General features: G+C 42.3%; 2 protein-coding genes across 4 annotated transcripts; both read right to left on the bottom strand.

Moving 5' to 3' along the window:
• Positions 1-27,095: 27,095 nt before the first annotated feature.
• Positions 27,096-72,785, bottom strand: GR (glutathione reductase). Of its 3 annotated transcripts, none has more exons than XM_086505894.1 (11): positions 72,330-72,785; positions 33,566-33,791; positions 32,581-32,859; positions 32,333-32,509; positions 30,426-30,479; positions 30,191-30,339; positions 30,038-30,101; positions 29,757-29,927; positions 29,455-29,598; positions 27,407-27,465; positions 27,096-27,249 (listed from the first exon to the last, which is right to left on the bottom strand). In XM_086505894.1, exons 1-10 carry the CDS (start codon positions 72,701-72,703, stop codon positions 27,445-27,447), a joined length of 1,659 nt encoding a protein of 552 aa, XP_086362020.1. In that variant the 5' UTR covers positions 72,704-72,785; the 3' UTR covers positions 27,096-27,249; positions 27,407-27,444. The 3 variants fall into 3 exon arrangements, 2 of the variants coding, with proteins under 2 accessions (XP_086362020.1, XP_086362018.1); XM_086505892.1 differs by lacking the exons at positions 27,096-27,249; positions 27,407-27,465 and adding exons at positions 28,579-29,160; positions 29,257-29,306 and having other exon boundaries at positions 72,330-72,784; XR_015187149.1 differs by lacking the exons at positions 27,096-27,249; positions 27,407-27,465; positions 29,455-29,598; ... (4 more) ...; positions 32,333-32,509; positions 32,581-32,859 and adding exons at positions 39,670-40,349; positions 40,441-40,720; positions 40,812-41,163; positions 42,891-43,657 and having other exon boundaries at positions 33,657-33,791; positions 72,330-72,485.
• On the bottom strand, positions 33,798-39,663 carry LOC147419868 (uncharacterized). Its single transcript, XM_086505895.1, has 2 exons — positions 38,997-39,663; positions 33,798-38,298 (listed from the first exon to the last, which is right to left on the bottom strand). Exons 1-2 carry the CDS (start codon positions 39,415-39,417, stop codon positions 37,868-37,870), a joined length of 852 nt encoding a protein of 283 aa, XP_086362021.1. The 5' UTR covers positions 39,418-39,663; the 3' UTR covers positions 33,798-37,867.
• Positions 72,786-144,179: the final 71,394 nt, after the last annotated feature.

Consider the following 144,179-nt stretch of genomic DNA (forward strand, 5'->3'; position numbering starts at 1 on the left):
TACAACCTGAAGCTGTCCTTCCGCATGAAGACAAGGTACTACGACATGGTAAGATTATCCGACGGTATCTTATTAAGTTCAAAAATTATTCTTTTGAAGATGCTAGATGGATGCAAGGAATACAGCTTAAGGATAGTATGAACCTTGTCAATGCTTACAATGCTACATAAGAGTAAGCAAATGTACAAATTTCTTTTAAATGACTCATGTTTTTGTCTTATAAGACTAGTCCTGTTTTTAATTGTGCACAAATTTAACTAGTATGCATGCTTAGAATCATGTTTGTGATGACGACGTCTCTCAAACACCAAGTAGAATTTGTCCCTCTACTTTGGGAGAATGAAATGGACTAAAGAGCAGAAATGATTGCGGCAGCTATGTCTCCCAAGCACCAAATGGATTAGTCATCCATCTTGGAAAGATTTCGTAGGGTAAAAAGGGATCCTCTACCCGCTAAGTAAAATTGACTAATGACTAAGGCTTTACCTCTTCTACCTCATAGTCGAGGACGACTATGATTTCAAGAGAGAGGTAATGTCATAAAATATAATATCTAATATCTAACCAACCCAAATGATTTTCTAATATTAAATTGATCACTTAATGTGGGAGAATAAATGGGAACAAGTGTTAAGATATAGACATGTGCTTATAGATCTATCTCAACACGGGGCCAATGGTAAAGGGGCCCAAATGAGAGATGGTCTATCAAAGAGCAAGGCTAACAAATGGAGCATAATACCTTAGGGTTAGCTTCATTGAAGACCTCCAATAATGTGTGTAAAAGGCCTTTGACCTTAGGTAAGCTAGGGTTGAGCTTGAGGCACGGGAACCCGACCCAGCTCGAGGTTCTTGTCCTGCTTGTCATGCTTGATGACTAAGGTTCTTGAGGTGATTGATGATTGAGGTGCTTAATTATTGAGATGCTTGAGGTGCTTGAGATGCTAGGGTTGCACTTGAGCTGAGAACCCAGCCCAAGCTTAAAGTGCTTATGAGCCAAGCTTGTGGTGGGAACTGGGCCTATGCATGAGGGGCTTGAGGTGTCAAAAAGTCAAAGATTCAATCCCTACAAGGAGGGGGCGAGCCCTACATGAGGGGGGATGAGAGAGAACACCTACACACTCACACAAGGCATGCATGGTACAAAGAAAGCAAAAGGGACACTTGTCAAGTTCCTCCTCATGTTGCCCTCATGGTGTGCCTGAAGCCTATTGGTTGGCCACCCAAGGGGTCCAATAATAATTTAGGATATTTAATTAAATGATTTAGCATTGATCTAGCCCTCTCTCTCAAAGGGGAAAGGGGGACACTTGTCTCAAGGCTACCCTTGTTGCTTGTGATTGGCTAGGCCTGGAGGGGTCCAATGAGCTTCAAGCATGAGCTACAAGGGAGGGTTGACCCAAGCAAGCTAGGGGGTTTCTTAGGGGGTATACTCACCGATACACACTCATAAACACTCTCATTGTGTGCTATGCAAAGTGCAAGAGCTCCCTCTCCTTCTGCAAGCAAGTAGAGGTTGAGAGCCTACACCAACACTCTTGGATATGGAGTGCAAATCCAACCAAGAGCCATGCTTCAATGCCTAAGCTTGCCATCTCCTTCTTCTTCATTACTATGCTATTATGTATGCTAGCAACAAGAGTTATGATAAGAGAGGAACTAATTCTTTCTCCTACAAAATGTTTCTTCTTTCTCTTCCCTACCCTCATTCCCAGCTAGCTCTCTCCACCTTCGAAGGTGTTTGAGGTCTTGGGACTGAGGCTTGGGATAGTTAAAGCTTTCTTCAAGTTTATGTTATGTTTGTGATGCATGAAGCTTTCCATCTTCATTGTATCACCTAGGTCACAAGGAACACAAAGATTGTATTGTAGCAAGTCTCTCTCTTAATGGGAGAAATCATAATACAAATGCCTATTGGAGGGGGGACCGGCTCCACATAAATCCAGTCCTCAATTGTTGTCATGTTTACTAAATTCTCTCTCTTGCAAAAGTATTGTTCATGCCAAGTTAGCTAATTGCTATGATTATGTTGCTATCTTCAATTATGTTCACCCGCTATGCTCACAAAGTCATTTCTCAAAAGTACTCTCATTAATTTCCGCTACTCTCAAATTAAATAGGCCAATTCCATTACAGATCCTGATTACCATTTGGATAGCCATTCATTGCTAGATTACGTGTTGCACCTAGTGCATTGGTTTATTGCCCCCTAGCACCAGATTTGACCTAGATTGCTAGACTTTGGCAGTCATGGATCTTGAGGTTCGATCACCTCCAGGATTTCCATCCTCGCCACCATCTAGGAGACTGAACTCAGCAGAGGCTAGGACAGATATGGAGCGTAGGATGCAGAGCTATACTAGTGCACGACCAGAGCTACGAGCCACACAGACAGGTACACCTCAGATTTTGATTGTTCCTACTATTCGTACACATGCTAGAGAGGTTGTAGATATGGTACCACCTTACACATTGCCAGCCATGAGCACACTAGATACTGAGCTTTTTAGCTCACATGCACCAAATTTACCGATCATTGCTAGATCACCTAGAGCCACCATGTAGGCACGAGCCAAGCCTAGGGTTGACACGCCGAGTATTCTGTACCGAGATGAGATTGTGCTACATTTTGTAGGCAATAGAGGAGCCATGCCTTGGTTTCTTGACCATGACGGACATTCCTATTCCAGAGGTACCTTCTCAGATGACATAGACCCTTCTATACGGCAGATAGCCAGATTCAGAGGAGACATTTTGGTACAATTGAGTTCTTTACCGCTGAACTCAAGGGCGCATACATGTCCCTGCCGACCAGCCTATATGGTGTTATTGACAGAGCACATCCCGATGATTGTTTAGATACCCATTAGACATCCTAGGATAGTGCAGTTACGGAGATTAGATCACACATTGACTTATGTTGATGATTGTGGGCGTAGATACAGATATGAGCAGACGAGATGGTATACTGAGCCAGCCATTAGAGTTATGGCATATATTATTCGAGATCTTTGTGATAGGATTTATAGGGACCCACTGGGTGAGATTTGCTATTTGATGATTGGATTGCCCTATTCTCCATGGCATGGCCAGGATACTAAACATATACCCACCGAGAGTTCAAATACACCTCCTAGTTAGATACTCCGTACCAAGTCACCTCCCAGAGCTTCATCAGACAGATTTTGCCACACAGAGCAGAGTGCACTAGCTGCATGCATTTATACTAGAGGCACTTTTTTCCTACAGGTTTTTTCCCTCTAGGTATCCAAGTCTGAGACCCTAGTTTAGGATTTCTTTCATTTTGTAATAAAACTTTCACTACTATGCTGACACACCTTTCTAGGTGGTAGTGTCTTGCCTTATAATTTTGCAACATAGATGGACTTCAGCTTCCAGATTGCATATTTCCATTGAGCTTCAGAGTTATATGCAATTTCCACAGCTACTAAGGAGCTCATCATATTTCTCCAGGTGTATCACTTCCTATGCTATATGTTTTTGTACACCTATATTTGCTTATTGTGGCTTTTCATGGTTTGATTGAGTTCATTTTATTATGTCTTGTTATCTGCCAGTAGAGATATTCTGTTACCAATCAAATTATCTGCCTACAACTGCATATGATTTTTAATTGCTTATGAGAATGCAATTACTGTGCCAATGTTGTTTGATTTTGCAGTTGACTGAAGGAGGCTAAGGAAATTCATCTCAGATGCTCTTCCACCTCGACGAACGAGCTTCAACTCAATAGCTTCCGAGGATGGAATCTACATCAAGAAGGGGGGCATGTTAACCCTCACGCACATTCCTATCACCTACAATGGATGTCGTATTATTTATTTGGTACAGTCAGGTACCGGGCTTGTCGATCCAATAGGAAAAGGGTAAGAGTTATCGCCGATGAGAGACGCACTCTAAAACTAGAACGTATAACGTTTGGGTAAGATTGGCTAAGTGTGGGCGCCCAAGTGTGAATAGAGCGAGCTCATATAAAAGTCAACTAAACCTAAAATTCACTCATTCTCTCATTTGTGCAATTGAAGAGTGCTCTTGCTCCATCTCCATCTTCTTCTTCTTCATCTCCTTGTGTGTGTGTATGTGTGTGAGAGAGAGAGAGTGTGTGTGATCGAGCATTGCGGCGGCACGACGGCCGGTGAGGCAATTGAGCGCGACGCAGCGGCCTCTCCCTCTTCTTCGCGGTGATGAATCCTCCATGAAGCAAGCGTAGAGCGGTGAGTGACACACCAACGCCATCTTTGAGCTTATTAGTTTAGTCTTGTTGTGTGCTTGGAGCCATTTGTGGCTCGCACACGGTGTATCGGCAAGTTCCTTGCATTGACACGTGCGACATACGCGCATAGAGAGCTCGCACATGAGTAGAGGGAAGTGCCATGCCTTGAGGATATAATAACTCCACAAAGGGGAGTAAGCCCAAATCTTTGCGGAAAGCGTCAAGCTTCTTACAAGACAATGCCTTTGTGAAAAGATCTGCAAGGTTTTCATATGTTGGCACATAAGCCAAACTGATCTCTCTTGTTGAGAGCCTCTCCCTGACATAGTGGTAATGCACCTCAATGTGATTTCTGTGAGCATGAAAAACTGGGTTCCTCGCAACTGCCAATGCGCTTTGACTGCCAGTGTAGATAGTGTTGATAGTGTCCTGTCCAACACCCAAATCAGTCATAAGGCGTCTGAGCCATACACAATCAACCGTAGCTGTGAAGATTGCCCTGTACTCAGCCTCACAACTCAAAGTGGCCATAGTAGGTTGCTTCTTGCTCAACCATGATATACATGAACTACCAAGCATGAAACAGAAACCACTTGAGGACACTCGCGTGTGAAAACAATCAGCCCAATCTGATTCCGAAAAATCATGTAAGTCTAGCGGCAATGATCCCCCCTTGGGATAAAACAAGCTAAGATGTAAAGTGTCACTAAGGTAGCTGACACTCATTTGGTCAAACAAGGCTGACACTCATTTGGTCAAACAAGGCTTGGCGGCCATATACCAAGCTGATTGCATGGCAGCCATCCAATTTTCTAAATTTTGTGCTTCATCAAAAGACAGAGGTTCCTCAACATCATGTAAGCTAGACCCAGCCAAAGCATAACAATCTGATGCATGGTGCGAGCCTGAGCGAGTACGATTAGACAAAGGTGCATCCAATCTACTGTCATGCAATGTATGCACCATCCATTTTGGCATACCTCTAGCCTGCTCATTTTCAGCCCTTTCCTCATCAAGTACATCATGTGCATCTGCATCAGTAATACGCTGATCTGCAACATTTTCAGAAACCCCCATAGGCTATACATTTGCCTCATTGGAATTTACATTCAAACTTCCACCAATAAAAAGAGGCAATAGTGTCCTTTGAGCTTACATTACTGTCCCTAGTACATGACAGCAAGGACTGAACAGCATCTTCCACAAACACTACATCCCGTGAAACCAGCATACACTTTGTTTGTGGATGATACAACCTGTAACCTTTGCTTTCAGCACTATAACCAACAAAAATACATTTAACAGTCTTATCATCCAATTTTTGCGTTGTGTTTGTGGCACCAAAGCATATGCCAAACAACCAAAAACACGCATGTGTTCAATAGAAGGCTTTCTATCATGCCATGCTTCATATGGAGTAATAGAGTGCAAAAGCTTTCATAGGACACCTATTACGTACATAAGTGGCACACATGATGGCCGCAAGCCAAAAAGAATGCGACAAAGATTGACTTTTGACCATACATCGTGCCATTTTCGTAAGTGACCTGTTTTTCCTCTCAGCAACACCATTTTGCTGAGGTGTATAAGGCACTATACATTGGTGTTTTATCCCCACGACTAGCCAGAAATGCATTAAGTTCATGAGACATATACTCCCCCCCTTGAGCGGAACGGAGGGTGCCCATAGTACATTTCGAGACATTTTCAACCAATAGCCAAAAATTGTTTGAAGCACATAAAAACTTCGGACTTCGCTTTAAGTGGAAATACCCATGCATGAGTAATCATCCAATGAAAGTCATGAAGTAAAGGTAATTGCCCAAGGACGAATTATGCACAATCTACAACCTGCATGTGGCCCTAACAAAACCATCCTTTGGAAACTTCGAACACTGCATCTTACCCAAAATATAGCCTTCACAAACATGTTTGAGAGGTGCTTCAAGAGGTGGCGAAGAAGCAACCATATCAGATTTCTGCAACGCAGCAAACTGGCAAAATTCAGATGACCAAAACATGCATGCCAAAGTTTTACATCTGAAATAGCCCTTGAATTTGCAACTGCATTTGCAAAATTTTGACCACACTTGTCATACAAAGTGAGCTTATACAGCCCACGGCACAAAAGCCCAGATGCAACAATTTCATCACCGAAACTGAGATCATGAACTGTAAATCTGTCATCCACAAATTTGAGTACAAGTCCAAGTATAGCAAGTGCAGATACAGACAAAAGATTTTTCTTGATCACAGGTACAGAAAGTGCATCAACAAGTGTGAAAGAATTGCCATTTGTAGCAGTAAGCACAATCTTTCCAACTCCCTGAACCGGATAAGAGGCATTGTTGGCACAAGTGACTGGTTTCCCATGAGCGATAGACTCAAGATAGGTGAAAAATTCACGATGTGAGGTAATGTACTTTGTAGCACCACTATCAAAATACCACACATGTGAATCTGCAGTAACTGACATGCATGCATCATGGACAGCAGGATTGTAAGTGCACTCTGCACTAAAAGCCCATTCTGCATCAACATCAGTATCACAGTCTCCTTTCATAGAAGACTCAACTATGCCTGCATTTGTAGTGGAACCAACATTCGCAGTGGAACCACCCTCTTTCTTCTTAGCCTATTTTGCCTTCAACTTAGGACACTACTTGATCAAATGATCATTAGCTTTACAATAATGGCAACGCATCTTCTTTTTGCCCTTATCACTAGAATTGCCAGACAAAGTGCTGCCAGCAGAAGCATTGGGAATAGAAGTTTTGCCACTCGCAGCAGAACCATAAGAAGTGGTTGCATTGTTGTTACCACCCTTTCTTTCAGAAGCAATAAAAGCATGTTCAATTGCACTGTCTAGTCCTGTTTTTTCTAGAAAGTGACTCTTGCAACAGCAATGTGCATAATGCATCAAACTTGACAACTTCACAATTTCCTTGGTTTATAAGTCTCCAAGTACTAGCAAAAGTCTAGTAAGAATCTGGTAAGGCATCAAGGACAATCTACACAAGGGAACTGTCTGAAATGACTTCACCTGCAGAAATAAGTTGCTCATTCAAAATAAGGCACACAAAATAAGCACACACATCAAATTGAATCACTGTGAAAAGACTTTGGGGGGTCAAAGAAAAGGTAATCAGTCAGGCGATGATTTCATGAGAAATTCCTTTTATCGTAGCTTAACTACAAGGTCTTCTAGGTATAGCCTCTAATTAACCCTCAAACATGAAATACTTGGCTCTCGTGATTAAACAACTTTATTGACCAGAGAAAATTAAGAAGCTTACCCATGGTATTAATAGTCGATCTTTAGTGCCTTTCGACCGTTAAATTAACGACCCCAGACTTGTTTAATTTTTTACCTTTACAACTATTTATGCATTTGATTATATTGCAATCTAATGTTTATTACTGACAAAAGGTTTAAAATTCTGTTACCAATCAAATTATCTGCCTACAACTGCATATGATTTTTAATTGCTTATGAGAATGCAATTACTGTGCCAATGTTGTTTGCTTTTGCAATTGACTGAAGGAGGCTAAGGAAATTCATCTCAGATGCTCTTCCACCTCGACGAACGAGCTTCAACTCAATAGCTTCCGAGGATGGAATCTACATCAAGAAGGGGGGCATGTTAACCCTCACGCACATTCCTATCACCTACAATGGATGTCGTATTATTTATTTGGTACAGTCAGATACCGGGCTTGTCGATCCAATAGGAAAAGGATAAGAGTGATCGCCGATGAGAGGCGCACTCTAAAACTGGAACGTATAACGTTTGGGTAAGATTGGCTAAGTGTGGGCGCCCAAGTGTGAATAGAGCGAGCTCATATAAAAGTCAACTAAACCTAAAATTCACTCATTCTCTCATTTGTGCAATTGAAGAGTGCTCTTGCTCCATCTCCATCTTCTTCTTCTTCATCTCCTTGTGTGTGTGTATGTGTGTGAGAGAGAGAGAGTGTGTGTGATCGAGCATTGCGGCGGCACGACGGCCGGTGAGGCAGTTGAGCGCGACGCAGCGGCGTCTCCCTCTTCTTCGCGGTGATGAATCCTCCATGAAGCAAGCATAGAGCGGTGAGTGACACACCAACGCCATCTTTGAGCTTATTAGTTTAGTCTTGTTGTGTGCTTGGAGCCATTTGTGGCTCGCACACGGTGTATCGGCAAGTTCCTTGCATTGACACGTGCGACATACGCGCATAGAGAGCTCGCACATGAGTAGAGGGAAGTGCCATGCTTTGAGGAATAATAACTCCACAAAGGGGAGTAAGCCCAAATCTTTGCGGAAAGCGTCAAGCTTCTTACAAGACAATGCCTTTGTGAAAAGATCTGCAAGGTTGTCATATGTTGGCACATAAGCCAAACTGATCTCTCTTGTTGAGAGCCTCTCCCTGACATAGTGGTAATGCACCTCAATGTGATTTCTGTGAGCATGAAAAACTGGGTTCCTCGCAACTACCAATGCGCTTTGACTGCCAGTGTAGATAGTGTTGATAGTGTCCTGTCCAACACCCAAATCAGTCATAAGGCGTCTGAGCCATACACAATCAACCGTAGCTGTGAAGATTGCCCTGTACTCAGCCTCACAACTCAAAGTGGCCATAGTAGGTTGCTTCTTGCTCAACCATGATATACATGAACTACCAAGCATGAAACAGAAACCACTTGAGGACACTCGCGTGTGAAAACAATCAGCCCAATCTGATTCCGAAAAATCATGTAAGTCTAGCGGCAATGATCCCCCCTTGGGATAAAACAAGCTAAGATGTAAAGTGTCACTAAGGTAGCTGACACTCATTTGGTCAAACAAGGCTAACACTCATTTGGTTAAACAAGGCTTGGCAGCCATATACCAAGCTGATTGCATGGCAGCCATCCAATTTTCTAAATTTTGTGCTTCATCAAAAGACAGAGGTTCCTCAACATCATGTAAGCTAGACCCAGCCAAAGCATAACAATCTGATGCATGGTGCGAGCCTGAGCGAGTACGATTAGACAAAGGTGCATCCAATCTACTGTCATGCAATGTATGCACCATCCATTTTGGCATACCTCTAGCCTGCTCATTTTCAGCCCTTTCCTCATCAAGTACATCATGTGCATCTGCATCAGTAATACGCTGATCTGCAACATTTTCAGAAACCCCCATAGGCTATACATTTGCCTCATTGGAATTTACATTCAAACTTCCACCAATAAAAAGAGGCAATAGTGTCCTTTGAGCTTACATTACTGTCCCTAGTACATGACAGCAAGGACTGAACAGCATCTTCCACAAACACTACATCCCGTGAAACCAGCATACACTTTGTTTGTGGATGATACAACCTGTAACCTTTGCTTTCAGCACTATAACCAACAAAAATACATTTAACAGTCTTATCATCCAATTTTTGCGTTGTGTTTGTGGCACCAAAGCATATGCCAAACAACCAAAAACACGCATGTGTTCAATAGAAGGCTTTCTATCATGCCATGCTTCATATGGAGTAATAGAGTGCAAAAGCTTTCATAGGACACCTATTACGTACATAAGTGGCACACATGATGGCCGCAAGCCAAAAAGAATGCGACAAAGATTGACTTTTGACCATACATCGTGCCATTTTCGTAAGTGACCTGTTTTTCCTCTCAGCAACACCATTTTGCTGAGGTGTATAAGGCACTGTACATTGGTGTTTTATCCCCACGACTAGCCAGAAATGCATTAAGTTCATGAGACATATACTCCCCCCCTTGAGCGGAACGGAGGGTGCCCATAGTACATTTCGAGACATTTTCAACCAATAGCCAAAAATTGTTTGAAGCACATAAAAACTTCGGACTTCGCTTTAAGTGGAAATACCCATGCATGAGTAATCATCCAATGAAAGTCATGAAGTAAAGGTAATTGCCCAAGGACGGATTATGCACAATCTACAACCTGCATGTGGCCCTAACAAAACCATCCTTTGGAAACTTCGAACACTGCATCTTACCCAAAATATAGCCTTCACAAACATGTTTGAGAGGTGCTTCAAGAGGTGGCGAAGAAGCAACCATATCAGATTTCTGCAACGCAGCAAACTGGCAAAATTCAGATGACCAAAACATGCATGCCAAAGTTTTACATCTGAAATAGCCCTTGAATTTGCAACTGCATTTGCAAAATTTTGACCACACTTGTCATACAAAGTGAGCTTATACAGCCCACGGCACAAAAGCCCAGATGCAACAATTTCATCACCGAAACTGAGATCATGAACTGTAAATCTGTCATCCACAAATTTGAGTACAAGTCCAAGTATAGCAAGTGCAGATACAGACAAAAGATTTTTCTTGATCACAGGTACAGAAAGTGCATCAACAAGTGTGAAAGAATTGCCATTTGTAGCAGTAAGCACAATCTTTCCAACTCCCTGAACCAGATAAGAGGCATTGTTGGCACAAGTGACTGGTTTCCCATGAGCGATAGACTCAAGATAGGTGAAAAATTCACGATGTGAGGTAATGTACTTTGTAGCACCACTATCAAAATACCACACATGTGAATCTGCAGTAACTGACATGCATGCATCATGGACAGCAGGATTGTAAGTGCACTCTGCACTAAAAGCCCATTCTGCATCAACATCAGTATCACAGTCTCCTTTCATAGAAGACTCAACTATGCCTGCATTTGTAGTGGAACCAACATTCGCAGTGGAACCACCCTCTTTCTTCTTAGCCTATTTTGCCTTCAACTTAGGACACTACTTGATCAAATGATCATTAGCTTTACAATAATGGCAACGCATCTTCTTTTTGCCCTTATCACTAGAATTGCCAGACAAAGTGCTGCCAGCAGAAGCATTGGGAATAGAAGTTTTGCCACTCGCAGCAGAACCATAAGAAGTGGTTGCATTGTTGTTACCACCCTTTCTTTCAGAAGCAATAAAAGCATGTTCAATTGCACTGTCTAGTCCTGTTTTTTCTAGAAAGTGACTCTTGCAACAGCAATGTGCATAATGCATCAAACTTGACAACTTCACGATTTCCTTGGTTTATAAGTCTCCAAGTACTAGCAAAAGTCTAGTAAGAATCTGGTAAGGCATCAAGGACAATCTACACAAGGGAACTGTCTGAAATGACTTCACCTGCAGAAATAAGTTGCTCATTCATATCCTTGACACCAACAAGGAAAGTGTCAATATCATCTTCCTCATGCATAATCTTTGACTCCAGCTCTTTACGTAGCAAAGCAATTTTAGCCTCATTGCGACGCATAAAGACCAACCAAAATATCCCAAGCCTGTTTTGTAGATTTTTTTGAACGAATGTGAGAAACAATGGTGCGTTTCATAGACAACACAATCAATGCATGAGCTTGCGCATCCTTTACATCCCAACGAGATTGTTCTGCCGCAGGCAAAACAACTCTAATAGCAGCAAGACTTGCCACATCCTCAACATCGCCTACATCCTCAGAACCAGGAGGTACATCAATGCCCTGCACAATATTCTAGACGCCCTTTGACACAAGAGCATGTTGCATCATGTAAGCCCACATAGGGTAATCGTTCCCATCCAATCTGTCCTGAGAAGCAAACATCTTAAACACATCTATGTTGTTGTCAGCCATGGTAAATGGTGTACCTGATGTGAAAACTACCCGAAAAGAGGAGAAACAAAGTGGGAACAACATGTGATGTATAGCACAAACCCTAGAAGACTGTAAGGTACCTGTTATGCAAAAAACGGCATTGACAAAAATTCTACACAAAATGATAAAACTGACTATGCAAACCTGCCTATAGTGGAAACGGAGGCCAAAATGAGCCCGTATCAAAAATTTGAGCAGAAAAATGTCTACGAGCTATCCCAAAAGATTTATCAACCTACAAACACTTGCCAAATCTCATTGAAATGGAATAAAGTGAGCAGGCGTGTGCTGGGGTAGCTACGAGACTAAGCCCGAGAGTACGCAACCTGCTCTGATACCAATTGTTGGAATTAGGGTTGCAGAAAAACGCACACAGCTTGGAGAAGATGAAGGAAGATCAAGGCACACAATTGAGAGTGTATTACTTAGTGTGCAATGGAAAGATAGATAGCCCTAGAGTGATGGGCGTATATACAATGCACGGGGGGGAAAACCTCCTAAAGAGGGAAAAATGCCCTGGCGGTCGTAGTGTGTTCACACACATCACTACCACATGTATATGGTAACACATCCACCAATTTGATGCGGCCTTTGGAGACAATTCCTCCAAGCTACACCATGTAGCTATGCACTTCCAGAAATCGGCTCCGCAATGGTGGGCTAGCCTTCATGGCAACGGCAAAGCCCCAAAGACATGGAGAACTCTACAAGTTTCCATTATGAAGCAATTCCTTGCAAGTGATGCAAAGAACAAAGTGATTATCAAATGGCGGAGTTTAAAGCTTCTCTCCCATGAGTCTATCCACAATTACATGGACACATTTTGGGATTTATATATCAAGCCTATTGTCTTTCAAAAGATAGACTTCACCGAGCAAAAGCAACAATTTTGTGCGGGATTACTTGAAGAGATGGACAAGTACATCAACTCTCAATGGCTTGGTTCTATCACCGAAGTAATCCATGTAGCCACTAGGAGAGATCATTATCTCTTTCCATATTGTGCTTGATAGAGTTGCAGGCAAGGAGGAGGCTTATAGGGTTTTACATGGGTACTCTAGTTATAATCAAATCATGATTGTGCTAGAGGACCAAGCTAAATCAGTTTTTATAATAGAATTTAGAGTGTTCACATTTCATGTTATGGCCTTTGGCTTAACAAATGCCCCTACTATCTACCAACGATTACTAAACACTATTTAAGGGAATTTCATGAAGCTTTCTCAAACAACCTTTGTGTTTACTCCTCTTGGAGAGAGCATCTGTCATGTTTATGAAAGGTGTTTGAAAAGTGCAGATTATATTGCATCTCATTAAACCCTTTCAAATGCCAATTTTGGGTTAAACATGGAGTCATTTTAGGGCATATAGTGTCCAAGAATGGGACTTATATAGATAAGGAAAAGATTATAGCCATTCCATAATTTCTACCACCTACAATGATCGCAGCATGGCAAAGGACCATTTCTTGCAAGCATTTTAGTCCTCCGCATGCCCCCTAGATCTGGTTAAATAATCAAGATAGTCAGTTCAGTCCTCGGGTGCAAATTATAGCCCTCTTTCAAAATTAAGGTGGAAATTTTCTCCCATCGACGACCGTCTATCTTGAATTTCTAAGTGGGTCAAAGCTAAGATGAGACACACTTTCACAATAGGAGAACTATCGGTATATAACTTCATACATCAGATTGCTTATATATCATGTTTAAATTGCGCTTGTTTAAATAGAATCCCAGCCCGCACGTTAGTACGAACAATTGCACCTTCAAAAATTAGAAGATATCCCCTTGGTATATTCGGACTAAAGGTTACTCTATCCTAACATCTAGTATGCACGGAGGACCTGATCCCACAATAATTATATGTCATTTTCCATCAGAAGAATCAAAAGGGGAAATAAAAGGGGGAGGTGGGCTCTCCCGCCTTATGGGTTGGAAGCGCATTTCCAAACTGGAGTGGAAGTGCAAAGACTTGTCACTACCACGCATAATGGGGAAGAGAAGCAAAGGTTGATGTCTACGGATTTTATTGTACCTAATACCTTTCGAGCTTGGTATCATTATGTTGTAGGGAACCCTGAGTTTAGACCACCTTAGCATAAACCCTCGCCTGTTGGGAGTATCGAGTGGATACAATCCAAGTTGGGAACGAATATTGTTTTCATTAATCAAATATTGTACATAAATGCTTATGAACTTACCTTAAGATCGACAAAGGAAACATGGATGACCAGAAACATACTTCCTTTAGTAATGTCTAGGGGGTGACAACTCTGTCAGAATCTAAGTGAATCAAAAAAATAATCTTCTAAAATATGAGGAATATCATGGCGTGCTATATATCAGTAGATAGAGCTTGAAGAGGACATTATAACTGCCAACTTTGGAGTTTGTTTGCAAAAATTTATCCATGCGCCCGTTTTGGTAGAGAGAGGTAAAGTCAAACTCCTTAAAGGGCCCCTTTGTGAGTCCAAATTTCACCTAATGATGGAAGATATTCAGTAGCTTTCCTCTTGCTTGAATCGGTCATGCTAGATGTCCCACCCGGATGGCCCTCTAGTGCAGGCAATGCCAAAACTGCTAAGAAGGGCTTTAATGCTACTTGTCACTTTTGGATTTGGCCTTCCCAATGAACTTGGATATCCTCCTTTAGAATCAAGACCATCACAACCAGGTCATCCTCTGTAAGTGGAAATAGGGCAAAGCTGCAATTTTTGGTATGCCATTTTTAAGAAATAATCCACCCAATGTTAGGACAAAGGAGGCTCCTTGAAGACACTTTGTGAAAACTCCACATGCTACTCATTAGCTAGAGTGGTTTTATGTGTTGCTTCATGAACCTGATGCCGGGCTTGCTCTTCCCTTTGCTCTATGGATATCGCTTACGTTTCAGCTTTGTAAGCGGCCTTCCAATTCTACAATTCTATCTATTAAGGACTAGTTCTCGCCTATCAAATCTACTATTGCTAACATGGAATAACTTGCATTTGTTATCTTTGCTTACACCAGTGTAGATTAACTTGATACATAAACTAGAGGAGATTTGTGACATGTTGCTCCTCCAGTTGGTATCCTATGTGAAACTAGAGATACACCAACCACTGTGAGGAATAGGGGGTAATTGGCACAACTCTATAAACAAGGTTGCTACTCTAGTTCTATTTACATCTCCTTGAACCGTTGCCCCCTCCCTGATGCTAAATGGGTTAACACCACAATAGCAAAAGTTTGCACAGGTGCGGTCATAACTAGCACTCTCGCAACAAGAGTTGATGATGAAATAAAGATGGGTACTTATATCTGATTGACATCCATAGTCTATCCCCGATATAGATCATGGATTGGCTTCTCAATAATGCTTGGAGCCTCCTCTCTAGCATCTCCTGTTTCCATTTCTTAGCCAAGGCTACTGGACCCCATCATTTGCACAAGAAAATACCACCATCTTCATGACTGACATCACAAAATTAGAAGTGTCCATGGTAGCAATAGAGCCTGACACTATGTTGACTTCTTCGAGCTGACTGGACTCTTTTGGCCCCAAACTAAGGAGCATTGATGTCACGGGCATATCCACAAGAGGTAAGGGCACATATAGAGTGGTAGGAGTAAATACTCAAAAGGTGGGATCTTCAAAACCTAGCTTCAAACAAAAGAAGGTAGTTCCTCAATTACGTGGCGTTCCTCTATGGGAGTAAATTCAAAAGGTACTATGAACCCCTAAGCCAAGAGGAATATCCATCAAAAGAAGGCAACCGAGGCATAAGCAGAGTTTTAAAAGATACAATCCGAATCAAGGCTTGAGAATGACAACAACGTATTAAGCACTAATAAGCGGCTAATCTTGGAGTCACACATGCATTCCTTGTTGAAATAGACAACGATTTTATAGACTCTAACCTGCCTCTACAATACCCAATTGAGTTAAATAGCTCCTATAAGAAGGTACCATATACTGCATTGTTAGACACAAGATGTCAACATAATTTTATATCCTATGAAGTGTGGTATCAGTTAGGGAAACCACCTTTATCCAAGAGTACGATCCAAGTCAAGGGTACCAATAAGAAGAAAACCGTTATTGAAATTGTGCACGCTCTTGTCATCCATGACAATGGGACCATTGTTCAAAGCTTTTTGGTCATGCCTGCTAGAGCCAATGAGGAAAAACTCAATGTTTCAATTTTCAGGGATATTGAAGGATTAAAGTTTGTAATTAGAGATTCAAGATGATGAATTTTTTATTAACATTGATTTGATTTAAGTTTAGGGTTTCAAATTTCAAAGGTGAGATCTATTTCCATTGTAATTTTTGGTCGTTTTTCTCTCTCAAAGCTCGCGTAGCCAGAGGTACGGTGTCTATTCGCAGCTATAGTAACATATCTTTCTTGAGCAAGAATCTATGTCTGACATCTTGGTGGAACTAATGCAAAATAGTTGAAACTATAGCAAAAGAGGAGATGTTGATCCACAACCAGCAAAGATTCTATCGATGAGATGGATGGATTTATCGCTTTTCTTCAGAAGCAGCATGGAAAAAATGATTTGGTTGAGATGATATAGATTAGGATGGAGCAAAAAGCCAAACAACAAATAAAAAAGTGATGGCTAATATAATTGCAACACTAGAGGTGGTTAGAATGAGAGAAACATTTTTTATGGGTATGGTCCTAAAGGTTACATTGTTTGTTGTGGAAAAGAGACACAGCTTTGAGGGGTTTTAAAAAACTAAGTGATTGTGGTGTTCAAAATACTAGTGATTCTAGAGCTCAATGAACAAATTCACGCGTTTGTGATAGAATTTTCTAACAATTGGGATGACTTTGTGAAAGCGGTCATAACAAAAGGGTCAAATTATCTGTATCTGGAAGTAAACATCATGTGGCTAGAGAAGAAGCCATACACGAGAAAATTTTCAAGAACTTTTGCAAATGCCAGATGTAAGGTGTTGAGGATAGGGAGGATGGTGGCGGTGAGAAGCCATGGTTGCTTGAGAGAGTGCAAAGGAGGGAACAAGAGAGAGCGAGAAAAGCAAATATTGACGCAAGTAAAAAGAGCGCTATGTATTCTATTGATTTGTAAAACCTTACATAAATAAAGACATGGGTTAAGTTTAGCCATTCCTTTCCCATACACACTCTAGTAGAAATGGAGGTATGTCTGCATGCTACAAAGTCCATTTCCCACGGGTAATGGGCTTGAACCCAACAATCCCCCCCTCAAGCCCAAACTAGACTGGCCATTTGCATGACATAAGAGTTTTAGATTTACTCTTCAACCGTGAGTTTTAGGTTATCTCACAACAAAGGATTTTGGTATATCCATAACTTGGTGCTATGATAATGAACCCCCCCTCAAAGACAGATAGGGTGTAGGTCAAAAATAGCTATCATCAAACTGAGTTTTTGGTTTACTCTCAAACCTTGGTTTTTAGGTTTACTCAATAACCTCATGAGAAATGGTTTACAAAATGGGATTTCAATCAAGGGACTTCAATCAAAGAGATGTTGGGAGGTCTTACCACTTATGTGTGGCAGTGTCTATAACCCGTACAAAATTTATTTTGACATGGTGATTACTGACAAACTGATAAGCTAAAACAAGGCTTTGACTGAAAATATGAGTGTTGATAGCAAACAAAAAACACATATGACATTGAACAAGGAAAAACAACTTTTTTTCTTTTTTGATTGACTAGCTTGTTGTAGCAAAACTTTTGATTTATGCGGTCTTCATCTTCCTCGGGAATTGGTATCTTGACACCAACAAGATAATCACGTTGATAATTTTTTACCATTTTAGTGGTAGCATCTAACTTGTCAATTTTGCAAGCTAGATTGCATAGCTTGTGCTCTTTTCATTTGCAACACATACGGAGAGTTCTCACCTCTCAAGACCTCACTCATATTCTTAACACTATTTAGCCTGTAGTATTCAAGAGAGTAATTTTCCTATGGGAGTTGGGGATAAAGGCTTGTTTACCTTCACTTGTATCTCATCCCCCTCTATAGTTGGCATTTTGAGATGCTTACTGGATATTGTAGTACTCCTATTTGTAGAGGCTTTTATCGCACTACAAAGTTGTCAGCATTTTGAGAAGCTTCACGTCAACTAGGCAGCAGACATCGTAATGAAACGCTCATAAAATTGCAAACCACTTCATTTCTCTGCAATGCGTTTTAAAACACCTGGTCACCATTGACCTCTACCCGCCGCCTCCTGGGCTTTGCAACGTTTTGGAACGCTAGTGAGTCTTGTTGTGCCACCGCCAAGAGGTGCCTTGGAGCGCTTGCGTGCTGAGATACTCCTCATAATGGGGCCATGCCTTGCCTTGGCTATCTGCAGCACCACCTTGCGAGGCGTTTTAGAATGACCTATTTACAACGCCTTGGCCCTTGACAACACCGCCTAGGAAATATGGCATTTCAATGAGCTATGTCAAACATGGCATGGGCTTTGATGCCACTTGAAAGGAGTAATGCCTGTGATACCACTATAAGGTGTTGAGAAGGTGTTGAGGCTAAGGAGGATGGTGGCGGTGAGAAGCCATGGTTGCTTGATAGCGTACAGAGGAGGGAACAAGAGAGAGCAAGAAAAACCAGACTTCGACACAAGTAAAAATAACTATATGTATTCTACTGATTTGTAAAACCCTACATATATAAATACATGCACACTCCACCAAAACTGGAGCTATGTATGCATGCTAAAAAAGCCATTTCCCATGGGTAAAGGGCTTGAACCCAACAAGATGAGAACATAGTGAAACTTGTGTTTGCAAGATTGATAAATATAGATTCTTATGCAAGGATAAAAGTATGAAGCGTGACATAGAAGTGCTTGGGAATTCTATATAGGTAGAAGTGGCATCAAAGGGTGGAATATCAAAGCAAGAAACCTATCTAGAGGTGGTTTAGGATGTGGGTGATATTTCTAGTCTATGTGAGGATGCAAATAAGGATGTTTGCTACTATGAAACACCTATTATATGGTATTCTTAAGATTTGGGTTGTCTACAGACATGCGAACAATATCCAAGGTATGAGTGGGAGTTAGGGCCTGTGTCACATGGATTGCAAGCAAGTTTATGACAATATGTCTACTATAGATTGGAAGGGTATATGATGTGATGATTTGAAGTAGAAAGAGAACTCAAACTCTATGCCAAAACCAGAGTTGTGGGATGCGAAAGATGATTCTATACTTGGTCTAATTATTGAAGATAATACCGATGGAAATGTTAATTCAGAGGGAGGTGCAAGATGATTGGCAATCTTTTATTGCACCTACAGATTATTGTGAAGTAGAGGTGCATAGATATTTGAAACAAGGTGAGATTATTGAGGAGAGGTTTGCAAGAAGTATGGTGCATATGCATGAGGCCTATTTCAAAGATGAGAAGGTATATATAAAGGATTCTTTTGAGAATGAAGATGCAAATCTTATGGGTCTTCTAGATAAAGATTTAGAAATATTTCAAGCTACCAATGAGTGGAAGGGTTATGGTGATGAATGGACATGGAAATAGATGTCATTTTCCAAAATTATGAAGAGTATTATATATCAAAGATACAAAGCTATTTGCAAATGGTGAGAGGGTTGAGGAGCAATCTAAGGGCTATATATTGAAGGATGTAGCATGTGCATGTGGGAAGGAGAAGGAGAAACAATTGGAGGAAATAGCACATTAGAAGGAGTGTGTGTGTGTGTGTGTGTGTGTGTGTGTGTGTGTGTGTGTGTGTGTGTGTGTGTGTGTGTGTGTGTGTGTGTGTGTGTGTGTGTGTGTGTGTGTGTGTTGTGTTGCATTTATCGTATATATGAGAAGGGTAAAATAGTATTAGTGAGTGAGTAGGTGGAGGGTTTCAATCATGGATGGGCATCCATAGGCTTTTACCCCAATGCCAATATGACCATAAGTGGCTATGACTAAATCTAGTATGTACAATCGTGAAGCATGATAGCTTCACCCTTGTACAATAGTGTTTATCCTACACCCATTGGCTCGATGCAATGAGAAAATTACTTTGTAGCCAGGCTCATTGTAAGAGAATCTGTTGGATAGTCATTGACCTTTCAAAAGATCCAATCACTTATCCATCAATGCATCTTGAATAAGATGATACCACATCTCAATGTGTTTTGACTTGGAGTGAAACACGGGATTTCTTGCCAAAGCAATGACTATCACAATGCAAATTGGAACTTGCTGAATGTCTAAATCTCCCACTAAAGAAGCCAAACATATAGCTTCCTTGCTATCATGTAACATTGGAACGTACTCAACCTTTGTAGTGGAAGATAACACACAATTATGGAGAGATGATCTCCAAAAAATGGCTCCTCCTACAAATATGAAAATGTAGTCAAATGTAGATCTGCTACTATGTTTGCAACCTGTATAATCTGCATCCACGTAACCAACAATAGATGCATTGTATTGACAAAGAATAAAAGCTTGCTTGTTATACCCTTCAAGTACTTGAGGACATGATACTATCCAGTGCTGCTTGCCAAGGATTAGCCATATACAAACTAAATTCTCCTACTACAAATGCATTATCTGGCCTCATAGCTATCATAGCATATATGACTTCCTATAGTTGAAAAATATGACACGCTTATCATTTTCTCTCTCTTAATGTTTGGGAGAATCTTCTTTGCTTAGTTTCAAATACAACTATAGCGGGATACTCTATTCTTTCCCCCTTTCCATATTGAAACGTTGCAAGACCTTGTGGATATAATATTCATGAGAAACTCAATAATTCCCTTTTTCTTGTCTCTCTTGATATGCATACCAAGAAAATGATTTGCTTCGCCAAAATGTTTCATAGAAAAGTTTTTGTTGAACATTTGCTTCAATTTGAAATTATTCTCATTGGACTTTCTTACAAAGAGCATGTCATCTACATATAAAACAAGAATGACCAAAAAACCATGATTGAGTTTTCATGTTTATGTGTAATGATCCTCTTGACTTCTAAATCCCTAAGACCGCATAAAAGCATAAAACTTTTGATACCACTGTCTTGAACCCTGCTTAGGCTATAAAGTGATTTCTCGAGTTTACATACAAGCTCCTCCCTACTAGGCTATTCAAAACCTTTAGCTTGCTTCATGAAATATCCTCTTCTACATCCCCGTGAAGAAAAGCTACCTTCACATCCATTTGGACAAGCTACATGTCCTAAATGGCTACTAGGCCAAGCACTATATGCAGTGTAGTCATCTTGACCATGGGTGAGAAGATTTTGTCAAAATTAACTCCCTTCTATTGCTTGAATCCCTTAGTAACCATCTAGCCTTGTACGTAGGCTTGTGAACATTAGATATAACTTCCTGTTATATAAACTCATTTGCAAGGTAAGAGCGGCTTTCCTTCTCAAAATTTAACCAAGTCCCATGTCTCATTGTTGAAAATCAAGTTATACTTTGATTATATGGTCTGTCATCCATTTGTATGGCTTCTTTGTGGCAAGATGGCTTATCACAGTGTGTTAGCTGACATAGTCCAATCTTGGCTGAAATTTCTCAGGTGGATATAGTAGATCATATCAAAGTATGATTGTTTCTCTTAGCCCTTTCAATTGGAGCAGTGCTAGTGGAAGGTACACACTAGTCTTGTGAGTTTTCATAGATTCTTAGAAAATGTCCTCAAGTGTGACTTTTCTATACTCAACCTCTTTGATAGTTTTCTAAACTCAATCTCTTTGATAGTTTTCTTGTCATCTTCTACTCAATCTCTTTGATACTTTTCTTGTCATCTTCTACTCATTGAAAATACCATGTGAAATGTAAATTACTTTTCAAGGTTTCAAGTGAGAGAGAGGATATTACACGTCTCCATCTACACCATAATCAAAAAAGATTGCACTTTGTGTGATTGATTCTAGCTTTTTCCAAAGCTCTTTGGGCACATGTGGATGTACCTTGCATTTAAAGCACTCAAATGATCATGTGGTATCTTTTTTAACCACAATCCCTCACGAATTTGGTAATTTCAATGGCATACTAGGTGACTTGTTAATGACATATACCAACGTCAATACTCTCTGTCCAAAAACCTCGAGTCAAATTTGCTATAGAAAGCATGGATATGACTTGGATATGACTCTCTCTTTAATCTTGATTCATCCTTTTTGCAACTCCATTCAGATAAGGTGTGCAAGGAGAAGTAAGCTCCCTCTTAATACCTCTCGCTACAAAAATTATCAAACTCTTTGGAGACGTACTCTCCATTGTTATCAATCCTCAAGCTTTTGATCTTACTAGATTGATTTTGTACCAATGCTACGAATTTCTAAAGAAGTAGAGAAAACTTGATTCTTATGAAAGGGTGAAACCACACCTATCCAGTGGAATCATCTATGAAAGTCACAAAATCTATAGTTCCCCCTAGAGACTTGGTAGGCATAGGACCACAAATGTCGCTACGGACAAACTCTAGCGGTTGTAAATGCTTCTTATTCAATGGCGATGAGGTGTTCCTAGTTTCTCTTTGGAGTTCATGAACACGCAATGAAATCTTAACTTGAAACTCCGATACATAAGATTACTGACGAGAAGATAAATTGAAAGATAACACTTAACCAATCAATGTTTATTATTACTTGGTGAGCCAAAGGATCTTTCTCTAGTATCTGAACGCAGAAGCCATCACGTGGCATTGAATTTAAATTTAAGAAAAAAAATCACTGCCGTGAGAACCTTTAAATAAAAAGACTCCACGTGAAAAGCTACCAAGTGACTTAAAAACAAAAGCACTCTACTTGCTCAATTGCTCTCAGAAGCAATTCGATCTTCTCCACAAACAGTTCACAGGTTCCCCGGAAGCAAGTCGGAGCTTTGTTTGCAGGTTTGTCTCTGTCCACTGTGTGTGTGTGTGTGTGTGTGTGAGTGAGAGAGAGAGGGAGAGAGAGAGAGAGAGAGAGAGAGAGAGAGAGTAGGCTATGACGGACGGGGCTTGTAGGCGTTGATCCTACTGCCTTCTCATCTTGTGCTGGAAGTGGCAACGCCCAGCTAGTTGTGCGTCTGGCACCTTATAGTTAACCAAAGCCCATCTTATACCTGTTCACATGAAAGCGAAGGGCCATGAAGAAAAGCCTACCTCTTCGACATGACTACAGCATTCTTCAGTAACATAGAGTCTGTAGGCCAAGCTCCTCCCTATTCATTACAGCAGTACAAGGTAGAGTATTCATTGTTTGCTGCCCCATCGGCATATTGGAATCGGCCTTCTTTTGCAGTGAAGCCTCAACACCTAATTATAAGCCTACCTGCGCCTTCCTCGCGTAGTGATCATAGCAGCTTTGTGTGCAACAAGACCCAGTGGGCAGCTGAACAGTATGTCCAGCTTCAACTAAGTACCTTACTTAGCTCGTTTTTGCAGGTGCAACTAGTTATGCCCACCATTATGCCGCTCCAACTCGTTTGTTTTCCTACGTGAGAAAAGTCCTAAAACTTATTGTGCAGCTCTGTTGATAGCCTATCTGAAAATTTGATGAGGCAAGGCGCATTTCCAAACGATCTGCAGACAAACACAAACATCTCTCATGACCAATTAAACGCAGAATATGGTGTCCGTGGAAGTTGGTTAATGTGTAGCTCCAAAGATATACATCAGCATTGCAACGGAAGTCAAGTAGTCAATCATGCAGGTGCCTATGCTACCGACCAGGATCAAAAGAATAGTCAAAGAGCATAAGTAGAACCTAATTCTTTTTTCCACACAAGAGACAGGCATACCAATATGTCAGCACCTATTATTCTCCAACAGCAGTTCGCTGCTGGCCATTCAACAACTGGGTGGGATAACATAAACTTTACAGACAATATGGCCAATATTGTGGCATGTAAAGAGCTTCTCTTGCTAAACCGCATGCAAGCGACAGCCAACGCGGGTGCAGTTGAGATTAGCGTCAACAGTATACTATAGTGTTTCTCTTCAGTAGTTGCATACGAAGCAGGGATGATGGTGATGTGTATTTGAACGCCCAACAGTTACTGCTTCAGAGCTCCCTTCTTGCCAATAACCACGATTTGGTGGCGGATCTCATGAGCAAAGATCCATGTATGCAGCAGCTATCGGATCAAGTTCAGATGGCTGCAGATGGCAGACATCAGTTTGCTATTGTAGCCAACACAAACCCTCATTTTCCCTTGGAGGAAAGCTACTCTAGGGTGGGCAGTGAAAATCTATTCACATCTTCTCTAAGGTCTTTTTTGTATCTTCTCTAAGGTCTTTTTTGTAGCAAGCAGTCAAGGTAAAAACTCCATATAACAACTAATATAGTATGCTGAACAAGCCGAGTACAATTATTGTCAACGACGACTTAACATTCCATAGTGCAGGGCAGGCCATGCTGCTATTAATATATTATCTAAGTGCGGAACCAAGTTTGTAAATTGTGATCTATTGTCGAATTCATTTTGCAAGCTCAAGATTTAGAAATTATTTTATTTAGTTATACACTCAATATATCATATATGTTGGGTGCCAAGCGCCCGCTTGTGCAAATACGTTTCTCATGATGTCGCATCTTATCTCGATTTTCTTCTACAGATGACTCAGCTTGCTTTGCATCTCTTACTGGCTTAGCATATAAGACCATTACGTTGGTAAAAATTCAAGGAGGGTTGTTTGGACAGAGGGGTTGGTTGGGGTAATTGGAGGCCTTTGTAGATCTTCAAATCATTTGACTCTAGCAAATCCTCCTCAATCCATGTGCTGGTTGGCTTCAGAGTTCCTTCTGGGATGACAAACGGCTCCACTTCTTCTAAATAGTCTTTTATTGTCATCCTTTTCTTTTTGGCCGGTGATTTTGCGGCTACCATGGATCCTGTTGCACTCAATAGTCCGAAGTAAGCGTTTTTTCCATATTAGCTGAGAAACTAATTTTTAACTATCCAAATGACTTGAAAATTGAAAATAAAACCTAAAAGGAACTTGGGAAACCCTGCATGTACTCACAGTATCATTATGGCCAAAATTTATCATTTAAACATCCTACGCGTAAGGCCGCCAGGGCTTGAGAAAGACAATTACTCGCATGGGGTGGTGGCAATGTTATCGATTGGATTGAACCTATGGACTACTAGTACCTCTATCGTAACCACTAACTTCTGCATCTTCTGGAGGGATCTACAAAAAAGGAAAGGATTTCTCATAGACTTCATGTTGCCACCTCAATTGCATCATTAATAAGACTACTAGTACCTCTGTCGTAACCACTAACTTTTGCATCTTCTGGAGGGATCTGCATCTTCTAGTTGGTCATAGCTTGCCACAATGCCTAGTAGACAGCTGATTGCAAGGTAGTATGGGCTTCATAAATGCTAAATATGACAACGTCTCGGCCACTTTTTGGCTCTGTTTTGAAGGTGAATGATTTCGGATGGAATGCCACCTGTACTAATGCCCATGAGTGTCACATAATAGTAGTTCATCAGATGCATGTTTGGATTATTGATGAGTCGATTGAATGTACTGCCTTCCGCTATGGGGATGGCGACCACAAGATGCCCATTATCATGTGCAATTAGGAAGCACGATACATAACGCGGGTTAGTCAGCAAGGAGGCAAGAAGACATAATTGCTGACCGAAGCAGCTTACAACACACACACACACACACACACACACACACACACACACACACACACACACACATACACACACACACACACACACACGGAGAGAGAGAGAGAGAGAGAAGGTAATATTGATCAGAGGACATAGAACATAAATTTACATCTACGTGTTTTGTGTATGGCAAGGAGTACATATATTCACAACATTCCACGTTCCAATTGTCCAAGTGCGACTCCAACTCGACAACACTGCAAGGTCCGTTATCTGCATCCAATTTTCCATGCGCATGCATTTGCTTGGCGCAACACATAAACGCTACGGGACAGGGCACAGCTTCCATTTCTTATAAATTTTTGGAGAGACCACAGTGCCAACTCTCCACCATACATTTTTATGGCACCTCTGTATGATATGCACTGTATATTTTGCACTTCCGCTCTCTGACATTTCATTGCAAGATGATAGGTTTAACTATTCACATTGCTTTTTTAGCTTGACTCAAATATCGGCCTGTAGATTGGACATTAAAAAAGCATCAGTACAACATTGCAAGTCAGTAAAGCACCTCATTTATTGTTGTGGTTCATTCATGCTTTATTCATTTGCTTGTTTTAGAATTTTTCGTATTATTTTCTTTGCTTTGGTTTATTTGGATCTCGGGTGTAGTGAATGCATGTGGTTTATCGCAATATAATGAATTCACCTTGTGCATCTTTACTTTAGCTCTAAATAATTGATATCATACTATGTGTCTAAATAATTAATGCCATACTATATATGTCTTCGTTTCTCCCGTACTAGATATCAGTATGAAGTTCTTAAGACCTAGAAGATTACTATCCAAGCGTCAATAAGCTAGGGAGTAAACTGCAGTCAATTTGAAACTAACTTATCGTCCATATGATAGGTCATGGTTTGAAATTATTGCATTGTATAGATATTGGAGCATGCAATGTGACATCTTTGCTCACAATCTAGAAATATGACCCTCCTGTATACAATGTACCTCACAAATATAGCTATAAACGAGGTCGACCGACACTCCTACTTCCCTCATGTCTATATTATTGTTGGGCACTTTGCCATCGGAGCGACAACAACAAGGTCACTTAGCAACATTGCATCTACAATCCATTACGAGTTCAAGATACCAACCACGAATCAATAGTATCCCCTCTCTATTCATGAGACCGATGAGCAATATTTGGACATAAAAGAGGAAGATATTATTATAATAGACTAGCTATTTATGTTAACTCAAATGACTTTTGACCTTATCATAAGACAAAAATGTCAACGTAACACGCGGTACACTCGTAAATCCCTTCAACAACAAATTTGTTCTCTTGTTTGGTGATGTTGCCCAACTATCCCCAGTTTGTAGTCACGCACGAGAGATTTGTAACACATGCCATATCACAAGCTCATTCCACTTGCTATATGTAACTTTGTACAAAATGTCATGCAGGTTGTAAGACATGCAACGGACCCTGAATTGCTTTAGTTCTTGACCACTATTCGTGAAAGAAAACAAGCCGTAGATGAGATCAATTATACCTTGGGTGCATGTATTATAGATGAAGCGCATGTGCACGACTACATCAACAACTCTACTATGATAATTTGTACTCACAGATCAGACGTCCAACACTATCACCTTGCCTTGAATAAATTGTACAATCAAACTTACAAAAGTTGGAATGAAGACGAACATGAATAACATAAATGTCCTTCAATAGTAGCTCCTAGACCCCAAGTTCAATGAACTAGATTCGATCGCAATTGGCGTACGCTGCATGATCATTGAAAGCATCAAATCGATAATCAATCCAACAAACGGTGCAACAAGCATTGTCGATGCCATAACACAGAATACATGAAGGTACATGTATCATTGTTCTCATTCATTGGACCAAGAATAACTACAAAAGAAGGTAAAACACAAATACCTGCAAAAGAAGAAAGACAACACGCTCGACATCGATCTTCAAAAATGTGAGCCAACATTCTGCACTACCAACCATTCAATGAAAAATTTCTTTTTAAAATACTTTCCGTTTGCAAGAATTTACATGTAGCACATATACTAGAAAAACCATTCATCAATAGACATAGTAGTACAACCCCCATGTAGACATAGTAGTACAACCCCCATGTAACCTCACTTACATATAATCTCAACTGTAACCATCCCTATAATCTATAATCAATGCACTTAAATGTCTCCTCCCATAAACATTATAGCATTTTTCAAATGTATATACCTTTCACGCAACGACACCCTTGCCAAATTAGTCATTCTTGTATTCTATTCAATGCTAGATGCTAAATGTGAATTTGCATATGTCCTAATATATTCTATAGATGCTATATGCAACAAGTCCCACCAAGTTTTACATGAGATTGCGTTGATGAAGGCCAACACTTTATTCAAGCTTTACATGAAGTGCACATAGTGAAAACTACTAGGTTACTCCTACTGGGTCGTTTTTTAAATAAAAACAAGGGCTCGGAATATCCTGCTGAGTGGGTCATACTGCATGCTGATGCAAATTTTTTTTCTGCTTAAAGGCCGCCCTGATATAATTGTACCTTCTACTGAAGGTTGGAGGCTAAATAAGAAATTTTTTCAATTTTTTACAAATGGGCACCCACTACCTACTAGAGTAGGTCTGAGAAAAGCAGTGCCATCAAAAAAATTGGAATGTTAATCTTCTTATCAAAAAAATATCCTTAATTCTTGCCTACAAATCCACATCGTCCAGGACATCGTCTCCTCAAACACCCATGGAAGGTCTGTACCAGTAAATGCTTGTTCTCAATAGTTTAGCTTGTTATGTATTCAGCATGCTTGGACTTGCATATGCATGAAGCCCTCTTGACTTCATCTTGCCAATATATCACCCTTTCCTTTGTAATCGAAATGATGGGAAACTGTGCCACAGGATCCCACAGAGCACAAGACATCCGCTTGGCAACTCGAACTAACAGAAATATTTAAGCGGATCAATACTTTTGCATGGGCAAGAAAGGCTTATCTTTCACTGCAATTGTGCGCAACACTTAATACAACATGTTCAACTAACAGGAAAACTATCCACTTGAAATTGTCAAAAAGAGGTCGGGAAATAAACTAGAAATTATGATTATATCAAGCCTATAAACATAGAACTTCCAATGCACATTGTGTATATTCCACTTATCTTCACACTCGACAAACACTCTAGTTTTATGTCCATGTCCCAATCAGGTGCAAAATCTCCCTTCACCATTTCCATAGGAAATCATAGAGAGCCTGTGTGCTTCCTTGAACCACCACATCATACCTCATGGGTTGCCCGCCTTAAAGTGTTCGGGACCAAGCTAGGCCTCCAATTGCAAATAAATAACTACATTGCAAACCACCTCTTGCATGGCATAACCAAAAGCCGCGCAAGAATTACAGTTTGATCCATAGAAAAAGGCTCCTATTTTCTCCTTTTACAGCCCATACAGACGCACCCATGTAGCGCCTGAAATAAAAAAATTAAGGACTAGCTTGGTCTAAACAACGTGTATCAAAACTATCACAATTTACAATAACTTGGTGCTTCCCATCTGGCATTGCATGTTCTCAAGAAAACTTTGCTCGGTTCTCTATACACTCTCTGCAGGATAGCGATGATGGCATGTCGCAATTCAGCCTTCACTTCAACCATAACATCTGGGCATCTCAAATACAAAGTAATCAAAATTGGCCGATATTCACTCGCAAAAAAGGAGATCATAACCACAACGTCGTGGTTGGACTGGTTTTTACCCTTGTGTGTAGCAATCCAGTATTTCCTAAGTAGTCTTCACTGTCTCAACCTATGCATATATTGACATTAAGAATCAGACAAGAACTATCGGACAAGAATCAGCTAGGTTGACATTAAGAACCTATGCATATGTTGACATTAAGAATTGGACAAGAACTAGCTAGGTTGGTTTAAAAGCCTGGTGGAAAAGAAAGAACCTCTAGGGCTTTCACGTCTTTTTGGCGGACTTTTCGAGTTGGTGTTCGCATGGTCACCAGTTCCTCTGCTGCTGTAGGATGAATGCCCACTGTTGTATCAAACAGAGCTTTTGTGAGCCCAGCCTTCACAGCTAGAGCAACACCCTGGTTTAACAACTAAAATGCTCAGAAAAAAGTGAAGAATGGGGCAACATACAGGCTTTCTAACACATTTGAGCTTTTAAGCAGGCAGATAGAGATTTCACTGAATCTGAAGCTAAAGAGCCTAGTCACTTTGCAAAGAAAGAACATCGATAAACAACCTGTGCAATCTCTGGCGTGTCGTCTCCACACAAATGCGCACCAACGACCTTATCTGTGGATGTGTCAACTATTAATTTCATGAATGTCCTATCAGGAAGACCTGACAAAGTTGCCTTCATTGGTCGAAAGTTAGCTGTGAACACATCAAGGTCTCCATACTCCTCGATTGCCTGTAGATGTTAACAGAAATAAATGTTATCTTTCATCGAACAAACGCAAGAGTTGAGAAGGTTGAATAGCTAACATACAATTGTAAGTACACTAGTGCTCAAAAGCAAACCTGCTCCTCAGTAAGGCCCACAGATCCAACAGGAGGTTGTGTAAAGACCGCCGTGGCAACATTTCTTTTCCAGGACCGGGGAAAAATGTCAGACAATTGAATACAGAGTATCAAAATTTGAGCTACATGTTAAAAGAAACTGTACATCCTTACATATGATCAGGCTTAATATCTTGTCCTCCAAATACAGTTCTAGCAAATGCTCCACCTTCCATTAGCGCAACTGGAGTCAGGTTTATTCTATTTGTGACGTCGCCGACTGCCCATATTGAATCCACACTTGTTTTTGAGTATTCATCAACCTATCATAAATGGAGGTAAATTAAAGTTAAATCAATGGGGTTGACCAAAGTGCATTAATCACATGAAAAGTTTTTTGAATACAGACCACTATGGCACCCTTCTGGTCCAAAACTACACCAGCCTCCTCCAATCCCAGGTTCTGTACACCAAATTCATCAGTAAAAGAGCCAAATGACAAAATAATCATGGGACATCAAGGTAGTCACACCACAGTCAGCTAAAATGACAAATGCTAAAGTAACAGAAAGATTGATAAGGGAAAAACAACGATGCATTCTCAATTCCTTAGAGATAGCAACAAGCTACAATGGTTTGTCTAGAATACTGACGAGATGAGATGGCAACATTATAATTTGTTTCCAAAACTCTTAAGATTGGTGAGAACAAATGGAGAACCATTACTTAAATACATCTCGCTTGCAACAACTGACACAAGTTACTAACTAAGTGTACACATCCACATTTGCTACCACCATAAGTAGAGTACCACTCTCTACGAGGTGTAACACGCAAGGATGCGCTGGAATCTAAGGTCCAATCATGGATAAATTAGTCATCTTTTCTCATTGAGAAGCATGTAGGTAACAAAGAGATACATAGGATATAACCGGCATCACTATTTATGACTACATTGAGCTCTTCAACTTTTGCCGGCCCTTATCCTGTTTTTTGCATTATCACGCTTTTCCTTCTTCTTGTCTTCTTTCCACTGCCAGTAGTGTTTGTTTATGTGCCTTTTGATCTTGCAATAGTAGCACTTAAGTTCTCTCTTGTCTCTAGACATATTGCATTCTCCAGAAGACGCTTTTTTCATAAGACTTTCCCCTAAAATGTTTTTCTATATTTGTCAATAGATCCAAAGCCAAGTCATCAAATATACCTAGATGAATCCAGGATAAGCCCAGATTCACCCTTAAAGGAAAGTGCAAGGTATAGACCCAAGGTAGTCACCCACAAGACAATATAACCATCAGCTCCATCATGCATAGTATTGACTAAATACCACGACGTCCCCACTCACGTCGTCAATGCCCAAATTTGCCCAATAGTGGGTGTAGAACTAGGTACTAACATATGCTCCCAAACACAACACACACCACACGTGCACACACATGAGCATACATCAACACGAAGTTCAACGTACTGAGTTTCTGTCATGACTCCGGAGATCAAGGGCAGACTCAGCCATAATGTAGCCTAGCACTAAAAGAAGCATTAAATCAGAAAAATTAGCACAGAAATGAGGTAGTTGATAGGGCATACGCATCACAAAGATCGAAAGAATTAGCACAATATCAACTGGTCGTAACTGGGACAAAAACTTCACAATGTGAAGTCTGCATGTCCACCATACGGCTACCCTTAAAGGAAAGTGCAAGGTGGTAGTCACCACAAGACAATATAACCATCAGCTCCTTATGGCAGCTCAGAGGTTGTATCGCAACCTCCATACAGTCCACTATTCTTTCATGCCAACTGTAATAGATGTGGTGTCAAACAGCAGTGCAGCAGCTTGTTGATATCATTGCACAGTCCTGCCATGGCTGTTAAATTGATGTGAACACGCAATCCGCTCCACACCCCAATATTTTGAGATAACTTGTGACTCAGCATTACAAAACATATCAGCATATGAATCAATGTTCTTCGTTGAGCCTTTAGTCCATTGAAGGCCATTTATTCTACTTATATCTAGCTTTGTAGATAACATAAAACTTCAAAACTTGCTCGCAAAGATGTGACATTCTAGGTTTGTGCGTTAAACAGTCTAAAATTCAGAAGTAATGGCCAAAGCACACAAACTTGGGCAAAACACTAGAAAGTTAAGCAATCATTAACTGAACCATGTCACTCATAGCCTAACTACACTGCAAGGGCAGAGTCAAGAATTCTAATGATACTGCAAAATTACAATTTCTGCATTCACAGCACACTAACATAACAAAATCAATATAAAAATGAAAAAAACTCGTCATTCAATTAATTTTGTACCTTTGTGTTTGGTCTGCGTCCAGTTCCAAACATTATATGTGAGAAAGAATGTTCAGTGCTTTTGTTTGTCTTTAAAGATAAGGAGCCATCATTGGCCTTCTCAAGGGCAAGCGGGCTCTCCTCAAAATGGAAATTGATCCCTCTTAAAGCCATTTGGTCTGCCAAAAAGTCTCGTATCTGCAAAACAGGTGTGAGGAAAAAGTTTGCAAGAAGTCTATATAACTTAAAACAGATGATGACTCTTGTACCTCTTCATCATAGCCTCTCAGGACCTTTTTCCCACGGATAAAAACGTGAACTTCACTCCCAAGACCATTGAAAATGCTAGCAAACTCTAGGGCAATATAACCACCTCCAACAATACCAATCTTTTCTGGTCGAAAGGGCAAATCCAAGGCTTCGTCTGAAGTGATGGCAAACTCTTTCCCTGGAATATCTGGAATGATCGCGCGGCCCCCCACTGCCAACAGTATATGTTTTGCCGTGTAATGTTTCCCATTTACTTCCACTGTGTGCTTATCAACAATCTAGAAATAGGTTCACATTTTTTTATCAATGAATATCACCTTTCAATGGCAAGAAAAAAATAAAATAATAAATTCTCATAAATAGTTATGGGAAACATAAGGGACATCGCCCAAGCAAAAAAAAAAGTAAATACTCATAAATATTTTTGGGAGACTAAGGGAAAAAAAAGGGGGGGGGGGGGAGTTATCACTAGTACAAAAGCCAGAATCTGTGTTAAAAAGCATGTAGTTGAGAAAAATGGGAAAAGATGAACTCTCCATGTAAATTGTTTTTTTCTTTTTTTTTTAAATAGTATCTTACTAATATCTAAATAACTGATGTTTTAGAGCACTGAAATTTCAATACTTGAATCACTCAAGGTTCACCTTCACATGATGCTGGCCCTCACTAAGTTTTCTTTGTTGCCTGTTAATCTGGTATGTGCCTGTACATATAGCTAAGTTCTTTTCGTTTATCCTAGCTCCAAATCTAGTTTCACTGAAAAAAAGCTTGTTCAACTATTAGCTTTGTCTCATTGTGTGTTCATAATAAGCATCGTGGTTTTTTATGGCATGCTCATGTTGGTACAGAAACCTAAAACAGCAATGATAATGGGGCCTAGTCTACAAGAGAAACAATATATATATCCACCAACAAAAAACTATTAGTAATTACATATTCTCCAAAGGAAGAAACCAAAATATTAGGCAAGTGTTAAGAGACAACCTTGCCTCGACCCTCAATTAATGTCACACCAGCATTTGTGAGGATGTTTTTGTAAACTCCCAACAACCTTCTCAACTCGGCGTTCTTTTGAGCAATAAGTGTAGGCCAATCATGCTTTGGTTCAGTATCAAAAGACCAGCCAAATCCTTGACTTTCTTCAAAATCATGTGAATATTTTGAACCATACACCAGCAATTTTTTTGGTACACAACCTCGAAGCACACAACTGCACAACACCACAAACAAGTTACAAGAGGAAGAGAATGAAAAGCCTAAGGATTTTTAATCACATACCTCAAAGAAAGAATTTACAACACATGACAAACAGCGAAAGAAGGTAGCCTTTTTGAAAAGAATCAAAGAATTAATTCAAAACAAACTTAGATGTAAGGAGGCCTTTCTGTCTATTATAAAGGTCTATACTCTCCCTGATGCTTCTCCTTGTCTCTATTTCTATTGCCCCTTTTTCATTATCTCCCTCTCCATCACCTTACCTCCCTTCTCTCCATTCCTTGGCTTGCGGCTTTAGTAAACACATACTATACTAGCTTTACATAACATGCCCTACGCTTGCAAATATTTTCCATTCTCGATCAGGGGTTAGATGTGAGGATTCTAGGTGCTAATCCTTAATTAAGTACTTAAACTCATGATTAAGACTTAAGAAACTTGAACTGAACTCAGAAACAAGACTTAAAAGAGTCTGTGTTTGATTGATTAAAAGTGTGATACAAGGGCTCCTTATATAGGAGACGAAGAGACATAAATGAAAAGACACGTCTCTTGGTGAAGAGACATGACTTTAGACGTAAAGACACATCCTTTCGGCGAAGAGCTGCAACCATTGGGCGAAGAGTCGCACCCGTAGAGCGAAGGGGTGTGACTAGTCGTCGAAGGAGTGTGGCTTTTGGCGAAGAGACACGTCCTTTGGGCGAAGGGATGTGACCATCCAAGCGCAGGGGTCCTCCTTGGCATGGCACTTCGCATATCTGCAACTAGGAGTAGATGTATTGTTGTTAACATAGTCAGGGTACAGACATGTACCCACTTTGGCACTAGGGATCCTGTTTGATACTGTGAATTTAGGCTGGTACTATGCAATGTACAGAATTTGGTACTAGGGATACTGTTTGATACTATTAATTTAGGCTGGTACTATGCAATGTACAGGATTTGGTACTAGGGATCCTTTTTGGTACTATGAATTCAAGCTAGTACTATGCAATGTACAAGATTTGGTACTAGGGATCCTTTTTGGTACTATGAATTCAAGCTAGTACTATGCAATGTATAGTATTTGGTACTAATGATCCTTTTGGGTACTATGAATTTAGGCTGGTACCATGCAATGTAGAGAATTTGGTATTGGGGATCATGTTTGGTACTATGAATTCATGCTGGTACCATGCAATGTATAGAATTTGGTATTAGGGATCCTGTTTGGTACTAGGTTTGGTACTATGAATTCAGGCTGGTACCATGCAACGTACAGAATTTGGTACTAGAGATCTGCTTGGTACTATGAACTCAGGCTAGTACCATGCAATGTCCGAAAATTGGTGCTAGGGATCCTGTTTGGTACTCTGAATTCAGGCTGGTACCATGCAATGTACAGAATTTGATAGTAGGGACCCTGTTTTGTACTATGGATTCGGTTGGTACTATGCAATGTACATAATTTGGTACTATGGACGCTGCTTGGTCCTATGAATACAGGCTGGTTCTATGCAATGTACAGAAATGTACCCACTTTGGTAGTTTGGTACTATCAATCCAGTTCGGTGCTTTTCTGCACTTAATTTGGTACTGTAGCCTGAAATCTGGCAATACAGTGCCAAATTTGGTATTTTAGAATGAGTTGGTGGTTTACATTGTTAATTTTGGTACTGTAAACTACTTTGGTGCTTTGCTGTTTTATAGTAATATTCTGAGCTCTAATGTGGATCAAATTTTGTATGTAGGTGGAGCTCTACAGAAGATTCAAAAGCACGTATCCTGCGGTGGAGTTGTCACTTAGGTCCTTTAACACACTCAAGCCATTCTTTGTCCAAAAATTAAAGAAGCGCTATACTTGCTGCTGTATTTACCATATCCAGATGGTATACTTCAGGGATGCTTTCAATCAAATGCGCCAGAACAAGTTTGGACATCACGCAAAGGAACATCCATGTACATGCTCCATTTGTGGCACACAGTGTGAAGTAGGTGAGTTCTGCAAACCAGGCAGTTTTTCAGCACATAAGTATCTTGCTGGATTTCATATTGTGCCCTCGCCCTAAGGATCATGAATATCATGCACAGAGATGCTTGCTGAGAGAGTGCCCTAGATGTGGTGTAAGGAAGTTGTCATTCTGCCCAGACGAGATTGCAGCAGATAGCAGGGAGGTGATTGTTAAGAAATTTAAGGATGTGGGTATTGGACAGGTTAATGTTGAAGGAAACGAGAAGCAGAGAAAGGAGTTAGTCGTGGAAAGGATAAAAAGTGCAACTTTCATTCATCTTTTTTTCAGATCATCTGAAAAGCTTTGTCAAGCGGCAAGCCCAGCAATTTAAAGACTGCTTGCTAAAGTTTCCAAGCGACGTTGTGGTTTCTGTTGTTGATTTTGCAGAGAATTACAGCTTTAAAGTGCAGAATGAAATTCAGTCCATGCGTCAACACAGGTCACAATACTGGTGCACATCTCTTATATCAGAAATGCAGTAGGAGCCATTGAGAAGACTCTGCATTTTTACATATCAGACGATAAGCTCCATGACACGCTCTTTGTTCAGCATTGTTTTCTCTTGCATGACACTTGGATGAAACAACAAGGACAATGTTTCCGTTATCATTGGGTTTAGTCAGATGGTACCCCTTCACAGTTCAAGGCACGACGACCATACTATTTTGTAGCAAGGTATTATCAGTTGACAGGATTGCATATGATGCACAACTTCTCCACTTCAGGTCATGGAAAAAAAGGAGAGCATGATGATGCAGGTGCTGTTATCAAGAGAACCTTGACGCATGAGGAGCTAAAGCCCGATGGCTGGCCCATGAAGTGTGCGGCTGGTCAATTTTCTAAACGCGAGGTTTAACACAGCGAGGGAAGGTGGGGGTGCCAGCACCAGAAGGGTCTTCTGGTTGGTTTCATCGAATGATGTGTTGCGTTCTCCACTATGGGACTGCAAACCAATTGCAGGGTCTCACTCATTCCATTGTGTTGACGGCTACTCAACACACAATCCATGTGATGTGCGTTTTCGGACGCTGTCTTGCTTTTGTGATCCTTCATGGGCAATGGAGGAGATGCAATAATAAACATCGCACTGAAGAATGGCAATATCTCTCAATTGAGCCATTGACAGAGTCTGTACAAGTAGGTAGTGATGAGGACGAGGATGATGAGAACTACAATGATCTGCTTTCCTCCCAAGTGAGTGTGGATTTAACCATGCCTATGTATGAAGGAGACCCTAAGGTGCTGAGCCAAATACTGTCCATTGGGGATAACTTTGCAATGAAAGCAACCGAGGAGAAAGAGGACTTCTACCTTCTAAAGTGCACCAAAACCATGTACCAGGCACCAAGAGTACTGAAGGACCTTTGGCATAACAAGATCGTAAAGGGTGGAATTCTAATTGAGGGTTTGTACTATGCCCTGGTTGAGGGCAAAGTTGATACTTATACCCTATTGAATGAGAAACCACCGGTCATGATCTACTCCCATCTTGTTAGAGCCATACGGTTCCCCATGGAGGTCATACCGGGCCTGCATAACCATTTTAAACTATCCTCAGAGATATATGAAAATATCTACAACAGTATGCCATATGACGAAGGGAGTGACCACGAGGGGAGCCATACAGAGTAAACCCCAACTACAAGTCTAGCCACTGGCAGCAACAGTTGTAATTCTCTTGAATAGAATCTTACTTGTGATAAGTAGTGTGTACTTGCTAATTTGTTTTCAGCTGACTCTTGTAGTACTAAATTTGATAGCCAGACTGCCTAACCCTTGTTTGATAGCAGGATACTTTAATATGGTTGAAAATATCTTAGGCAGGTGCAAGAATCCGGGTTTAGTTATCAATGGGACAGAAATTAAAGTGGGAAGAAGTAATCAATGCTCGTGGGTTATTTGACATTTCTGCTGATTCAGGCTTTACATGCAAATAGCAACAAAAAAATTACCAAAGAAGTGGCAAGAAAAAGATCATGTGCAGAAAAATTAAGTGCATGTGTAAAACTTTTGCAGACGAAGGTTCATGCCCAGCAATAATTTCTTATCACACGAAAATGCCAGTCTTTTACAGAATCTTTTACACATCAGGGGGGTCAAACCGGTACGAGTACCCTTCCAAAGATACAAAGTAGTCAGCAACATACAGGGAGATGTCGTCCTCTACATCAAACAGGGGTGTGCGCCGGCTATAAGCGGTGGGGAACTTCTCATCTAGCCATCTTGTGATCCATGGCAGAATGACATCCATGAGATACTTCGGCTTGTTCTGATCGTAATATTTTGGCTCATATGTCCGAATGCAGCAACACGACTCATAATCGTTCTTCAATGATTTGTATCTTGTGTCGTCCACAAGGAGCGTGCTGGCTTCTTTAAATTGAGGATGCTTGCGCCAAACTGTTCGCAGGAGCTTCAGGAAAATGGGCTTGTCGCCGAACTGCCCCAAACGGCCTGCCACATCCTTCATAGAGGAAGCCCATTTTTCACAATGGGACTGGTCAAAATTATCTGTGTCAAGTAAACTACGTTGTTAGAGCAGGTATACAAAGTCTGAAAAACAACAAGTTCTGTACATAACAGTACCAAAGCACCAAAGCACCAAAGTACCAAAAATACCAAAGAACTTAATCACCAAAGTCTGAAAAACAGCAAGTTCTGTACATAACAGTACCAAAGTACCAAAGGACTTAAATCACCAAAAAAAGAAAAACAACAAGTTTTGTACATATCAATACCAAAGTACCAAAGTACCAAAGGACTTAAATCACCACAGTTTGAAAAACAGCAAGTTCTGTACATAACAATACCAAAGTACCAAAGGACTTAAATCACCAAAAAAAGAAAAACAGCAAGTTCTGTACATAACAGTACCAAAGTAAGCTGTGCAAATAGTACCAGGTTGTATGGATAGTATCAAGTTGTGCAAACAGTACCAAATGTACCAAAGGACCAAAATGAATAAAAATAACCAAAAAGAACCAAAAGAAACAAATAGTACCCAATTGTGCAAACAGCACCAAATTGTGCTAACATTACCAAAATTGTGTGGACAATATCAATTTGTACAAACAGTACCAAATCCTATACACGATAGTACCAAATAGTACAAAAAGAACCAATAGTACTAGAATATGTACAAATCACTAGCAAAGGTAGATACAGTACCAAAATCAACCAAACCAGTTTGGAAGTTAAGGGATTCATACCTAAAAAGAGACTTTGCATCTTCACCAACTTAGGGAAGCAAACATGCAGTATGGTCATCAGATTGTGTCTTTGGCTGCAGGACCAAAGCATCACGTCGCATCGCCTCCTCAGGCTAAGGATGAAATCCTCCGCATTTGGTCTGACCACGCAGTATTTGTGCCAGGAGACCTGCACGCATCGGGACTTACATCCCTCTGGAAATGGGATTTTCCACAAATCTTCGGGTTCTTCATGACAATCCCTCAACAGAACTCCATTCACATCCAGAATGACAAGGCGCTTAGTGCTCGCCTTTACGTCCAGCGGCATTGATGTATCCGGTCGCTTTTCATTCAACCACCACCTGTCCCTCACTGAAGTACCACGAAACAAAATGAGTAAAGGAACACCCAACCTTTTGGCAATAGAAAGTGTAGACATTTAGCACCATTAAAGGTTACCAATTGTTGACAGCATGACATAACAAGAATCGGACACATTAACATCTGACTAACATGACACCAAACATTGACAAACGCAAAATGGGATCGTATTTCATGATAAGCCAGAAGCAAGTAAATGTTGTTAAATAGCTAATTCTTGGAGGTTCGCGGCTTGAGACCACGACCTTTGGGACGCCTTTACATTTCATAAGAAAGAGTTCGGAGAGTGTGGCACAGTCAATGTTATAACCTGTTTCTAAGGTTGTCGCCTGTCCCGCACCTTCATCCTCCTCCATGGCTTTCGTCTCCTTTGCAAAATATGTGCCTCCTCCGTGCCATACTCCTTCGCAGCCTCCTTCGCACCCTCGGCAGGTTCCGCCTCTTTCGCACTGTCAGCAAGTTCCACCTCACTCTTTGCCTGCTGCCTCGTCTTTCTGCCTGCCTTCTCCTCTACATACTTTGGAGTTGCATCCAAACACTCGGCTGCCGAGGGAACTTCCACTTCCACCTCCTCATCAGCCTGAATTTCTGCATTGTTTTTCTTGCCTAGCTCTATCTCTATGTCATCAACTTCCTCAATCGATTCGCTTTCCTGTTTATCCTTCTCCTACACTTCAGTTTTCAGTTTAGCTTCTGCCATACCAGAGCCCACACCAGCCTCAAGACCCTTTCCCTTCCACTGTGCTGGCATTAGGGCCTTGCAGGCTTCGGCTTTAGTGTTATCTTCCTCTAAACTGGAGTCTAGAGCAGGCTCACCCTTTTTGCCTTCCATCGTGTTGGCACCAATGTCATGCAGTACTTCATGCACTGACTTATAAGGATCTTCCTGGAACATGTGATTGGCATCTGATTTGCCGTATCCATGAAGATCCTTCCGATCTACAGGGGTGTTGGTGTTGTCATGGGTGTCCGCACCGAAAGATCCTCTCCCTACATATACACAAAGATGAAAGAGAAGATTAGATCATAAATTCAACTGATATTATAAGCATGTAGTGTCCAACACAAACACCCCACTTACTCTTCAATAATGACCTCCCTGAAATCCAGGCCTTTGCCTCCGAAGGGATTGCAACTGATATTATAAGCATGTAGTGTCCAACATGTGGAGTCTAGAGCAGGCTCACCCTTTTTGCCTTCCATCGTGTTGGCACCAATGTCATGCAGTACTTCATGCACTGACTTATAAGGATCTTCCTGGAACATGTGATTGGCATCTGATTTGCCGTATCCATGAAGATCCTTCCGATCTACAGGGGTGTTGGTGTTGTCATGGGTGTCCGCACCGAAAGATCCTCTCCCTACATATACACAAAGATGAAAGAGAAGATTAGATCATAAATTCAACTGATATTATAAGCATGTAGTGTCCAACACAAACACCCCACTTACTCTTCAATAATGACCTCCCTGAAATCCAGGCCTTTGCCTCCGAAGGGATTGCAATGTTGCAAAGTGCCTTCACGCACGTATCTTCCATTCTCAATACACCTACAAAACACTGTGGATCGTATTGATGCCTGTAGGGAAGCATGAAGGTACCAACCACGTAAGAAGCCTCCAAAGCCTCCCCACAGGCAACACAAGAACCAAACACATGTATTGTGTTTTCAGGGTCCACAACATGAGGCCTTGGAGTCAATGTGTGAGTCATCCCTCTCTTCACATCAACAGAGAGCTTGCTTACAAATTCGTACTGGTCTTGGGTTTCCAGGGACTCGTTGTAGAGCCTGGCATACTCTCTCTGCAAAACAGAATGCTCTCGTAATTTACTTACCAAAACAACCAAGATGCATGGAAGAACACATGCAATAGCAAAAAATTATTCAAAGAGTACCAAAATAGAACAAAACAGTACCCAACAAGCACCAAAACAGTACCAAAATGGACTGCTAGCAAGCAATAACACATGCAGTACAAAAATATTATTGCAACAGTTACAAAATAGAACCAAGACAGTACCAAATCAAACAATTAGCAAAGAAAACATTATTAGAAGAAAATACCAATGTAGTATCAAGGTACTAGAAATACCAGAAGTACCAAAAGTACCAAAAGTTTCAGCAGTACCAGAGCAGTTTCAAGCACCAAAAGTACTCAAGTCATACTCAACATTACAGTATAAGACAGTAACTAGAAAGTACCAAAATAAGTAATCAGACTACCCAAAGAGCATAGAGTACCAAGGATTGTGCCACATAGCACCCAAGGCAAATCTGTAAACTATATGAGTACCAAAATTCTCAAGGCAGTGCCAAAATGGTCAAAGAGAGAACCAAATAAAATAAATAAGCACAAAAGGTTACAAGGAAAGTACCGAAAGTACCAAAATAGGTTGAAGTACCAAATGTTTCAACAGTACCAAATCAGTATCAAGCACCAAAAGTACCCAAGTCATACTCACCATTACAGTATAAAACTGTAACTAGAAAGTACCAAAATAAGTAATCAGACTACCCAATGAACAGATAAGCACCCAGAGTACCAAAGATTGTGCCACATAGCACCCAAGGCAAATCTATAGACTAGATGAGTACCAAAAATTCTAAAGGCAGTACCAAAATGGTCAAAGAGAGAACCAAATAAAATAAAGAAGCACAAAAGGTTACAAGGGAAGTAGCAAAATAGGTTGAAGTACCAAATGTTTCAAGAGTACCAAAGCAGTATCAAACACCAAAAGTACCCAAGTCAAACTCAACATTACAATATAAGACTGTAACTAGAAAGTTCCAAAATAAGTAATAAGAGTACCCAATGAACAGAAAAGCACCCAGAGTACCAAAGATTGTGCTACATAGCACCCAAGACAAAATCTGTAAACTATATGAGTACCAAAAATTCTCAAGCCAATACCAGAATGATCGAAGAGAGAACCAATTAAAATAACTAAGCATCAAAAGGTTACAAGGGAAGTACGAACATAGCAGTTAGTGTTCGATTAAATACCCAAATCAGTTTAAAAAGTACCAAAACAGTCCAAAAATAAGCAAATCACTTTCAAAAAAAAACTGGAAAGTACCAAGACATTTAAAGAAGATACCAAAGCACTAAGCAGCATGTACCATAGCAGTCCCAAAATAGAATTGAAAAAGACCAAATGATCAGAAAAGCACCAAAAGTACCATGGATTGTGCCATTATAGAATCCAAAACAAAACAAATAGTACCGTGTAAGACTCAAAAATTAGAACAAGGAAGTACCAATATAGTAGCAAGTAGTTCAAATGAGTACCAAATGAAATGAAGCAGCATCATCAAGTACTAAGGTAAGTTCCAACACTGCCCTTAGTGTTAAATAAAAGTACCAAAACAATTAGAGAGAGTACCAAACCAGTCCAAGATAGTACTAAAACCCATAAAAATGTCAGCAAATAAACCAGTCAAGAAGTGAAACATGCCAAATCACCAAACCTTGTGCAGAATAAAAACTTTCAACAGTCGTACACAATACAATAAGCCAGAAATGCAATACCTCCTGCTGTTCAACCTCAGCTTGGAGCTTCTTGATATTTTCGGAAACCCCGTGCCATCGTAGCAAGCTTTTCGCCACGCCCTCTTTACCCTCATATACCAGTAGCTGGTCCTTGTTTGCTTGAATAGAGGCCTTCAGGTCTGTTAGTTTTGATGACCCTAGATGTGACACCTGCTTTTGGAGTCTTTGGAGCAATGCCTCTAAGTCAGGTAGGTAGTCAGCCACTGCCCCTCTGACACCTTGCTCTGGTTCTGTGCAAATATTGCTGCCACTTTGAGTCATGCGGACCTTCTTAACTGACTGCGGGACAGTTCCATGGGAGGAAGCATTTTGCTTCCTCCATGTCTCAACTTTATGGTCAAGAAGGCCAATCCTAAATGATATCATCTGCAACACTCCTTCCCCAAACCGGGCCCATGCTATTCTATGCCCTGTTGGGTCTTTTCTCGCTGCATCACATTTCTTGAACGCATAACCCTTAGCAAATTTGGTGATCAGTTCACCGCATGAAGGGGGTCCCTGATAAACTTTGGAGAATAGAAATTTGCAGTCATCCACCAGATGTGGCTGCAAATGATTTAAATAAATTTTGTTGTTCTTTTGGAACTTGTACTTGAAAACAGATAACCACTGCTCGGATGGCAAGTCCTCATCAGTCAGGTCCTTAGGGAGTTTGCCTTCTAGACTAAGGCCATACTCCTCATGCACGTCCTCTGCTGTATAATAGAACCTGGTTTGTTGAGGGTACTCCTCCATTTTATTCTTACCTGAAATGTCAAACAAATCAGAAATTATTGTGAAACAAATCCAAAGTACCACATTTGTTACTGTACATGTAATAACTAATAACTAATGTGTTTACAATATGATTTATCCATACTCTATTTCCACAAAACTTCAGCAATAGTCTGCAATAACTTCAGTTTTAATCCTTAGCATATGATATACAAAGCTCTAACATAAAGCAAGGAAACTATAGAATCATGTACATTGTCTCAGCTAAACCTTTCTATCCACAAACATTGAAGCTCCACAACCACTTTTCTAGAATATCCTAGAAAAATACACTTAATACTATAGAGCAAGCTGGATAATTAGCATGGTCCAAGTCAATTTTCTAATTTTTCTCTCATATGCATATGGATTACAAATGCGATGCTCCAAGGTATCAAATTTTACACTGAACATTTAAATTCAAAGTTTTACACCATCTAATTAACACAAGCCTGATTCCAATGAATAGCTTACCACGTCTTGACTTGTTGGCAGATTTTGATTCATCCTCATCGACACGGTGTGAGGTCCGTTCGGAGTCGATTTCAGAAGCCTTGAACTGTTTTGCACTAACCCTTGTGTTGGGACTGCTTTTGTTCTCCAGCTCTGTTTGTTGAGAGGCGGGGGTGGAAGAACCTTTGTTGTTGCTTCTCCCATGGGTGGGCATTCCCTCCTTGGCCTTCTCTTTCTGTTTGCATGTTGAAGGTGACGCTCTGCTCGCAGCAGCTCCCTTGGCCTTTGGGGTCCTCATGGTGGGAGAACTCACACGATAGCAGCTCTGCTACAATGCTGAGAGAGAGAGAGAGAGAGCAGCTCTGCTACGAGTCTGAGGGGGGAGAGAGAGAGCCCAAGCGCTGGCAAAAAGCGCTCAATTCAAACAAACGCCACTAAATTTACTAATTACACCACTACTCTCACACGGGCTGGCCCATTGTGAAACTGCACGACTTGTATTTTTGAGATACAATTATAGCTAAAATATACAAATTCCAAAACTTTTGGGCTTCAAAACTTTCCCTCCAAAGAACCAAACAGGTGGAAAAAAAATTGGCCCTTTTTTTGTACCACCATCCTTTGCTTTCAGCGTAGTTTTAATCTTTGGAGAGGATTTTGGCTTGAGACTGTAATCATCTTCCAATAATGAATCCCAAAATTCTTCAGAATCATCTTCTGGAACTGTAACTTCATAACTTGTAATTGGCATATCATCATCCACTAAAGAATCAAAGAAAGCATAATCGTCTTCAGACTCGGAATCTGCAACTATATCTTTATCTTTGTCTTCATCAATTGATTCAAGAGAAGTTAATGAATTCAAAAATTCATCAATAATAATATCTGCATCTGCATCGGAAATCCTATTCTCTTCATAATCCATTGTATCATGTCGCTTGACTAGTACACGTGAGGCTTGAATCACTCTTTCCGCATGAGAAAGCCCGTGTAAAGTCAATTCACGTCCATCTTTGAACAAATTGATAGTATGTCCTCGAAAGCTAATTGCTGGATCATATTGAAATAACCAATGCTGACCAAGAATCATGCCGTAATAAGATAAAGGCATGATTTCAAAATCCAGTTGATCTGCATAAGTTTGAATCTCAAACTACAATTGTCGAACTGTCTGATCACAAGTCAAAATTGATCCATCTGCTAATTCCACATCATATAAGTGAGATGTCTTCTGAGTTGATAAGCCAAGCTGTTAAACTATCTAAGTGCTGACGAAATTATTCGAGCATCCGCTGTCCACCAAAATATTGATGGAGCGACCATTGAGTAGTCCAAGAAGGCTCAAAACTTGCTTCGAGAGAGGCTCCAAAACTGAAGAATTGCACTGAGCATGCTTTATAAGAATACTCGTATCCTCTGAGACACGAATCGTATTGACCACAGATTTTCCTTTATCCTTAGCAAAATCTGGTTGTTCAAAATTCGATGATGTTTCCGCGTTGGAATTTCTTTTCGAATTAGACGGATTTGGTCTCTTTGGACATACCATCTATGGTCACCACTGCAAATTGTACATAATCCTTCCTTCTTTGAAGTCGAAGATCCATTTGACGAAGAGCCTTGTTGAGTATTGGAATGCCGATCTTGAGAAAAATCACGTTCTTTACCTCGATCAAGTGGAGGAACATCTGCTTTCAAATTGTCAATCTTGAGAATAGAACCTTGAAGTTGAATAAGGTTGCGTTGCTTGTTGTCTGAATTGAGACTGATGTTGCCAACTTTGGCTATAGTTGTCTCTCCGATTGCGCTGTGAAAAGCGAGCGCTATTTGAAGATCTGTTACCAGTGAGAAAATTCCGTGTAGGGCGTCAATTATCGCCAAGACGCTCCACATAGGCAATTGCAACATCCAAGGTGGTAGGGTTGTATTTGTGCACATCATCCTTCAGATTGGGTTCGAGTCCGTCGATAAAGCTGTGAAGTTTATCAGAGGGACTAAGGGTCTCTATCTCCAGAGTTAGCCGTTGGAACTCTGTGATGTACGCGGCCAAGGAACCTGTCTGGCTCAGGCGGCGAAGAGAGGACCAGGCATGAAAATCCGCATTGGCAGGTTCGAACGCCTTGCGAATAGCACGCTGGAATTTATTCAAGTTTACCATCAGCAACCCGTCATTGCCACCAAAGAAATGTTGTCTTTGAGCAGAGAACTAGCAAGTGCAACTTTTTTACTCTCGACTAAGTCCGTGTTCGATAAGTAAATCTCCATTTTGAACAGCCATTAATCCATCACACGCTTGTCGCGGCGACCAGTGTACGGTTCCGGCAGTTTAACATCAAGCTTCTTCTTCTGTGCAGCATTAAAAAATTTATAAAGTAATTGAAGTTCGCGATTGTCTACCTCTTCAGTTGAATCTGGTTCGTTGGGTTCATCCACTGAAGCTTCGGAAGAAGGTGTCGGATCAGCATGTGTAGTCCGAGAAGCAACAAGTCGAATTCGAGAAGTGTTTTCCGTGTGCATCTCATCCAAGCGAGTGTGAAGTGATGCGAGGCTTATAGAAAGTGTGGCCATCTGCTCCTTGATAAGAGTAAGGGCATCGTCAGATTGACTACCTCCATCCTGAGAATTTGGCATGGTATTCGAAACGAGTTCCGACTCTAGAGTATCCGGGATAATGATCTATTCACGTTCCTACATAACCTCTTCAGGAATCTCGTTCATGTACGAGAGGTAGGAAACTGTCTGTGGCGTCCGTCAACCATAGAACGGGTGGGGGAGTACGTGTGCGAGTGCCAGCGCTAAGGGGAGGAGCGTGGGCGTAAGAAGAAACCTCCAAGAATCTCAATACCAAGAACAAGTTGCCTGATGGCTGAAGACTCTTATTTGTTTTAATGTAAGTTTCTTTTAATGTATTTGTTTTAATGTGGTTTCACATGGGGCTTAATTTAGGGGCTGGTCCGTCATTGTAAATTATTAAAATTGAGGTTTATGTATAATTGAAATGCCTTGCGCTGCTGGTCTTTCTTACGTAAAAAAATAAGCCAGCGAAGAAGTGCAGCGTTTCAGCCAGCGCTTCAGCCCAGCGTTTCCAGCAATTCAGCGCATGTGCAAAGAGGCAGATCACGGGGGGAAGGGGTGCGGCGTGAGTGAAGGGGTGCCCATGCCCTTTCATGAAGAGGGGCGCCCGTTGAGGTGCAGCAGCCAACGAAATTTCAGCATACTCAGCCCAGCGTTTGCAGCATAAGCATACTCAGCCTTGGCAGGAATTGGAAAAGGATGCACAAACGGGCATTTCCAAGGGGTGCGAGCATTGGGAAGAGGTGGCAGCCTGCCGGCGTGGTACCCTTTCGCATGAAGGGGTGCAACCACGGGTTCGAAGGGGTACTACCCGAGGAAAGGGCGCTCGAAGAGGCTCCAGCAGAAGTTGTCCCGAAAGTCACCGGGTACGCCACACACTCACACACACTGCTGTCCCGTTCTGTTTATCCTGCTTTTATATGTGTAGAGTTGGCGAAGAAGTTGAATTCCATCTTTCTTCTGCTTCCATGCAACTCCGGGAAAAGGGGGGGGAAGAGGGTAGCAACGAGGGTGAGAGGCTCACAATCTTCGGGTCCCGGGAAAAAATTTGCTCTAAATACCACTGTGAAGATTCCAGATGCTAATCTTTAATTAAGTACTTAAACTCATGATTAAGACTTAAGAAACTTGAACTGAACTCAGAAACAAGACTTAGAAGAGTCTGTGTTTGATTGATTGAAAGTGTGATACAAGGGCTCCTTATATAGGAGACGAAGAGACATAAATGAAAAGACACGTCTCTTGGTGAAGAGACATGACTTTAGACGTAAAGACACATCCTTTCGGCGAAGAGCTGCAACCATTGGGCGAAGAGTCGCACCCGTAGAGCGAAGGGGTGTGACTAGTCGTCGAAGGAGTGTGGCTTTTGGCGAAGAGACACGTCCTTTGGGTGAAGGGGTGTGACCATCCAAGCGCAGGGATCCTCCTTGGCATGGCACTTCGCGTATCCATAGCAACCACGGTACGGGACGGGACGTTTAATACGCGGTGTACAATACCGGAACTAGACGTATTTTTGAGAATCAAAAATAAAATACGTCAACTTTTTTAGATATGATACTTTAATGAGGACAAATGAAGCGGGTCATGCACCTCCTCAATGACTCTTCAATGTTTAATCATAGCGTACATAAACAAGCACCATGAATCTCTAAACCACACTTGATCAACTAGCAAAAGACATTAGAATAGAATATGTTTTGAGCAAAAAAAATGCTAGAATAGAAAACGTTATGAGACGTACTATACGTTTCAATACGGGACGTCCCGTATTCTAAATAAAGTACGCGTATTATAGCTGTTATGCGCATACTAGGAGTAGATGTATTGTTGTTAACATAGTCACAATCGTGACATTAGATAGCTGCAGCAGCAGGATGAGTTTTCGACTCAGGGTCTTTTCAAAATCAAAGAAATTGTTTCAGCAGTTTACAATGACATTCTCTCTACAGGAAAGCCCGCGCAGAGACAAAAGTCTTATCGAAATGAGCTATGGAGGTATGTGAGACGGGGTATTACAGGAGACATGCAAATGGACTTGCAGAGTCCGTTCCGTTCTCAGAGGTTTACAATGAATCAAAAGTTTCAGCTGTTTACAATGACATTCTCTCTACAGAAAAGCCCGCACAGGCACACAAGTCTTATCAGAATGAGCTATGGAGGTATGTGAGACACGGTATTACAGCAAACATGCAGATGGACTTGCAGAGTCCTGTTGGATGCATTGCAAGCCTTGTCACTCAATGATAGAGTTTCCCTGGAGAGGATGGCCTTACTCTAGCTTTTTTCATGTACTATTGGGAGCTTTTGGGTCCTGATTTGCAGCGAGTTTTTCAGCATGTGATGGATTCGGGTGTGATGCCTCAGAGTTAGCAAAAGCACTGATTGTAATAGGCTTGGACACTCCAAGCAAGAAATCTAAAGCAACACATATGAGAAACTGGACAACAAACTTGGAGAGAGAGAGAGAGAGAGAGAGAGAGAGAGAGAGAGAGAGAGTCGACACGGAATGGCATGATGAGCACGCGGCAGTGTGTGCAAGTGATAGAGCACGCGAAGAAGTGCAGGGCTTGAGCTTTGGAGTGGGGCGAAGACTTGCAGAGCAGGGAACGCTAGGGAACGAAGAGAGAGAGAGAGAGAGAGAGAGAGAGAGAGAGAGAGAGAGAGAGCGCACTATTTTTCAAGGGGAAGAATGAGTGAGTTAATTTGGGCTCCTCACTTCCCTTTATTATAAATATAGGATCAATTTAAAGTTAGTAGCCAAGTTCACATTTAAGTTCAATGTGAACTTGGCCAAAGGTTAATAACCTTTAAAACTATACACAAAGGGGGCCATTTGGGCCTTTAACCCAACAACCTCCCACTTAAAGGCATAAATAGCGCCCTTAAGCTACGTGACTCCCACCAACTGTATGCATAGCTGATGTTGTGCTTTGGATAAGCACTTAGTGAGAGCATCTACTGGATTTTGTGATGTATGGACTTTAACCAATGTAATAAGGCCATCCTCAAGTACTTCTCGAATGAAGTGATACCGCACATCAATATGCTTTGTGCGTGCATGAAACATGGCATTCTTTGCCAGACATATGGCACTCTGGCTATCACAACCAAGTATAGGTGCCTTGGGAGGCAAACCAAACTCACTGCATAGACGTGCTAACCAAATAGCTTCTTTAGAAGCCTCAGTGGCTGAAATATATTCAGCCTCTGTAGTAGACAACGCAACGATCTTTTGCAATCTAGAACACCATGAAACAGCACCTCCCGCAAGAGTAAACACATAGCCACTTGTGGATTTCCGTGTGTCCACATCACCAGCCATGTCAGAGTCACAAATCCCTTCAACTCAAATGGTACTTTACCATAGCAGAGGCATTTGTTTTTAGTCCCTTTCAAGTACCTCATAATGGACTTTACTGCATCCCAATGCAACCTGCCTGGATTAGCCATAAAACGGCTCACAACTCCCACTGCATGGGCTATGCCAGGCCTAGTAGCAACCATAGCATACATAAGTGAACCACAAGCTGAAGCGTAAGGCACACTTTGCATGTCATTGGCTTCTTCCTTTGACTTGGGACAATCGTCCTTGGAAATTTTCACATATGGCTGTAATGGCACGCCAAGAGGCTTTGCTTCAGCCATGTTAAATCTGTCCAGCACCTTTTCAATGTACTTTTCTTGCGACAAATACAATATGCGTTGGTCCCTTTGCCTTCTAACACGCACTCCAAGTATATGTTCAGTTGTCCCAAGGTCTTTCATTGAAAATGTAGATTTCAGTTGCCCTTTAAGAGCATCAACAGTGCTTCTTTTCTTTGCAGTTATCAACATATCATCCACATAGAGCACAAGAATGATAGGGCTGCCATCCTCATCATGTTTGGTATACAAACAATGGTCTGCATGGCTTCTTTTGTAACCATGTTTAAGCATGAAGCGATCAAACTTCTTATACCATTGTCTACAGGATTGTTTCAACCCATATAAGCTTCTATTGAGCATACATACCAAATGTTCCTTGCCAGGAATAACAAAACCCTCGGGTTGCTTTATGTAAAGCTCTTCCTCCACATCATCATCCAAGAAAGCGGTATGTACATCCATTTGGTCCATTTCCAAATCAAGAGCAGCCACTATGGCAAACAATACACGCAAAGTGGTCATCTTCACAACAGGAGAGAACATGTAACAGACTTGGACACTCCAAGTCAAGAATCGCGACAACACAAAATAACCACTTCAAAACAATTCAAAGATCACAATAGATTTGCACTAGCCCGGCGGAGTTCCGTGCCTAGAGATATTGGCCCCAAAGACTGGCACCCCTTTCGGTATTTCTTTTTGTATTAATCAATCATCAAAGTACAAGAGAGCGGTTAGGGTTTCACTCTCAGACTCTGCGTCCAGATGCTCTCAGAAGTGAGACCCTCACCACTTATTTAAAGATTACAAGGGATGCCCAAAAGCATAGCCCCAAAAGCTTTTAAAATCAAAAGCAGTAGTCCTCTCTCTCTCTCTTAAGAGCGTCTTTTCTTTTTTTATATAAAAAAAAAGCAAAATTCGCGTCGCTCATCATTTCAAAAAAATAAAAAATAAAAAATAATAATAATAGCCTCCGCGATTTCCGGAAATTAGGGTTTTTTGCAAAAATTAGGGTTTGCAGGAATTTTAGGGTTTCTGTTGTCTGCCACGTCATCACTTTGTGACATACCCCCCTCTTGAAAGCATTGTAATCGACCGCAATTACGCCTACAAAACCGACAAAAGCCATAAACCGTCTTAGCAGACACTGACTATTAGTACCTACGTACTAGGAACACACATCTAGCACATGTACAAAATCGACAGTCACATCACACGACATCATAGGACATCACCAAACATCACAGGACATCACATGACATTCAACATTCATTCAGATCTTAGACCATGATTTATCGGCAATGTAGCTAGCAATCACATCTAGGTCAAATCGGGACCTCATCGATGTCCGATTGACTAACCCCTATTGCAACCATGTCTATTCGAGATCAATCAGACCAAAATGCTGCAGTCATTTCGGCTATCAGTTCCTGCACTCACAAGAAGTCAAGAACAAATCAGTATCATTATCAGGAATTCCATTTCATAAAGTCATCCAGCAGAATACTGTCAGCTCTCAGTATCTCTGAAGCTCAAAGAGACATCAGTGACTTTAGTATCAAAATCGAGGCATTTATTGACAAAGGAGCGGAGTAACTCCCCTCTTGTGCATCCCACTGCACCAGATCTTCGGCCAAGCTGAGTTTCTGGGTTTCGTTTGGAGTAGACTATGCTAAACCAAAACATCGAGGTAAAGTTTCACAATCCGAGGAGTATCTGCTAGGTCCTCCTCCTCCATCCACTTCGCATCAAATGCAGGAAAGTTCTTGAATTTAACCAAGAGCCGCCTTCGGACTTTACCTTTCTTCGTATCATTATGTGCCAAAATTTGTTCAAGAACAAGGATCTCCTCGTTTTCTTCCACTTCGGGTTGCTCATCAGGCTCCCCATCATCAGGCACATCACCCTTAACAGGGTTCAAGAGACTCACATGCAATGCATTATGCATCCTCCAAGTATCTGGCAGGTTCAATCGGAAGGAGACATCATTTATCTTTTCAGTAATCTAGAAAGGTCCGTAGTATCACATACTAAGCTTTGGAAAAAGCCTCTCCTTTCCCTTTTTCTTTCTTAGGCGTGCCTTCTCAAAAGTAAGAGCACCCAATCATCCTCCTTCAGTTTCAAGTCGCGACGATGGCGATCCGCTGCCTTTTTCTGTCGTTCTTGAGACTCCTGCAAAGTCTCGCGAACCTTGGCAAAAGCCGTATCCAAATCTCGCGAATATTCATCCGCTTCCAATATCTAATCTTTCGTGCTCAGGAAGGATGGAACCTTCGCAGCACTTTCAACAATCTCACATGGCGTCTTCCCCGTCGAAGAGTGTATCGTGTTATTGTAGGCCAATTCCACCAAAGGTAAGTTCTTTTCCCATTGAGTCTTCTGATCCGAGATACAAGACTTCAATAAATCTAAAATCACTGAATTAGCAATCTCAAATTGCCCGTCAGTCTGCAAGTGGAACAATGACGAGAACTGCAACCGCGTGCCAATGTTCTCCCAAATTGCCTTCCAAAACAAACTCATAAATCTGGGGTCTCTGTCGGAGACAATCGTCTCAGACGTGCCATGTAATCGGAAAATCATCGTGATCATTCTGTTTTCTTGGGAGATCAAAAATAAAATCCATTGCAATACTTTCCCAGGGGTGGGTGGGTATGGGTAAAGGCTGTAACAATCCCTATGCCTTATGCCTGTCAAACTTGACTTCTAGCATACCAAGCAACTGCGCACAAACTCTTCCACATCCTTCTTGAGTCACGGCCAAAAGAAGTATCTCTCTACCCCTTTCATGGTGGTAGCAATGCCGCGGTGACCCGTAAAAGGTGGACAGTGGCATTCAGTCATAACCTTATCCCTCAACGGCTGTGTAACACACAACATAGTCTTTCTCATCAAGTAGCCTTCCCGAAGGAAGTATCCCGCTACTTGATGCTGCCACTGAGTAAGAGCATGGATAACCGCCAAAAGTAAAATCCGCTCCGAGTAGGTAATGCCGCCACTGAGTAAGAGCATGGATAACCGCCAAAAGCTCTTTCTCATAGATCTGTGCTGTCATCTCCGGCCTAGAGAACAAACGGCTCTCGTAAGCTATGACATGGCCTTCTTGCATCAAGACCGCACCCAGATCACGACCACAAGCATCACAAAATACGTCAAATGACTTTTGCAAGTCCGGCAAAGTCAAATCTGGTCCGACATGGCCTTCTTGCATCAAGACCGCACCCAGATCACGACCACAAGCATCACAAAATACGTCAAATGACTTTTGCAAGTCCGGCAAAGTCAAATCTGGTCCTGTAGTCAATTTCTCTTTCAATGTCCGAAAGGCAGTCACCTCTGTGGGTCCCCACGAAAAAGGTACTCCTTTCTTTGTCAAGGTATGCAAAGGGGAAGCAACCTCTGCAAACTTTCGTATGAACCGCCTGTAGTACAAACACAGTCCCAAGAAGCTTCTAACTTCATGGACATTCCTCAAATCGGGCCAGTCACGGATAGTCTCTATCTTGGCCGGGTCCATTTGCACTCCTGCTGCTGACACAATGTGTCCCAAAAAATGTATCTCTGGTAGGAAAAATTCACTCTTCTTTGCATTAATCACTAACGTGTGATCTCGTAATGCCTGAAAGATTTGAAGCAGATGATCTCTGTGTTCTGCCTCATTCTTGGAGAAAACAATGATGTCGTCAAAGAAAGTGCCAACAAATAGCCTGTACTCTCGAAAAATCTTGTCCATCATCCGGTTAAATGTCGCAGGAGCATTGGTTAAGCCAAAAGGCTTACCAAAAACTCAAATAACCCAAAAGTCGTCCGAAAAGCTGTCTTGTAGACGTCTCCCGGCACTATCCTGATCTGATGATATCCACTCTTCAAGTCAATCCTGCTAAAGCACGAGGATCCCTGTAACCTGTCAAGTATATCATCGATCCTAGGAATCGGAAATCTGTTCTTGATGGTGATTTCGTTGAGAGTGCTATAATCGATGCACATTCTCCAAGATCCATCTTTCTTCAAAACGAACAACACTGGAGAGCAATACGGTGAAGTACTAGGCTGGACAAGACCCTTTTCCAAGAGGTCTTTCACTGGGTTCATAATCTTTTCATTTTGTACTCGGCTCACACGGTAAAATGGCCGATTCGGTGGCGTGCTTCCAGGTATCAGATCAATGGTTTGATCTTCAGGCCCTCTGAAAAGCAATCGGCATGAGTGTGGAGAAAAATCTTGGCGTTCTTTTGATCAGGTCAAAACATATTCAACCTTTATCCAACGTTCAGTTCTCTCCCAAAGAATGAGTAAGAAACTGAAGTTCATCAAGTACAATCTCTAAGACCTTCATTTATCAAAGTCGCTTTCTTGGCCCGGTAGTCAACCATGGCGTAGTTCTTGTGGTACCAAGGAATCATGAGTAGAACGTCACTCGCGTGCCCTGAACACCCCTGTCATTGCAAACAAAGTTTGCCAATGCTCGGTGTAATGGCAACATCCCATCTGGGTGCCAGTCGAACTACCTCTGCCTGTGGCGTCAGTCTGTCGGGCGTAATTCCAAATCGAGCCGCCAATTCCAAGTGAAAAGAAGTTGGCCTTTGCTCCTTCAAAAGAGCTTCCTGATCCTTCACTTTGCCCCAAAAGCAGCAAAGTTTGTACTTTCATTCATTAGATTCGGTACAGGTCCCACGCCATGTGGTACCAGTTTTGCTTTTCTATCTGCCTTTTCTGCCACATTCCTCAGCTGCTCTCGAACTCTCAGGCCAGTCGTCGTCTTTATCATTCTGTTCTTTCTGTGCCTTATTAGGGAACTTTGCGGAGATATGTCCCTGTTCCCCGCATCCAAAGCACTTCCCCTCTCTGATGAAGCGAGCTCTCTCCTCAGGAGTAAGCTTGGGTCGTGCATCATTTTTCTCTTGGTTGCTCTTTTTTCTTTCTACTTTCATTCCCAGAAGTCTGTTCGGCTCGTTGTGTCATAGCCTCATCTGTGGGGTAGGTCAGACTGCCAGAGTGAATGGCAAAGCCCCGCGTCGCATGACTCATCAACTCCTGAATAGAAGCTGACTTCTGTTCCAAGCAGTGATCTCGGATCTCTGTAGGTAGACCCAAGGTAAACCGCTCAATCTGTTCTCTGAACGAGATCTTCTTGAATGAAGAGGCGGGTAGAAAAGAGCTCCAGAATCTTTCACAATAAGCATTGATTGTATCTTTCTTGGTCATCCGAAGATGGTTCCAAGCAGCTTGTATATCTCGCTCAAACTCTTGAGTCAACCAAGAAGAAATAAAAAGCCTCTTAAATTTCAATCATTTAACTAGCGCAGTCTTGTTTAAAAGAAGCGTGGACCACCAAGTACGAGCATTCCCCTTAAAGTAAGAGGCAGCTCTCCGAATCTTGGAGTGCTCTGAATAGCGTCCTCCCGCGAAAGCGATGTCAGACTGTTATATAAAAGACAAAGCCTTCGAAGCATCTGAGTATCCTGAAAAAGTATCAAACTTGATCGAGTGCCCACCTTCCTTAAACTCTCGGACTTTCTTGCTTTTATCTTCGAGAAAGTCATACTGGTTGGCTTTGTAAAAATTCTTCTTGTTCGCATAAAACTTTCCGTCATCGGAATCTGAGCTGTCTGTAGGCGAGTCCTCAGTAGAACTGTCAGTCTCTGGGCGAGATGTAGCCTTCTTTGCCTTTTTCTTGCCCTTTCCGAAGCTTTGTGTCTTGCTTCGCTTTTTGCTTTTTCTGTCTTCTTCGCTCTAATCCGAGGAGCTAGAAGAACTGTCAGAAGAAGAAGAAGAATTGGGTACTCCTTCAAATCGAACACGCTTCTTCCGTTTCTTTGCCTTGTCAAATGTCAACCGACGACCCAAATATCCCGGGAAGTCAGTGCCTTTCTTCTGCTTTTTGCTGCGCTTTTTGCCTTTCTTTTGCACGTCGAAAAGCTAAGCAATCCGTGCATCAACCACAGTCTCTAGTTCCTTCTCCGTATATTTCTTGGAGGCAGAAGGTTTCTTGAGAGCGGGTTTCGGGAGTGGGGTTGTGGTTCTTTGCCACTTCATCTGTACCTTCCAAAGAGGCATATATTTTGCCATCTTCGGGTCCTTGGCAAAATTGAGCATCATCTTTGTTGCATCGCCAATCAATTGACGACGCTCCATCTCTCTTTGCTCCGCCTGAGTAGGCCGAGGCGGGCCATACTCTCTGTCTGAATCTTCGTTGTGATCCCAGCCCGCATCTCCAGATGCAGAGGGAGTCGACTAATCATTGCCTGAAGCCATAGGTGCCACGGAAAAAAAAATTCGGGGATCGGATTTCCCGTAGAGGAGAAATCGGCCGTGCTCTGATACCACTGTAACAGACTTGGACACTCCAAGTCAAGAATCAACCGCGACAACACCAAATAACCACTTCAAAACAATTCACAGATCACAATAGATTTGCACTGGCCCGGCGGAGTTCCGTGCCTAGAGATATTGGCCCCAAAGACTGGCGCCCCTTTCGATATTTCTTTTTGTATTAATCACTCATCAAAGTACAAGAGAGCGGTTAGGGTTTCACTCTCAGACTCTGCGTCCAGATGCTCTCAGAAGTGAGACCCTCACCACTTATTTAAAGGTTACAAGGGATGCCCAAAAGCTTTTAAAAGCAGTAGTCCTCTCTCTCTCTTAAGAGAGTCTTTTCTTTTTTTATATAAAAAAAAAGCAAAATTCGCGTCGCTCATCATTTCAAAAATAAAAATAAAAATAAAAATAGCCTCCGCGATTTCCGGAAATTAGGGTTTTTGGCAAAAATTAGGGTTTGCAGGAATTTTAGGGTTTCTGCTATCCGCCACGTCATCACTTTGTGACAGAACACTTCCTGAAAGTCTATGCCCTTGGTTTGAACATATCCCTTTGCAACTAGCCTTGCTTTATACTTGGCTTTTGCATCAACTGTCTTGATTTTATACACCCATTTGTTAGGAATAGCCTTCCTTCCTTTGGGCAATTCCACCAAGTCCCAAGTATGATTAGCATGCAAAGCTTTAATCTCTTCCTGCATAGCAAGCTCCCACTTGTCACTGTGCTCACATGTCTTTGCCTCTTTATACGTAAGAGGCTCTCTCTCATCTGTCAACATAATGTAATGCAAAGAGGAATACTGTTCAACATCATCTGGCTCAAACACCACTGGATCATCTTCATTTTCAGCCATATGTGGTGCATCCTGAGGGTCAAAAATAGGCCTAACAGGTGACTGGTCATGCTAAAATTTGACCCTTTTATGGTCATGCTTTGAGGCACAATTGTTTTGATGCACCCTTGCCTCATTAAAAACAACATCCCGGCTGCATATAACCCTTTTGAGCTAAGGTAACCAAATCCTGTAACCCATTTCGCCTTCTTCACCATATCCCATGAAGAGGCCTTTAATGGACTTGGCATCTAGTTTACTCCTCAACTCAAGTCTAACATGCACAAAAACCTCGGAACCAAAAATACGTAAGTGATCATATGAAGCAGGCTTGCCAGACCAAACCTCTTTAGGGATGTCACCTATCAAAGACATGTGAGGGGATCGATTGCATATATGGACTGCAATTTTCAAAGCTTCTCCCCAAAATCCATGAGAGAGATTAGCTGTGGACAGCATGCATCTCACCCTCTCACAAAGTGTCCTATTGAATCTTTCAGCCACACCATTAGAAGAGGGGCTGTATGGCACAGTAAGCTCCCTCTTAATGCCCAAATTTTCACAAAATTTGTTAAATTCAGCACTTGTGAACTCTCCCCCATTGTCCATACGCAAGCATTTTAGCTTCCTACCTATTTGGGTGGTCACAAATGCATGAAATTTCTTAAGCGCAGCAAAGGCTTCATCCTTAGATATAAGCAAATAAACCCAAATTTTCCTAGAATGATCATCAACAAAGGAGACAAAATAGCATGCACCTCCCATAGACTTAGTAGGCATGCTACATACATCAGAATGTACAAGATCGAGCACACAAGATTTACGAGAGACACTAGAGTAATAAGAACGCTTTACTTGCTTGCCATATTGACATTCATTACAAAAGTCAAGCTTTGTGCCTTTAGCATCAAGCTTGTTCAAAGTACAAAGCTTAGAAGGCCCTTTTGGCTCATATGGCCAAGCCTCTTGTACCACAACTCCATGTGAGAGTTAATATCAGCCAATGCAATAAACTTGCCCGACACAACCTTTCCATGCATGCAGTAAAGTGTCCCTTTCTTTGTGCCCTTTACAATCAGCCTTTAGTCATTTTCCATGATCCTCTCTCAAACAAGATGTTGTAACCATGCATATCCATCTGACCAACAGAAAGCAGACTCTTCTTGATTCCCGGCACATATCTAACATCATGCAAAACAAGCTCATTTGTGCCATCTATGGAGAGATGCACAGTGCCAATACCCTCAATGGAACATACATGATTGTTTCCAAGGTATACATGGCCATGCTTGCCTGCATCAAAAGTAGAGAAACACTCCTTGATAGGAGTCACATGAAATGAAGCACCAGAATCAACTATCCAAGTCTGGGATAATGCATCATTGACAGTCAACAAAGCATCAATAAGATCACTCTTGGTGATCTGCATGTCCTGTGAATGAACATTAAGAGAGGCATCAAGGTCATAAGCTTCATCATCTGACAAAGTGGCACACAAGATGTCATCTACATCTAACAGCTCCTCAATCACAACACTAGAAGCCACATTGGCCTTCTCTTTGTCCTTTGAGCTATCCTGTGCATCTGTCTTGACTTCCTTCTTCTCTTTCTTTTTGTTTCCGCCATTCTTTTTCCGTTCTAACTCGGCTTTATAGTACCTGCAATCGGGTTTCTTGTGACCTTTCTTGCTACACTGATAGCAAGTCACATCACCCTTGCCTTTGCTGGCATTTCCCCTTTCCTTACTCTTACTCTTACTCCTTTATGCATAGACATTCTTCTTCTTTGTCCTGCCTCTAACCATGTTGGCAGAGCTGCCTCCCTCTCCGCTTACTTTCCTCCTAATTTCCTCATTCAAGATAGAACCCCTAACACCATCAAAGGTCAAATTGGGGTTATTGGACAATGAAACCACCAGTGTTTCCCATGACTCAGATAAGGTCATAAGCAAGATGATAGCTTTCAGCTTATCATCAAAAGGAGGCAAGCCTGAATCCTGTAGCTGCGACAAAGTACCTGCGAACAACGACAAGTGCTCCGCAGCGCTCTTGGACTCATCTAGTTGCATGCCAACAAGTTTTCGCATCAAATGCACTTGGTTGACAGGCGTTGTATTCTCATACATTCCCTTTAACTTCTCCCACACATCAAAAGCACTTGTGAGACCTTTCACATCAATGACTTTCTCATCGGTCATGGCCATTTTAATGTATGTAACTGCCTTTCTGTTCAGGCTAACCCATGCTTCATCCGTCATATTATGTGGCTTTACCTGTTCAAGTGCCCCTTCACAATCCTTAAGAAATAGGATTCCCTGGATCCAGTCTTTCCAAAGATTGAAACCTGTTCCATCGAACCTTCTAATCTAGAAGAGATTCTTCGAAGAAAATGATGCCATAGTTGCACGAATAAGAGGGCCAATACGCTGAATTTTTGGGCAAAATGCACAAAAACCGAAGTATAGCCTCACAGAGGTGTGCACTACAGCTCCAAATGGTCACAGGAGCAATTTGGGGCAAAATAGTCGATTTAGGCACAAAAAACAATTTTTGAAATTTATGCGCAGGAAATTTCAGCGAGCAAATGTGTGCTCAAAAACAACAATTTTAGTTGTTTTTAACCTCAGAGAAAATACATAAGACTACTACATAGCCTTTAGAAGAATGTATGAGCAAAAGCCCCAATTTGTAGCATCAAATTGCACAAAAATGAGCCACAAATAGTCATACATAACCAAAACTTGTCAAATGTGCGTAGATTGCATCAATTTGCACTTTCCCCAATGTAGATGCATCAAGAATACACTTGCAAAAACCAGCGTAAATCTGAAATTTGCTGAAAACACCTTTTTTGGGACCTGTTTTTCGGCAATTTCAGTGTTTTCGGGTAGCGGGAACCTAGCAAAGATGTTCCCACACCTTAATACATGATTTGCAAAACCTGTATTTTGCTGTCATAACCTGTAATTTGCTGATTTTGACCTAATTTCAACCTGTTTTAGGTCAATTTGACTTGCCGGGAGCTCTCTAGCGTCCGGGGACGAGTCCTTTGGCGATGAAATTGCAAAATCTCGCGTGAAAGTTGACCTCCTTGGCTGAAAATCAGCGTTTGCAGGTTTAGGGCAAACCCTAATTTTGCTCTGATACCAGTTGATGAGCACGCGGCGGTGTGTGCAAGTGATAGGGCACGCGAAGAAGTGCAGGGCTTGAGCTTTGGAGTGGGGCGAAGACTTGCAGAGCAGGGAACGCTAGGGAACGAAGAGAGAGAGAGAGAGAGAGAGAGGTAGCGCACGATTTTTCAAGGGGAAGAATGAGTGAATTAATTTGGGCTCCTCACTTCCCTTTATTATAATTATATGACCAATTTAAAGTTAGTGGCCAAGTTCAATGTGAACTTGGCCAAAGGTTATTAACCTTTAAAACTATACACAAAGGGGGTCATTTGGGCCTTTAACCCAACATAGCAAAGTTCCATTCCCGGATGCAGTGGCCCCAAAAGATTAAACCATGCATGTGTAAGTATAAACTCTTTTAAACTGTGAAACTGCGAATGGCTCACTAAATCAGTTATGGTTTCTTTGATGGTACCTTGCTACTCGGATAACCGTAGTAAATCTAGAGCTAATACGTGCACCAAATCCCGACTTCTGGAAGGGACGCATTTAAAAGGCCGATGTGGGCTTGCCCGGTAATGTGGTGAATCATGACAACTCAACGAATCGCACGGTCTTGGCACTGGTGATGCTTCATTCAAATTTCTGCCCTATCAACTTTCCATGGTAAGATAGAGGCCTACCATGGTGGTGACGAGTGACGAAGAATTAGGCTTCGATTTCAGAGAGGGAGCCTGAGAAACAACTACCACATCCGAGGAAGGCAGCAGGCGCGCAAATTACCCAATCCCGACACGAGGAGGTAGTCACTAGTGACCTAAATAACAATACTTGGCTTTTTCAAGTGAAACGAACGAGCGAAGTGGATCTCCTGGCTACACAAACCACTTACAGACACGCGTCGGACAAACCACCCGACCATAGCCACCATCCGACAACTCCCTCGTGATGGGCCAACGTCCGAGGACGTAGGCGTGCACCTGTAAGACCGAGCGTCCCATACCACCCGGCCTCGCCTCCTCGAGATGACCTCGCACACTCCTAGCCTCACAGGCTAACCACTGGCACTCTACCAGTGGGGGTCGATAACTGCAAATGAGGCCTTGGTCTCCCTTTTATAATAATGGCCGGCCACATTGACCGAGTTCACACTACGTTCACCCGGACACTGGATGCCCATCCCGATGGCGTCTAGGCTAGATCCCCTCTCCTGTAAGCGGGACATAACATACTTCCCCCCTTAAGAACCATTGATGTCCTCATCATGAAGTGGGGAGACTGAGCTTTCAAAGCTCTAACTTATTCCCAAGTAGCAAACTTTTCAGATTGACCCTTCCATTTAATTAAGTACTCGTCATAAGCCTTTTGGGGTGAATGATGGGTATGATGATCTAAAACCGCCTTTGGTTCTCGAGGAATATACTCAGTTTGCATATCTTGCAATACATTTTTCTCGATAGGCACAACAACGTCGGCCTCGCCTAGTTTTTCTTTAAGGCGGCTGACATGAAATACTGGATGTACACTAACATCCGAAGGAAGAGCCAGTTTATAGACAACTTGGCCAACGATCAAGAATGGACCACAATATCTAGCTGAAAGCTTATAATGCTTTCATGTTCGCATAGTCTTAGAATCCTTGGGTATCTTCAGATAAACCCATTGTCCCACATCTAGAGTCCTTGAAGATCTCTTTTGATTAGCATAAGTGGTGACTCGATCACGAGCCGTTCTTATACTATTCTTAGCCAATTCGAGCATTTCTTGCATGTCATACACGAAATCACGAGCTTGGCGTTCCTTGACTTTCTCTAAAAGCCAATAGCAATCGGCTCAAATCCATACATCAACATGAATGGGCTAAATCCAGTAGCAGAATGCTTGCTACTGTTGTAGGCAAACTCTAATTGTGGGAGATACCTTTCCTATTCAGACTGCCGATGAGAGACATAAGTCCTCAACATGTCCTCTAAAATCTGATTCATCCTCTCAGTTTGTCCGTCGGACTTAGGATGGTCAGAATACTCAACTTCATCTAAAGATGAGCAAACATATCTCGCCAGAATCGCCCAGTAAACTTAGTATCCTGATCACTGACGATACCCTCTGGCAGACCGTACAGCTTGTAAAGCTGATCGACAAATAAAACCGCCAACTTATGGCTTTTTACTATCGACTTCGTTGGAATAAATTTCGCCATCTTTGTGAGTCTATCGACCACAACCCAAATGGCGTCATTGCCTCGACTAGTATTTGGCAAACCAACAATGAAATCCATGGAAATACTTTCCCGCTTGGGATCTGGGATTTCCAATGGATGTAGCAAGCCAGCTTTCCTAAGGCACTCTGCCTTATTGGCCTGACACTGAGCACATCTCTTCACATAGCTCTCTATGTAAGTGCGCATCCAGGGCCAATAGAAATATCGCTTGGCCAAAGCTTAAGTTCTCTAGATGCCTAGGTGTTCAGCGCTAGGAACATCATGGCATTCGAACAAAATCTTTTGTCGGACCTCATCGATTTACGACATGCAAACTGTCACAAAACGGGAGCGTACACGAGCACTTAGAAATCTGAAAATTAAAATACTTTGCAAAGGTGAGAGAAGGGAGAAGATCGACACAGTATTGGGGACCAGAAGATGGGCTGGTCCCCCCCCCCCGTCAAGAGTATTTTTATTCAGGGAGAATTCTTATACAAGCACGAGAACCCGAGGAAACCCCTCCGTTCTCTAATCTTAGACCCGAAGGTCGTGTTTTCCCGTAAAGGGCTTGGACACAAGGCCGTTCCTTCCCGTAAGGGACTTAGGTACGAAGCCGTACTTTCCCGTAAGGGACTTAGGCGTGAAGCCGTACTTCCCGCGAGGGGCCTTCCCGTAAGACGGGAGATTCCTGCAAAACAAACCACACAAAGCAATAATTCTCAAAGCGTACCAACACCTTATACCTGTCGCTCCTTGCTCGGAAAAGCGACCTCCGTACTCAGTCATCACACGAACACTTGCAATTTCTGTCGCCAACACTTGCTCCAGAATCCCAACGCTAGCTCCTTCCGGCGTGTCCCAAAACTGGAACGCTAGCTGCCCTTTTATAGGCCCTTGCACCCCGCGGGAATAGGGGCCAAAAAAGCGGAACTTGGCGCCCCTAGAGAGAGGAGAGAGAGGGATCGCTGAATCAGCCCCCCCCCCCCCCCCCCCCCCCCCCTGCGTAGCTTTTTAGCGCTGGCTTTTTTTTTTAAGAAGAGCCTTGCTTTATTTTATTATAATAGGGCTGGTCACTTAAAAGTGGCCGGCCACTTTATAAAATAAAGTGTGAACCTGTTCAAACTGTAAAAACTCACTGAGTTAGTGAAAATAATGCTACACGAACACATTCCAGGCGTCCCCGGGTGCAGGACACGGCACAGATGCAATGCAGACACAGACTCCTCGCAGGAAAGCATCTGCCCTCCCGCGACTGTTCCTGCTTTTCGTAAAAAGCTTCATTGAAGCCATCTTTATTCTTGTGCTTGCGTTCTTACGCGTATTTTCTTACTCAGTTCGGATTTCCTCCTTAGCCTATGGAATGCCCCCTTTCTGATGCACCCGTCACCCATCATGTGACGCATCAGGGGCACTCGTAACCCGGCCCTTTCCACCGAACTTACGGAAACTCCTTCGCGATGTTTACCGTCACCCATCAAGTGACACATCAGAGTTGTCCGTTCTTGATGGCACTTCTTATAGCTACAATCTTTTAACAGTTCTTAAGTGTACACAATAAAATATCCTAAAAAGAAATTAATCATTAAAAGAAAAAGAATAGTCCAATTAGCAACATCCCTCTGGCTTCTAAACAGTTGACCTCAACTGTAGTGCTTGGACATATACCTCCAGTATCTGGGGATAAGCTGCTAATTCCTCTTGTGTCATCCACTGAGCATCTAGATTCGAATAGTTCTTAAACTTAACCAAATACTTCCGTGTTATTTTTCCGGACTTGAGAGGCCGCTCCTGATGACTTACTATCTGCTCCGGTTGGAGTATTTCTTCTGTTTCCTCAACCTCGTGAGGTTCCTCAGCACTAGGCTGGCTCGGAGGCGGTCCCACATACGACCGGAGTAAACTGACATGGAAAGCATTATGGATCCTCCAATTAGGCGGTAGCTCTAATCGGAAGGTGACATCATTCACTTGCTCAGTGATCTTAAACGGCCCATAATAACGGGTAGAAAGTTTTACCACCTTCCCCTTATGAGACGCTTGTCTCTTAAGTCTTGCCTTCTCAAACTTGAGTAAGACTAATTGTTCGACTGTTAAGTCTAGATTCCTCCTGTGCTTGTCTGCAGCTTTCTTATGCTTTTCCTGAGAGCGTAGAATAGCTCTCCTAACTTGCCCGTAGGCTGTGTCCAAATCCCAGACAAATTCATCTGCTGCAAAGACCTTATCCTTAGTTAAAAGGATCGGTGGAAGCAAAGGCTTACCATAGAGAATCTCAAAAGGTGCTTTCCCTGTCGATGAGTGTATGGTATTGTTATACGCATACTCGACAAGAGGCAAATATTTCTCCCAGTCAGATTGCCGGTCTGACACATAAGCTTTTAACATATCCAATATTGTGGAATTGGCTATCTCACTTTGCCCGTCCGTTTGAGGATGGTAGACAGATGAAAAATTCAACTTCGTACCAAGATTATCCATCAAGGCACGCCAAAAATTTCCTGTCATGCGAGGATCTCGATCACTCACAATAGACTTAGGCATTCCATGATGCTTAAAGATCTGTGCCAGAAAGACCCTAGCCATATGATCTGCTTTGATCGTTTTCTTGACTGGTAAAAAGTGTGCTTGCTTGCTAAACCTGTCCACAATGGTCCAGATCGCGTCATTTCCAGTCTGAGTTCTAGGGAGGTCCATGATGAAGTCCATGGCAATACTTTCCCAAGGTTCATTAGGCACAGGCAAAGGTCGTAGCAACCCAGGCGTCTTATGCCCGTCATACTTCACTTTTTGGCAAACCAAGCATTCCCTGACATACTTATCAATGTCCGCTTTAAGGCTAGGCCAAAAGAAATATCTTTCCATTGCTAAGGTCGTAGGGAGAATACCCCGATGACCCGCATAAGGCGAAGTGTGTGCTTCATCCATGATCTTCTTTCTTAATGGTTCCGCCACACATATGGCCTGATGGTGGTAGAGAGAACCGTCTCGAATGGAATAGGGAAACTCATTCTCTCCACGATGTAGCTTTCCCCAAATGGTGGAAAAGTTTGGGTCATTTGGATACAAATCCGGTAGGGCTTCTAATTCTTGGTGATACACCGAAGTGAGCGTTCACCCTTGGTCGCCTAGACAATGCGTCTGCGACCACATTCTTACTCCCAGCCGTGTGAAGGATCTGGAAATGAAACATAGACAAAAAGTTGGCCCATCTCATCTGCTTCTCAGATAGTTTCCTTTGCGTAAGAAAATACCGCGAACTCTGGTGATCAGTCTTGATCACAAAATCCGCTCCTAGAAGATAGTGCTTCCAGTTGGATAAGGCGTGAATCACAACCGTGAGTTCCTTTTCGTAGATTGATGCATGCAACTCTGCATCCTTAAGCCGTCTGCTTTTGTAGGCCACTGCATGGCCTTCTTGGTTTAACACTGCTCCGATGCAATCGCCTGAAGCATCGCAGTGAACCTCAAATGGTTTCCTTATGTCAGGCACTATCAAAATAGGTCCATGGCTTAGCAAGTACTTGAGCCGATCAAAAGCTCCTTGTTGTCTAGATCCCCATCTGAAAGGAATCTTCTTTGTCAAATCATGAAGTGGTCCTGCTACATGAGCACATCCTCGGACAAACCTTCGATAATATGAACATAATCCCAAGAAGCTACGTACATCATGTACCGTAGTGGGAATAGGCCAATCTTCTACCACTCGGATCTTGGCAGGATCCATACTCACTTGATTGTGAGAAACTATATGGCCGAGATAGTGTATCTTTGAGAGAAAGAACTCGCTCTTCTTCGCATTCACATGCAACTCATGCTTTCGCAATTCTTGAAACACTAGGTCCTAGTGCTTCCGATGTTCCTCTTCTGACTTAGAGAAGATGAGTATGTCGTCAAAGAATACTCCCGTAAAAGATCGATACGGGCTGAAAATGCGGTCCATCATGCGATTGAACGTCGCAGGAGCATTGGTCAAGCCGAAAGGCATTACCAAAAATTCATATAGTCCAAAGGTTGTGCGGAAAGCAGTCTTATGGACATCCTCAGGGGCGATCCGTATCTGATGATACCCACTCTTTAAGTCTATGCGACTAAAGACACTTGCACCCTGCAACTATCAAGTATATCATCAATCCGAGGGATCGGAAAGCGATTCTTGATCGTGATCTTGTTTAAAGACCTATAGTCTATGCACATTCGAAACGTGCCATCCTTCTTCTGCACCAGTAGAACTGGAGAGCAGTAGGGTGAAGCACTTGGCCGTACTAACCCTTTCTCTAGAAGCTCGTTGACTTGCTTCAGAATTTCCTCTTGCTGAGCAAGACTCACCCGATAAGGGGGTTGATTGGGAGGCGAGCTACCCGGTATGAGATCTATGCGGTGATCTTCCGGCCGTACCGGAGGGAGTTCATCAGGAAGTGTTTCCGTGAAACGATCTTTGTACTTTTCAATAAATTGAAGACGCTTAATTTCCAGACTAGAGAGAGAGTCCCTACTAGTTTTATCCTTCTCACGTGAAAAAATCAAGTAAGCAGAAACACACTTCTTCATTTCTTTCTTAATGGAGATATGGCTTACAATTGGGAATTGCCAATCTCCTACATCAGCATGAATCTTTATTTTCTTACCCCCATGATCAAAAGTGAGGGTCTTTTCCACATAATCGGGAATAGGTGTCATGTGGAAGTGCCATGGCATACCCAAGATGATATCACATCCCTTGATGGGTGCCATCAAAAATGATTCGCGGTCCTTGTACTCGCCAATCCGAAGATTGAGCTGTCCTTGCACGGGAGTTGCATTGGTTGTCAACCCCTCGAATGCCGATCCGGATGTAACCGGTGTGCCAAGCTGAGCCGGTGTGAGGCACAAACATTCCGCAGTATCCAGGGAGATGAAGTTATCCGTGGATCCTGGATCATAAAGAATTAGTACTCCCTCGTTGTTCAAAGACCCCCAGCCCTTCAGAAGTTGACGCTTCCCTTTCTCCGTTTCGGTGTTTCCTTGAACATCTGGAATTGAGTTCGAGCTTGGTGGTGCGGGTTCCTTCCTTGCTTTCTCTTGCCTCGTAGAGGCTTGTTCTTGCCGTTGCTGCTTTAGCGGGCAATCCGGTTTCATATGTCCTTTCTCGCCACAGTAGAAGCATCTTCCTTCCTCTCTGAAAGTTTGAAGTTGAGTAGGAGAAAGATACTTAGTTCGCTTGCCATTGCCCTCTGGCTTCTTAAAATGATCATAGTCCCTAGATGGAGGACGTTTTCTTCCTTGGCCCCCTTGGTCATCGTAGACCCCTCTGTCTTGCATGGTAAGTGCTATGCTCCATTTTTCTGGGCGTCCCAGTTGAGTGCAAATCCTCAGCAATGATTGCTGACTCCATCATCCTCTGAAGAGTATCATGCGGATACACTTTCATACTCTTTCGAAGCTGCGGTTGGAGACCCGCTTCGAACTTTCGTTTCTTTTCCTCGTCGGCAATCTTCATGAAGGGAGTGACCTTCAGAAGAACCGACCAATACTTGTCCACATAAGTCGTTACTCTTTCATGTTCCTTCTGGGCAAGCCAGTCCCATTCCTTCCGAATGTCCTGCTCGAAGTCGGACGGAAGAAATTGTTCATAAAATTCAGATTTGAAGCTCTCCCAAGTTCTGGCCTGAGAACCTTCCAGAATCTTGGCTAACCACCAATTACTTTCCGTTTCCTTGAGATGCATCCCCACATGGCGTAATTTGGATCTTTCTGTGAAGTGCCCATTGGTAAAGGCGACTTCAAACTGTCTGATGAAGGACAGTGCTTTGGAGATGTCTCTCCGTCCGTTGTAGGTTTCGAACTTGATGTCCTTGTCACCTGATTTGAAGACTCTCATGCGATGTTGAGACTTGCAACCATGCTTCTTGAATCGAAGCTTATCTTTAGGTTGATGTAAGGTAGTAGTAGTAGCGGCTTCCTTCTTCTGACAAGATGATCGAGAAGTAGAAGTATAATCAGGAGAGTAAGATGGAGATGAGATAGAGATGTCCTTGCTCTCGTCTAGCAAAGAGAGCGCTTTTTCCTGGCCTTTCCTTGGAGTAGGCCGTTCATTCCGATCCGAAGATCCTTTGTGCACCTCGGCACGTTCTTCTTCTCTTTCCTCCTGTGGTCTCGTGCCAACAGTGTTGTCTGGATGCCTAGCTGCATCGGTTCCATTCGTTTTCTTCATTCCGCCCAAGAGCTTTTGGACATCTGGCAATACTAAGATTTGTTGCAATTCCGCAAGCTGAGCTTGCACTTGTTGAACCTCCTCTTCAACGCTTCTCCCTTGGCCCGACATGGTTCTTCCCGTTCTTCCCGAAATCGTCCTTCTTTGCAGAGAAAGAGAGGAATCCGAGCTCTGATACCACTGTCACAAAACGGGAGCGTACACGAGCACTTAGAAATCTGAAAATTAAAATACTTTGCAAAGGTGAGAGAAGGGAGAAGATCGACACAGTATTGGGGACCAGACGATGGGTTGGTCCCCCCCCCCCCGTCAAGAGTATTTTTATTCAGGGAGAATTCTTATACAAGCACGAGAACCCGAGGAAACCCCTCCGTTCTGTAATCTTAGACCCGAAGGTCGTGTTTTCCCGTAAAGGGCTTGGGCACAAGGCCGTTCCTTCCCGTAAGGGACTTAGGCACGAAGCCGTACTTTCCCATAAGGGACTTAGGCGTGAAGCCGTACTTCCCGCGAGGGGCCTTCCCGTAAGACGGGAGATTCCTGCAAAACAAACCACACAAAGCAATAATTCTCAAAGCGTATCAACACCTTGTACCTGTCGCTCCTTGCTCGGAAAAGCGACCTCCGTACTCAGTCGTCACACGAACACTTGCAATTTCTGTCGCCAACACTTACTCCAGAATCCCAACGCTAGCTCCTTTTGCTGCTTCCGGCGTGTCCCAAAACTGGAACACTAGCTGCCCTTTTATAGGCCCTTGCACCCGGCGAGAATAGGAGCCGAAAAAGCGGAACTTGACGCCCCTAGAGAGAGGAGAGAGAGGGATCGCTGAATCAACCCCCCCCCCCCCCTGCGTAGCTTTTTAGCGCTGGCTTTTATTTTAAGAAGAGCCTTGCTTTATTTTATTATAATGGGGCTGGTCACTTAAAAGTGGCCGGCCACTTTATAAAATAAAGTGTGAACCTGTTCAAACTTTAAAAACTCACTGAGTTAGTGAAAATAATGCTACACGAACACATTCCACGCGTCCCCGGGTGCAGGACACGGCACAGATGCAATGCAGACACAGACTCCTCGCGGGAAAGCATATGCCCTCCCGCGACTGTTCCTGCTTTTCGTAAAAAGCTTCATCGAAGCCATCTTTATTCTTGTGCTTGCGTTCTTACGCGTATTTTCTTACTCAGTTCGGATTTCCTCCTTAGCCTACGAAATGCCCCCTTTCTGATGCACTCGTCACCCATCATGTGACGCATCAGGGGCACTCATAACCCGGCCCTTTCCACCGAACTTACGGAAACTCCTTCGCGATGTTTACCGTCACCCATCAAGTGACACATCAGAGTTGTCCGTTCTTGATGGCACTTCTTATAGCTACAATCTTTTAACAGTTCTTAGTGTACACAATAAAATATCCTACAAAGAAATTAATCATTAAAAGAAAAAGAATAGTCCAATTAGCAACACAAACCTTTCCATTTCTAACAATAGTCCACCTCTAATGGAATATTATCATTGTCTCGTCTCTCCAACACGACTCACTTGGGTCTCCGGACCACCCTAGCCTGTACACGAGTCATGCCCCGCTTCGACCTCGTTCCATATCTTTCCAAAATAGCTATCCGAACGACCTAGCCCTCGGAGAGGGAGATAGAAATCCGTCGAGATTTCAGCCATAGACAAGGCATTAACTTCAAGAATCCTGTTGAGTGCATCGGAAACTCAATTGCTGGATCCTTTTCTATGACTCCACCTTTGGTTTTTTTGTATTGCAGTACATTAGACTTTAGTATGCTCTTTAAGGTCTTGGCACTCTAGTCTCTTGAGTCTTATCCTTTTTATAGCACATTGGCCAGCCTTGTTAACCAAATTTAATTGAGAACTAAAATTTGTAAAAGGTTATAACTCAAGTTTTTGTCTTTTAGATTTCACTATATCAATTATTTGAGAACTTTAATCTTTAATGCATGTGTATGTGCATTGTGACTGTTGTATACACGCTGACCGTACATCCCTTCAATCAAGTTATACTAGGATTGAGCAGTCTTCAAATCACGTTTTTTTAGCATATTATGAGTCAAAAGAGCTAAAAATTGCATTATTTAGGTGTTCCCCATTCTGAACCCCATGGCCATTCCCCCATTCTGCGAGGGTCCGTTCATGTTCTCGTTCCGAGATCCGCGTAACTCTCTGGGGCACACCCGATATTATACCATACATAGAGAATTTCCGATCATGGGACTTCTCGATTCTATCTAAATCTCTCACTTCCGCTGCATTTGGCAGTTCCTTTATTTTAACACACTACATGACTTGGCCGCACATATATTGATGGCTAGGCGGGGGATATATTCGCTGACTAAGAAGCAATGACGTCGCAAGGCACTTTTGAGGATTTCCAATCAGGACTATGTATGAGATGGTCACCAGGCCTCAAGGTCACCAACCCAGAAAGATGAATGGATTTTATTGGCTAGTTGCACACAAAGGGGCAGCGCGAGGAGTTTGGATAGCCTACAATGGATACCCCTCAATTTGCCTAAAGTGTGTGCATCCAATGAAGAGACAAAGTCATTGTTTATGGGAGGACCCCCAAGCAAACAGGTTTGGCTCACGATTCTTCACATGATCTCTTCGATCCTCCCAAGCATGGCCTTCACTTGGGGAGTACTGGCCTTTGAGACGGAGCGAGACAACCTAGCCATTAGGCTCCAAGACGGACGCCCTCAATAGTGCCCTATGTCAGACTCCTCAATAGCAACATGAACTCCAGAGAGAGACTTTCCATGGGAGTTGATTAGTAGCTTGTGTCTCCAGTTCATCTAGAGGGCTTGGTATTTATGGGGTTTTGAAGGGCACGCTTGAGCTAATCCATACACTCACGAGAGCGTTTGGCAGCATCCAAGACAGCTCAGACAGCGGCACCAGGCTTCCATTTGTTTGGACCTTTCTTCACAATGGGGCATGGTCTTCACTAGCACTACAAGCCTCCTCTTTGGCTTTTCCACCTCACATTCTTTAATGTAGCCATTGCATACATTCTGTCACTCACTTCTCTCCTCTTTGAACAGTTTTCCCTCATGCTAGGAACTGGATAGATTTTAAAACTAATATAAAAATACGATCCTATGCAAAAAAAAAAAAAAACCAGTCTCACTATCCCAAAAAATAAATGTTGACGATCATCACCTATCTCATAATAAACTACTGCCAGAATAGCCTACCTTTCCCTTCGCAGCAACTACCACAAATGAAAGAGCCTTCAACCACAGTCTCACGTTGCTAAATGTGCTTGAGGTTGATAAAACATGGAAGGACAAATATGCAAGAAAGAATGAGAGCATACGTGCCGCCAAGGCCACCAGCATGGTCTGATGAGATAGTTGCAAAGGGGAGCTCAATCACTGCAACTTTGGCACCAAAATTCGCTGCAAAGCGGGAAGCCCGGACTCCACCGCTGCCACCTCCAATGGTGATAAGATCGTAGTCGAAATCTCCACTTGCAGTAGCAGAAGAGCCATTTTCGGTTTCAGCAGAGGAAGATGCTCGCACGCAAAGACGGCGGGGGCGGATGCTGATAAGGGTGGGAGTCAGAAATTGAGGAGGAAAGCCGCGAGCAGAGGAGCGCGGAAAAGCTGAAAGCAGGTGCAACTTATAAAGAGGGCACCGTAAAGTGGGCGAGGACGACAGCGCCGCGAACGCACAGCGAGCAGCTGCCATCGCGCTCTGCTGTTATAGGCTGCTCGATACTCGATGCTTGAATGTGCAGGTCTGCCTAAATTATACGCTCTTCCTTCATGCTTTTGACGCGTGGCGATTTGATCTGGGGAATTCAGGATGCTCTACTGCAACAATTTGAGCGACATCTTTCCTGTTCAGTTCAACTTGCCTCAAGAAAAACAAGTGAAAAGGCTTTCAAAAACAATAAGAAAGTGATAAAATTGTTAGGTTGAATTAAACTGGTATCAGTGTTTGGAAAAGGATTGCCTCAGCTTAGTTTTGAGCCGATTGAAAATCGAGACTAGCTAGTTGCAAACCATGGTAAATGGAAGAAAACCCGATGAAATATGTGAGAAAATTGTCCAAAAAATTTGCAAATCTCAAAATTTTTGCTAGTATTTTCAGTTTTCTTCTTTGTGAGGAGGAATTTCGATCAGTGGCCGCTTAATAAAAGAGACTTTCTCGAACGTTGACATTGACCGGAATCAAGCTATAAAATGCAAGAAATATAAAGCCATGTGAAGTTGTGAAATGAAAGGTGAAATAAAAAGAACTAATTAATATGTGTGGGTATATAAATTTTATTAGAATTATGCAAAGTGAAGCTTCACTTTAGCATTCTAAAACAATAGAGTGCAAAAAAAAACAAACGTGTGTGTGTGTAAAATTTACTAAAATTATGCAAGGTGAAGCTTCACTTTAGCATTCTAAAATTATAGAATTCAAAAAAAGTAAAGACATGTCAGGATGTGAAACGAAACATAAATCTCCATCATGCACTGAAAACAATGAAAGTCTCCCTAACCCAACACAACACTAAGGGTTAGAAAGCCAAAAAAATGAAAAACAATTTGAGCGTGGAGAGTAGCAAATGGAAGACGGCAAAGACGACAATGCAAATAGAGCTTCACAAGTGAAGATCGATGCGGATTGCGGATTCTTGTGTAACAAAAAAGGGTGCCAGAAGCGAAACCATTGGGGGTGTATTTAGAGTCAACACAACCGGAACGAATTGAACACCCGATCTGACGGCCACGACTCCTTCCCAACCTACACGAGCTCTCATGTGATGTTTCTAAATTGGTGCAAAAGCAATTTAATACTTGAGGGTCAATGAGTCCCTAAACAAGAACCTGTCCTTTTACACTTAAAACATTAGCCTTCAAAGGAAGGATGAGATTTTGAACGAATCTTTCAAGTAGCCCACCTAATTTAAGCTAAAGTATATCTTTATTTCCCCCAAACTCACAAATTGTGAGTGATAAATGTATTCAAAATCGAAAAAAGTACATAGGAATCCATGATACACTCGAACCAGGGCATCTGCCAACATCCCACTACACACCACCAATACACCAAATACATCAGCTCATAAAGGGTGCCACCCTGAGACCATTAACCACAGAGGGGAACTTAGGTTGGCTTGCGGTTGCCACCAAGGAGTTAGCCCTGCCATGGCACCCCCCCTTGACCGCCAAGCCAGTACTCAAGAGTCATAACGCCGCAAGAAGGAAAACAACAAAAATCAAAATCATATTTTCTTTTTTCTTTTCCTTTCGTTTTAAGTAAACTCATAGTGTTGGTCATAGTGCCTAAAACACGAACAACATGGCCGATGAGATCAAGCTTGAGTTATGATCACCACCAGCATCCGAGCCAGGTTGACTAGGATTGTTCGTCGTCTCTTCAGTGGGATTGACGAGTGATTTTGGTTTATCTTATATCTCTACTACCAAGCTTATTGTCTCTTTGTTTATCTCACTACCAGGCAGACCGATCAGCACAATTGGTTCCTCTTGCTAAAGTATACGTTAGTGTGATGGAGGTATTGCTTTGTGTCACAACAAGATACATAGAAACATTACAATGTAAGTTTGGAATTGAGGACTGCAAACATATTGCTACTCCAATGGAAACATGTTTGAAATTGAGTCTTCATGATGCTGAAGATCTTGTTGATGTCACTCTTTATTAGGGATGCCTTATTTATGTATGCAATACAAGGCCGATATTTAGTTTGCAGTCTCACAGGTCAACAGATTTATGCATAGCCTAGGGTCTAAGCATTGGTAGGTTGTTAAAAGGATCTTTTGCTAATAGAGTGGCACTTTACATCTTGAATGTTTTATTCCAAGGGGGAATCATTGCTGCCAGATTTGCATGCTTGTTTGGACTCGGATTGGGCTGGTTTTTTTGACACATGAGTGTCCACAAGTGGTTTTTGTTTCATGCTCGGCACTTCATGCATATCATGGTTGAGCAATAAGCAACTATTTTGGCCACTTCCATCTGTGAAGCTGAGTACAGGGTAGTCTTCATAGCTATTGTTGAGTGTGTATGGATCAAATGCCTTATGGTTGATTTGTGTGTTAAAGAGGACACTGCCAACATTATCTACACTGACAATCATAGCGCATTGACAGTTGTAAGGAACCCAGTTTTTCATGCTCGCACAAAGCACATTAAGGTACATCATCACTATGTCAGCAGGAGAGATCAGCTTGGCTTATGTGCCAACACAAGGTAACCTCGAAAATCTGTTCACAAAGGCATTTCCTTGTGAGAAGTTCGAAGCTTTCCACAAAGCTTTGGGCTTGTTTCTCTTTGTGGATTGATCATGTCTAGGGTCTAAGCATTGGCACGGTCTCTAAAAGGATCTTTCGCTACTTGAGTGGCACTTTATATTTTGGGTCGTGTTATCTCAAGGGGATCATTGCCACGAGATTTGCATGCTTTTTTAAACTCAGATTGGGCTAGTCATTATGACGCATGAGTGTCCACAAGTGGTTTCTGTTTCATGCTCGATGGGTCATGTATCTTGTGGTTGAGCAAGAAGCAACCTACTATGGCCACTCCCAATTGTGAGGCCGACTATAGGGTAGTCTTTACGGCTACAATTAGGTGTGTATGGCTCAAACGCCTTATGATTGATTTGGGTGTTGGACAAGACACTACCAACATCATCTACATTGATAGTCATAGCACATTGGCAACTGCGAGGAACCCAAATTTTCATGCTCGCACAAAGCACATTGAGGTGCATTATCAATATGTTAGGGGAAGACGACTCTCAATAGGAGCGATCAGTTTGTCTTATGTGCCAACACAAGACAACCTTGTAGATATGTTCATAAAGGCATTGCCTTTTAAGAAGTCTAAAGCTTTCTACAAAGCTTTGGGCTTGCTTCCCTTTGTGGATTGATCATGTCCTTAGGGCATGGAATTTCCCTAAACACTATGTGTCAGCTCTCGTTCACCCCAGGGGGGCTTTATTACCATATATGTGGTAGTGATGTGTGTAAACACACTTAGGACCACCGATCACTTTTTCCATGTAGAAGGTGGGAATAGTCCCTAGCAAGCACATGGCGGGACTAGAAGCAGTAACCCAGAGAGTTACCATGGTAACTGTTGACCAATACACAGTGAATCAGACACCAATCCAAGGACTATAAATAGGACCCACTACTTCATTTTGGGTACCTGATAACCCAACACCTGATCCCTGAGAGCTTATAGTCTAGATCCAATCCCCAACCCCAAGCCCCATATCTGTATCTTGAGCCAATGGCTGATGTACTTTGTACTCTCATTAAGTTGAACACTCATTTAGTATTGATGCAAGTTGTACACTTGTTTAATTTGAATAATACAATTCTAGTTCTAGTTGTCATTTCCAGTGTCTTTCATATTTCTAGTTCCAGTTTTGTCTTTTAGTATACTGAAGTCTGATTTGATTTCTTTTAGTCTGAACTGAACTTACTCTAACTTCCAACCTAGAATAGTTGTCTAAACACATCCAACTCATTCCAATTTGGCAATCATGGTGGCTTGAGCTAAAGCTGCTCTAGACAAGTGAACTATCTCCCATTTGGTGTTAGAGAGGATAGATATCAGACATGCCGCCCAGAAGAGGTCAAAGGCCAGCTACCAGATTCATAGAGGATCCCAACCATGTTACTCCAATTCTAAAAGAGTCAGAGCGAAGCTCTGAAACCGAACAACAACCTAGAAATGAGACAGATGTGGATCCAAGACCAAGCACCATTGAGGAATCAAGGGATTCTCAACACTCTACTCATTCCAGGCAAAGACAAGCTGAGCGAGCCAAAAGGAGGAGCCGATCCCATGCATCTCAGAGCTATCGAAGACATACTGAAGAAAGTGAGAGTGGCAAAAGAAGTTACATATCAGCATAGAAGCCAACTAAGAACAAAGTTGAGGACATTGTATCAAAAACAAAAATAGATAGGGACTGGAATGTTCACACTAATCAGTACAACAAGAGAAAACCTAGAGACATGAAGCTAGTGCATAAAGCCAAAACCAGTCATGTTGTTGAACACTCCAATAATTTGAAGATTTCCTTCCCAGTTTGAAAGGTGGAAAAAGAGATGATCCCGATGTGCATATTCAGGCCTTTGAACAATATGCAGAACTTAAAGACATTGATGAAGATGAATGGGTAGAGTATTTCCACAAACATTGAAGGAGTCAGCATGGAAATGGTATTACCATTATCTAGCTTGCCAACTAAGATTCTATAGCAATCTTATTAAGGCTTTCAAGCTGGAATACTCACAATAGGGGAGATGAGGATATTTTGTGTGAGCTTGATAAAATCAAGCAAGGGAAGTTGTCTGTCCAAAGCTATGTCAAAAAAATCAAAGAATTAACCAGACAATTATAGGAACCCCCTTCTAAAAAAAGAATAAGAGCTTGGTTCCCGAACGACTTCCGAAGAAAGAAATTGAGAGAGCAGGAAGCACCAACACCAACAAAGAAATTCAATGATCTAGTGCAAAGAGCTTTGAAACTGGAGTAGCAAGCAAAGAAAGGAAGGTGCATAAGAAAAGGAAATCCAGTGAGACTGAGTCTTCTACTGAAGAGGATTTCAGTTCAAGCTCGAGTTTGACCTCATCAAACAGTGAATCAAACAATAAGGGAAGAGAAAGAAGAAAGGGTCATGGACCAAAAGACTGGAGGGAACGTCCAAGTAAACTGCCAAAATCGCAAAGACATCAAGAAGACAAAAATCTCGTGCTCAAAGTGTAGATCCAAGGATCATAGGACTGATGAACATTTCCAATTCACTTACTGCAAAGCCTATAATCACGAATGGAACAACTTTGAAATAAGTATTCATCACTTCAAGAAAGGTAAGAACTTATCAATGATCGCACTAACCAATCCTGGAGCACCCAAGGCAGATGGGACCAGTGGGTCCAAGGATAATGAAGCCAGTACAAGTACTGGTACTGGCGAGATAGATATCAGGGAGGCACTAGTAGGGCAGAGGACAAGGAAATTATAAAAAACAAAATGTAAACCGTTACGATTGTGTCAAGCATGGCCACTATTGTGCCCAATGCCCAGAAGGTGCGAAGCCGGAAACTATTGACCAGAAGGCACTAGAACCAATGCCAATTAGGGTGGTAACTATAAGTAAAGGGGTAGTCATTTAAGAAATCCTAGAAGAGAAGGAGGAGAAACAAACTGTTGAGACCAAGAAGTGGGAGCAGTAAAGAGCAGTCTGGAAGGCTAAGGGCAAGTAAAAGGTAGTGGATGAATGGCAGGAGCAAAGGGAGCTTGTAAAAAAAATCACTGAAAACTTGGCTAAGAAGCTGCCATAACAGCCAGAGTGTTCCGAAGCCCGAATGATTCAGAAATTATCACCTCAGTCTTTAGAGGTCCAAAAGGAGAAGGCACTATCTGGGCTAGACAATTGCATGATAGCTGCAGTGCAAAGCTTGGCCAATGAGACACAACAAGTAAGGGCGACAGACTTGACTCTGTTGGGGTTAAGGCCTATGTGCCTTGACCGGTCGCCCAGGTCATGGGTGCCCGTCCACTGTTACCCTATACTTATAGTGAGTATACTGTATAGGGGGAGCTGCCACTCTGAGAGTCTCCCCACCCACATTGTGTGTGTCTCCTTCTCTCTCTCTCACTCTCTGTCTGTGGTGCTCCCCGATCCCCTTCAATTGGTATCAGAGCGTAGGTGCGGAGGGAGCGCGTGTGTGCACAGTCACGACAACAGCGGAGAGCCAGTTTCATTCCCAAAATCGCGTCCGCGCGCGCGCACTTTCAAGAGTGCAAACAGGGTTTCGACTCCGGCATCGGTAAATTCAGCTTTCTGAGAGCGTTTCCCGCAGGTGTGCTGCCGTTTTACCCCCCTTTCAAAGCCATTCGAGCCATCAGAAACCTCATTTGAGCTACGGTTGAGGAGCAGCATTTTTCAACCCTCTTTTGGCAGTTTATGCTGTGTTTTTGGGTCGAAACGGAGGTTTTTGGCATAGCTTTCACACCCGGACTCGGATACATGTGATCCAGGAGTCTACCTTGGGGTTTTGGCACGCTCCGGACGCGCTCGTCATATCAGAATTTTAAAATTCTGAATGCTGAATTTTCTGCAGCAGCAGTTGTTTATTGTGTGTCGAGGATTCCACACATGGTTTGCTCTCAGATGTGAGAGTGATATTTGCTGCAAGTTTCCTCACAGGTGGGAGGATACGATGTATGCCTTATGTGGTTTGATGCTCAAGGAGACTAATGTGATTGCATTTTGAGCTCGTCAATGTATGCCTCGAACATGTTTTTTGGCAGTCACAAGTAGAGCAGATATTTGTGTACTAGATTTGCAGGTGTTTGCAATGATGTATGCAAAGTGTGGAGATTGGTGCATGCATTTGGAGTGCGGTTTGATGCGCTTTGGTTGCTCATGGTTTTGAGCGTGTAGTCAGTTTGGTTACTGGTTTTGTGGCCATTTTACTGACAAAACTCTGGCAAAATTTTCCCAGGAGTTTTATGCGATCTAGGTAGAGATTGCGGGTTGCACTCAGCATTTGCGTGCGGTGTTCTCTGCAGGTGGGAGATTTGTGCGTGTGTATGCATCGATACCGCACAGTGTGGGCTTGGTGATTAGCTCACGGGTTTGACAGGCGTACAGTTATCTTGGCACACTCACAGGAGTGAGTATTGTGATGTATGCTTGTGTGGCTACGAGCTAGGTAGCCGGATTCGAGCACTAATGGCTTGAGGTTTTTCAACAGGTTTCAGCTACAGGTTTACAAGTTTACACGCAGGTTTGAGGTCTTATTTGGGTGCTGAATTTTCAGCCATTGTTTCCTCTTTGCAGGTGTCCATGTATGGATCAGTTGTAGGCTGATTTGGGACACATTTGTGACTTGTATATGCAGCTGTTTAAGAGCTGAATTTTGGGGCTGATTTGCAGCAGGGTTGATTAGTTGTTCGATGACTGATCTCGGCATAGAGCATAGGGGAGGTTTGCAGGTATTGGACCGATACTTGCAGGAGTGCATGAGCTCTTGTAGACTCTTTGCAGAGCTTGGAGTTAGCTTTGTGTGGCTTCCGCAGTGGGATGTTTGTCTATCAGTAGAGCCGGATGCACTAGCTCATCGAGAGTCAGTGGGCATAGGTTGAGAGAATATCTCACCTTCTATTAGTTGTACACTAGTAGATCTTGCTTAAAGGAACATTAGCCTTTAAGTGGGAGGTTGTTGGGGTTAAGGCCTATGTGCCTTGACCGATCGCCCAGGTCATGGGCGCCCGCCCACTGTTACCCTATACTTATAGTGACTATACTGTATAGGGGGAGCTTCCACTCTGAGAGTCTCCCCACCCACATTGTGTGTGTCTCCTTCTCTCTCTCTCACTCTCTGTCTGTGGTGCTCCCCGATCCCCTTCAGACTCAAGCTGGGTCAATTGATCTAAAGGAGAGCCAATCAGAGGGTTTGTCTTAGGTTCAGCTAGTGGCCAGCCAAGAAGGAGAATGGAATGGTAAAGTGTTGGAATTAGGGTTGCAGAGAAACACACACAGCTTGGAGAAGACGAAGGACGCTCAAGGCACACAATAGAGAGTGTATTACTTAGTGTGCAATGGAAAGATAGATATCCCTAGAGTGATGGGCGTATATACAATGCACGAGGGAAAAAAACCTCCTAAAGAGGGAAAAAGTGCCCCGGCGGTCCTAGTGTGTTCACACACATCACTACCACATGTATATGGTAACAAATCCCCCCTGGAGTGATGCGGTGAACGAGAGCTGGCACATGAGTAAAGGGAAGTGCCATGCCCTAAGGACATGACCAGTCCACAAAGGGGAGTAAGCCCAAAGCTTTCCGGAAAGCTTCAAGCTTCTCACGAGACAATGCCTTTGTGAAAAGATCTGCAAGGTTGTCCTTTGTTGGCACATAAGCCAAGATGATCTCTCCTGCTGAGAACCTCTCCCGGACATAGTGGTAATGCACCTCTATGTGCATTGGCAGCTCATTTTGGTTGGGATGTACATCAATCAGACATTGTTACTGCTTTCTTGAATGGTGACATATTTGAGGAAGTTTATGTAACGCAGCCTCGCGGTTTTGTCATAAAAGGACAAGAGGACAAAGTGTGCAGATGTAAGAAGGCTTTGTATGGGTTGAAGCAATCTCCTCGTGCTTGGTATGAGAAATCTGACACTCATTTGGTCAAACAAGGCTTCCGTAACAGTCCAACAGAAAGCACATTGTATGTAAAGCGCGAGGGTGATGTACTTCTCATTGTGGTTCTTTATGTGGATGATTTGCTGATCACTGGACCAAATGAGAGACATATTGCTGAATTTAAGGCTGATTTGAATGCTACTTTCAAGATGAAAGATTTGGGGCTGTTGCATCATTACTTGGGTATACAGTTTAAGCAGTGTGATGGTGGTATTGCCTTGTGTCAGAAAAGTTACATAGAGACATTGCTATGTAAGTTTGGACTTGAGGATTGCAAACCTATTGCCACTCCCATGGAAACAGGTTTGAAGTTGAGTCTACATGATGCTGGCGATCCTGCTGATGTCACTCTTTACCAAACTGTTGTTGGCTGCCTCATTTATGTATGCAACACGAGGCCGGATATTCAGTTTGCAGTCTCACAGGTCAGCAGATTTATGCAAAGCCCAGGGTCTAAGCATTGGTAGGTTGTCAAGAGGATTTTCCGCTACCTTAGTGGCACTTTACATCTTGGCTTGTTTTATCCCAAGTGGGGATCATTGCTACCAGACTTACATGCTTTTTCGGACTCAGATTGGGTTGGTTGTTTTGACACGCGAGTGTCCACAAGTGGTTTTTGTTTCATGCTTGGCAGTTCATGTATATCATGGTTGAGCAAGAAGCAACCTACTATGGCCACTTCGAGTTGTGAGGCTGAGTACAAGGCAGTCTTCACAGCTACGGTTGAGTGTGTATGGCTCAGACGCCTTATGGCTAATTTGGGTGTTGGACAGGACCCTGCCAACACTATCTACACTGACAGTCAGAGCGCATTGGCAGTTGCAAGGAACCTAGTTTAGTATTTGTCGACCTATGAACGCTCACCGAAATCGAAGAAAGTGAGCAGGCGTGTATTGGAGTAGCTAGCGACTAAGCCCGGGAGGACGCAACTTGCTCTGATACCAATTGTTGGAATTAGGGTTGCAGAGAAACACATACGGCTTGGAGAAGACGAAGGAAGCTCAAGGCACACAATAGGGAGTGTATTACTTAGTGTGCAATGGAAAGATAGATAGCCCTAGAGTGATGGGCGTATATACAATGCATGGGGGAAAAAAACCTCCTAAAGAGGGAAAAAGTGCCTCGACGGTCCTAGTCTGTTCACACACATCACTACCACATGTATATGGTAACATAAAGATTCTGAGGACAGATCTTCTAGTTCACACATCAGTTCGAGTAATGAGCAAGAGGAGATTTACATCAAAGTCTACGAAAGGATATAAAAGTTGGTAGTCGAGTTAGACGATATCAGACAAACATTACCATCAGTTGTGAAATTCATCAAACACAAGAGAAAAGTTGAAGTTAAAGCCAAAGCAGTGGACTTTGCAGCCATTCAGGATGACGAGGTTCCAATAATTCAGATACCCTACAAACTCAGGAAGCAATGGGAACCATTGTCTGGAGAAATCCTAGATGGGGGAGATGAAGTAAACAACGTTGGCAATTATCTAAGGCAAAAGCTCGGGATAATTGAGATGAAACTAGCTCCATTCAGAGTAAGGTGGCTGACCACAGAGTAGTCCAAGCTACTGGACTCATTGAGAATATGTAGATCAGGGTAGGAAAGGAGAAGTTCAAAACTAGTTTTTTGGTATTAGATGTGCAAGGAGCTTATGGAATGTTGTTAGGAAGACCTTGGCTCAAAACTGCTGGAGTCATCCATGATTATGCAAACTAGACTTTGACCATTCTAGGCTCTAGTAGAAGAAATTAGATCAAGGCCGATAATAGCAAAAGCTGGAAGAAGGCTCTAAGACCTGAGGAATTGTGTAAGAAGTACAACACAAAGAAGATTGAAAGAATGGTTGCCTTTATGAATATTTTCCCTTTAACAGAGATTGATCTGAGTGATGTACTTATGGATAAAGAACAAGCTGAAAGGCAAAGGCAACAATATCCAGAGCAGTTTATTGAATTGAACTTTGGAGAACAACGAGTTCAACTAGATGGGCATTTACTAGAACGGCCAGTATCATATAAATTTGATTTTAGGCCAAAAAGGGAGATTAGTTCAGAAAATGCTAATGAAGGAGATCCAGTAGCACTGGCACCAAAAATTTAGAATGAGTACAACTGAACAAGGGTACTCAATTATTGAAAGAGAAACACTGGAGATGGTATTTAGTGATACCAAATTCAAACATTACCTACTAGGCAAGCTATTTCACTTCTATGTAGATAATCAAGCTCTAGTGTTTCTAATCAACAAGGTTATCATACAAGGAAGGCTAATTAGGTGGATGATGTTTTTAATGGAGTTCAAATTTAAGATTTTACATAAGCTAAGAAAAACACACTGTGGAGCAGACTTCTTTCCAACAGCACAACGGTACTTCATTAAGAAATGAACCAGTGGATGTTGAAATAATCTAAACTACAGCTAAAGAGTAGCCAAACCCAAAATGACAGGACGTTTATAATTTTCTTCAACTGGGAAAGTTTTCAGATGACTGGTCCCAAAATAAGAGGAAAGCACTCATCATCAAAAGTCTAAAATTCATTATCATTGTTGGAGCACTTTACAGACCAAGCATTGACTGTGTGCTTCGCAGATGTGTGCCAATGAGAGGAAGAATTCAAGTAATCACTAAAGCTCATAATGGAGACACTGGAGGACACTTTTCAAATGATATCACATATAAGAAGATTCTCCAGGCAAGATTATGGTAGCAAACTATGATGGTTAATGTCAAAAAAACATGTGACATTTGCCAAAGAATGGGAAGGCTAACGACAATTGATATGACACCACTAACTCCAGTGTATCCACTAGGAATTTTCATGAAATGGGGTCTGGATTTCATGGGACCATTTAAGAAAGTGACTCCAAGAAAGAATAAGTATATTGTCATGGCCATCTGTTATGTCAGCAATTGGGTTGAAGCAAAGGCCTTGCCAAACAATACTGCTAAATCGATAGCTATAATTTTGTACAAAAATATCATATGCAGATATGGATGTCCAATAGTAAATTGAGATGTTTTCAGTAAAGCACCAAAAATCCACAACGTATTATCCCAAGTGCAATGTCCAAGTGGAAAGTAGCAATAAGACTATCCTCACCAAGATAATTTAGAAGGAACCACACAAGTGGGACACTAAGCTTCAGACAACATTATGGGCCTATAAAACTTCCTACAAGGTCACCATTGGCATGGCACCTTTCAAGATGGTGTTTGGCACAAAGGCATTAGTACCAATGGAATTTTCTATTCCCAGTCTGAGAACGACAGTTGAATATGGAATGGACTTTAATCGAAATCCAAAGCAGAGACTGGATGAGCTTTTACGATTGGATGAAATTAGACAGAAGGTGATGCTAGAATAGGAAGTAGTCCAATAGAGTAGAAAGCATTGGCATGACAATAGAATTGAGCTCAAAGAATTAAAGAAAGGTGATTTGGTACTCCAAATTGGGACCCAAGAAACCAAACCTGAAAATAGCTTGGTCAAGACCATATGAGGTAGATTGGTGGGTGTTCTCCAATGGTACAGTAAGAAATTTGCCAAGATTTTTGTTGCCAGGTGGGACCAAGATTAAGCTATGTTATGCAAGAACAAAAATTCCAATAGAGCCAGTACCAGAGGTACCACTTGAATCAAATGATGAACCCTTGAATTTATTTCATATCAGGCCAGTAGAGTCAGTTTTAGAACCAGTGCAGATTCAACAATCATGTCACATTCACACAAGTCCCAAAACCAATAAGTCAGTTCAGAACCAGTGGGAAAATTTAGTCACATCACCTAATGATCACCATCAAAAACTAAATGCCACAATCATTAAAATAATCTTGTCAATAATAACGATTATAATGGACCAATGCATGTGTGACACATCACAAATGGTGCGCATCATTTTGAGACGACCAAGGAGTGGTTCATTCATGGTGCATGTGCGTATAACTATCCAAAGGGTTTGCCCATATTCACTTCACTCGCATCCTCCTGTTCCACTCGCATCACAACATGCACAAATTTCCTCAAGCTCGTGGCAGAAACCCTCTTCGCCACACACCACTTCCTCAACAACGGCAACAATGCTACGTGAAACTCCTCGCTGCTCTTTATACGGATCTTTTACCACTACAAGTAAGTCATCTTCTACACAAATTTTCTCATCTGAGTCGTGTATGGGCATACAAAAACCTCATAGAAAATGCAAGCGACATTAGACACTATGTCCACTGAAGCTGAGAGCTTGAAAGCCTCTATAGCAAGTATTGTTGAGACTATGGTGCCTAGAGGTGGTAGTAGAGGTCGCAACAATACCTTTCGATGCAGGGATTACTCAACAGGTGCTCACCACATACCAGGCAGACATAGGCGATGGCAATAGTCAATGGAAGGTCACAGGAGTTAACAACTAGGGAGCTGGCCCATATTTTCAATATGCAAGCAACAGAGAAACCCACACCTACCACTATTGAGCAGGTCAGTAAGTTTTTGAAAGAAGATGAATAGGCTAAGAAGAAACAAAAAGATGGAGCCTAGGGCATTACAGTAGTAGCATTGGAATGCACCTCAATATACAGGTTCATTTTAGAGACCATCAGTCTGAAGAACAATCCAACTTATCTATATGAAAAGTTGTTTGCCATGTTATCGACTAAAATCCAGGACCCAGAGGCCAGTATCAACATCAGCTAGTTCTTGATACTAGTGTAGTGCAACAGACTTCTAAGTCTAAATCCAAAACTCTGTTTAAAGATTGGTACATTTGGCAGTTTCTATATTGGGCAAATATGGCTCCAGTCCATGTTAATGTTTAGAAGGCCTCGGATTAGGTGACAAAGGACAGGGCACTAATGATCACAATGACATCCTCTAAAGAAACTGAAGTTGGGAGGCCAACAAGACCAACGTTGAGCAGACAAAGGACACTGCCACCCAAAGCAATCTGAGGGCATAGGAAAAGACAGAGTGAAAATTGGGGCAAAATGGCCATCAATCTAGACAACAATTGGTTAGATAGCAAAACGCAAAAAACAATGGATCTGCTAATAGGATTTAAGGTCAGAGCACAAAAGACAGTAGGCACTGAGAAGCCTCTAGTAGACACAACACAAAGACAGGAAGATGGGTAGCCAAAAACAGAGACCACTGATAAAGAGACCAACACTGAGCTCAGCGGGCCTAAGGAGAACCAAGCATCGAGCAGTGGCTCAGAGCCTTCCCAAACCCAAATGCCCATTGTGTAACTAGACATGCTACAACATTTGCAAAAACAACCACTCAAGGGGAGACTGGTCATGAAGAAACCAGATCGCGCTGCATTACTTTATTATTTTCCCAATGACTGTCTATGGAATAGACCAGTCTGATCCAAATACCATCATGCAAGGGTGCATTGTGGTGATCCAATCCGGTTGAAACACCATCGTCAATTCCATAGGCCATATGATGGAAGCCTAGGCATCCATTTCCAGCTCTGAGGTGGCCAGGTTGAAAAAAGAGCTTTAAGGAACTCAAGCTGATCTGGAGAAGATCAAAACTGAAAGAGTATCTAGAGGTTTTTTTTTAAAAAAAGACAAGGACTATGAAGAGGAGGACAAGGAAGAAGAAACTCAAGATCAATAGTAGCACAACAAAGATGATGATGATCAGAATGGACACAACAACATACGGTCATCATCAGCAGTTGGATCAGCACAAACCACTGTGAGCTAGGTTCTAGATTGAGCCACGGATAGGCATGCTGATGATTAACCAACACCGGCTGGTGACACTCAACAACAAAACCCACTTGACCAACAACAAGCTGGGCAACAGGCAGTTCATAGTTAGTGAAAAGATATTAAAGGCAAGACAATTCTAATAGAGCCTGAATATGAATCTGACCATAATCACTCTACTGAGTTACTCACACTAAACAAAAGCCTTCGAAAGTAGAAGAACCTCCACATCTAGTAATACTTAAATAAATTCAGCCTATTCAAATCTGAAGAGGTTTCAAATGTTGTATGTGGGGCCATACGAATGGCTCATGATTGGAAATTTGCCAGCTATCACAATTAGATGGTTTGTAAGTTACCACCACATTCGAGCTATGTCCAAGTACTGGAAAGGGTTCGAAAGTGGTATCTCACCTCTGATGACAAGGCAGTAAACCCAACCATCCAGGATGTAACCACTAGTGACCTCAAGTCTTTGGGGTTATAGGTAGAGATGCTCTCAGGCAAAACCAACCTATCACTGCATGAAGGATATACACCTTCAAATCAAAGAGATGTTGATACAAATGCAGAGTGCTATAGGACTTTTGGATTTAAGGTTCAAAGCATTACCTAGGGAATCGTGCAACTAGAAATCGAGGACCCAAGACCTCGATGACTCTCAGAGAGCAAGAGATGCATCGAAAAAGTTTAATTCATCTGTTTGGATCTCCAAGAAGATGATGCAGCCAAAGAGCAAGATGATAATGAACTTTCTAGAATCAGTCCTTGATTCCCCAACACTCTTGTATGACATCCCTATCAAAGAAGTAGAGTTACCTTGCTTCTTTCCAACACTTTATCCTCCACACACTGAGTTAGCCGTGCTTTGCCCGTGTCTGTCGAGAAGTGTCCGGCCGCCCACATTTATCTCCTTATTCTTTATACATACAAAGAATAAGGAGCTCTCACTCATTCTCACATTGTGCTCATACACTGAGATTTGGGAGCTCCACCCACATCTTGTGTACTCTCTCTCTCTCTCTCTCTCTCTCTCTCTCTCTCTCTCTCTCTCTCTCTCTTCCCTTCTCACTCTCCACACACGCACCACATTCGCACACTTACAATTGGTATCAGAGCCAGGTTTGGAGCAAGAGACGAGACGTGTCTCTTTTGCAGATGTGCTACATGGAAAGCAGGTTGTGCATTTGTCTTGTGGTGACGTTCACACAGATAGTGGTATCTCTGGGGATGCACAACTTGACCAATCATCAGTTGAGGTGACATTAGTTGAGCCAGAGTTCAGTGTATTGTTTTATGATGCATCTGTTACGTTTGAGGGTGACAATGTCTTTCAGACAGCTGTGTGTGATTGTAGTGGTGCTGATTTTTTGATTTTGTAGTCATTCTCAGTAGATATGCCTTTGCCAGACGATGCTGACATGGTGATGCATAGTCAGGTGGTTCCTGATGAGGATGCATATGGCACTGATGTTGCTGACAAGGATAGGTTGACACACATAGTGCATGTTTTGTTGGCTTTTGGGTCTCTCATGTTTGACCTTTTGATCTCGAGACATGATCTTGCTTATGCTGTTGGTGCATTTTCAGTGGGAGTTGTCAGTCGTGCGATGACTGACACTGGCATTGTCCATTGTGGAGCCATGCAGGTCATCACTTGATACTTGCATCAGGAGTGTCATCGTAGCTCTAGCCCTAGTGGTATGCTTGTTGCATCTACACTAGAGCGGTTACAGATGCACTCATGTGTTTGGAGTGAGCCAGTGAGCATAGGGTGAGAGCCGTCTTCTCTCACTTCTTGTATATCTAGTTGTAGGCTAGTCTTCTCACCACTTATTGGCACACAACCTTTAGTGGGAGAATGCTAGGTAAAGGCGGTGTGCCTCACCGCGCTTTGCCCGTGCTCGTTGGGAAGTGTACGACCGCCCACATTTATCTCCTTATTCTTTATACATACAAGGAATAAGGAGCTCTCACTCATTCTCACATTGTGCTCATAAAGTGAGATTTGGGAGCTCCACCCACATCTTGTGTACTCTCTCTCTCTCTCTCTCTCATTCTCTCTCCTTATCACTCTCTGCACACGCACCGCATTCGCCCACTCACAAAATTCAAGATAGGGGAGGAGAAATATAGAAGGCGAGAACAATCCCTAGCAAGTGGATGGCGGGACTAGAAGCTTCCAGTTGGCAGTAGCCTAGACAATAACCCAAAGACAGTTACCATGGTAACTAACACAATACACAATCAATTAGACACCAGTCGAAGGACTATAAATAGGATCCACTACTTCATTGTGGGTACCTGATAACCAAACACATGATACCTGAGATCCTAGAGTCTAGATCCAATCCCTAACCCCTAGCCCCATATTTGTATCTTGAGCCATTGGGCTGGTGTACTTTTTACTCTTATTAAGCTGAACACTCATTTAGTATTGATTCCATTTGTACCCTTGTCTAATATGAATAATACAATTCCAGTTCTAGTTGTCGTTTTTAGTGTATTTCATATTTCTAGTTCCAATTCCGATTTGAAGTCTTTAGTTTGATATGAAGTCTTTGGTTTGAACTGAACTAACTCTAACTACCAACCTGGAATAGCTGTCTGAACACATCTAACTCATTCCATTCCCTCACTATGAGGTTTTTCCCCTTGTGGATTGTATATATGCCCATCACTCTACGGTTATCTTATCTTTTTATTTGTGCAGTAAGCACTATACTCTCTCTTGTGTGCCTTGAACTTCTTCATCTTCCCCAAGATATGGGTGCATCCTTGGAACCCTAATTCCAACACCAATCGCATGGGCTAGCAACACATGCAATCTTCAACAAACAAAATGATAGAAAGATGCAAGCATAATCATGATTTATGATGCAAGCTAGCAATTCTTGAATGTATTGAACCTTGATACACACATATGACAAAAAAAATTGAATGTAAACTTGATTAGAACAATGAAAATAATCTCAAGTAAGCAAGATGAAGTACCTACTTTTAACCATAGTTTAACTCACATCGATATAATGTACATAAACATGCATACCAATCACATGGGCTAGATTTTGAAACACCGCTTGTAATAGGCTCTCTTTATCATAGTTTATGACAATAAAAAGAGTGAGTTATGCATAGAGATGAGAGGAGACATATATACAAGAGAGATCTTTATCTGTAGGAACATAATAGAAATCCATCCAAAGAGATATGATTGTGGAGATAAAAAATTGGAACATGCATAACTTTTAAGCCCTGTTTTTTCTTTTTGGATGCCTTGAGATGGTTCAAGAGAGTAACTACACTCATCATGCATGGTAGAGGCTGTGGAAGGTTGTGGAGAAGAGAGGAGATGATAGAGAATGTCACAATCTACACATAGAGAATACATGCACGTTCTAAAAGCCTCTATAGCAAAAGAATAAGGCCTCATGAATAAAGGGCATGGATTCCTTGTTTTAGGGTATATATTCATAACATTCTCGCCCCCAGGGTTCACACTGGGATATGTAGGAGCACGCAGTGTACGACCTTTAGTGATGCTATTTTTAGCATATAGTGCTTCATTTTTTGATAGACATATCATTTGTATATGCAATTTTGATGTATTTACGGGCTCTATAGGAGTTCCAAATTGTATATTTGATGCTACTATGATGCCTAGGAGCTGTAGAGATGCACACAATTTCATGCATCTCATGGGCAGTTGGACATATTTTTTATGCCCTAGGTATAAAAGTGAAAGTTAGGTCATTTTTCACTTATCCTTTTGAGAGTAGAGCTTTCATGGAAAGCTTGTGAGGAAGGTGGAGATGGTGATGAGTGTAGTGGAGCTTCCTCTTGTGCTTCCACTCCTTCCATGGCATGTAATTGAAAGTTGAGTACTCTTCCTCTTCTATCTCCGTGTCAATTGCGTTAACGGTGTGTGGTTAAGTGTTAATTAGTCTCTAATTATTGCTTTCCGTTCTCATTTATCTTCTCCTTCGCTTGATTGGTGAGCTCTTTGAGCTTTTGATCTATGTGTGTGAGTGATTAATGAGTGTGTGCACCGTTGTCCTCTTGATTTGTGAGATTAGAGAGTAGGCATTGAGTAGCACACTATTTGCATTGCATTTCCTTCTTCTTCTCTCTTTCGATTAGGATCCGCTTCTTGAATTTCTTTTGACAATGTCTCCATGCACTAATCGGGTTCCGGTCCATCGGTTTGACATTATGTCGGTGGATTGAGCTATGCTACGACCCGCCAACATTGGCGCCGTTGTCGGGAATTGATTGCCTAAGCTAGAGGAGTCATTAGTGTGTAGAAATGTCATTAACCATCAATCAACGTAGTTTAGGTTTTAGATTAGGTATTGGTGATGGTGAATGGTTGATTTTTTATGAGATTTTGTAAAATAAATTGTGTGTAATTTTCGTGTTTTCCCCTTTTTTTCACTAATCTGCTAACAATTGGAGTGTTTTACGTGTGTGTATGCTTAAGTAAAGGTTTGGTAATCACTCTTTTGAAACAAAATTGTAAAAATTTCATGTAGATTTGAGTGATTTTTAGTGTGTAATTATGGGAATTTTCACTAATTATCCCCTCTAATTAGTCACTAATTGCATGTGCATGTTTATCAATGCTACACATTGATAAATCTTTAATTGAACGTGTGCTCATTAATCTTATGCATCATTTAATTTTGTTGAAATGGAAGCTACACATAACATTTTGTGTTGGTGTGTGTATGGCAAAGCGATTTTGGAAGTACACACACATACACACACACACACACACACACACACATGCACACACACACCGGTGGAATCGTCATTCGGAGTGGGAATTCGATGCAATTCTTGACGTAAATGTGAGTGGACTAACCCACTAGATTGTTGATTTAGGTGCAAGTTTTGATTGAAAATTTGACACAACAAAATTGGTTCAATTTTGTGTGTATTGGTATGTATCTATGTGTAGGCAAAGTGCACAAAATTGAGTGCAATTGTGTGGCAATGTTGATGCAGACTGATTGATTTGAAGTGAGTGGATGTTTATGGTCATAAAGTTGATTATGGTGAATGGTTTAAGTTTGCAAATTGCGTCGTTATGCTATCAAAATTGCGACAATATCATGTGTGTGTAATTTTGTAAGTGTGTTAATTGTGCATGATTACACACTTTCAAATTGATTTGAATGATTGAATAAAAGGGCAATTGAGATGTTGCAAATGCTGATTTGATTATGATTGTTGGACCAAAGTGTAGAAAATTTTAATTAGACCACTACTAAGACGAATTTTGGGTTAAATTTTTGGGTCAAAAACAGTTCAAAATTGAGTGGCATATTGATAATTGAGTGATTGGATGATACAACTATATTCAAAGTGCTAAAAATTGAGTTGAATTGGGTGCATATTTTTCATAAAATTTTAAATAATTTTTAGGCTATTTTTAAAACAATTTTTTTTGTTTTTGGCTAATTTTTGCCTAAAATTACTAATTTTTATTCAAAAAAGGATGAAAATGAAAAACCTGATGTGAATTTTGATCCATACCACCATGCTTTGCAATTTTGTGAATTTTCTCTAGTTTATTGCCTATTTTTGGTATTTTTCGGGCATTTTAACATAATTTTTGAGTATGGCAATTTTTTAAAAACTTTTTTGCACTGTTTGAAATTTTTGAAAAAAAAAACATAAAAAAAAAACACTCACACACCCACCCCCACAACACTCCACCACTTCCTCTCTCTTTTTCCATTTTTCTTTTGATTTTCCTTATTTTGTTTAAAAGAAACACCGAAAAAAATTCCCCCTGAAAAGATTAAAAAAAAGAAAAAAGAAAAAAGAAAAAAGAAATAAACAAAAAAAGAAGAAGAAGGAAAAAAGGGAATAAACCAAAACCCCCAAACACACACACACACACACTTGCACACCCCACTCACACCCTCACATCACACACTTGCTACCCACTTTCACACACATTATACACACTCGCATTCACATGTGGACAACACATGCGTGCGCACAATCACTTACACACATTTTTTTCTAAAAAAAATTCACTCTCCCTCCCTCCTGCTCTTGCGGACCCGCGGAAAGGGTCTCTCTCTCTCTCTCTCTCTCTCTCTCTCTCTCTCTCTCTCTCTCTCTCTCTCTCTCTCTCTCTCTTCTTGTGCTGAAAGGCACTCCCCCTCTGTCATTTTCTTTTTCTCTCCCTCCCTGCGTGCTGCACGGTTCCCCTTGATTTTTGCTTGCACACTGCCAGCAACCTCATTAGGCATTGACCTCATACATTTGTGTGACATCATTTTCATTTCACTTCATTTCGTTTCACTTCATTTCATCCACCTCATCTCATTTCATTTCCATTTCATTACATTTGGCTTCATCTCATTTCATTACAATTTCAAATATTTTAAAAAATAAGGGGTCAAAAAAAAGAAGCAAGTTGAAAAAAAATCCAAAAATTCAAAAACAATAAAAAATCAAATAAAAACAAAACAAGAGAGAAAGAAAAAAATAAAAAAACATAAAATCCAAAATTCAACAAAAAAAGATAAAAATTCAAGAATAATTAAAAAATAGAAAAATAAAATAAAAACCCAAAACAAGGGAAAAAAAAAAACACAAAAACCCACAAAAAGAGAATCAAATAAAAACAAAAAAATCTTAAAAATTAACCAATTAGTTTTTTTCAAAAATAAGAATAAAATCCTAAAAACATAAAAAAACTAAAAAAATTGATAAAAATCACAAAAAGTTTACAAAATAAAAAATTTGAGATTTAAAAAAAATATACATACAGATTAAAATTTAAAAAAACTCAAAAACACAAAAAAACTTGTAAAAATAAAAAAATTTACATTTGTCTTTTTCACTGCTTCTTTTGAGTTTTTTTTACTTTTTATTTTCATTTCTTGTTTTATTATTTATTATTTTTATTTTATAATTATTTGTTTATTTTTCTCTATATAATTTTATTAAAACAAAAAATTTAAGAAATTCAAAAAAAGAAAAAAATTTGCATTTCTCTTCCTTGTTTCTTATCCTTGCTTTACACATGCATCGTACACCCCGTACACCCCCGTTCATGTGCGTTTACACTATGTTAGGCAGATATGCGTGGAGAGTTAGATTTTGTCCGATTACATCAGACTTGACCAGATTTGAGCCAAATTTAATGCATAGACCTTGTTCGTACACGGATTTCAATTTTGGTCTACGTTTGGCCAGTTCATGAGCTTTAGAGCTTGTTCATGCGCATTATTCCATTTTGGCTCGATTTAACTATACAAATTCCATGCCTTAGCACATTTGGCCCCTATTTGCTATAGAGATTCCTTTGTGGCCTTGATAGTGATCAATTATGCGAGTTAGAGCCCGTGAGATCTTGATTTGGTTTGATTTCAACGATTGGTCACACACTTGCACATGATTAGAGCCCGAGATGATCCATTGACTGATTTTTGGCCACGACTTGGGCCTAGAGACATTCTTGGAGCTTGTTCACACACAACAACCCCAAATTATCGTTTGGGTAGCCTTTGATTGCCAGGCTACTACCCTAGCTAGTGCACGTGCTTATTGACACGAGATTAGACCTAGATTGCTAAATTTTGGTGATCAGGGATCTAGAGGCCCTGTTTGATCAGTTATTGTGGATTTATGGTGAGATAGACGGATTGCCTATATACACACATGTAGACACACAGAGGAGGTATATCTAGCTTCAGCCCATAGATTGTTAGACACCTAGTTTCCAGGTGCTTAGAGCGCGAGCACACCCAACCTTACCAGATCACATTTTTAATAGTTTTGGTACATCATATAGACCTATGACGGAGGATACTCCATCGAGTTTCTTGCTAACCCTTTGTGAGGATTGTCCAGACACCCTTGAGCTACCACAGACTTTATCCTTGTACTTGTTGGATGTTGGACCCATTTATGTTGATGAGCATCAAAGGATGTACATGAGTATTAGAGCCAGATTTGGAGAGTACCCTACCTCCAACAACACATTTAGTGATTTCCCACTAGATTCCTTACGAGGTACTTATAGGAGCAATTATGATGGAGCTACATATATGTTGTTATGTGGATGACCCTATTTCTGTACTCCATGTAGTATAGTTGAGCCTACATTAAACCTTATGACCACATTGTCTACACGGGTGACGGGACTTGGATCACCTCCAGGATTCACATCTTCCAGACCATCTAGCATACAAACATCTATTGAGATCATGACAGAGGCGAGAGTAATTATAGAGCACATGAGCCAGAGCCTTACCAGTGCACTGCTAGAGTTACCATGACAAAGACAACCATATCACACTCCTTGATTGCTACTAGTACACATGCTAGAGAGGCTATATAGACTACACCACTGACCACGAGCACACGGGCCACCATTGAGCTTATCGGAGCCTTACCAGTGCACTGCTAGAGTTACCATGCACATAGACAACCATATCACACTCCTTGATTGCTACTAGTATGCATGCTAGAGAGGCTATACAGACTACAGCACAGATCATGAGCACACTAGCCACTGAGCTTACTAAATCACATGCATCAGATGTGATTACGAGACATAGATCACCACCCAGAGACACCACGCAGGCACCACTTGAGCATAGAGTTACCATGAAGAGCAAAGAGCACCATATTGAGCTTGTGCTACATTTCTTAGGCTATAGAGGAGTCATGCCTTAGTTTGTTGACCTTGATGGACATTTCTACACCAAAGGCACCTTCTTGGATGACATTGACCCTTCGATATGATAGGTAGTCAGAGTTCAGAGATGTCACTATGGTTCGACTGAGTTCTTTACTGATGACCTCACAGGCACAGACTTGTCCTTACCGATTAGCCATACGATGTTGTGGATAGAGTGCATCCCGATGATTTTCTAGACACCTAGGTACATCCTAGGATAGTGCAATTACATAGATTGGAGCACACATTGATCTATGTTGATGATTGTGGACATAGATATCGACAAGAGCATACCACATGTCGTTTTGAGCCAGCCATGAGTATTAGGGCATATCTTATTGGAGATCCTTGCGATAGGATTTATAGACACAGATTGTACCCAATATTCCTTGATGATTGGAAGCATATCTTATTGGAGATCCTCGCGATAGGATTTATAGACACAGATTTTCAATATTCCTTGATGATTAGATTGCCCTATTCTCCACGGCATGGCCTTGATCTTGTAGCAATGATCACACATAGTCCACAGACACCTGCGAGCTTACCCTCTTAGGTCACCTTCCAAATCTCCATCACACAAACATGTTTTTCCTCAAAGCACAATTGATCAGTTGAGGTCTAGAGTGATTGAGACGAAGGAGACAAATGCCCATATTGACAATAGGACGACTACACTAGAGAGCACTACCGTAGAGCAACCTAGAGTGACTATTCCAAAGATTGTTACTTGTTCTACAGAAGAGTTGCAGTCGAGGGAGATTGCTTCTATGCCAGAGACGAGACATGAGACAGTAGAGATAGATAGAGTGCCCAATTCTACACTTGTTGATGATTCTAGTGCACCTATCATAGAGGTAGATGTTCCACCAGAGCTTGCATTTGAGGAGCTTTCTCATGCACATGACCATGATAGAGTTGTGTCACATGAGGCTATACTTTCAACGAGTGACACAAGTCCTACGACTAGAGGTGAGCTACACTTTCTAGCCACCACTCTGCAGACAGATAGACCCATGCTAGTCTTGTGTGGTGAGAGGATGGGATTGTGCATATTTCATGATTTGAGTCGGTCGAGTTTCTTTGAGAAACTCAAGCGCTTTGCTCAAGACCACCCCCACACATCAGATAGTGTGAGTTATGCCTAACCAAATTGCCACGATCCTTTACAGACGAGTATGTACTTGCTGATGTTTGAAGTTGACTTATGGACCATAGAGCCTTTATCTTATGACGAGTCCCTAGATACACGTACTCATCCAACATTGGTAGAGTTGTATAGACTTGAGCAGACGTAGACATATGTTGATGATTGGCGACGTGATTCTAGCACATTTGGCGAGTTACCTCTGAGTGTGAGCGCCATGCTTATGTTTGATTGAGATGCTCAAGAGCGAGCATATAGAGGCAGTGATCATGCCATCTATGTGTTCACTGCCAGATTGAGATACACACCCAAACCATTGATTGATCGAGCACCTTATAGCACTAGACTACCTACGACAGCTCTAGCCCACTAAGGTCATAGATCACCTCTTATACTCATGAGTGATTATGATCCTCCACGAGAGATTCCTGGGACTATGCCACCCCCAGATGTAGCTCTAGTGCGCTTAGCCTACCATAGAGTTAGCTTAGATATCGAGGACATAGAGCCGACATGCAGCATTGCTTACCATCTTGATACATAGCAGAGTGACACATTCTTGAGTGGTACACCTACAAAGAAGACACATCATGCAGATGTTTCCATAGAGCCATTTGTTCTTATAGAGATACAACCACATTCCTCGATCATAGAGCATGCATATATGATTTGTGAGACATTGGCACATCAGGTTCCTATAGACCACGTTGATGAGACCACAATAGAGGCCATACCACATATATTAGATCCATTGGAGCCTAGTTTAGCCTCTACACCCTAGTGTAGTGCTACTTTAGCAGGGCATACGAGGGATTCTAGCCATAGCTCGACTCATAGAGCTTACCATAGGACTAGACAGGTTTATGTTCCCCGCAAAGAGCTTCATGATAGATGTTTGTCTAGTGATGATGCACTTGTGTGAATAGCAAACCATGGAGAACATGATGGTGCATCATCGGGATGGCTAGCTTTGAGATGGCCACTAAAGGCATATGGATTTTATGAGGGACGTACACATGTTTGAGTTCCTAAAGGTCGCATAGTAGCACATCCTATGATGAGTGCTCATAGCTCTTTTACGCTTACTAGAGCAGATACATTACAACAAACATGTCCAATAGAGGGACCACAATAGGATACGAGATGTTCACGATCGACCACAATAATGGCCATGTACTACGAGAGAGTCTAGACCTAGAGTTAGATGAGCTAGACATTCGCGACCACATGTGAGGAGAGCTCGACATATAAAGAGGCCAAGAAGAAAGAGACGGGTTCTACTACAAGTGCAACTATTGTAGAATCTTCTATGAAAGAATATTGTGATGCTGATGTAGATACAAACATGTCCAATAGAGGGACCACAACAAGATACGAGATGTTCATGTGACGACAATAATGGCCACCTACTATGAGAGAATCTATACCTAGAGTTAGATGAGCTAGGCATTCACGACCACATGTGAGGAGAGCTTGACATATAAAGAGGCCAAGAAGAAAGAGGTAGGTTCTTCTACAAGTGCAACTATTGTAGAATCTTCTATGAAAGAAGATTGTGATGCTGATGTAGATGCAGAGTGGGGATTTAGTGCAGAGTGCACTTATGATCCTTTTGTTCATGATGCATGTATGTAAGTTGCTGCAGATTCACATGTGTGGTACTTTGATAGTGGTGCTACAAAGCACATTACCTCACATCGTGACTTGTTTACCTCTCTCGAGTATGTCCCTCACTGTGGAATATAGTCACTTGTGACAACAATGCCTCTTATCCGGTCTAGGGAGTTGGAAAGATTGTGCTGAGTGGTGTGAATGGTGGTTCTTTCACACTTGCTAATGCACTTCACGTACCTGGGATAAAAAAGAACCTTTCGTCTATATATCCACTTGTTAGACTTGGACATGTTGTGAAATTTATGGATGACAGATGTATAGTTCATGATCTCAGTTTTGATGATGAAAGTGTTACATCTGGCATTTTATGTCGTGGGTTGTATAAGCTCACTTTGTATGAAAAGTTAACTGGGTGGACGCAATAGATCTTAGAATTACAGCTTCAACAAAAACATCACAACAGAGAAGTGCAGGGTCTGCAAAAAAAGATAGAAAAACTGATCGATGTAAACAGGGTGCTCGAGGAGGAGAAAGGAATTGCTCAACATGACATTAATAGATTCCAAACATTTTTGGAAGCAAAACAAGCAAATTACAAGAAGCTATACTAGAAACATCATGTTACAAAGGATGCTATAATGTAAGACAAAAGTATATTTATCATTCTTTGGTACAAATAATGGATAAAGATGGCAATTTAACTCTTGTTAACCCTCACGGCACACGGACACCCTAGGATCTATAAACGTTGTATTATTTAGAGTCAGGTACCGGGCTTGTCGGACCAATAGGAACAGGGTAAGGGTGATCGCCGATGACAGGCGCACTCTAACTGGAATATTCAAGGAGTTAGTTGGCTAAGTATGGGCGCCCAAGTGTAAATGGGGTGAGCTCATATAAAAGCCACTAAACCTAATTTTTACTCATTCTCTCATTGTGCAATAGAAGCTGCTCTTGCTCCATCTCCACCTTCTCCTTCACCATCTCCTTGTGTGTGTGCATGTGAGAGAGAGAGAGAGAGAGAGAGAGAGAGAGAGAGAGAGAGAGAGTGTGAGAGTGTGTGTGCGATCGAGTGTTGCAGCGGTACGACGGCGACGAGGCGGTTGAGCGCGGCGTAGCGGCGTCTCCCTCTTCTTCGCGGCGCGGGAATCCTTCATTCGCAACTACGCAGGAAGGTGAGTGACACACCGTTCTTCCTTGTGAGCTTGTCTGTTGTATGACTGTGTGCTAGGAGCCTTTGTGGCTCGCACACGGCGCGTAGCAAGTCCCTAGCCGTGACATTTTTGGCGCCGCTGCCGGGGAGCTGCTGCGCGTGAAGCTCCAATGGCGACCTGTAAATTGTATTGAAGCTATTTTTTATGTAGGAAAGGCGCGGCTTAAGTTTGATCATTGTTGTTATGCAAAAACAGTAGAGAAAGACACAATGTTGTTGACTGCATTCAAGTTTTCTGTGTTCTATTAAGCTCTGTTTTGTTAGTTCTATTAAGCTCCGATTTCAGCTTACACAGTTAGCATTTCTTGCGTTTCTGCGTTTTTTGCATTTTCTGGTTTGCATTGCATTGTTCTGTCAAGTTTCAATTTTCTGCATTTTCTGTGTTTTCTGGTTTGTGCATAGTTAGGCGCACAGTTAGTTAATTAAGCAGGTTAGTAATTAGGTGAACCACTGATTAGCAGGTCACTAGGTAGGTGGGACAGTAAATAGTTAGGTGAGGTCAACGCGCACCAAAACGCGTACCAAATAATATATATATATATATATTTCTTTTTCAAAAAATATATATATATATATATATTTCTTTTTCAAAAAAATATATATATATATATATATTTCTTTTTCAAAAAAAAAAAATCGGGGAAAAAAAACCGAAAAATAAAAACGTGAGTGAGGGGGAGGTTATAAAAAAATCGAAAATATTTAAGCGTGAGTGACTGGGGGGATCACTAAAATTTTGATCGGGATCGTTTCCCCAAGCCCAAGCCCAAGCCCAAGCCCAGGCCCAGGCCTCAGGCCTCAGTCTCATGATATATAGTAGACTCACTCTTATATATATACCCTACCTCCTCAAGAGGGAATGAGAGCATGTGGGGCAAGTCCTCCACTCTCCTCCCTTCTCCTCCCACTTGCACCCTTAGACTTGCTATTGACTTGCTATTTGGAGCCTAGTTTCCCAGCTAGGAAAAGACTCTTTCGGGCTTTTCTGGAGCAAAATAGAACCAAACGGTGGGCTGTAAATCACAGCGCGTCCCTCCTAGCGATACGCTCGTTTCGAGCTATCACACGGCCCATTCCACGACACGCTCTAAAAAATGTAGCAAACAAACAAACAAAAAACACGCAAAAAACTACTCACAAGGCCTCCTAGAGCAGCTTTTTGACACCTGAGGGTATCAAAAGAACATGCACTTACGCTCTGGGCGGGTGCTAGAACACAAGCATATTGAGGGTGCCTCTGTTCATACGGACACCCATTACCCATCCACGATAGGCTCTAGACCCTCAGCGGGGACACAAGGTAGCACCACCCAAGACCCTAAAATAGCCGCTAGTGATTCCTCCTCCGACTTAGAGATCATGGAAGCATACCCTACCCAAAACATTGAGAGAGAAGGCCATGTACCTCCCGAAGCTCCACAGCCTAGTACTAGTATGTTTAGCCGTTTCATGGAAACATTAGGTAGAGCTACTCGCTCGGAACCTGATGCAAATGAAGCACATGAAGGGGGTGGGGAAGTGGACTCTCCTTTCACATCGCACGTGGACCCCACACCACCAAAGAGTGTCCATGTGGATATCCTGCCAACTTCTTACCAAGAAGGCCCTGTTGAGCTGCCTCCTTCAGAAGTTCCCTCTAGAGTACCGTTGGTGACAAGTAAAACCACGGGGAGCAACATTGCTTCTACCTCACAAGAAACCGTTAACACGTCGACTCTAGAAGGATTGTTCATTAATGATCATTGGACATACGACCTCCACACTGAGGTGTTGACGGATCTACACACTGGCCACGCCTACCATGTAGGATGGATAGAGATTGTACAATCCACCTCTAGTGCCACGAGCATCGAAGATCAACAGAAAATGATCTGTAATGTTATCCATGGCATTATTCAATCAGAAAGGCAAAACCGAGGGGTAAATATACTCTCAACTGGCCCCATGAGATTTCTGGATACGAGCAAGGCTCAACAGCCTACTCTATCACAAATGGAGACTCTTCTAATGAGCCCCATGGACCCATCTTACGTCATTTCACTTGGGGTCTCTATTCAATCTGAGCCTCCGAGCGACAACTTTAGCTTCCCTAACTTGGCTCAACCCTCTATTAAGGAAAACCCAGTGCTCACTCCAGGGATAAGCCTGACAGAGAATGTACCGATGACATCTACGGTTAGCGCAGTGCCACTACCTAGTGTCGTAGTACCTAATATGGGGCCTCGACCGTATGTGCCTCTAGCCCCTTATGCACACATGGCCCCCACACCTCCAATTGTACCACTTGTTTATGCTCCTCGAGTGCCGCTCCCTAGCCCTTATCCGAGTGGACCTATGCCCGGTTATGTTCCATATCCTGCATCATCCACACATATGCCAAGACCGGTACCCGTCCCTCTCCCACATATGATTCCAAGAGTACCTCCACCGGCCCTGCCTCCTCACATAGGTGACTTGGCAGCGTTTGCTCAAACCATAGGTCGATCTATCGCGGAAAATATGCGTCATGCATCTGATAGAGAGCCTAGAAGTAAGGCAGTACAAATTGCCAAACTCACGCAAAAATTCAAGGGGGACGAAGATGATAGAAAACACATTGAAGTGTTTGAACAAGTATGTGATTCCTTAGGAGAACGCAACGAACTACATAAGTGCAATGCCTTAAGCTTGACATTAAGCGGGAAGGCTGGAGATTGGTATAGAACCCTAAGGGTGGACGAGAAAACAATCTACCCTACCCTTCGAAGGTTGTTTCTAAAGGAGTACATACGAGAAGGTGTGCTTTGGGGTGTAGCATCTCAGCTACAGAAGGCCGAACGTAAGGAAGGAGAGTCAGTAAGGGACTTCATTAGTCGTCTAAAGCACTTAAACTCTCGCTGCCCTGTAAATGAGCGCTTCAACAATAACCAACTGCTTGATCGATTCATCCAAGGGTTGAAGAATGAAGGAATTTATAATGGACTAGTGATTAGAGGTATCACAACCTGGAAAGATGTCACTGCCAATGCAATCCAATTAGAGGACAACTTGATGATAGCAGGCATGAGGGTGTCTACTGACACGAGATCCACTAGCTCACAAGCCATTGAGTATGAACCCATGACTACAAAGCCCATTGCCAATGAGCCAAAGGTATTTGAGACATTCTTGATAGACCTCACCAAGGTAATCCAAGAGTCTCTTAAGGATAATTGACCCCCTCAAAATAGTCACATGTATCCAAGAAGGGAGCAACAATGGTGTTCCATTTGCTTAGGTCCACATAGCACTAGTGAGTGCCCTACGTTTAGAGTAAAATTTAATGGAACTTGCAACGCATGTGTTAGGTATGGTCACCAAGCTAAGGATTGTTTAATGATCAAACGTATGATGGCAAATAGACCACCTGTAGCCTGGACGGATGCACCTCAAGCTCCTGTATTGATGCCTGCTCCACCTGTTGAGCAACTACCGCAACACATGGTTCCTAGATCTCAAAATGTTGTACAAGCTACACCGCTACCACCTCCTGTGCTAGGACCGCAGCCCCCGCATCCAAGAGTCGCCCCTATGAACCAAGTGGGTTGCGAGCCATCTAATGCTTATGCAGATGGCTGTGAGGAGGAAATAGACACTAGTATTGCCTACGGACTTGATACATTGGAAGAGTGTCCTATATACTACATGGAAGATTGTTGGGGACAAGTCAAGCCGGTTTATCAAGCTGCTGCTCTCGCATCCAGAGGTCAAAATATCAACACCCAGGCTAGGAGGCCACCTCTTCAATGCTACGAGTGTGGTGGACCACATCGGGCAGCGGAGTGCCCTATTAGGTTGCAAAAGAATGCTGCACATATGCAAATGAATCAAGGGAGCACGTCTGCAATGCCAATACTCACATGTAATCGTTGTGGCATAGATCACTTGATTGCCCAATGCCCCTATAACCCAAATGCGCCTAAAATCACACCCCTAAATTTGGTCAAAATTGCTAGTGTGACATCGCCAATACCACCCGTCACACCTGCTTATGCGATTACACGGTCCATGCTTCAAAGGCCAGGCCATATCCTCGAAGAGAGAGATACCGTGTCAGTTATCCAAGCAAAGAAAAAAAAGACACGAAGGAAGAGGTCGCAGAATACGGGAAATTCAAAGCCAAGTTCCAAAACAAACATAGGAACAGGAGATGACCCCGTGTATATGAATGACCTCGAGGATGATTCAGATTCAATCGAGACAATGGAGACTAGAACCAATACCACAAAGGGAAAGACCGACAAAGAAAACCGTAACATGGAACCAAATGAAAACCGAATAAGAGAAAACCATAAAGAGCCTCTGAAAACACCACAAGTGTTTCCAAATCCAATCCAAGACTCCCAAGATAAACCGCAGGGGCAAAAAGGGAAGAATCGTAAAAAGAAGATTGGGACGTACCCAAACCCAGTAGACGAGATTGAGCAGGTGAAACATCTAAGAGGTTTAGTGGAGGAGACTCAAAGGAAACTAGAACCAGAACCCATGCATGTCAAAATTCATGACACAGTGTTTCCCACGCAAGTTCATCCACCCCACATGAACCATAGACCGTTAGCCATATCTAGTATCATCCAAGAAGGGAGTGAGGACGGGACATCAGAAAGTGAGCATACACCCTGCTTGTTGGAAAGGATGTTTAACGAAGGAATACCTGATCCCATTGAGGAATATGAGATTCCATCCTCCCCAGTTCCTAGTCAAGGACCTACACCCTGCAAAATGCCAATGAATGTTGCCAAACTAGTGGACTTCATGTCTTCTGAGGTCCGAACCACGATCATAGCAAAGCTGTATGGAGATCCTGAGTTATTCCTTGCACTTCGAGCATTCCTTAACGGAGAGCTACGAACGGGATTACCGCAGTTTGCGCAACCAAATAGGCCTGACTCGATTATGATTGATGAGGAAAATCATGTGCAATCATTTGACTTAGATGGACACGAGTCTGTGATCGAGGTACCCATTAACGAATTAGGGCAGTATTTTGAAGGCGACGAGTCTAATGCGACCCTACCCATCACTACCAAGGGATTAACTATAAAGGGAATTCTTGATGGTGGTGCTGGAGTTAGCATCGTTACAAAAGATTGTTGGGAATCCATGGGAAAACCCTGCCTCAGTGTTACTAACATTGTGGTAAAGATGGAAAATGGTACCATAGCCAAACCTATGGGGATGCTCAAGGATCTTAAGATCAAAGTTCTAGGACAGAAGGTACGACATACGTTCATTGTAATGGATTTCTCTAAACACCTTATGTCATATGAAATGATTTTAGGACGACCATTCATGAGGGAAGCACAAATGGTTCACGATTGATCTAAAAATCATGTCTATTTGCAATTCCAAGACTCTGTCCTTAGAGTGGATTTGGTGACTGGTAAGGTACACCCCTTAGGGAGTAAAACCATTATTGATCATCGCTCTGACACCACAGTTCCCTTGGCCCCACTACAATATTGTTACACTTGTAAGAAGGATACAGACATTGGCCAAGATTCTCCTTACATGGATGTGTTACCGGGTATGACGGAATTAGACAACGTAGACTGGGTACACCTAGCTGCAACCATAGATACCTGGGGAAATAGAGGAACCACTTGGGTCACACCAGAGGGGGAAGAGGTACCACAAATTGCACCTCTGAACATGATAAGTGCCATACATGCATCTTCTAAGGGCAAGGCAATTGTAGACCAATCTGACAGTGACACCGATAGCTCAATAGAAGACTTTGACCAACACGACTCAGACACTGACTCCCAGAGTGAAACGGATTCTGAATCTCATGAATTAGAGAGTGGAGCAAGTTCAGAGTCAAAACATTCGGAAGGACCGAGCACATCAATCGATGATAGCTCCTCCGAGAGTGAAGAGGACACCAACGAGGACTCCTTTAGTGAGCCAGATCTAAATGCAAATCAAAATCAGGTCTCAAATAAGAAAAAGAAAAACTTTAAGAGGAGTCGATATCGAGCCAATGTACGTGCTAGGATAAAAAAGAAGAGATCCTCAGCAGAATGGCTCAGTTATATAGGAGCATGTGATGCTCATCGAAAATTGGTAGACGATTGGGGTGAATATCTCCAAAATGTTATGTGGTGTAGACCGCGACCCCATGACATAGCCCAATTAGAGATCATAGACAAGCCAAAGTTGAGCCGCACTGCAAGGAGGCGTCAAAACCAAGAGTTAGCTCGACAACACAAGAAAGCAGAAATGGAAGCACAGACCAAAGCACAACCAGAATCCACAGACTTGCATCCTGCACCAGAACATTTCAAATCTTACACCACGGGGGAAGCAAAGGTTGTGTACACAAAAGCCCAAAGAATACCTATCGATGGGAATGATGGAATCTATGATGGGCCGGCAATAGTTAAAGAAATAGAATTAGCCGACCCCGGTGAAGAATCAAAACCTGTTTTTATTGCCCAAGACCTCACAGAAGTTGAAGAGGCGGTCCTCAAAGAGCTTCTCAAATTCAAGGACATATTCGCTTGGACATACCATGATATGAAAGGTGTTCCACCTTCTGTGGTCCAACATACAATCCCTATGATTAGCACTGCGAAGCCCGTACAACAAAGACCCTACCCGATGAATCCTAAGTACGCAAAGATCATTCAAGAAGAACTAGAAAAGCTTATCAAATGTGGGTTCATATATCCTATTGAACACTCTGAATGGGTGTCTCCATTAGTTATCGTGCCAAAAAAGAATGGGAAACTAAGGGTGTGCGTGGACCTAAAAAAAGTTAATGCAGCTACTAGAAGAGACCATTACCCCCTACCATATTCCGAACATGTACTCGAAAGAGTTGCAGGCAAGGAAGCTTATAGCTTTCTAGATGGGTACTCAGGCTACAACCAAATCACGATAGCGCTAGAGGACCAAGCTAAAACTGCCTTCATCACAGAATTTGGCGTGTTTGCATTTCGTGTGATGGCTTTTGGCTTAACAAATGCCCCTGCTACATTCCAACGATTAATAAATACTGCTTTTAAAGAATATTTGAGAGAGTTTTGTGAAGCTTTCTTAGACGACCTTTGTGTTTACTCTTCTTGGAAAGAACATCTATCATGTTTGCGGAAGGTGTTTGAAAAGTGTAGGTTATATCGTATCTCATTGAACCCGTTCAAATGCCAATTTTGGGTCAAGCATGGAGTTATTTTAGGGCATGTAGTATCTAAGAATGGTATCTCAACCGATGAGAGCAAAATTAAAATGATTCTAGAGTTACCACCACCAACCAATTACAAGGGAGTTCAAAGGTTCATGGGACACGTGGGTTATTATCGACGGTTTATTTTATTTTTCGCTGAGATAGCACGTCCTTTGTACAAGCTTCTCATTGAATTTAAATGGACTGAAGAGTGTGACCAAGCCTATGAACAATTGAAGAAAACACTAGCAAGTGCTCCGATTTTAAGGACACCTAACTGGGATGTCATTTTCCATGTGCATATTGATGCATCAAACTTTGCTATTGGGTGTGTTCTCACTCAACCAGGAGAACATAAATTGGACTATCCCATTAGCTTTGCAAGCCGTCAATTGAACGATGCTGAAAGGAACTACACCACTACATAGCGAGAAGGTTTGGCAATGGTTTATGCAGTAAAGAAATTTCGCTACTACCTTCTGGCAAACAAGTTTGTATTTTATGTGGATCATCAAGCGTTGCTGTATCTGGTAAACAAGCCATGCTCCACAGGAAGAATCACACGATGGTTGTTAATTCTTCTGGAGTTTGATTTCACGATTGTAGTGAGACCCGGTAAAAGGCACGTCATGGCTGATCATTTGTCTCGCATACCCAATGGTGAAGCCCCTCCAGGAGTTGATGATGAATTACCCGATACTTCCCTATTTATAGTTGAGACTATGCCTGAATGGAGTGAGAACATTGTTAACTTTTTAGTTAATGGTTTTCCACCCAAGGAACTTCGTAAGGATATCGCTCGAAGGCTAGTAAAAGAATGTGAACCCTATTGTTTGATTGCCGGAACTCTGTATAGACTAGGCAAGGACGATATTCTTAGGCGTTGTGCCCGCGAGGATGAATATTTGTATATCTTGCAAGAAGCACATATGGGCATAGCAGGAGGACATTTTTCAGGAGACCTGACTTCTAGAAAGGTGCTGCAATCAGGCTATTGGTGGCCAACTTTATTTAAGGATGCATCACTTTTTACAAAAGGGTGTGATGAGTGCCAACGTTACAAGACCACACAGCGCAAAGACAGAATGCCCTTACATCCTATTAAAGTAACCCAACCATTTGAAAAATGGGGCTTAGACGCCTTCCCTACCGCTTCTCCTATTCTCCCCGGTTGATCTTCTCCCCACCCAACCATGCCCTATAAAGTCCCTTGGCCATGCTATTTATAGGACCCCCTTTACTGCATGTTTAGTCTTGGCCCTTGGCCGGCGCGGTCTTACCTTAGGCATGACACTAGTAAATCTGGCATATAACCCCCTCTAGGATATTATGTGCCCTAAAACTCGAGAAAGAAAGTTTATGTAACATAGAGTCCATATGCACAATCAAACTTGTATTTCCATTGCATCTAAGTGCTATAAAATTCATGGAGTGCAAAATTTGTTATTAAATCAAGACATGCATTTTTACATAAATAGGCCATAACTTCTCCTATCCCTTAGACGCAAGAAAATATTTTAGAGACTAATATTGAAATTTATATAATGCTCTAAACCTAACTAAAATAAGTTTCAAGACGGTCATTTGCAAGAAAGATACACGATCCCTTATCTAGAAACAAGAAAATATGTTAGAGACTAATATTGAAATTTATATAACACTCTAAACCTAACTAAAATAAGTTTTAGGACAGTCATTTGCCAATATTGTGAAAAATGGGAAAAAATGACACACATTTTTTTATACAATTTAGGTTGTAAAGTCGTTCGCAGGAACAAGGTTAAAGGTGGAATCTATATCCCAAAAAATGCCAAGTTTTCCAGCTTGTAAGAAAACTTTTTGGATACAAAACACTTCAAAAATCAATTTGAGCCTCTTAGAATAATTCTAGAAAGTTGCTTGGTTAAGAGGACATAGAAGTGTCTTAACACATATATGTATCCAATTACCAATCTAGTTTAGAACTATCTAAATGTAGATAGAGATTTGGTCATACAAAAATGCAAAAAGAAAAAAAAAACAAAAAAGGGGATCTAAAATTGATCCCAAATGTACTCTTAAATAGTTATTCATCTACTTTTAATAACAAATGACTTATAATTTCATCTTGGCAATATATGTGGATTGCCAAGCATGTCCTCTTAGGAAATCCTAATGGATCTTAATAACACCTGGATAATGACGCTAAGGAGGTTCTGTCCTCCATCTCTCCTACTAACACAATAAAGATGGATGGCCCACAATTGAGGTTTTGGCTGCTACATTTTGTCCTCTAGCTATGCAAAAGTCACCCCATGTATCCATCTATGGCATAGATGTCAACAGATAGAGAAGGAGAGAGCTTGAGCTCTTGCAAGCATGCATGCACACACACACACACACACACACACACACACACACACACACACACACACACACACACACACACACACACACACACAAAGATGGAGGAAAAAGATTGTACTTCTTCTTCTTCACTTGCAACACCTTTCTAGCAGTTAGTTCCCCTGAGAAATTTCCTCTGGCTATACCCATGTGGGCTTCTTGCAGTAATGTATAAATACTCATCCTCATGAGCACAACGTCTAAGAATATCGACCTTCCCTAGCTTGTAGAGAGTTCCTACAATTAGAAAATAAGGTTCACATTCCTTTAGCAGTTTTTGAGCTCTATCCTTACGAAGCTCTTTGGGTGGAAAAATGTTAACTAAAAAGTTCGTAATCTTCTCACTCCATTCAGGTATGGTCTTGACTAGGGATAGGGAAGTATTCGACAATTCATCATGAATTCTAGTAGCGGATTCACCATTGGGTATGTGTTAACCTCACGGCTCACGGACACCCCATCACCTACGACGGACGTGTATTATGTATTTGGTAGAGTCAGGTACCGGGTTTGTCAGACCAATAGGAAAAGGGTAAGAGTGATCGCCGATGAGAGGCGCACTCTAACTGGGACATTCAAGGGATTAGTTGGCTAAGCATGGGCGCCCAAGTGTGAATGGGGTGAGCTCATATAAAAGCCAACTAAACCTAAAATTCACTCATTCTCTCATTTGTGCAATAGAAGAGTGCTCTTGCTCCATCTCCATCTCCATCTTCTTCTTCTTCACCTCCTCGTGTGTGTGTGTGTGTGTGTGTGTGTGTGTGTGAGAGAGAGAGAGAGAGAGAGAGAGAGAGAGAGAGAGAGAGAGAGAGAGAGAGGGGGGAGAGTGTGTGCGATCGAGCATTACGAAGGCACGACGGCGGCGAAGCGGTTGAGCGCGGCACGACTGCAGCTTCTTCTTCATCGCGACGAGGAATCCACTACGAAGGCGAGCGTAGAGCGGTGAGTGACACACCCTTTGCTCTCTTGAGCTTGCTAGATTAGTTTTGTTGTGTGCTTGGAGCCATTTGTGGCTTGCACACGGTGTATCGGGAAGTCCCTTGCTTCGACAGTGCGGCAAGGAGCGCACATTTTTGGCGCCGCTGCCGGGGAATCGCCCTGCACTAAGCCCAAGAGGCACTTTGTGCTTCTCCTATGAGTTGTTTGTAGTAGGAAAGAAGAGGAAGAGGAAGAGGAATGAGTTGTTTTTCTGTAAGTTGTTAATTTCTGTGTTGTCTGCAAGTTCTGTGATTTCTGCATAATGTTGTGTTTTCTGTTTGCACACAGTCTTTGCACAATTAGTAGTCGTTAGCTTGTTTGCAGTGAATGAATAAGCAGGAAGGCAGTTAGCAATTTCTGTTTGCACACAGTCTGTACACAGTTTTCTGTCAAGGTTTGGTTGCACACAGTCTTTGCACAGCAAGGTAGTGAGTGAGGAAGTAGGTGGACAGTTAGCTCACTTTCAGTAAGCAGTTGACAGATTAGTCAGTGGTTAACAGCACTGTTAGTAAGTAGATAAGGTAGTGAGCTATCTGTGAGCTGTTGACCAGGAGGTTAGGTAGGTGACAGTGTGTGGCCAAGAAAGGGTCACCTAAACCGTGCGCGATCATCGCCAAAAAAAGAAAAATTTTAAAAAATAAAAATAAATAAATAAATAATAATTTAAAAAAACCGAAAATATTTAAGCGTGAGTGACTGGTGGGCTTTAAAAGAAAAAAATTTAAAAAAAGCGTGAGTGACTGGGGGGCTTTAAAAGAAAAAAATTTAAAAAAACCGAAAATATTTAAGCGTGAGTGACTGAGGGGCTACACTAAAATTTTGATCGAGATCAAGATCCCAAGCCCAAGCCCAAGCCCGGGCCTCAGTCCTCGGTCTTATGATATACACTAGAATCACTCTTATATATATACCCTACCCCCTCAAGAGGGAATGAGAGCATGTGGGGCAAGTCCTCCACTCTCCTCCCTTCTCTTTCCACTTGCACCCTTAGACTTTCTAATTTGGGCCTAGTTCCCTACTAGAAATTGACGGTTTTAGGGATTCCGAGGGCATAAAGTGACCAAACGGAGGGCTGTAAAGCACAACATGTTCCTCTGACCGAGACACTCGTTTTGAGCTATCATACGTTCTATTCTATAGCTGGGTCAGAAAAAAAGGACCAAAAAATCAAAAAATAAATAAATAAGAAAAGACTTGGGTTGCAAAACACCCAAAATTACTAGGTGAGCAGCCTTCACGGGCCCTCACTGACACTTCTAGGGGATCCAAGTCATATGAACCTACGCTCTGGACGAGTGTTAGAGCACGAGCATATTGGTAGTGCCTCCATTTACGCGGGCACCCATTATTCCTCCACCCTAGGTTCTGGACCTTCGGCCGGGACTCAAGGTAGCGCGACCCAAGATCCTCATATCGCGTCTAGTGATTCTTCCTCTGACTACGAAGTCATGGAGGGGTATCCTACACCAAACCCTGATAGTTCAAGTCAAGACATGCATGCCATGGGCCCACGGCCCGGGTCCAACGTGTTTAGCCGCTTCAAAGAGACCCTTAGTAGAGCTACTCGCTCCGAACATGCGGTTAATGAAATAAATGAAGGGAGTGGGGAAGTAAATTCGTCATTCATGCCTAAAATAGACCCTATGCTTCTTGAGAGTGTGCATGTGAATGTTCCATCCACTGCACCTCCTGATCCTTTAGGACTATCTTCCTCTGAGGTTTTACTACCCGATGGTAGGAGTCTTGCCGAAGTACAAGAGATCGAACGCTATATGCAAGCAACAAGGGAGAGGGAAATTGAGAACCTACGAAGGCTAGAACAAAGTCGAGCCCTGAAAGCAAAGGCTCCTATGACAACAATCATGCCAGCCGAGCAACCGAGTGCTCCCAAGGTAGCATTCACGGAGGGGCAAGCTATTGGGAGCAATAATGCTTCCACTTCAAGGGAAACCTCCAGCACGCCAGGCCTAGATGGGATATTCCTAAACAAAAATTGGGAGTATGACCTACAAGAAGAAGCTTTAACTGATCGGTACACAGGACACACCTATCATGTGGGTTGGTTAGATGTTCTACAATCCACATCGGGTGCTACTAGCATAGATGAGCAACAACAGAAATTCTGTGATGTCCTCCATAGGATTGTTGAGTTAGAAAGACTGAACACAGGGATCAACATGCATTCAACAGGCCTAATGAGATTCTTGGATATGGGAAAGGCCAACCAACCAACCCTGTCACAAATGGAGACTCCCTCAGTGAGCCCCATTGATCCTCCATATGTTGTTTCGCCAGGAGCCTCAGTACAATCTGAGCCCACAAGTGGCAGCTTTACCTTCCCAGATCTAGCTCATCTTTTTCTTAATGACACTACGGCTACCATGCATATCCCAATGGTGAGCATGACAAGAAGTACACTATGGAGTTCATTTGTTAACACAGCGCCAATGCCTAGTAGCGCAGTGCCCCCAACTATACCTACATGTATGTATCAATCATGTGCACCTGTCGTACCTCTTCCTCATGTAGCTCTTACACCTCCGATTATTCCAAGAGCTTACAATCCACAATGGAATTATCCAAGCTCTTATACAAGTGGAGCCATGCCATATCAGGCACCCCCTATGCCTAGGGCCACGCCTGTAAACTTTGGATCACCGTCTGGTACACCACCATACGAAATTTGGGACCCAAGAGCCGCGCGTATGCCAAGGCCAAGGCCAACTCCCATCTCATATGTGGTTCCAAGAGCACATACACCCATTATACTTGCTCAAATAGGAGATTTGGCAGCATTTTCTCAAACTATCGGTCGCTCTATTGCGGAAAACATGCGTAGTGCACCTGATAGAGAGCCTAGGAGCAAGGCAGTTCAAGTAGCTAAGCTCACACAGAAATTCAGTGGAGACGGAGATGCTAGAAAGAATATGGAAGTCTTTGAACATGTGTGCAATTCCTTGGAAGAGCACAATGAGCTACATAAGTGTAAGGCTTTGAGTTTGACCCTAAGCGGAAAGGCTGGAGATTGGTATAGAACCTTAAGAGTAGAAGAGAAAACGATCTACTCTACTCTTAGGAGACTATTCTTAAAAGAATACATACGAGAGGGAGTACTTTGGGGTGTAGCCTCTCAGCTCCAGAAAGCCGAACGAGAAGAAGGTGAATCTGTGATAGACTTCATTAGTCGCCTAAAGAATTTGAATTCTTGATGCAATCTAAATGAGCGATTCAACAACAACCAATTGCTCGATAGATTCATTAGGGGACTACGACATGAAAGTCTCTATAATGGCCTAGTCATTAGAGGTATCACTACTTGGGAAGTAGTCACCATGAATGCAATCCAATTGGAGGATAATTTAATGATTGCAGGAGAAAGAGTGTCTGCCGAGCCGAAGTCAAGTAGCTCGCAAGCATCAGGGCATGAGCCAATGAAGATAAAGACAATCGTGAAAGAGCAAACGATATCTGAGATGACTTTGGCAGATCTCACCAAGGCCATCCAAGAAAGCCTTAGGGGTAATCGTGCTCCACAAAACACTCATATGTATCCAAGAAGGGAGCAACAATGGTGCTCAATTTTCTTGGGCCCACATACTATGAGTGAATGCCCTACTTTCAGAGTAAAGTTTAACGGGACTTGTAATGCGTGTGGTAGGTATGGCCATCAAGCGAAGGATTTCCTAATGCTTAAACGCATCATGGAAAATAGACCGCCTGTAGCTTGGGAAGACTCACCTCGAGTTCCTGCATTGATGCCTACCCCACCCATGGAGAAACAGTTGCCATTATAGCACATGGTCCCTAGAACCCAAAATGTGGTCCAAACCACACCGTTGCCACCTCTAGTGCTATGACCGCAACCCCCTCATCCAAGAGTTACACCTATGAACCAAATAGGTTGCGAATCATCTAGTACTTATGTAGATTGCGAAGAGGACATAGACTCTAGTATCACCTATGGAGTCGACATGCTTGAGGAGTGTCCCATGTACTATATGGAAGACCATTGGGGACAAATAAAACTGGTATATCAAGCTACTGCGCTAGCAGCAAGAGGCCAAAACATTAATAGTTTTGCCAGGAGACCACCTCTTCACTGCTACGAATGTGGTGGACCACATCGAGTAGCTGAGTGTCCCATTAGAATGCAAAAGAATGCTGCACTAATGCAAACAAGTCAAGGGAGTGCATTGGCAATGCCAATACTCATTTGTAATCGTTGTGGCATAGATCATTTGATCGCACAGTGTCCTAACAATCCAAACGCACCGAAAATCACACCATTGAACTTAATAGAGATTGTTGATGGGACACCACCAACTATAAACATAGCACCAGTGAAGGCACTCACATGGTCGATGCTCCAAAAGCAAAATTACATCCTCGAAGAGAGAGATGCTGCATCCATTGGCCGAGCGAGAAAGAAGAAAACACGAAGAAAGAAATCCCTTAATGCTTCTAGCTCAAAACCTAGTTCAAAGACTAACATAGGGACAGGAGAGGATCCCGTGTATATGAATGACCCTGAGGATGACTCAGATTCGATAGAGACCACGGAGACCAAAACTATTACTACAAAGGAAAAAGCCAGTGAGGAGGATCACGAGAAGGAATTGCGACGAACACCAAAAGAGTATTCAAAGTTAAACCACCCAGTTGCGAACCCCCAAGATAAGCCACGAGAGACGAAAAATGAGGATTTCAAGAGAAAGATTGGAACCTATCCAAACCCAACAGTGGAAATTGAACGAGTGCAACAACTGAGGGGTTTGGTGGAAGAAACTCAACCAACATTAGAACCTGAACCCAAACATATCCAGATGTCGGACACAGTGTTTCCCACACAAGTTCAACCTCACAAGAACTACAGGCCGTTAGCTATACCCAGTATCATTCGTGAAGAGAGTGAGGGTAGGACATCTGAAAGTGGACACACACCTTTCCTACTAGAGAGAATGTTTGGTGAGGGAATGCCCGACCTCCTTGAGGAAGTGGAGATTCCATCTTCACCATTCTCTTGTCAGGGTCCTACGTCCCATAAGATGCCATTAAATGTTGCCAAATTGATGGATTTCATGTCTTCAGAAGTTAGAACCACCATCATGTCCAAACTATATAAAGACCCCGAGCTAGTCTCAGCTCTTTGAGCCTTCCTCAATGGAGAATTACAGGCCGGATTACCACAGTTTGCACATATGAACAAACCTGACTCGGTAATGAATGATGAGGAACATTTAGCACCACCATCTGACCTAGCGGGACATGAATCTGTAATTGAAGTACCCGTTAACAAGTTGGGGCAATACTTTGAAGGTGATGAATCTAATGCTACTCTACCAATCACTACTAAAGGATTAACTGTAAAGGGGGTCCTTGACGGTGGTGCGGGAGTCAGCATGGTGACAAAGAGTTGTTGGGAGTCTATGGGGTGACCTCACCTTGAAGCCACAAAGCGTAGTGGTAAAAATGGCTAATGGATCTATTGTTACGCCTATTGGAATGCTAAAGGATCTCAGAATTAAGGTCTTGGGACACAAGGTAAGGCAAACTTTCATTGTTACGGATTTTTCCAAGCATCCTATGTCATTTGAGATGATCTTAGGGCGTCCATTCATGAGGGAAGCAAAAATGGTGCATGACTGGTCCAAAAACCACGTCTACTTACAGTTCCAAGACTCTGTCATTCGAGTTGATCTTTTAAGTGGCGAACGCATCCTCTAGGAAATAAATTCATCATTGATAATCGATCAGACACAACAATTCACTCAGCTCCATTACAATATTGTTACACGTGTAACGAAGACACAGATATTGGGGAGAACTCTCCTTATATGGATATCCTACCCGGAATGGCTGAGTCAGACAATGTCGATTGGGTACACCTAGCGGCAACTATAGATACATGGGGAGCTAGAGGAACAACCTGGGTAACACCAGATGGGGAAGAGATACCACACATTGCACCAGTAAACATGTTAGGTGTAGCGCATGTAACATCCGATGATAAGAAAGAGGCACACCTACCTGAGAGTGAAACCGATGATTCCTCAAAGGCTTCAGGCCAATACACATCAGAAACGAAATCTCAGGGAGAAATGGATTCAGAACCTGAGGAAACATCGAGTGAGCGAAGTATAGAAACTGAACACTCAAGGTCTAGTACGACCATCTATGGTAATTTATATGGGAGTGAAGAAGATACAAGCGAAGACCTATCAAGTGAGTCGAGTTCAAACATTTACCAAAATCAAAACCTTAACAAGAAACAAAGGTCATATAAGAGACGACGATATCGAGCAAATGTGAGAGCTAGATAAACAAGGAAAGATCTACTGCAGAATGGCTTAGCTATCTAGGGGCATGTGATCCTCATCGAAAGCTAGTAGACAATTGGGGTGAACATCTCCAGAGTGTCATGTGGTGCAGCTCGCGACCCATTGACCTCGCTCAATTGGAGGTTACAGAGCCGAAATTGAGTCGAACTATAAGAAGACGTCAAAACCGAGAGTTAGCACAACAACAAAAGGAGGCAAAACTAAAAGAAAGGTCTCCGTCAGGACAAGAGCCTGCTGACTTACATACGGCTCGTGAACATTTTAAATCTTATACCACGGGGGAGCGAAAGGTTGTGTATGCCAAGGCCCAACGAATACCTACCAATGAAAGCAGTGGAGTCTATGATGGTCCAGCGGTAGTTAAAGAGATAGAATTAGCAGAACGAGGTGAGGAGTCTAAACCAGTCTTTATTGCTCAAGACCTTACCGAAACTGAAGAGGCTGTACTTAAGAAGCTCCTCAAGGAATACAAGGATATCTTTGCTTGGACATATCATGACATGAAGGGCGTCCCACCTTCTGTGGTGCAACATACAATTCCCATGATCAACACTGCTAAACCCGTCCAGCAACGACCCTATCCAATGAATCCTAAGTACGCCAAAATTGTACAAGAGGAGATTGAAAAACTTATCCAATGTGGATTCATATACCCTATTGAGCACTCAGAATGGGTTTCTCCGATAGTCATTGTACCAAAAAAGAATGGGAAACTAAGAGTGTGCGTGAACCTCAAGAAAGTTAATGCAGCTACTAGGAGAGATCATTATCCCTTGCCATATTCAGAACATGTGCTTGAAAGAGTTGCAGGCAAGGAAGCTTATAGCTTTTGATGGGTACTCTGGTTACAATCAAATCACAATTGCATTAGAGGACCAAGCTAAAACTGCTTTTATCACAGAGTTTGGAGTGTTTGCATTTCGTGTTATGGCTTTTGGCTTAACAAATGCCCCTGCTACATTCCAACGATTAATAAACACCGCGTTTAAAGAATTTCTAAGGGAGTTTTGTGAAGCTTTCCTAGACAACCTTTGTGTTTATTCTTCTTGGGAGAAGCATTTGTTATATCTACGAAAAATATTTGAAAGGTGCAGATTTTATCGCATCTCATTGAACCCTTTCAAATGCCAATTTTGGGTTAAGCATGGAGTCATTCTAGGGCATATAGTGTCCAAGAACGGGATATCCACAGATGAGAGTAAGATTAAAGCCATTGCCGATTTGCCACCACCTACTAACTATTCTACAAGAGGCACACATGGGCGTAGCTGGTGGTCACTTTTCAGGAAAGTTGACTGCCCGAAAGATCTTACAGTCAGGCTATTGGTGGCCCACTCTGTTTAAGGATGCATCCCTTTTTGCAAAGGGATGTGATGAATGCCAACGCTTCAACAAGCCACAAAGAAGGGATAGGATGCCTCTACATCCCATCAAGGTAACCCAACCATTTGAAAAGTGGGGCTTAGACTTTGTAGGACCGATTAGTCCGGCTCCACGTAACACGCAATCACGATATATCATTGTTGCTACCGACTATGTAACCAAATGGGCTGAAGCAAAAGCAACACGAAAGGCGGATGCAAAAACAACAGCTAAGTTCCTCTTTGAGAACATTATCACACGTTTTGGATGCCCCTTTGAACTTGTGAGTGACAATGGAACTCATTTTATAAATGAAGTAATAAAAGAACTCACATCAAACTTCATGATATCTCACCACAAGTCTACACCCTATTATCCCCAAGCAAATGGCCAAGCTGAGAGTACCAACAAAACTCTCATCTCCATTTTGACAAAGACAGTCGAGGCTCATCGCACTGATTGGGACCTAAAGCTTACATCAGCTTTATGGGCTTATCGTACTGCGTATAAAGTTGCTATTAATTGCACACCGTTTAAGATGGTGTATGGCCAAGAAGCAGTTATGCCATGGGAGTTTGTCATTCCTAGTCTTCGAGTAGCTTCTCAAGAAGGTTGGGATGGTAACCCCTTAGTGGAGCGATTATATATCCTAGAAAGGCTAGATGAAGAGAGGCAATTAGCTGTGCGAAATGCTCTAGTGGAGGAGGATAGGAGAAAGAAGTGGTTTGATAGCCATTTAAAGGATAAAGACATCAAGGTTGGTGATAAAGTTCTTATGTATGGGGTACGTAATGAAAAGAAGAAATTGAAATACGCTGGTAAGGGACCATATCGAGTGTGTGAAATTACCCCGCAAGGTACCATTCGTGTGGAGACTCTAGATGGAGTTGAAACCATTGGATTCCTTAATGGGAGTAAATTCAAAAGATATTATGATCCTCTAAGCCAGGAAGAGTTGCAAGCCATCCATCAAAAGAAGGCTGCCAAGGAACAAGCAGAGCTTAAAAAAATCCAAGCAAGAGTTGAGGCTCCAGAACGACAACAACGTCTTAGACGCCAACGAGAGGCTAATCTGGGAATCACGCAAGCATTTTTCGAGGACACAAATGACGACTCATTAGAATCTGAGCCACACCTACGATACCCAATTGAGCTAAATAGCCCCTATGGGAAAGTACTATACAATGTCTTATTAGATACGGGAGCTAAACACAATTTGTTATCCTATGGAGTTTGGTGTCAATTAGGGAAACCGACCCTATCCCCGAGTACGATGCAAGTCAAGGGCATTAATAAAAAGAAAACTGCTATTCTTGGAGTCCTTCAGACCCCTGTTGTCTATGACAATGGAAGCATAGTGCAGAGGTTTCTAGTCATACCCGCAGGAGCTATGGAAGGCAACGTAAACCTGGGACGCCCATGGATGTTGGCAACCAAATGCACTATTGATTGGGATACTGGTAGTGTCATGACGCGACCACCGAATCTTACCCCTATCATTCAAGCAAAGTCACCTACGTTGCAAACTCTAGCAAAGTTGAAGGATAGCCAACATTCACAAGCCAAGGTGGTTAACTCGTCTTTGCCAGCTCCCCATGAACCTAGCACTTCAACACTTGTAGTTGCAGCAAGCAGTAATATTGCAAGTACTCAACCTGCACGACCTAAGAGTACATATCAATGGGTCCCCAAGGCCTTACTTCCAACTACCTCAACCCTCCCATCCATTCCAAGAAAAAATTTCCTGGGAAAACCAAGAGCGCGCCCTAGGAGAGTCAAGACCAAATCACGATGGATTCCAAAACAACTATTAGAAGCCCAAGGCTACTATGATGGAAATGAGCAAATTTGGGTACCTAAACGTAAAATGTGTCCTTCCCTATCGACAACAAACCCATATGAGTCAAACAATGTAACGCTAAAGCCAATGGCAGACCGTGGGAAGGGAAAGATCACAGAATGCTACACACCTAGTCCAGAGCTAGTTTGGGCTCCAACGCAAAACCAATTTATTCCACCTAGCTCAGGAAGGGGGGAGTTCCATGAAGCTTCTAGCTCCTCATGCAATACATCCATAGAGGTAAAAGCTTCTACACAGCCTCCATCTATAGTAGTGGACCTCCATGAAGCTACAAAAGAATCCACACCTCCCAGTGTTCAAGAATCACCCGATGAACCACTTCAAGTTCGATCCTGGGAGAGTACCTTACCACCCTTGCAACTTGACGAGGCACCTAGGGTAATAGAAAACTACTGGCAAAAATTCTCACCTATTACCAACTGGAACAATTGGTTTCAAAGGGTGACGACATCATTTCAAACGGTATGATCTACCCAAGGAAGGGGGGAGTGTTTGTGGACATCCATCATTCACTTGCTTCCCTCTCAACCTTTCTCCCTGACCTCTTAATCTCCGATCTTAGGGAATGTATATATAAATCCTTATACTTACAAAAACAAGATAAAAAAGTAAAAGAGCAAGATCCATAACACAAATCATAAAAACAAATTATGCACAAGAACACGACCCTTGTAATATTTGCACTCTAACCATCATCTATTTGCGTGTACAGATATGGCTAGTACGCTAGAGTCATCCACTCCTGCCTTGGGTGAGAGGTACCCTTGTTACTTTCCACAAATATTTCACATGGTCTTTCCAGTGCTTGCATGTGAATGGGATTTGATAGGTACGCTAGCATGTGAGAGGAATTTTGAGGAGTTAGAATGGCTCATATGTCTCTTGACCACGTCTGATCCATACTTAGTAGAGAGCGTTTCTCCCATTGCACAAGCCTACCCTTTTGACCAAGATGACTATAGGCGTCTAGTGACCTTCTTAGTAAACATGGGCACCTATGATGAAGAAGAAAATTTACACGACTACACGGATGGCACATATGGTCTCATGGATGATGGCTTTGTTTATCTCGACGACGAGGATAGGGGTTTAGCCTTAGGGTTTCCCCCCAACCTCTACAATATCCTATTCCCTTGACTCTCTAGGGGGAGTGCAAATAATTAGGTTAGGGTTCCTTATGTTTTTTGTTGTGTTCAATAAGTGTTAGTACCTTTTTCCACTAATGTGCCTCTTGCAGGTATTCCTTTTGTTTCCTAGTGTGTACAGGAGCGTGTTGCTATTGGTAGGATTTGGACCTTCATGGAATCTTTATCTCGACTCACTCTTCAAATCAAGCGCGACCATCAACACAAACAGGTGTTTCTTGTCCATTAGCATTGCCCCTTATCTTTTTTGCGTCTATGTTTGTCTGCTTTAATTGTGATTGGTAGCCTAATATTCACCGCATTTGCTTAGTATCAAACATTTAATTCAATGTAATTTTTTGTCATAATCACTTGTCTAGGTTTAAAAATCAAGCAGTCCGACAAACTAGTTTGACCAAGTTAGGTGTTAGAAATCTTCTCTTAAATACCATGGGGAATGCCTTCCTAATAATTAATGGTTACTTAGGTTCTTAATCCGATTTAGGCAGCATTGTGTGAAATGTACTAGGGCTTTCTAGTGGGCTTGATCCTATTGACCTTTAGCTTAAGTATTATAAAGAGAGTTAACTAGTGTGATGAGCCTGGGGAGGTGTATCAGTGTTATACGACCCCCCAAAGTTACAAAATTAAAATGCTGAAAATGAACAAACAAAAAATCAAAGAGCCACACTGTAAAATCTTAAGCTGGAAGAGAAATATCAGCTTGATTTGGTACTTCACTCACATGTATTGCCTATGGTACTAGAGCCCTATAGGTTCCCAGTGTGGGCGCTTTTCCTTGAAAAGCAAAAAACCCAAGCCATACAAAATAAGCACACACATCAAATTGAATCAATGTGAAAAGACTTTGGGGGGTCAAAGAAAAAGCAATCAGTCAGGCGATGATTTCATGAGAAATTCCTTTTATGGTAGCTTAACTACAAGGTCTTCTAGATATAGCCTCTAGTCAGCCCTCGAACATGAATACTTGGCTCTCGCGATTAAACAACTTAATTGACCACAGAAAATTAAGAAGCTTACCCATGGTATTAATATTCGATCTCTAGTGCCTTTCGATCGTCAAATTAGCGACCCCAGACTTGTTTAATTTTTTACCTTTACATCTGTTTATGCATTTGATTACATTGCAATTTAATATTCATTGCTGACAAATTGTTTGAAATTCTTTTACCAATCAATTTGTCTACCTAAAACTGCATATGATTTTTAATCACTTATGAGAATGCAATTACTGTGCCAATGTTGTTTGATTTTGCAGTGACTGAAGAAGGCTAAGGACATTCATCTCAAATGATCTTCCACCTTGACGAACGAGCTTCAACTCAATAGCTTCCGAGGACGGAATCTACATCAGGAAGGGGGGCATGTTAACCCTCACGGCTCACGGACACCCCATCACCTACGACGGACGTGTATTATGTATTTGGTAGAGTCAGGTACCGGGCTTGTCGGACCAATAGGAAAAGGGTAAGAGTGATCGCCGATGAGAGGCGCACTCTAACTTGGACATTCAAGGGATTAGTTGGCTAAGCATGGGCGCCCAAGTGTGAATGGGGTGAGCTCATATAAAAGCCAACTAAACCTAAAATTCACTCATTCTCTCATTTGTGCAATAGAAGAGTGCTCTTGCTCCATCTCCATCTCCATCTTCTTCTTCTTCACCTCCTTGTGTGTGTGTGTATGTGAGAGAGAGAGAGAGAGAGAGAGAGAGAGAGAGAGAGAGAGAGAGAGAGAGAGAGAGAGAGAGAGAGAGAGAGAGGGAGAGTGTGTGTGCGATCGAGCATTGCGAAGGCACGACGGCGGCGAAGCGGTTGAGCGCGGCACGACTGCAGCTTCTTCTTCATCGCGGCGAGGAATCCACCACGAAGGCGAGTGTAGAGCGGTGAGTGACACACCCTTTGCTCTCTTGAGCTTGATAGATTAGTCTTGTTGTGTGCTTGGAGCCATTTGTGGCTCGCACATGGTGTATTGAGAAGTCCCTTGCTTCGACAGTGCGGCAAGGAGCGCACAGTATGCAAGACAAATGATCGGCCATGACATGTCTTTTACCGGGTCTCACCACACGATGGTAAAATCAAACTCAAGAAAAATTAACAACCATCGTGTAATTCTTCCTGTGGAACAATGTTTGACTAGATACAACAATTCTTGATGATTAACATATAAAACAAACTTGTTGGCAAGAAGTTAGTAGTGAAATTCCTTTACTCCATAAATCATAGCTAATCCTTCCCGCTCTGTAGTGGTGTAGTTCCTCTCAACATCATTTAACTGACGACTTGCAAAGCTAATGGAGTAGTCCAATTTATGTTCTCTGGTTGAGCTAAAACATACCCAATAGCAAAGTTTGATGCATCAATATGCACATGGAAAATTACATTCCAATCGGACACTTGTAGAATAGGAGCACTAGTCAAGGTCTTTTTCAATGACTCATAGGCATGGTCACACTCCGCGGTCCAGTGGAACTCAATAAGAAGCTTGTACAAAGGGCGAGCTATCTTGGCAAAGTTTAAAATAAACCGCGTGTAATAACCAACATGGCCCATGAACCTTTCAACTCCTTTATAGTTTGGAGGTGGTTTCCCTTTTTAAACATTTTTCTGTAAACATGATAGATGTTCTTTCCAAGAGGAATAAACACAAAGGTCATCTAAGAAAGCTTCACAAAACTCCCTCAAATATTCTCTAAAAGCAGTGTTTATTAATCTTTGGAAGGTAGCAGGGCCATTGGTTAAGCCAAAAGCCATAACACGAATGCGAACATTCCAAATTCAGTTATAAAAGTAGTTTAAGCTTGGTCCTCTACTGCAATTGTGATTTAATTGTATCCAAAGTACCCATCTAAAAAGCTATAAGCTTCCTTCCCTGCAACTCTTTCAAGAACATGTTCTGAATATGGCAAGGGGTAATGGTCTCTTCTAATGGCGGCATTGACCTTCTTGATATCCACGCACACTCTGAGTTTCCAATTCTTTTTTGGCACAATAGCTGTTGGAGACACCCATTCTGAGTGCTCAATAGGGTGTATAGATATGCATTTCACAAGCTTTTCAATCTCTTCTTGAACAATTTTTGCATACTTAGGATTCATTGGGTAGGGTCGTTGCTGGATTGGTTTAGCCATGCTTTTTATGGGGATTGTGTGTTGCACCACGGAAGGTGGAACACCTTTCATATCATGATATGTCCAAGAAAACATATCCTTGAATTCCTTGAAAAGTTATTTAAGTACATAGTCCTCAGTCTCTGTCAGATCTTGGGCAATGAAAACAGGTTTGGACTCCTCACCTGGGTCAGCTAACTCTATTTCCTTAACTATCGCTGGACCATCATAGACTTCATTACTTCCATTGATAGGTGTTCTCTGGGCCTTTGTATACACAACCTTACATTCCTCTGTGGTGTAGGATTTGAAATGATCAGGTGATCAGGTTGTGCAGGATGTAAGTCTGTGGGGTCTTGTTGCTCTGTGGACTCTGATTTCTCTTTTGCTTCCTTTTATTGTTGAGCTAACTCACGATTTTGTCATCTTCTTATGGTATGGCTCAAATTTGGCTTCTCTGTAGCCTGTAGTTGTGCGATGTCAAAAAGGTTGTGGACTACACCATATAACATTGAAGGTATTCACCCCAATTATTTACTAACTTCCAATGAGCATCACACGTCCCTATATAATTAATCCATTCTACGATAGATTTCTTTTCATTTATTCTAGCACGCACATTTGCTCGATATCGTCGCCTCTTATATCTCTTACTCTTCTTGTCTAATTTTTTGATAGTGAAGAGCCACTAGATGAATCGCTACTCGTGTCTTCTCCTCTTCCGGATAGATTGTCATCTCTGGTACCACTAGGCCCTGAATGGTTTGTCCCCACATTTGCACCAAGATTTAACTTAGATTCTTCATACTCAGTGTCAATTTTTATTGATGATTCTGACTCAAAATCATGTGGGCTATAGTCTTTTGAGACGTTACTGGTTCCAATGTCAGTCAAGCCTCCATCTTGTAGGTCTTCAGAAACTATATGCATTGCTTCTATCATATTTAAAGGTACAAGTGGTGGCACTTCATCCCCCTTAGGTGTTACCGAGGTTGTCCCCCTATTTCCCCAAGTGTCTATGGTTGCTGCTAGGTGGACCCAATCCACATTTTCAGACTCAGTCATCCCAGGTAGAACATCCATATAAGGAGAATTTTTCCCCACATCAGTGTCCATTTTACACGTGTAACGATACTGCAATGGGACCGAGTGAATTGTGGTATCAAATCTATGATCAATTATAAATTTGTTTCCTAGAGGATTTTCCCAACCAATTACAAGATCAACTCGAATGACAGAATCTTGGAACTACAAGTAGACATGGTTTTTAGACTAGTCATGCACCATGTTTACTTCCCTCATGAAAGGACGTCCTAAGATCATCTCAGATGACATAGTGTGCTTGGAAAAATCCATAACAATGAAGGTATGTCTTATTTTGTGTCCAAAGACCTTGATCTTGAGATCTTCTAGCATCCCAATAGGTTTAAGAATAGTCCCATTGGCCATATTTACCACTATGTTTATAGTCCCAAGGTGAGGTCTTCCCATAGTTTCCCATCAATTTTTAGTGACAATGCTAACCCCAACGCCACCATCAAGGATTCCCTTCACAATTAATCCCTTGGTAGTGTTTGGTATGGTCACATTGGATTCATCGCCTTCAAAGTATTGTCCCAGCTTGTTAACATGTATTTCAACAACATAGTTCTTATCTAGGTTGGGTTGTGGATCTAAGTGTTCCTCCTCTATTGGCATCTCCCTAGCTCCATCCATCTGTGACAATTGTGGTAGCCCAACTTTCAGTTCTCCATTGAGGAAAGCTCAAAGAGCTAAGAATAGCTTGGAACTTCTAAAGCCATGAAATCCATCAATTTGGCAATATTTAACAACACTTTTTGGGCTTTAGTCCCTTGACGTGGGGAAGATGGGATCTCCATTTCTTTGATAGGGTCAGGTAGTCCCTCTGTAAACATTCTCTCCAACAAGAAGGGAGTACGTCCACTTTCCTATGACTTAAAGTCACTTTCTTTTTGGATGACAATTGGTGTGGCTAATGGTCTATGGACTTTGTGAGGCTGCTTTTGCGTAGGGAACAGTGTGTTTGTATTATGGATCTGCCTAGGTGCTGGCTCTAGATCCCTTTGGGTCTCTTTTACCAAATCCATTAATTGCTTGACTCGCTCGATCTCCTCTGTAGGGTTTGGGTAAGTTCCTATCTTTTTCTTGGGTCCTGGCCATTGTGGCTCATGACGATCTTCCTTGTTTTTTCTTTTCTAGCGGTTGTTTTAGTCTCCATGGTCTCACCTGAATCAGAATCCTCTTCAACATCGTTCATATATACGGGGTCATCACTAGTCCCTATGTTGGTCTTTGAATTAGGGTCTGACTTTGCTGCTTTTTGCGATCTCTTCCTTTGGGTTTTCTTCTTCTTTTGAGATCAGGCAATTGATGATGTGTCTCTTTATGCAAGAATATAATTTTGGTTTTGGAGCATCGATCGTGTGATGGCTTCGCAATAACCTCAATTAAATTCAATGGCATGATCTTTGGTACAATTGGATTATTAGGACATTGGGTAATCATATGATCTATGCCACATTGATTACACATGAGTATCGACATCTTAGATGTGCTCGCTTGATTGGTTTGAATTACTGTGTCATTCTTTTGTAATTTAATAGGACAGTCAGATAGACGATGTGGAACCCCACACTCGTAGCATTGAAGAGGTGGTCTCTTGGCAGTGAAATTGATATTTTGGCCTCTTGCTGCAAGAGCAGCTACTTGACAGGTTTGACTTATCCCAATTGTCCTCCATATAGTCATGTGGACTTTCTTTAAGTGAATCAATTCCATAGGCAATTAGGGTCTATATCTTCCTCACAGCCTTCCAAACCAACGATAGCTTAGGCAATATTAGGGCCTATATCTTCCTCACAGCCTTCCAAACCAACAATGGATGACTCACAACCCACTTGATTCACAAAAGTGATTCTGGGATGTGGTTGTTGCGGTTCTAGCACTGGAGGTGGTAAGGGTGTTGTTTGAACAACATTTTGGGCCCCAAGGACAATGTGTTGTGATGGTTGTTCAAGAGGTGGGGCCGGCATCAATGCAGGCACTTGAGGTGTGTCCGTCCATGCTAAGGTTGGTCTATTGGCCATCACACGTTTAAATACTATGCAATCCTTGGCTTGATGACCATATCTTCCACATGCATTGCAATTCCCGTTAAATTTCACTCTAAACATAGGGCATTCATTGGTACTATGCGGACCATAGCAACCTGAGCACCATTGTTGCTCCCTTCTTGGATACATATGATTGTTTTGTGGAGCACAATTTTCTCTAAGACTCTCTTGAATGGCCTTGGTGAGATCTGCTAAAGTCATCTCAGATATCTTTGGCTCTCTAGCAATAGGCTTTATGGTCATTGGCTCATGCCCGATGCTTGCAAGCTAGTAGAGTTACGGTCAACAGACACTCTTTCTCCTTGAATCGTTAAATTTTCCTCCAATTGGATTGCATTGGTTGTGACTGCTTCCCAAGTGGTGATACCTCTAATGACTAGGCCATTGTAGATATCCTCATGTAATTGGTTATTATTGAAGCGCTCATTTGCATTACAACGAGAATTCAAATGCTTCAAGCAACTAATGAAGTCTCTCATGGACTCTCCTTCCTCTCCTTGGGCTTTCTGGAGCTGAGATGCTACACGCCAAAGTACTCCCTCTCATATATACTCTTTCAAGAATAGTCTCCTAAGAGGAGGGTAAATTGTTGTTTCTTCCACCCTTAGGGTTCTATACCAATCCTCAACCTTTCCACCCTAGGTCAAGCTTCAAGCATTACTCTTATGCAGGTCAATGTGTCCTCCTAGGGAATCACATATTTGTTCAAACACTTTGATATGATTTCTCACATCCCTGTCTCCACTAAATTTTTGTGTGAGCTTGACTATTTGTACTACCTTACTTCTAGGCTCTCTATCAGGCGTGTTACGCATATTTTCAACAATGGACGACCAACAGCTTGAGCAAATGTTGCCAAGTCACCTAAGTGAGGAGGTATAGTGGGAATAGGCGCTCTGGGATTGCATGTGGAATGGGGGTTGGCATTGAGCTTGGCATATAGGGAGCCCTTGGGTTCCAAGTTTGGTACACTGTGGTGCCATGTGGTGGCCGAAAGTTCATATGTGTGGCCCTAGGCATGGAAAACGTCGAATGTGACACACTAATGCTACTTGGTATGGTCCCAAGCTTGGATGTTGTGGCTGTGGAGCATAAGTTGTTGAAACAATGGGAGGGGTAGGAGCTATATGAGTACAAGGACCTATAGGTGCATATGATTGATACACACTTGTAGGTATTGTTGTAGGCATTGGGCCACCATGTGGCAGTGCTTTACTAATGAATGAGGTCCATGGCGTGTTTTTTGGCATGCCCATCACTGAAGTAGGCATGGTAGCCGTGGTGTCATCAAGAGAAAGATGAGATAAACTTGGAAAGGTTGGGGATTGGTATAGAAATCTATCACTTGTGGGATCATATTGTACTGAGACCCCTAGCAAAACAACATATGGAGGATCCATCAGGCTTACAGAGGGAGTCTCCATTTGCGATAAAGTTCATTGCTTAGCCTTCCTTGTATCCAAGAATATCCAAGAATCCAAGATTCTTGTATCCAAGAATCTCATGACACCCGTTGAAGGCATGTGGATCCCCTTGTTTTGCCTCTCCGGATCAATAACCATGTGGATGACATCACAAACTCTTTGTTGTTGCTCCTCTATGCTAGTAGCTCCTGTTGTGGATTGTAGGACATCTAACCAACCTACATGATAGGTGTGACCTGTGTATAGGTATGTTAAAGTCTTCTTTTGTAGTTCATACTCCCAGTTTTCATTTAGAAATGTTCCATCTAGGATTGAGGTTCTAGGGGTGTCCTTTGAACTAGATGCAATGTGGATCTCTATGGGTTGACCCTTAGTGGTTGCTAATTCAGGAGCACTCAATTGCTTCCCTAGCATGGATGTTGGCATAGGGGCTTTCGCTTTCAACTCTCTCCTTTGATCTGCCTTGCGTAAGCTCTTGATTTCCTTTTCCCTAGCTGCAATGATATATCACTCAACCTCTTGCACTTCGGCAAGGCTTCTCCCATAAGGTAATATAACCTCGGAGGGGAATAGCTCTGAAGAGTCTGGGAGTGCAGTGAATGGAGTATTCACATGCACACTTTCCAAGAGCATAGGGTCTACATTGGTAATGAATGGAAAATTTACTTTCCCACCCCTGTCAGGACAAGGGTCCTACGGGGCAAGGCCCAACCTAGGGGGTCAGGGACCTAGGCCAAGGGCATGGAGGACCAGTGTGGAAAGGGGATCCGCTTAGGGCAAGAGCTAGGAGCTAGGCCTATATAAAGGGCGGTAGGGAGGAGGATCCAAGGTCTCAGTTTCCTAGGTGTTACATTGGTATGAGAGCTAAGTTTAGAAGAAAGGGCGTGGTCTTTTTTTTGGCATGTTGCATGCAACCAAGCAAGGTCGGGGAGGAAGAAAGCCGATCTCGGACGCGTGAAGGCACCCCAACTCGGGGTAGGAGCTTTTTCAAGCAGGAGGAAAGGGGACCATTCCGGGCTCTTTGGGAGCGCTAGCACAAGCCATCACTTTTTTGTGCTTTGTTCGGTCTCAACAGCCCCTGCCATAGCCCGCTATCGGTGCTTCTTCTCCCTCACGCTGCCGTCAAAACCTGCAGCAACAGCCCGCCAAATTTTATTTTCCTTCACCAATTAGGGTTGGCCATACACACTTGGCCAACCCTAGTGGCCATTGCAAGAGCCGCTACATAAGGTGTTTTGGGCGGTTTTGATCCAGTGGAAGGCAAACGAGCACGCATTCCTATTGATCAGAAAGACCTTAGTATTCTAAGCCGGCTGCAAACCAGCTTTTGCTGTTTTGAAAACTTGAAAATTAGTCAACAAATTCCAATCGATTTGGCGTTTGCATAAGATGCAAACCCAATTGTCGGCCACTATGAATTGATCGGTGTTTTCAAGTGCATCCTCGACTGCAAGTCAATTGTTGATTTCACCGTTGCTTGGGATTTCCAATCCGACTTCGAATTCGGCGTTCGGTTCAATTGAAGGCATAATTACCCAGTTAATTATCGCAAATTGCTATGAGCTCGTTCTGAATCAGGGTTTAACAACCATAAATTTTGGATCAAAAATTGCCAACGAACGTCTGCAAGATCGTTCATCAAGTCTACACTCGACGACTTGCAACTTGCTGGACTGCACACAATGCGAGCCAGTTATTTGGGACGCTCCAAGTTTTCAACACCTTCAATTTCATTGGCAATTTGGAGTTCACTTTCTTTACAACTACAGGTGTAATTAGCACGGCTAATCACCGGCCTCTGCTACAAGTTTCTGCGTTCGATACGGCTACGTGCATTTTTGTACTCCAAGGTATTGTTTTCTCTTTTGTTCGCACACCACGTTTTCGCCATGAGTGCAGAAATTGATGATCAACACATGTTTGACTTCGAATACTTAGAGTCGCCTCCACCTGTGGATGTTGTATGGCCGGATGCTCTCACGAAGGGTACCACAGGGACAGATAATGCATACACCGGCAGTCTATCTCCTCTTCCGCAGAGTGTGTTTGATATTCTAGAGGATGACGGTAACTTGCCAGATGCCAGGGAGTTTGTCACTCGACAGGGCTGGCAAAATTTTGATGCCCGATTCCAAAAGCTAGCTGTACGGGTCCAAATATTGGCTATGCAAGTGGAAAATCTCACACAATTAATTTACAAAATGCTACCAAAATCAACTTCCCACTTGCCAGCAACCCAAGGGGTTGTCGACCCACCAGTTATGACCAAAGAGGTCCAACATGTCCAAAATAATTCAGTTGTACGAACAGATCTGGTCATGACCAACATGGTCAGGAAGGGACTATCACAACCCGACTTTCGACGTTCAAAAAGTCAAAAAAATAAGCTTTATTTGCTTAGGAACGCATTAAAAAAAACACTGTCCCACAGGTCCGACAACGTAAGCATGATGCATTAGTTGGCGATTAGACATAAACTCCAGTTTCGGTGCAGGGCACAGTAGTTATATGTCTTCGTACATGCATGTGGCTTACGTTTACGACTGTCACGGTAGCCACTAGCTTCCACTTTTGTATGCAAGGCATGTGACCCAGGTGGTATCAAGTAAGTTCTCACACAATCACTCTGTCAAGGACAATATTTGTTATGAATGGTTTTGGATTGCTGTCCAAACACAACACCACTAAAAAGAACCTAAAAACGCGGACTTAATTCAAAGGCAACGTGCTATCATTAAGTCACACTGGTGTCGTCATAACCACATACAAGATAGGTGGGTCAGTTTGTGACTTGTTTTTTCTAATCCCTCTCTCGTTAAGATTCATAGCAGAAAATTGTTGCATGCTTATAGGATAAGCTGCACGTTAGACATAAGATGCATAGGAGCATGGCAATCAACTATACACGTCATAATCATATAAGGACAATTCCTCCGCCCAGCATGCTAGTCTTCTCTCTCTTTTTCTTATTTCTCTCAAGAATAATGAAACCTTCCTAAGAAGCTTTTCATACATGCTTTGTTTGGAAGTTAGCATGACCCAAGGTGCTCTAACTCTCACCTAGAAATTGGGCAAAACGTCCTCTACATTAGTCTTCATGGTTTTGTCGATTGAACACTAATTGCGATAAGGGCTATAAGCCCCACACGCTGGCTAAGAGTCATTGTCAGATCTCGGGTACGACCCAACTATTGGCATTCCTTGGGTGATTGTTCTTAAGATTGAACAGATCTACCCATTGGAGTACACAACGACATTAATGAACAAGCAAGAATCTTGTCATTATGGATGTTGTGGGTGTCATTTTTACACAACATGTTTTCAGTGAAACACTTAAGTTGACTTTTTGATAACATAAACTCAACTCAACTAATCTCTAACACGGATTTTAGAAGCAACAAACCGTTGTGACAGCATGGCTATCCATAAGATCTAGGCTTCACACTTGTGTGGATCTCCTGCTCTCTCTATAGCACTACAAGTGCCTATGGACGCATTGTTTTGGGGTATGAACCCCGCGGGTGCTTACTAAATCACCCCACATGCATTAAGGATCACAATTTGATCTATTCCCGTTATGCTTTCAAGGAAAGAATTCCGCAATCTACCACACGGTCGTGGAAAAATTCAACTTTTCAAGTTGATTCTCATCATTCTGTACACGGTTAACTATGTTGGTTACCATTACCTGCTAGTTGAGCGGTTTCTACAAAGGGTCTTACCAAAGGGTTTGACTACGTAGATTCTACCCAACGGGTTTGGATTGTGAAGGCAACACCCAGGGTTTCCAGTGCAATGTTGCTTGGTTTTTTTTCACAGGTAGGAGACGTGCTCTTGTGCATTTGAATACGGGTAATTGAACTTTCAGATCATTTCCAGGGCCATGCCAAGGGCATGTTGGAACAAGTATTTTGGGCCGTAGTATCCAATGTACATTATGCTGCTATGAATCCACTTGTCGGATTCGATTTGGCACATGTTGTCACATGGGATACAACATGGTCTAGGGACTCAAGGAGTTCGGTTTAGCCAGTCTGGAGCAATGAATGAGGGTCCCTCCCAGTCTTGTCGTAGAGTATTTAGAGTTAGCTCCACACACAAGTACATCTTGTACTTGAAGGATGTTCTTTTTTACACATGGTTACATGAGACATATTCCACATGTGGAGAATATGAGTCTCTGGACTGACACTGGCGCCATTACTTCAATTATGTGTCACGACAAAGTCCAACTAGGTGCGGGTCAAATCTGTTTTCTAGACCATTTTCAGCACGACGTATCAGGAGAACTTTCGTGGCCAGAAATTGTCGGATACTTAGAATGACTTGTCCAGGTACAAGTATTGCTAAACAACATTACAAATGGTTGTTTATACATATAGCAAGGCTATAAGTTGTTGACGAAAAAGTTTCACCTTCTATTATGGTTTAGACATTTCAACAAAGCTTGCCAAAGATTGCAACTGCAAGTATTTAGTTTCTTTTTTAAAAAAATTACATTCCTTTAAATGTGTGCTAGGCGCATCACATTTGCCATACGTATTGGCAAGAGTTACCACGGATATGCAGGTTCGGATCTATTTTTTGCTAAATGCATGCACACTAGGTGTTATGGGCCCTAGTGTTTAGCAAATGTTGATTTGGAATGGCATGCATATTTCTCAAGTTGTTGCTTATGAAGCATTTTTGCACTCTATGTGCAATATCTCTAGGAGATTACTTTTGGGTCTACTAATCACCAATAGAGGTCATGGTTCGGTTTGAGTGTTTGTGGATTTTTCAAGTTAACCACGATGATTATTTTGAACATTGTTGATTCCTCAACAATGTTATACGATATTGTGATTCCCATTTACCAGTCATCTGGGATGACTGTCTGTAAACCGTGAGGAAAACACACCTCAGTACTGTCAGTTATCCAAGGGGATAGGCAGATTACAAAGTGTAATCTTGGGCTTAAGGATATGCAAAGTGCGTACATTAGCACCAAGCATCCAATTAATAAGCATTTATTGCTCTATTTGGAGTTACACACTTTAGACTGGAACATGTGTTTTCTGTTATGATCTAATGGGTTACCTAAGTAAATGAATGCTATCAAACTATGTTGGTTCATGCATTCTTGTATTCTACAGGCTAGGATAAAGGTTTGTTATTGCATACACACTAGGTGTTATGGGCCCTAGTGTTTAACAGTCTTTTGTCTGAGGCGGCATGAGACTACATCTCCAGTTGTTTCAAGGATGAAACCGCTCCTTCAAATGGAAGGAGTAAATCATCAATCATTCATGTAACTTAAGTTATGAGCATGTCATAAACAAAGGTTTATATTCTGCAACTTAAGAAAGGACAATAGACATGCTAAGAGCATAAACTTGCTACGAGCATTTAATATATGTGGCTACACCAGTCAGAGGTGCTAAGAGCATACATTTCGGATATGCTAAATACCATATGCACATTACAACTCTTGACATGATTCTTATGGTACGGTTTTAAGATAATTTGACTAGTCTACAGTCAAGTCTATTGCTTTACAACTTTTGTGAAAACTTATTCTTTTCACTCTAGTTTTCGAGGACGAAAACTCTTCCTTAAGGGGGGAGTAATGTCAGGACAAGGGTCCTACGGGGCAAGGCCCAACCTAGGGGATCAGGGACCTAGGCCAAGGACCTGGACTGGACCAGTGTGGATTGGGGACCCGCTTAGGGCAAGAGCTAGGAGCTAGGCCTATATAAAGGGCGGTAGGGAGGAGGATCCAAGGTCTCAGTTTCCTAGGTCTTACAACCCCCTTCATTTACATTGTTAGCTCCATGTAAAGGGCGAGTGGCTCTACCCAAAGTCTCTTTCAAGCAACTAAGCACGCTCGGCCCGAACCATGGACCCATGGCATACATGTCTTGGCTTGAACTATTGGGATTAGGCATCAAGTAACCTTCCATGATGTCATAGTTAGATTAAGAGTCACTAGACATAATATGTGGGTCCTGAGTTGTACTACCTAGGGTTCCCATTGAGGGCCTAGAGCCTAAGGTGGAGGAATAATGAGTGCACCCATAAATGGAGACACTCTCTAAGTGATTTTCCTCTAGCACACAACCAAAGAATAGATGCATGTGACCTCAACACTCTAGAAGTGTTGGTGAGTGCTCGTGAAGGCCGCTCACCTAGTTTTTTAGGCGTTTACAGTCCAAATTTTTTGTTATTTTTTGTCCTTTTTTCTAACCAAGCCATGAAATATAGCGTGTGATAGCTCAAAACGAGCGTCTTGGCTAGAGGGACATGCCATGCTTTACAGTCCCCAATTCGGTTACGTGAAGACCTTGGAATCCAAAAAAAAATCTTTTTCTAGTCGAGAAGAAGGCTAGAATTAGTAAGTCCAAAGGGTGAGTGTGAAGGGGATGGTGGAGGACTTAAGGAACTTGTTCCACATGCCCTCCCTTCACTTGAGGTCCTAATCTTTATATATATAGTAGTGTGTATACTATATCATATGACTGAGGACTGAGCCTGGGCTCGAGCTCGGGCTTCGGCTCTGGGGAAGATCTGGATCCCTTCCTTTTAAAATGAGATTTAATTTTCTTTTTGGTCTCAAATTTTTGAGCGGTTTCTTAAATTAATTAATTGATTTTTTAAAGAATTTTTTTTTGAAAAAAACTTTTCTGTGGATAATGTTGCACGCGGGCGGCTCACGTGCACACACAACAACTCCTAGCAGCTTTGTCTAACCTGTCTATAGCTAATAGAGCTAATTAACACTAATTACCTCTGCTCACACACTGTCTAACATAGAATTGCACACCGTCTACACTAACTATTGCACAGTATCTACAATTCCTAACACAACAAAACTGCTCACTCACAGAGTACTCAATCTACTCATTGTCTACTACACATTATATACACTAACTAGCAGATCTGCTAACACTTGCACATTAAAAATCTAACAAAACATGTACACTGCAACACTTAACATATCTAACAAATCCTGCTAAACCTGCACCTTACAACCACTAACAGATCTACACAAACTCAGACAAAACCAACAAATGAGAGAAGTGAATAGCTTCAAGAGGTAGAACTGAGTGCTCCTCAAGCTTAGTGCAAGGCAGTCCCTAGCAATGACGCCAAAAATGTGTGTTTTGCCCACGTGTCAAAGGCTGGGAACTTGCATGTGCACTATGTGCGAGCCTTGAAAGGCTACAAGAACACACCTAGGAGGTCCTAGCAAGCTCAAAGGGGCATGCGTGTGTCACTCACCACTCAATGCTTCCGTCGTGAAGGATCTCGTGCCGCGAAGAAGAAGGAGCTGCCGCCTCGTCGCCACAATGTTGGATCTCTCTCTCTCTCTCTCTCTCCCTCTCTCAAGCATGCACACACACATACACACGTGAGCACACGAAGGAGGAGAAGACAGAGTTAGAGCAAGAGCACTTCTTAGCTTGTACCTCAAAGAATGTGGATTTTTAGGTCAAATGGACCTTTTATAAGAGTTTGACCCATTCACACATGGGCGCCCACACATGTGAGCACACGAAGGAGGAGAAGACATAGAGCAAGAGCACTTCTTAGCCTGTACCTCAAAGAATGAGGATTTTTAGGTCAAATGGACCTTTTATAAGAGTTTGACCCATTCACACATGGGCGTCCACATTGGCCGGTCGTTGCATAACTATTGTAAAAATAAGATAAGTGGTGCGCCTCTCATCGGCGATCACCTACACGCCTATTGGACCGACAAGCCCCGAGGTCCATGATTCAATCAAATAAATAATAAGGCGTCCTTCGAAGGTGATAGGGTGTCCGTGAGGGTTAACAACTGTAATTTCCAAAATTGAATGAGGTGGATACGTTCAAACAACTTTTTCAATGTGGTTGTAGTGGGTTCTATTTATAGTCCCTCGGATTGGTGTCTGACTAATGGTGTACTATAAATTACCATGGTAACTTTCTAGTTAGTGCCTCTAGAAGCTTTTGGCACAGTTGCCCGCCTGTCGCTTGCTAAGAGATGTTCCCTCCTTCTACAATTCACCATATTGTAAAGGGATAGAGCCCCAACAAGACTATCTATCAGCTTTATAGCCAAATTTAGTCTTGATATATACTTATCATTGCTATCCTATTTAAAAATAAAATTATTACTATTACTATCCTATTTAAAACTCAACAATCGTTTACTTTGTCTATAAGCATAACAATTAACGATTCCATCATTTCCTAAATTTAATTATATTTCTTGAGTTTTTTCATAGTATATTGTTATTTAAATGTTAAAAATATTTCTTAATTGTGAGATTTCACTCTATACATGACCAACAATCACTTAATCTATATCTATATAGCTTCCAAGTGTGAGTAAACTCTGCACATGCCAAGCAATGTTAAATCTCCTAAATCTACTCAAATGACCTCCAAGTGTGCGTCAAACTCTACATATGGTAGGTAATCCTTGTTTACCCTACCTAAATCACTTCAAACAAGTGTGAGTCAAACTCTATACAACCTAAGATTACTATTCTACCTACCTAAATCATCTATAGTCTGAGCATTGCTCTACACTAGGCAAACAACCACTAAATAAATTTACCTAAGTTATTTTTGGGTTTCCATCATAACATAGCTCCAATGACCAACATATAAATGTCAATCCAAAGTGATGAGCTACCTAGCTAGAGCATGGAAACACTCACAAAAGATTAGTGAGCTACTCATGACAACATGAATGGTTAACTTTATGAGGTGAGCTTGGCCTATGGAGGAGCTAAGCCACAAGATTTGCAATTTATAATTCCAATTCTACTCACCTAAATCAACTCAATTACACACATTAATGATTCCAATAATGTGCAAACATCACTAATCCATCATGCCACACACTAATCACAAGCGCCTACACATAGATCTATGAAGCATTCATACTCCAATCAACTCTACACACACACACACACACACACACACAATAGAGGAGGACAATCATGCAAGAATAGAGAGAAATTAAACAATATTAATTAGTTAAGATCTAGCTAACCAAGACATCAAAGATGATCAATAGAGAGTGAAAGAGACATAGTGAATTATAATTAAGAGCATTGAGTAGTATTAATCAAGTCACATGAGCATGAAGAAGCTCAAAAAATCCATAACCATACACTACATGAAGTTGAGAAACCTAATTCCATTTACACACTATCTTATATACATAAGGTTAAAATCTGCAATGTCCAGGTGCTCGGGACGCTCACTATGTGTAAAACTACCATATCACGTGCGCTCAACACATGTTTGTAAAACCCTACCACTGTGAATTTTTTAAGGAATATAATGGGTACCCTTTTCTTTAAAAATCTTTAAGTTTTTTCAAATTTAAAAAAATAGTATCCTTTTGTATATATATTTTTGTAAGTCTTGAGAACTTTAATTACTTTTCTATTGAACTCATGTGATAGGTTACATTTTTTTAAGGTGACTTCCCCAAGTCTAAGAGCCCAAGTCCTTTAGATCTCCACATTTACTATATTTTCTATTTAGCCACACTAACTTACATATTTTTTATAGCTTGGACTCTCATCAATCTTGTAACAAATCATAATTATTACAATGTCTTGAAATAAATCCAAAAATTACATTACACGGCCGTATTGGGAAATCGTGTAACTCCAATCTTTACTACTTATTTGTATTTGCCTTAATGTGCAATTTCCATGCTTGGGCCTTTAGCAAATTTTGTTAATTGATGTCGACTGAGTTAACATTCTCCCCTTTTGATTTTAGTGCCCGTCCTTTGGCACTCTTGAGAAGTTTCCGTAGAGGTTGGAAGGTTGTTGATTAGTTGTGAATGGGCTATATTTTATTCATTGGTCGAAATAAATCTTTTGGTAAGGTTCAAACTATTGTATCATCTTGAAGCTCTAAACTTGTGAAAATCTCTCTTGTGAGTTGATGATGTTGCATTGTCCATTATAGCAACACAATGGTGGTTATATTTTCTCATTATATATTGAAAGTATGTGCAAGAGAAGTAGATCAGTGAGGTCTAATATCTAGATAACCAAAGGGAAAAAACCCATTGGAAAAAAAGTTCCTTTGGGATACGTTGGTGCAACCAAAGTTGGTCCGAGCTAGAAAGTGTCGATGCCAGGTAGAGGTTGCAGGCAGGTGCAGTGTTGAAGGCTAGGGCAGGTACCAAGGTCCTGGGTAGCCAAAGGGTAGCGAAAATGTATGCTCAATGCGGTTTTCAGGCGAAAAGAGCTAAGGGTTGGCTCAATTGGGATAGCAAATGAAGGTGTCCAAAATGCCAAGTCAGTGCTCTGGAATGTACTGTTTGATGTGCTCTAGAAGCTGGTCTAGATGGCTTGTCAAACGGAGCCCCGGTGCTCAAGATATTGCAGTTCAAAGATAGAGTGTGTAGCAGATCTCCGACTGGCAGGGCAGCTGGGGACAAGTGTCCTAGGCAGGTGTTAGTGGATGCATGCATAGAGCTCAAATTATAGAGCATGCCTGTGTTCTCCGAATTATAGAGCATGCCTGTGTTCTCGAATTGTAGATCCGAGCTCTGGTTAGCAAGTTATGGTCGATTGAAATTTTTTTGGGAGGCGAATTTGATCCTACTTGCCCGCATTGGAGGATGCGCCATCTCGCATTTTTTTAACCTTGCCAAGACTCTTGCAATAGTGTGCATCATGGGGAGCTAGCACAAGTCAATCGCACGTCAATCGAATACTTGGTCATCAAAATACAGTAGGATGAAGTTGGAGGCAGTTGGCAGTGAAAGTGGGGTGTCATATGATTTTTATTTATTTTTGTGGCCTCGGATAGTGAACTCAGAGGAGCCAAAATATGGTTGCACAGCCAGGGACCAACAAAGTGGGGACTCGGCACAGCTTTACGGCTTAGTGAGAGTGGATCATCGGGTGCCAGTTGGCAAGCAGGACAAGCAAGGGAGAAAAGTTGGGTTTTTATGGGAATGTTTTCAAAATTTTGCAAAGGCCTTGGGGGCTCAAGGGGCCTGTGGTTGCCACGTGGATGGGGAGTAATCCCATATGCACTAGCAAGGTCTAAGGGCATGGGGCATATAGGCTAGGCCATTTGGACTTTTTGAATTATAAGGTGGAGTGTGGGGAGCTTAGGCTCCCGTGGGCTATGGCGTGAGCAGATGGTGGCATTCCCAACACTGTGCGAGAGCGCAGGGTTGGCGGTTTTGGTCGGTGTTGACGGGCCTGCACAGTGGGGCGCGCGCCCATAGAGGGGGTGGTGTTGTCGGCAGTTGGCCCGATTAACTAATGAAGAGGTGGCCTGCACTGGCCCATGCCCGCGCCCGTTGGGGCCCGATTGTTTTTGAAGAGGAACACCCCCCCCCACCAAATAGCGACGTCGCTATTGCACAAGGGGAGGCTCCTACTGTAGAGTGAGCCAGAGAGGGAGAGAGGATCCCAAAGCCGACAAAGAGGCCAATCCTGCAACCAATGAAGAGAGAGAGAGAGAGAGAGAGAGAGAGAGAGAGAGAGAGAGAGAGAGAGAGAGAGAGAGAGAGAGAGAGAGAGAGAGAGAGAGAGAGAGAGAGAGAGAGAGAGAGAGAGAGAGAGAGAGAGAGAGAGAGAGAGAGAGAGTCCTAGGGGGGCCGCCCAGTGAAAGGGGAAAGGGTGCAGTTTCAAAGCCGTCCAAGGGCGAGTAAAGGCAGAGGTAAGTAGGACCCGGACCAAAAGTGAAGGGAGAGGGAGGAAAGAGAAATAGAGAGAGATGAAGCTAAGGAGGAGCCGGACAAAGAGGGTCAAAACTAGGCCAAAAAGGCAATGCAAAGCTAAGCCCCCCAAAGTGGTAAAAAATAAAGGAAAAAAATAAAAATAAAAAAAACCTAGGGGCAATAGTGATGTCGCTATTGCCCCCCCCCCCCCCCCCCCCCCCCCCCCCCCTCAAGTGCAAAGAGAGCAAGAGAGAGCAGAGGAAAAATCTAGGCGGTTCCCCCTTCCCAAAGATACCAAATTGGGATGCCAGATGGTTAAAAAATGAGAGCAATTTCCAAAGTTGAAGACCCCCCCACTATAAAGGTCAAATTTTAATCAAATTAGGGCCTTTTTTTTGGGCTTTTTTGTGCCGTTTGAAGGTTGCAAAGTGGAACTCTCTCACAGAGGAGTGTGCCTGTCAAAGCCCTTTGTATTTTTCCTGGAAAATGGTCATGGTGATGGCGTTGCAAGCCCATATACTTGTTTTGTGAAGTTCAATTGAGCCACTGTTGCCCGACTTTGCTGTGGTTTCGCCTTCCCCCCTTCTCTTTCTCCTGCTCTGGTGTTTTCCCTCAGTGTCGGCTGTGTGGATGTGTGTGCCTCCCCGGACCGACGGTGTTTTGTGTGAGAGAGTGAGATGAGAGGTTGTGTGCGTGTGTAAGGGTGGAGACAAACTGTGGCAGTAGGTGTGCGTTGTGTGGTGGATTTGTGGAGTGTGTGAGCCTTGGGAAGAGAGAAGGCGGTGGTTTGCTGGTGTGAAATGTGATTTTGAAGGTGTTTTTCGAGAGGACAGTGGATACCCTGAGCTGTAGAGAGGCCCTCATGTTTGTGTTGGGTGTGTTCCCCCATTCCCCCTCTCCATCTTCTGGTGCCCCCACGGAGGAGTGTGCTAATGCTTCTAGTTGAAGTCAAAGTGGTAATTTGGAGGATGCCAAAGGTGCGGCCTTTGAAGAGCGGGTGCTGCTAGTGATGGCTTGGACGGGATTTCCCATTTTCATTGGGGTCAAAAATGCGGAAACCTGGCTTCAAGACTATGGGTTGTTCGTGTTGGAAAGTGGTTTATCGAGAGAGGATGGTGCAGTACAGGTGTTCTTGCTCCTAGTTCGTGGTAAAGCGAGGCTATGGTTCGATAGCCTGGGTGATGAAGAAAAGTCAGATTGTGAAGCCTTGAAGGTGTCTTTTTGAAGCATGTTTGTTGCGGATGCACAGCTGGATGAAGTAAAGCGGAAGCTGGACGGTTTGAAGCAAAGCTTGGAGGGTGATTTTTAAGCATTCGAGTGGGAGTTTGAAGCCCTTTCGGGGAAATTGATTAAGGTAAATGCTGTAGAAAATGCCAATTTTTTAAAGTTGAGTAAATTCATGGATTGCTTGCACGAGGAAGTGCGAGATAAGGTGGAGATAGGTGGCCCGATGTCGTATGAAGAGGCGGTAGCTCTAGCAAAAGGGCGGACCAAAAAGATTTTAAAGAAGCGTGAGGCTAGGCAGGGTTTGCCAAATGCAATGATGCCAAAGAAATGTAAGGCGGTGGTAGCCGAGCCACAGGTGGTGCAAAGGGAGGTACAAAGAGAAGTGCAAGTGCGAGAAGAACCAAGGGTTCTTTGGCTTCAAAGAGACAGGGTGGTTCCTATGCCGAAGATGCCGGCTAGAGCAGTTCTAATTGTGGAGGAAGTGCAAGTGGTTCTAGAGTGGACAAAAGAAGTGCTACCAAGTTTGAATGCGGTTGTTGAAGCTCCATTGAAGTGTGGTAAAGGCCAAAGAGTGCGGTTTGCAGACAATGTTGAAGTGGTGAAGCTAGAGGAGGTCCTGAGCTTGAAACAGAAGAGGAGATTGGGTCGAGTTACAGTAGCTCTATGGATGCAGACACTAGTTGGGAGACAGAGTTGTCTCAATCTAGGTATGATGAATTTGACCTCTTGCATGTAAGTAGAGAGTCAGTAAATGTGTGCGAGGAGCAACATGAAGTGTAAGCCAAGGTGCATAGTGAAGACCAAATGGAGCAGTTTAGGCCTACAGGCGATAATGTGTAGGTAAAGCTGGTGTGCGGTGCCATGCTAATGGCCATGTTGATGAAGGTAGCGATGGAATGTGCCATAATGGTGCAAAGTTTTTCCAGGAAGGATAGAGCAGCTGTGCCAATGGATAAAGATGAGGATGATGCAGTAGAGAATGAGTTTCTCTCTTCCTTGGCGGATCTTGGTGATGCAGCGGTAGAAGAATAGGTAATTGCAGCCGACAAGCAAATGGTGCTTATCAAACTTGAAGGGCAAGTTGAAGAGGAGGAGCTCGACGATGCTGGAATTGAGTGCATTGTAGGTGAGAAGGGCAGTGCGGAGTCAAAGATAGAAATGCTTTCTACGCAGTCATCAATGCACTCTATGACAGGTGATGCGGATTCCAAGGCGATGTCCAAGCTTTCCGAGGAGGTTTGTGAGTGGTGGTTGGAAGGAATGGTGATCAAAGCAGCTATGTAGTGTGCTATTGAGCAGGTGCAGGATCTGCTAGATGAGGATCCAGGCTTACATGGTTGGGAAGGTGGGTTAAGTATGCTAGGTATGTCAGGCCTATTTGGCACGAGCGATGGTGCAGGTATGTCTTTGGATGGTGAGAATAATGGTGCTCTATTTGGTGTTCTTGGAGGTTCTTGGTTGCAAGTGGGCAGTTTGCCAATGAGTGCTTGGAGTGGTGGAAGTATGATGCTGGTAGTTTGGCTAAGTGGTTGGTTATGTGCGTTGGTGTGGCACTATACGAGGGTGTTGCAGGTGGATGAAAGAGACCAATGCAAGGTGTTTGATCCAGGAGGTTGATGACAGGTAAAGCAGGGGGTTGGGCAACCCGCATGAACAAAAGCAATGGGTAGCAGGTACCAGTCTATGTACATATGCTAGGTGTTTTTGTGGTGTACAGAGAGTTTGTTTTTGGTGTGCAGTTTTTTAGTGCAATAAGCCCATGTGTGGTTGAACATAAATGCTCAATGAGGGGGTGGGCAATGATGGTGCAGCCAAAGTTGGTCCAAGCTAGAAAGTGGTCGATGCCAGGCAAAGGTTGGAGGCAGGTGCAGTGTTGAAGGCTAGGGTAGGTACCAAGGTCCTGGGCAGTCAAAGGGTAGCGAAAATGTATGATCAATGCGGTTTTTTAGGCGAAAAGAGCTAAGGGTTGGCTCAACTGGGATAGCATATGAAGGTGTCCAAAATACCAAGTCAGTGCTCTGGAATGTATTGTTTGATGTGATTTAGAAGCCGGTCCAGACAGCTCGTCAAACGGAGCCCCAATGATCAAGATATTGCAGTTCAAAGATAGAGTGTGTAGTAGATCCCCGACGGGCAGGGCAGCTGGGGACAGGTGGCCCAGGCAGGTGTTAGTGAATGCATGTGTAGAGATTATATTATAGAGAATGCCTGTCTTCACGGATTGCAGATCAGAGCTCTGGATTGAAATTTTTTCGGGGGATTTGAGCCCACTTGCCCGCATCAGAGGATGCATCATTTGGCATTTTTTATGGCCTCGGCAAGACTCTCGGCAATAGTGTGCATCATGGGGAGCTAGCACAAATCGACGGCACGTTAATCGTATACTTAGTCAGCAAAATGCAGTAGGATGAAGTTGGCAATGAAAGCAGTGTGTCAGATGTTTTTTTTTTATTTTTGCGGCCTCGGATAGCAAGCTCAGAGAAGCCAGAATATGGTGAGGTTTGCACGGCCAGGCCGACAAAGTGAGGACTTGGCACAGCTTTACGGCTTAGTGATTGGATCACCGGGTGCCAGTTGGCAAGCAAGACAAGCAAGGGAGAAAAGTTGGGTTTTTATGGGAATGTTTCAAAATTTTGCAAAGGCCTTGGGGGCTCAAGGGGCCCGTGGGCTGCCACGTGGATGGGGAGTAATCCCGTATGCACTAGCAAGGTCTCAGGGTATATAGTCCAGGCCATTTGGCCTTT

Source organism: Adiantum capillus-veneris, chromosome 29, assembly GCF_014529385.1.
Source record: "Adiantum capillus-veneris isolate H3 chromosome 29, ASM1452938v2, whole genome shotgun sequence".
NCBI lineage: Eukaryota > Viridiplantae > Streptophyta > Polypodiopsida > Polypodiales > Pteridaceae > Adiantum > Adiantum capillus-veneris.

What these genes read in the sequence shown, in the direction of transcription:
- GR (XM_086505892.1), bottom strand. Translation starts at nt 72,703, where the DNA reads ATGGCAGCTGCTCGCTGTGCGTTCGCGGCGCTGTCGTCCTCGCCCACT. An exon ending in GACGCAGACCAAACACAAAG is followed by an intron (nt 30,480 to 32,332) that starts GTACAAAATTAA and finishes TTTGGTGTACAG; the next exon opens with AACCTGGGATTGGAGGAGGC. An exon ending in GATATTAAGCCTGATCATAT is followed by an intron (nt 30,102 to 30,190) that starts GTAAGGATGTAC and finishes GTCCTGGAAAAG; the next exon opens with AAATGTTGCCACGGCGGTCT.
- LOC147419868 (XM_086505895.1), bottom strand. Translation starts at nt 39,417, where the DNA reads ATGTCTACACTTTCTATTGCCAAAAGGTTGGGTGTTCCTTTACTCATT. An exon ending in GATGCAAAGTCTCTTTTTAG is followed by an intron (nt 38,299 to 38,996) that starts GTATGAATCCCT and finishes TACTTGACACAG; the next exon opens with ATAATTTTGACCAGTCCCAT.